Source organism: Hyperoodon ampullatus (genome assembly GCF_949752795.1).
Source record: "Hyperoodon ampullatus genome assembly, chromosome: 7".
In the NCBI taxonomy this organism is placed as follows: domain Eukaryota; kingdom Metazoa; phylum Chordata; class Mammalia; order Artiodactyla; family Ziphiidae; genus Hyperoodon; species Hyperoodon ampullatus.
The window spans coordinates 57,332,468-57,475,785 of NC_136920.1; the positions used below are offsets into that span (position 1 = coordinate 57,332,468).

At 48.2% G+C, this 143,318-nt stretch overlaps 2 protein-coding genes across 2 annotated transcripts; one reads left to right on the forward strand and one right to left on the reverse strand.

Annotated features, from left to right (window-relative positions):
• Window positions 1-3,671: 3,671 nt before the first annotated feature.
• Window positions 3,672-91,861, forward strand: MAP6 (microtubule associated protein 6; the record flags this gene model as incomplete). The annotated part of the gene is made up of 4 exons (XM_079708142.1): window positions 3,672-4,588; window positions 62,717-62,930; window positions 65,252-65,448; window positions 90,943-91,861. The coding sequence occupies 4 exons, from the start codon at window positions 3,672-3,674 to the stop codon at window positions 91,859-91,861; spliced, it is 2,247 nt and encodes a 748-aa protein (XP_079564268.1).
• An 11,321-nt stretch (window positions 91,862-103,182) lies between these two features.
• Window positions 103,183-113,630, reverse strand: SERPINH1 (serpin family H member 1). The gene is made up of 6 exons (XM_079707949.1): window positions 113,570-113,630; window positions 112,046-112,089; window positions 108,839-109,494; window positions 107,550-107,648; window positions 107,201-107,433; window positions 103,183-104,183 (listed from the first exon to the last, which is right to left on the reverse strand). Exons 3-6 carry the CDS (start codon window positions 109,458-109,460, stop codon window positions 103,881-103,883), a joined length of 1,257 nt encoding a protein of 418 aa, XP_079564075.1. The 5' UTR covers window positions 109,461-109,494; window positions 112,046-112,089; window positions 113,570-113,630; the 3' UTR covers window positions 103,183-103,880.
• Between the last annotated feature and the right edge of the window lie 29,688 nt (window positions 113,631-143,318).

Consider the following 143,318-nt stretch of genomic DNA (forward strand, 5'->3'; position numbering starts at 1 on the left):
CAGAGACCCCAAAGCAATGGTTCAAAGAAGAGAAAAGTGTGTGTCTTTCTCACATAACAGTGCAGAAGCAGGCAGGTGGTCCAAGGCTGCTGGGAGAGCTCAGTGCTAGGAGGTCATCCAAGATAGGTTTCCTCTATCTTGTTCTCTATCCTCCCATACCCAGGGGTGAATCCTGGCACCTGAACGTTCTTATCCACCATGTCATAGGCACTGTAACCCCCAGATGATAATTCACCTCTACGGTGTCCACATTCTACACTAGATGAAGCTGAACCCAAGCAACTTCTTTAAGGAAGTGGCCTGGAAGTACATATGATTGCACTTTGCTGCAGGAAGTTGGAAAATGTTGTCTCTGGTTGGGTAACCAAGAGCCCAACTAAAACTTGGAGGGTTTTGTTCCTAAAAGGAAGAAGGAGAGAATGAGCTTGGGGCACAAATTGCAGTCTTCCATAGACATCATCAGAATCTTGCATCCTCTTTTGATTTTCTCTGTTTGATTCAGCCTCAGGCAGGCAGCCTCCCCCAGTGATGGCAAAGATGGTCACTAACAACCGTAGCCTCATGGTCTCCCATGTAGCAATTCAGTGAAAAAGAGAGTGGCTCTTTACAGATAGTTTCAGCTAAAGTCTAGGATTTCCTCCAGTTGGTCCAATGTGGATCACATGTCAATCAGTAAACTAGTCACTTTGGCCAGCATGATGCAGTGACTGGCAAACAGGTGTGGGTCACATAGTCACATCTAGAAGTGGACTGAGTAGGGTTAACCCCACCCAAATCATATGGACTGAAATTAGAAAAGGAACAGTCTCCAAAATCAAATAATGAGGTGTTATTATCATCAGAATTGATGCTAAGCAAGCCACGTAACAGATAACCATTAGACTTGACTATCCCACTGAGCCATTGTATGGTTCAAGAAAGTTGTACAATTGAACGTGTTTAGACAATCCAAATGAATGAATGTGGGAGGTGATATTGATGATGAAGTTGCCTGGAGCACTCTTACTTACACTTCTGCTAGGAGGGTTCCTACTCATCTGTCGTTAGTCATTCATTCAGCACCTTGTGAATGAACCTCTCTTATGCTGACCATACTATTTGCTAATTATTTATTTATGCATCTATCTCCCAGTCCTTTCATAATGCACCCCGGTAATTGAGGGCTCCCCCAGAGCTAGAATTCATCTGTGTTCCACAGTGCCCAAGGCACAGAGTGGGCATCTAAATTAAGGAAGGGTAAAGTCTCAATGACTCTTAATGACCTCCAACTCCAATTGCTAGTCCATGTTTTTACCTTTGGAAATAATTATTGGAAAGACAGAAGCCAAATCCCAGGGAGTTCTGCAGAACTGGGGAGAGGAAGGGTGAGACCAGATTATTTTGTTTATAGAAATGTATCTCCTCATGACTGAAAACAGTGCCCGGCATCATTTTATTTGTGGAACTCAAATCAAATCACCAAGAGGCCAAGACCCAAGTAGGAGGAAGTTCAGCAGACAATTGACTAATTAGAGCTGTCTTCTCATCCTGTTTGATTCTAAGGTTTAAAAGAAAAGCTGTATTTTGCAATCAATTCCCAATCTAAACACATAAATGACTTTTCCCCCCATAAATACCAATGCCCCCAGCTTAACTGAGGCTGAAAACTCTGTCTGTATTGGAGAGAAACAGAGCTGTAGGCCAGTGAATGTAGCTAGGGGTAGGGAGTGGAAAACAGTGCAAGGAGATACCAAAAGGAGATACTCAGAAGAACAAGAGGCCTTCCTGGAGAAGGTGTCCAAGTGCCTGGCCTGCTTGGGAAGCTCCACCTATGGGTTTCCGAGGGTGGGTCCTGTGAATACTAATAGCTACCATTTATTGAGCCACTGGTATATTCCAGATATTGTGGTAAGCACTTTTAGTGATTATCTCATTTTAATTCTCAGAACAACCTTGTGAGTTGAGAGCTGGCACCCCCATTCAAAGATGAAACTAAAGGTCAGAAAGTTGCAGTGATGTGCCCATGGCCATGAGCTAAGGCATGCAAAAGCCAGGATTTGAATCCTCTGGGATCTGATTTGACTCATAGCTTCTGCTTTGAGTCCTTAGCTATCTTCACAAAACCACTTTGACGTAGCTATTATTTCCTCCATTCTATAGGTGAGGAGACTGAAGTTCAGGGATGACCCAACTTGTCCAAGTGACACAGGTAGGAAGTATCAGAGCCAAAGCAGGAACATCTGACTCCAGAATTTTTCTACCTCCCAGGTAGAAGAAAAGCAAAGGCTAGGGGTCAGGAATATGGCAGAAAGCCACTGCATGTCAGGCCTACCCTTTCCCAGGACACGATCTCGCTGTTTCCCACCCTCCCCGACCTCCCCACTTAGGCCCCTTTCAAGAATTTACTTCTCACTGTCTCCCCTCCAGTGTGGCCCCTGGGCTGAACAGGGATTGGATGGTTTTTGGGAAGCTCTAAGACATCCCTTCCCCCAAGGGTCCCCTAGGAAGGGAACAGCTAAGGTACCATCAGTCTGCAGGTTCCTCTTCCCATATCTGAGCGAGGTCTGTGGATAAGACTGACAAGTGCTTGGATCAGAAGCCAGCCACAGGGGTTCAAATCCAGGCCAGAGACTTTGGCCAATAACAGGAGCTTCCTTTTTAAAAAACCTATATTCTGGGACAGACATTTCACTAGGGGTTTCCTCCGTATTTTTAAACTGAATCCCCCCCACCCTTCCCACATGTTTGACCCTATTTCACAGAAGAGGAGCCTGAGGCTCCCAGCTGGGAAGCAACCAGTGTAAGGACAGCAAGTCATAAGGAGGCTGGTACTTGAACCTACCTAGGCCCCAGATTCTGTTGTTGCCTAGGAACTGAAGAGGGAGGAGCTGCCAGATCAGAGGGAGGAGGGAAAAGAGAGAGGGCGAGTTCCCAGCAGCGCGCGCTGACGACAGCAGGTGATTTTTTTTTCCTGCATCGCGCTATCTCTCAGCATCTTTCCTGGATTTTTACCACACCCCCCCCCGCCCCCCGCCGCTGACCGGCAGAAAAGGGTGGGGCCGCTTCCCCGCAGCAGAGACAGCAGCGGCGGCAGCGGCGGCGGCGGCTGCAGCATCATTGGGAACAGTGGTGGCGGCAGCAATGCTCGGTCTCCTCAAGAGGTGATCTCTGAGCCCTGCTAGGTGGCCGGCTGCGACTGGACGCCGGCGGGAAGCAGAAGATAGAGCTTTGTCCGCGGCCCCTGCGGCCACACTGCCCGGCCTTTCCTCTGCGCCATGGCTTAAGCCTGCAGCCACCTAGCCTCGCGTTGCCTTGCTTGGCAGGGGTCTGAGCGCCGCAGCAGCCGCAGGGAGGGGCGCGTCCCAGACGCCCTCGCCCGGGGACCCGGGACGCGGTGTCTCACGCTGCGGTGCCCACAGCAGACCGCGCTCCCGAGACCTGTGCGGCGGCTCCCGGAGGCGTTTACAGCCGGGCATCGAGGGACTTTACGGACTTTCTCAGTGATAGCTCTGCCCACCCAACCTTCCCGGGTGCTCTCTGAGGTAGGAGGGCGCGGTAGCTCAGGCCACCAAGGAAAACACGGTGAGAACCAGATTGGCCGGACGAGGGCCAGGGGACTGAGGAAGATTAGGGACTTGCTTTAGAATCTAGCAAGAATCTAGCTAGGGAGGACTAGCTCTAAGGCGAGCACCATGGCGTGGCCGTGCATCACCCGCGCCTGCTGCATCGCCCGCTTCTGGAACCAGCTGGACAAGGCAGACATCGCCGTGCCGCTGGTTTTCACCAAGTACTCGGAGGCCACCGAGCACCCGGGGGCCCAGCCGCCGCACCAGAAGCCGGCGCAGCCTGCGCAGCAGGCGCCCGCGCCCCCCTCGGCGCGCGCGGTCGCCATAGAAACGCAGCCGGCCCAAGGCGAAGGGGAGGCGGTTGCCCGGGCAACAGGGCCGGCGCCGGGGCCTAGCGGCGAACGCGAGGCTGGGGCCACCTCTGGCCGGAGCGGCCCGGGCCCGGGCTCTGGCTCCGGCTCCGGCTCCACCTCCAGCGCGGGCCCCGCGGACTCGGTGATGCGGCAGGACTACCGCGCCTGGAAGGTGCAGCGGCCGGAGCCGAGCTGCCGGCCGCGCAGCGAGTACCAGCCTTCGGACGCGCCCTTTGAGCGCGAGACCCAGTACCAGAAGGACTTTCGCGCCTGGCCGCTGCCGCGACGCGGGGACCACCCGTGGATTCCCAAGCCAGTGCATATCCCCACGTCCTCCCAGGCGGCGGCGCCTGTGCTCGGGGCGCCCCAGCGCCGGCCGCAGAGCCAGGAGCGCTGGCCGGTGCAGGCCGCCGCCGAGGCCCAGGAGCAGGAGGCGGCCCCTGGAGGAGCAGGTGGCCTTGCGGCTGGAAGGGCGACCAGTGAGGAAGAGCGCGACACACGCAAGAAGCCTGGGCCCGCCTGGATGCTGCGTCGCGCCGAGGGAATGGGGCACGAGCAGACGCTGCTGCCCGCAGCCCAGGCCCAGGTCCAGGCCACGGGCCCCGAGGGGGGCAAGGGGCGTGCGGCGGCCGACGCCCTCAACAGGCAAATCCGCGAAGAGGTGGAGAGTGCGGTGAGCAGCTCTTACAGGTGAGACGCGGCCCGCAGCTCAGGCCACGGGGCTGGTCATCCTTACCCTCTCCCACAGATTCTCTGCATCGCAGGCCTCCCTGTCAGCCTCCCCCTCCAGCCCAGAACACACCCCCTCCTCCTCCCCAGCCCTGGCCGACTGCTCTTTGGCTCTTTCTTTTGTGAAAGCTGTTAGTATTATCCATCCCATCTTGCCAAAGTCTTTCACTTAACCACTTCAGCCATCTTTTCCCCATCTCTGCCCCACCCCGAGTCCCAGCCTGCCCAACAGAGACCTTTGCAGTTTCTTCACTGGCTGTGCTTCCATTCTGCCCCACCCAACGCACTGGCTGCATTAGCCTGGATGCTGCCCCTTGCTGGCTCAGCTGCCGCCCAAGGGCCTCCGTGCCTTCCTGCAGGGCCAATCCTCCCCAAAGAGGAGTGATCTCTCCCCCTTCCCCTCCTCCCAAGCTCGGTTCACTTGGCCCTTCATTCTTACCCCCTCTATCTCAATCCCTGGGAGACCACCAAGCACCACACCCTTTTCTAGATTCCCTGCCGGTCCCTTATAGAGCACCCTCCTTTTCAGCCACTTACGCTGAAGGCAGATTCCTTACACCTCTAGCTGTGACTCACTGGGCAAGTTTCTTAACATTTCTTGGCCTAGGGTTCTTATCTGTAAGATGTGATGGATAATAGATTCTTCTCTTAGATTGTTTGCTCATGTATTGATTTAATATTAAATACTCAGCACATTTTTGAGCACCTACTATATGCTAAGCACTGTGCTAGGCATTTTGAAGATTAAATGAGATGATTCAGGAGGAGAATTATTCCTGGCACATGGTAGGTAATTAGTACATCTTGGTTCCATTCCAGCCTTCTACATGATGCCTCATTATTTTGATTTCCACTTCCCAGACTCTTCCAGCCTTCTCCCCTATTGATGCATCTCCTTTCTTTTCATGTTTGCCAAATGTAGTTCTCATTCTGTTACCACCAAGAACCCTCTCTTCAGCACATTTAAATTCCCTTTAAATGAATGCCTTCAACAAGAGCATATTTATTCATTCATTCTCTCTCTCTTTCTCTCTCTCTTTTTCTAGAATTCTCCCTCTGCTGCAGCCTCAGTCCTTCCAGTCTGCTTTCTCACCCTTCATTCATTTAATATGTATTTCTGAATGCTTAGCTTTCAGTCCTGCCCTTATGTTTCAAATGGAAACAATTAGCTAACAGATCACTGTTGACTATGAATATGTGGCATTAGGTTTGGGGTCTCTGGGGAAGCAGATGTACATGATGAGTAACTGAGCTAGAGGTGTTCAAAATGTGGCTTATGGGGTCCTTCATCAATGCCACAGCCAGTTGCCTCCTTCCTACAGGAGGGTGTGGACAGGAAGACTGCAGAGTTAGTGTCTTTTGCCAGGACCTTATATATAGCCTCATCAGACTGATGTCCTTCTCCATTAAATATGACAAACACTCCCTCTTATGCTGAGGAAGAATAGCATTGATAGACATCCTCTCTTGTTAAGACAAAATCTGCCCCCCGCTCAGGTATTACCTCTGGAAAGCATTTCCCAATGAAAAGGGGCAGTTAATCAATTGGCCCCTATTCCTTCTTCCTGAATTCCACCTCCCACCTGGCATTTGTCTCTTGGTGTCTTGTTATCATGACCACACTTGTCCCCCAGGAATACACCACTTCCTTTTAAAGCTCTGGGTCAGGCAAGGACATGGATCCTTTTCCTTGGTTCTAGCTATGAGAAGGTGGAATTTTCACAAAATCTTTATGCTGTTACCAAGGAGAATCAAAAAGAAAAGAAAGGAAACAAATAAGCAAGGGGAATAGAAAAACAAAGCCAAGATACAATTTTATGACTCTGTCATGGCTTTGTTGTTTACAAGGCCCTACCTTTGTTCCCTAAGAACCCTAAGGTTGGCCTAACATCCCAGATTTCTGGACTGGCCTCTTCATCATCCTACTCCCAGTCTACCACCCTGCGGCAGGTGGAACCTTACCACCTACCAGACAGAATCTGCCTCTCCTCACCTCAATACAGTCAATGCCAATCAAGAGAGATCCAGATTCTCAAATCTCATTTGATGATCCTACTCAGTTTATGTTTCCAGGCTGGTAGGACTTGCTTTGTGCATAAATGATGGTTCAGACAGTCAGGGCGTAAACCACCCTTCAGACACAACTCACTCCAAATATTTTGGGTTGTACCTTTGTTCTGTGTAGCCTCTTTCCTCCCAAACAACACCTTAACTGTGCAGTAAGCATGTCATGCTTTACAGTTAGAATTACACACATCCTGCAAGTGATTTGATTGAACAGGGGCAGGCTGTTCTCTAGCAGCTGGTAAGAATGATTGTTTTTCATAGCTATCAGAATTTCATCAACCTGTCAAGAAAAATCTCTGTGTATCTCAAAAAACATTTTTTTCTAATTTGAGTCTTCTGTAAAATTTAATTATGCATATGACTTTGGGATCAGCAGTTCCGTTTTGCTGTATCATCAGAAGGGTTTTGAAGCATTAAGAGAATAAGTATTGCTAAGAAACATCAATTTCTTTAATGGACAATTTAAGTACTTGACAAATTTGATGTGAAATTTAACATTATTTTTTGTTCCAGAAGAAAAATTAACTAATAATAGGGAAATGCACTTTGGGTGAAAGTAGATATGAAGAAATAAGATAATCAATTAATTAAGTATACTATAAAGAAAAAATGCCTGGAAATTATAGGCTTATCTGGAACATTGATTTTTCCCCCCCTATTCTCTCACATCCTTTTCCTTGCTAGGATTCTAAATATCTCCTGAATTTAAGTATGTTCCATGTCTTCTGTAGATGAGCCTTACATCACCTTAGAAGCCAAGCTGGGCTACATTTCACTGATAATTTGATTGACAAATCCTTTTCTTCTGCCACTCTACATAAATCATGGTGGTTTACACCATGGTGACTAGTTCATCTCATGGGCTTTACAAATGACATCTGTCACGTAACATCAGTGTGAGCAGTTTGCTTAATTAAATAGAGAAAGGATATACAATCCATCAGCTTGATATATTGGTACATAACATAAAATATATATTCAGCATCCAGAGTCATATACATGCTATTTGGTTTTCTACTGCAACGTACAATCAGTAGATAACATCAAATGTCCTTTGACACTATGGTTTTGAGAAACCTTCCCTGTTCAACAGTTCATTTAATTCATAACCTATCCACACTAACCTGAGACTTTTTGCATTCAAGCGGTATCTGAGGTATCTTTAGAATTATTCTCAATCATGAAGTTGATTTTCAATACATTCATATTACATAAATGATATTATAAAATTGAGAAACATGTCTTCATTATTTTTAATGTTAAGGATGGATTTTACTGCGCAGCTATTTGTGACTTTAGACCTAGCATTCTCAGTTAGGAAATAGATGAGTCATAGGAGGGGATTAGAATTCCTCTCTCAGCCAACCCCATTGCCCCAGCCATCGGTTAAGAGTGATAGATGGGGTAGCAGGTGGTCCCCATAGAAATGCTAATGAGCAAATTTTCCTGGAAACAATCAGCTGGGGCACCAAGAGGTAGAATTAATAAACCAGAGGCAAAATAGTACTTGAAAAATGATAGCGGTAACAAGGAAATCAGAAAGAAAAAGAGCCTTTCCTATCTACCCTGCAGTCTTCCATAAAGGTTAGAGAAAGGCCCATCTGACTTGGCTTATGCTATACAGAACTGCCCTGTGTCTACAGGGCAACTGCCCGTTTCCCTAGGATCTTCCTGACTAAATCCCAGCAATACTTCAAGGCCAATCTCAGATACTAGTCTTCAACAACGCCTTCCAGGTCCTGCTACGCAGGACTAATTTTTCTCTGATTCCCTTTTCGTACTCTGTACACTTCTTATTGTCTGCTTGATTGTAAGATACTTTTGTCTCTGTCTGCCTCCCCTACCAGATAGGAGCACTTGAAGGGAAGGGCTGTATTTTGTTCATCTCTGTATCTCTCACAGTGTAACATTGTGCCTAACTATCATATAGGTTTGTTGAATCCAGTGAAATTTTTAAAGTTAGATGGAAAATTTATTCACCTACATATTGATTCATTTCATTCAGTTTCATTTAGCTGAATTAATTTTGGAAAATGACCACCAAGCCCCTGCAATGTATCAGACAGGATACTGGAGATACCAAAAAGTGATAACCCTATGTAAAGAAATTGTGTTTTCCTTAATCAAAATAAAGTGCAATTCCTACTCGGTTAGCACTAGAAGTAAATGTTCAAATGGGGAAGGGCAGCAAACCTTACAGACCTGACTCTAGGTGCACCTTCACCCAGGGCAGTGGTCCCCAACCTTGGCTGTACAATGGAATCACTGGAGAACTTCAAAAATGCTGTTACATAGCTACCTTGCCCAGAGATTCTGATTTAATTGGTCTGGGGTATAGCCTGCGCATGTGAATCTTTTCAAATTGCTCCAGATAATTCTCATGTGTAGTTCAGGTTATGACCTCTTCCCTTAAGACAGAGGTTCTCAAAATTTAGTACACAAAAAAATCATCTGGAGAGCTTTCTAAAATGCAGATTCCCGGGCCTCATCCTCAGACATGCTGATTCAGTACTTTTAAAATGGAGCCTAAGAATCTATATTTTAAGAAGCACTCTAGGTAATTTTTATGCAGGTTAACCTCAGACTTATTTGCGAAAACTCCGCTTGGGAAGATTTGCTATCTTTAAGGTATTGAGTTTTCCCATATACAAACGTGGTATTGCTTGCCATTTATTTGTCTTTTTGTCCTTCACTTATATTTTGTAATTTTCTCCACAAAAGTCACACACACACACTAGTTTTTAAGTTTTATTTTTCTATATTTAAGCCTTTAATAATATAATTGGATTTAACTTTATGTATGGAATGAGGCTGGGAACTGATTTTCCTTTTTCCCATATGGAAAGTCATTTATCCCAATACCCCTTTTTTTTTTTTTTTTTTTGCGGTACGTGGGCCTCTCACTGCTGTGGCCTCTCCCATTGCGGAGCACAGGCTCCGGACGCGCAGGCTCAGCAGCCATGGCTCACGGGCCCAGCCGCTCCACGGCACGTGGGATTTTCCTGGACCGGGGCACGAACCCGTGTCCCCTGCATTGGCAGGCGGACTCTCAACCACTGCGCCACCAGAGAAGCTCCCAATACCCTTTTTAACAGTTCAACTTTTCCCCATTAATATTCCCACTGATATCTCTTCTATCACATAAGGGTCGCGTATGCTTGAATATATTTCTGAGATCTCTGCTCTATTTCATTAATCTGAGCTAATGCCATACTATCATCTTTTTTTTGAGCTATTTAAAATTAGTTTTCCTATTTTCAAGCGTATATCTTATTACATTTTCTAATTTGTTATTGCTCATATGTATTAATTTTTATATGTTTTTATTGTATTCAACAACTTTACCACACTCACTAATTTTGTTTGTAGATTCTCTTGGACTGTCTGTGGAGATAATGTATACTTTTAGCAAATACCAGTTTATTCTCTTCATTCTGATATTCATATATTTTTGTGTGTATGTATATTGCTACACTGGTGAGGATATCCATATAGGGTTTTTTTAATGCTCTTTCTTTCTTTCTTTCTTTCTCTCTTTCTTTCTTTTTGGCTGCGTTGGGTCTTCATTGCTGCACGAGCTTTCTCTAGTTTTTGAGAGCGGGGGCTACTCTTCATTGGGGTGCGTGGGCTTCTCATTGTGGTGGCTTCTCTTGTTACAGAGCACGGGCTCTAGTTCAGTAGTCGTAGCACGCGGGCTCAGCAGTTGTGGCTCGAGGGCTCTAGAGCACAGGCTTACTACCTCTTTGTAGTGTTGATTTGCACTTCCTGCACGGCCTTTGTTGCTCCGCGGTATGTGGGATCTTCCCGGACCAGGGCTCGAACCCGTGTCCCCTGCATTGGCAAGCAGATTCTTAACCACTGCACCACCAGGGTAGTCCCTCCATATAGTTTTGATAATAGGCTTCTTTGTCTTGAGACATGGGAATGCTTCTTAAGTTTCATCATTAAGTATGAGGATTGCTCTGTGTCATTATAGCGTCATATCAGGTTAAGAAACTTGTCTTTATACTAGTTTACTAGGGGTTTCTAAAAATGTGGATTGGTATTGAAATTTTTTTTGAATTTTTGAATTCCATTTTATTTATTTTTTTATACAGCAGGTTCTTATTAGTTGGTATTGAATTTTATTAAATGATTTTTTTGACATCAACTGAGAAAGTCTTATGGTTTTTATTTTTAATCTGCTAATAGATTTTTCTGATACTGAACCATCTTCCCATTTCTAGGATAACTCTTACTTAAAAATATAGCTTATGATGCTGAATTCTTTTGCTACTTTTTATCTGAAATGTTTGCATACATATTCATAAGTGAAATTAGTCTAAAATTTTTTCCTTTTTTATATCAGTCTGGTACAGTATTGGAATCATGGTTATGTCTATAAAGTTAGATAGTTAGATTTTTCTCTTTTTCAGTTATTTGGAACAATTCTTATAACAAGTACTCCTCCTCAAATATCTGATAAGAGTCTCCTGTAAAGCTCTCTGTACCTGGTGTCTTTTTCATGAATAAACTATTTTTTTACTACCAGTTTGATGTCTTTAATAGATATTCATTTATTCAGCTTTTGTATTTCTTCTTGAGCCAATTTTAGTAACTTATATTTTTCTAGGAAATGTTATATATTTTTTTTAATTTTTCAATTTATTGACATAAGAGTCACCATAACACTATCTTGTGGATTTTAAAATCATCTCTACTTATCTGCAGTTACATCCCCTTTCATACTTAATATTAATTGGTGCCTTCTCTCTTTTTTTCCATAATTGTCTTATTGAGGTTTGCTTAGTCTTTTCAAAGAATCAAATTTTGGTTTTGTTGGTCATCTCCCGTTTCAGTAAGTTTTGCTCTTATTTTTACTATTCCTTACCTTTTATGCTCTGAGAGGTAAGCATAGGTCATGTTAGGAACAGTTTTATATCCCTGGCTGAGAAGTTTGGATTTTTTTTTTTTTTAAAGAAATGAGTCACTGAAGGAATCTAGGTAGAGGAAACTACATGATAGTTTAATATGATTTAAATTTTATTAACTTCGTACTGACCGGTGACCAGGGGAGGTTAGAGAAAGGGTGGCCTTTCAATAACGAGCCTATTGGAATAATCCAGGGACAATGATAAAGCCTGAACTGAGGCTGTGGGACTGGAGATTTATAACATAGTACATACAGTTACTGAAAAACTGATCTTAATGACCAATTGAGATGCAAGGAAGAGGGTAAATCCAGGATAACTCTTTTCTGGTTTGGGTAACTGGTAGTGGTCCTAGTCATTGGAACTGAGGGGTGGGATAGGGAGCGTGGGAGGGAGGCTCAAGAGGGAAGGGATATGGGGATATATGTATACATATAGCCGATGCACTTTGTTGTACAGCAGAAACTAACACAACGTTGTAAAGCAATTATACTCCAATAAAGATATTAAAAAAAAAAAGGAACAGACTTTTATTTAGAATTCTATGATGAATGTAGAGGAGAAAAAAGTCAGGAATGGAAGTTGAGCTTATTTTTAGTATCTAGAATTTGAGTTGTCTATGAGATATCTGACAAGAAATTTCAAGGGGCAGCTGAGTAAATGGATCTGAAGTGTAGAGAGAGATCCGGGCTGTGATTTGAAACATCCTGTGGATATTTTTTTTTTTTTAAGAAGATGTTGGGGGTAGGAGTTTATTAATTAATTTATTTATTTTTGCTGTGTTGGGTCTTTGTTTCTGTGCGAGGGCTTTCTCTAGTTGTGGCAAGCGGGGGCCACTCTTCATTGTGGTGCACGGGCCTCTCACTATCGCGGCCTCTCGTTGTGGAGCACAGGCTCCAGACATGCAGGCTCAGTAGTTGTGGCTCACGGGCCTAGTTGCTCTGCGGCATGTGGGATCCTCCCAGACCAGGGCTCGAACCCGTGTCCCCTGCATTAGCAGGCAGATTCTCAACCACTGCGCCACCAGGGAAGCCCTGTAGATATTATTAAAGCCATGGGAGGAGGTGAAATCATCCCTAGAGAGGAAGTAGAGAAAATTAGCCATCGGAGAATGGAGCCCTGAGGGATACATGTATTTGGGGTACTGATAGCAGAAGGGATAACCATGAAAAAGACAAAAGAGTGATCAGGAGGGAGGGAAGAAAAGCAGGAAAGAGACTAATCATGGAAACCACATTGGGCACCTAACTCAGCAAAGCCTTATGCTGCCCTGGAAATTTTTACTGAGGCATTACTGTGTGCAAAGCATTTTTCTAGATCATTGGTTGACCTTGTGCAGTTAGATATAATGTTACTGAAATTAACCCACAAAGAGGAGAGGAGATAAGATACGCACAATTAATCCTTGGTTGCTGTCCTAGAAAAAAATGGCATCTAATGCATCTATGAACTTTCAAAAAAAGTCAAGCCAGTGATAGTTCTAAATCTATAATCACAAAGAATCACTGTGTCCAGGATATAAAACTAAAATAATCCAACAATGTCCACTAGGATTAAAGAGCCATCTCTGTAATCAATGCAGCTTTGGCTTTTCAAATTAGGTCAGTTGTAGACATCTAGACAGGTGAGCTTCTAATTCTCCGCCAAATGAAGAAAACTGCAAATGGACTGCGACCAGCAAACCAAAAATTCTCTCGATGTTCACTAAAGATGCTAGTTTTCACCATTAGAAACAATAGTAGTAGTTAATCAAGTGCCTCCTATGTGCCTGGCAGGCTGCTAGAAACTTTAGATGCATTTTCGCCTGTAATCTTTATAGTAGCTCTGCAGAAGTGGTACTGTTACTTCCCTGTTAGAGCTGAGGACCCACAAGGCCTCTTGTCTGTCTTTAGGTTTTAAAACTGTTGAAGGCACAGACTTTGTCTAACACTAATCTTTCTCTACACAGGGCACTTCCTCCATGTCATATTATCATGTATTGTCTCAAACCATTTTCAATCCACGGAATATTGATTAGTGTCTGCTCTATATCTGGCTAATTCCTAGGAAGACAAAGTAGTCCTTGCTCTTGGAAGACTTATGTTTATTAGGCAGAGGCAGGTGAGCTGAAAAGTTATAGGTGCCCTAACAAAAAGTCTATGCAGGGTTTGGTGGGTCAGAGGAGAGAGAGGTTAAGTCTACTTGATTTGAGGGTTATCAGGGAAAGGGTTCAGTAGAGAAGGGACTGGTAGGCTGAATCGTCAAAGATGAATGGGCATTAAGTGGGGAAGGGATCAGTCTGAGTAAAAGTACAGAAGAGAAATTGTCAGCAGTTCTGAGCAGGTAGAACTTAGAGGTCTCATTGGATGAGGATAGAATGGCGAGAGGTGGACCAGGTAGGTAGGCTGGGCCAGCTCCTTTATCCTATGAGCAAATGAAGAAGGAGGATTAGGTTTTGGATTTTAGCAAAGGTGACTTTGGCAGCAGTGGGAAGGATGGATTGGAGGGGATTAGGCTGGGAGCATGGAATCCAGAAAGGAAGCTGTGGTCTAGGTGAGAGATGATGAAGACCTCCAGCCAGGAAAGGATGTAAACAAGCACTGATGGTACAGAATAACGTAAGACTAATTGAACGTCGGCAGAAAGGGAGAGGGAAGAGTCTAGGATGTTTCCTTTGGATGCTTTGGATGTCTGGGGAAACAATCATTCACTGAGCTAGATAGCATAGTTTCAGGTAAGTTGAATTTGAGGTGTCTTTAGAAACACTACATGGAGGTGTTCAATAGAAAATGAAAATAGAAACCCACACTGCTGGTAAAGGGTGTAAATTGCTACAATCACCTTATAAAACTCTTCAGCATTATCTGTTCAAGTTAAACATATGACCCAGCAATTGCACTCTTGAGTATATACCTAGCAAAAATGACTGCAGAAGCCTTGTACAAGAATGTGTGGCAGCTTTATTAATAATAGCTAAAAAGTAAAATCAACCCAAATGTCCATCCACAATAGGAAAAATACACTGTGGTATATTCATACAGTGGACTATCACCTGGTAGGGTGTGGTAGACAGAATCATGGTCCCCTTCCCCCACCCCAGAATGTCCACATCCTAATTCCTGGAACCTGTGAACATGTTATGTTACAAAGCAAAAGGGACTTTGCAGATGTCATTAACTTAAGGCTCTTGAGGTGGGATGAGTATCCTGGATTATCCAGATGGACCCATTGTAATCACAGGGACCCTTATAAGTGAAAGAGGCAGTGTCACAGTGATGCAATGTGATAAAGACTTGGCCAGGGCTTCCCTGGTGGCGCAGTGGTTGAGAGTCCGCCTGCCGATGCAGGGGACACGGGTTCGTGCCCCAGTCCGGGAAGATCCCACATGCCGCGGAGCGGCTGGGCCCGTGAGCCATGGCCGCTGAGCCTGCGCGTCCGGAGCCTGTGCTCTGCAACGGAAGAGGCCACAACAGTGAGAGGCCCGCGTACAGCAAAAAAAAAAAAAAAAAAGACTTGGCCAGCCATTGTTGGCTTTGCAGACGGAAGTGGGACATGCACCAAGGAATGCACCAGCTTCTCAGAAGCTGGAAAAGACAAGGAAATGGATTCTTCCTAGAGCCTTCAGAAGGAACACTTTGCTTCTGCTGACACCATGATTCTAGCCAGTGAGATCCATTTCTGACTCTTAACTACAGAACTATAAGTGAATACATTCATGTGGAGCCATTCAGTTTGTGGTAATTTGTTAGAGCAGCTATAGCAAACGAATACACAGGGTTTCTCAATCACAGCACTACTGACATTTTGGACCAGATAATTCTTTGTCGTGAGGAGCTGTCTTGTGCATTGTAGGATATTTGGCATCATCCCTGGCCTCTTTCCAAGCCTTGCCAGTAGCGTTCCCCACCTTATCCCCCTCCACGTTGTGACAATCAAAAATCTTTCCCGGGCTTCCCTGGTGGCACAGTGGTTGAGAGTCCGCCTGCCGATGCAGGGGACACGGGTTCGTGCCCCGGTCCAGGAAGATCCCGCATTCCATGGAGCGACTGGGCCCGTGAGCCATGGCCGCTGAGCCTGCGCGTCTGGACCCTGTGCTCCGCAACGGGAGAGGCCACAGCAGTGAGAGGCCCGCATACCGCAAAAAAAAAAAAAAAAAAAAAAAAAAATCTTTCCAGACATTGCCAAAAAGCCCTCTGGGTGTGCCAAAATTGCCACTAGTTGAGATCCACTGTTACACAGCAGAAAAAGAAAGTTACTGAAATACTCACTAATATGGATAGATCTTACAGACACAATGATGAGTGAATGAAACCAGATATAAGTGTACTTACTGAATGATTCCATTTGTATGAAATTTCAAAAACAGGCAAAGGTAAGTGATGGTGACGGATGTCAGAATAGTGATAATCTCTGGGGGTGGGGGTGGGGAATTGACCAACATGTTGGAAATGTTCTATATCTTGATCTGGATGGTGGTCATGTGGGTCTATACGTACGAACAATTAAGATTTATGGGCTTTATTCTGTTTGTTATAACTCAACAAAAAATGAGAAACAAATTACAAACTAAGTAAATGGAGATATAAGTTTGATGCTCAGGGGAAAAGGCAGAACAGAAAAGAAATATCTGGATATCGAGCTGTCAGTGAGGATCAAACCCGTAGGGGTCAGGGAGGGTGGGAAGAAAGAGAGTGAGAAGAAGAAGATGCTGTGGCCAGAGCCCAGCCTCCCCGACATATCAGGGATGAGAAGAAGAAGAGTCGGGCAAGGAAGGAGCACGTGTGTCTGTGCTGTTCCCATCGGAGAGCGAGAGCACAGGCCCACCAGGGTCCCACAAGAGCTACTCACACATGTATAATATAATAGTAGTCTTCTCCATCCTCCCTGTCCCGGCATAGTCCATTGTCAGTGTGTGTTTCTCTTCAAACTGAATGAAGAGGCTTTGCAGGAACAAGCCTGATGGAACCTCTTTCGGTAGGAAAATAGGACCCAAGCCCCAAACCACAAAAGCCACCATAAGTGCCTCCACTGTGCTGTTGCTTGTGGTCACTGTCTACTTTTGCAATGACTTCAAAACGCTGGCCCATGTTGTGGCACATCCTAGAGCACCTTTTTGCAATCTTCTTGGCCCCTAAGAATCATTCTCTATTAAACCGTAAGAATGGGCGAAAGATAGACAGTGGCAGAAAGCAGAAGAGCAGAATGTTAGAACAGAGACATAATTGAGTTTCAGCCTCATTTGCTGAGTGCACAATGCCAATTGCTTTAACATATTTTTTTTAATTTAGACTTTATCATGACCTTTTAAGGCAAACATCTCTCTCTTTAAAGATGAAGAATAGAGTCAGGGAGGTCTGGGGACTGAGGTCACACAACCAGTCAGAGACTGGGCTAGCTCGGGAGCCTGGTTCTCCTCATTCCGGCTTCCAGCTGTGTCTCACTCGTGGGCTCAAGCTGACCCCTGCCATGTCCCCGCAGTTCAACATGCCATTCCTGGGAGGGCTGCTACCTGCACCCCATCTCCCACTCTCCTAAGCCCATGCCATCATCCTTCACCACCTGGTTCTGCAGGGGGAGAGGGATGGATGGTTTCATGATTCCTTGTCCTGAACTCTCCACGGATCCCCTTCCCTTCCAGGGCAAGGCCTCGGCAGCTCAGCCTGCGGTCAAGGCTTTCCAGGATCTGACCTATCTGGTGCACCCAGCATTTTTGCCCACTGCTCCCTTCACAACACCTGATGCCTTTTCCTGCAGATTCTCAGTTCTGGTTGTACCTTAAAATCTCAGGGTCCCCAGCGGGTGATCTAGCCAAATCACAGGCTGAGCTGAGCCTTGACAAGCTCCACATGTAACCATTGCTGGATTTTGCTCACAATTTTCCCTCCTGCCCGCCTTCCATCTTCTTTCTAAATCCTTCCTATCCTTCGGGGCTTTTAGTCCATTGTGAAAGAGGCTTATACTATAAAAGCAGGGAATTAGGTTGGATTTATTTGATCATAATAGCATAATAATAATGTAGTGGGCTTAATATCATTTTTATTTCAAGTTCAATGCATCATCTTAAGAGCATGCAACGGCCGGGGCTATGGGCTATGAGGATTCAAGGTGCAGAACACACGGTCCCCCACACAGGGGCTTGCCGTCTTGTGGGGGAGGTAACATGGATGCAAGTGTCATAAGTACCAGGCAGGGCCTAGTGAGGTTTAATCAGGGCCAGAGTTCTCAAGGGCCACAACAAGGGCTGGTTAATTCTGTTGGAAGATTCATGGAAGAGATGGTTGTATGAGTCCTGGGCAGTGTCCTGGTGTCCAGTAAAGGATTTGGTAACCACTAAAACTGGGTTTGAATCATCTCTAATTAAAAATCTGTGTGACCTTGAGATAGCCTTCATATTTCTCATCAATAAAAGGATCAATAAAATAATTACAGTAGTGAATTCATAGAGTCATGATGAAGGTGGAGGGAGATAATGCTTTTATGAGTGCATGCCCATCAGTAAGTGCTGCCCACTTTTGTTATCACTGAGAGAACAGAACGGAGTGGGTTACCAATAAAAGTCTTTCATTGATTCATTCATTTAACATCTGCCACATCTCGTATCAGGCACTATGCTAGAACCTGGGGATTTAGAAATGAATTACATAGTACCTGTCCTAAAAGAGTTCCTGGTCTAGTGACAGAAACATATTAAGAAAATTATAGTAATGGTAGCAAGTACAATAATAGAAATATGCACAAGGTATTGAGGGGATATAGAGGAAAGGGGGGTCTGATTCATTCTGAATCAGGGACCACTTCCTGAGGAGGTGTTGACCTGTGCAGTGTGTCAAAAGCATGGAGTTAGTTCCACTGGGAAGGCAAAGATTAGGAACTATATATTCCTTCCTAGAGGTCTTTACCAATGAGATAAGAATGAAGAAGACCTTTTAAGAATACAGTACTTAATAGTAATTCCAGCCCCTCCCAGATATCTAGCTTTATTTGGAGCTTTGCGTTCAAATCCCGCTTACCATTTATTAACTGTATGTCTTTGGTCAAGTTGCTTAACCTCTCTTCTCTGATTTTGTTTCCTGGCTGACAATGACACCTACCTTGCAAGGTTGTTGAAAGACTTAACATTTCATTAAGTCTGTGACTCTCTTACCTGTCATATTTACCACTGCACCCCAAGCACCAACCTTAGTGCATGGTCTTTAGGAGATGCTTAATAGATTTTAATTGAACAAGTGAATGAATGATGTATGTGCAGTACTTTGCATAATGCTTAGCCCATAGTGAGTGCTCAGTAAACAACAACTATCCTCATCATCCATCTCCCCAGTGGGTTCGAGTACCACTTGGCTAATATAAAGAGGTAATTTTGCCCTTCTGTGTGCACACATTCTGTATTTCTGGGAACAGGACCATGAACTGCTCAGATAAAATATTTTCTGTGAGTGGTTTTAGTCTGACTTGAAGGATCAGGGAAGACCTCAGAGAGGAGGGTATCATCTGAGCTGAACTTTGAAGGATCAGCCGATTTCAGTAGACAAAACGATCAGTGGGCAAGGAGGTGACACACTGCAGGCAGAAGGGATAGCTGGAGCATGTGGAACTAGATGTGCATTTGGGGACCACAGCTATTCAGATATGGCAAATGTTGCCAGCGTGAGGAATGATACGGTAGGAGGCAAGTCTGAAAAGGTCTAGACCGGTGATCGGAAAATTTTCTGTAAAGGGATATGTAGTAAATATCTTAGGCTTTACTAGCCCTTATATAATCAGAAAGAACAAATTTCCAAAAACTTTTTATTGATGAAATTCAAAATATAATAATAATAATAGAATATAATCTTTTGCAATATGGGTCTACTAATGAGAAGAATGGATTTTTTTTAAGAAGATGTTGGGGGTAGGAGTTTATTAATTTATTTATTTTTGCTGTGTTGGGTCTTCGTTTCTGTGCGAGGGCTTTCTCTAGTTGTGGCAAGCTGGGACCACTCTTCATCGCGGTGCATGGGCCTCTCACTATCGCGGCCTTTCTTGTTGCGGGGCACAGGCTCCAGACGCGCAGGCTCGGTAGTTATGGCTCGTGGTCCTAGTTACTCTGCGGCATGTGGGATCCTCCCAGACCAGGGCTCAAACCCGTGTCCCCTGCATTAGCAGGCAGATTCTCAACCACTGCGCCACCAGGGAAGCCCCAAAGAATGGATTTTTTAGGGGAATAACATTTGCTGAAATCGGGTTCAAAATTAGTGATCTTTTTCATCATATTGATTGCAAACATTTATCTACAAAAACAATTCTTAGCTCCTGGCTGAACAAAAGCAGGTTGAGGGCCAAATATGGTCCATGGACCATAGTTTGCCAATCTCTGATCTATATCACTGAGGACGGAATATTGTGCTACCAAGGTTCAGACTCTGTATTTAAGTAGCAAATCACCTCCTGAACAGAGTGCCTGAGAATACTTGGTTTGACCATGCCTTATTAAGCACATCATTTATTCTTCCCAAGTGACATAGTCACTCTCTTGTTTCCTTACGACTGAAAAGCAAGAGGGCACTGATGTACATGTGAGAGTCTCTTTGTCTTTATATATAATGGGTAACCAACCCACCTCTCATAGCAACCAAGGATACAAGGTACAGGAGTCTCCATTGTGAAATATTATTAGTCTCTGACTGCTATGGCCATACGTTTGGGGTTTCCCCAGGTGCTGGAACAGGCTTTAAAAGAAATAGACAAGGAAATAGTGATATTAAAAGTTGTAGAGGGACATAATCCACTTGCCTAGGACTCAGCATCCAAGAAAAGTTTGGACAAGAGCTCTAACATGAGAGTTTTGTTCTGACTCCTCAAAGAAGCCTCTGATCCAGCGTGCCTCCAGAGTTGGCCAAAGGCTGGCTATGAATTGGAGAGAGGTTTGGTGATTCTAGCTGCTAAGAATCTAATCTAACACCATTCTCTGGGGAGCCTTTTTAGCACATCCTGATAGTCCTAATTCAAACAACATTTGTGAGAAGGTGATACTTTATAGGTGCTACATTAATCTCTACCTAGATGGAGGAATTTTGGTAGAGAGTATTACTTTGTGAATGAATGGATTCATTTCAATTCATATTCAATTCATTTGTTCAGTTTAATTCAATTCCTATTTGTTGAGTACTTCCTATGTATAAGACACTGAGCTCAGCTCTGGGGATATGACTGTGAGGTCCACAGTTTGAGACATCCTGATTTACTCTGGTCTGTTCCTACTTTAATAGCAGGGAGATACATGAGGAGGAGGAAGATGGTGATGATGATGATGGAAAAGGAGGAAAAGGCAAAAGATCTTGCACTGGCAGAAGCATGAGTGCTTTTAACCAGAAGGGTGTTTAGGGCTGGGGGCAATAGAAGAGGGAAGAGTTCAGAAGAAATTGTGAGGAACATAAGGGAAATTAATAATCACTGATAGATGAATGGATAGAGAAGATGTGGCACATATATACAATGGAATATTACTCAGCCATAAAAAGAAACGAAATTGAGTCATTTGTAGTGAAGTGGATGGACCTAGAGTCTGTCATACAGAGTGAAGTAAGTCAGGAAAAGAAAAACAAATACCGTATGATAACACATATATATGGAATCTAAAAAAAAAAATGGTTCTGAAGAACCTAGGAACAGGAATAAAGACACAGACGTAGAGAATGGACTTGACACAGTGAGGGGGGAGGGTAAGCTGGGACGAAGTGAGAGAGTGGCATGGACATATATACACTACCAAATGTAAAATCGATAGCTAGTGGGAAGCAGCCACATAGCACAGGGAGATCAGCTTGGTGCTTTGTGACCACCTAGAGGGGTGGGATGGGGGGGTGGGATAGGGAGGGAGGGACGGAGACGCAAGAGGGAGGAGATATGGGGATATATGTATAGGTATAGCTGATTCACTTTGTTATAAAGCAGAAACTAACACACCATTGTAAAGCAATTATACTCCAATAAAGATGTTAAAAAAATAATAATAATCACTGATACTGATCTGGTAGCCATGGTGCAGTGGATCAACCAAATGTCTTGGCATCAGATAAACCTCAGTTCAAATCCCAGCCTTTCCATTTACCATTTATGTAAACTTGGTGAAGTTATTTCAAGTCTCTGAGCTTCAATTTCCTCCTCCAGAAAATGGGCAGTATTATATGTCACAGGTTGTGTGGATGTGAACATGTTTTGTAAACCATTAGGTCCTGCAGTTTTAAATATTTATACTCAGAAATGAGCATGGAATCTAAATGCACAGCACTTTAGAGGCCAGGAGAGCAGTCACTTCAGGGATCAGGCTCTGCACTTAAGTTCCTGGATTGCCGCTCTGAGCAAGACAGATGCGGTTCATCATGGCTGAGCAGTACAACAATAGATATGGTGTTAAGCATGCATTTTGATAACTAATATTAAACACAGCTGTGAGGATTTTAGGCAAGGAAAGCACAAGGTGCTAACAGAGCACTTAATGAGAGCTGACAGGCCTAACCTAGACCAGGAGTTGGAGCTGTCATCTGAGGAAGTAGCATTTGAGCCGAGCCCTGAAGGATGAAGATGAGCCTTGACGTCTGTCTTCCTGTGTGACCCTGAACAAGCCTCTCCTCTGGCTTCATTTTCCTCACCAAAAAACTACCCAACAACAATAAAAAACAGAAATAGAATGTATAACTTCTACACAGAAGGAAATACAGAAAATTTTAATCAATTCAATAAAAGGCAGGAATAGATCAAAGCAGGAGCAAAGGAAATCATGGCAAATAGAAAATCTAAGACAATCAGAAGAGAAATTATTAGAATTAATGGGAGAATACAGCAAGTTTATAGGCACAAGGTAAGTATACAGCAATCAAATTGTTCCTATGCATCACCAACAACCAATTAGAAAAGATAACGGGAAAAAAAATCTCATTCACTACAGCAACAAAATCTAGAAAACATCTAGGAAAAACAAAGAGAAAAGGACCTTTTTGAAGTATATAAAAGAAAACCTGTGTAAATGTAATGACATATAGTTATCCCTCGGTATCTGCAGGGGATTGGTTCCAGGACCTCCACGAATACCAAAATCTGAGGACGCTCAAGTCCTTTAGATAAAATGGTGCAGTCCAGGCAAGGAAAGTGAAGGCTCTGGTTTCATTTTCCTCTCTAGAAGGCTGGCCCAGTCCCCTCTCAAGTCCTTCCCAGTGCTAAAGGACTAGACTCAAAGACCCCAATGCACGGTACCAGAGAGCCCTTGTCATTGGCTTGCAGTAGACAACACAGGGTAGAGGAGGGAGCACGACCGTGACTGGAAAATCCAATGACATTGAAGAGGGAGCTTGTGGCTAAGGATTTGGTTTCATCCATTTGATACTGCTCTTATTCCCTGCTAAATAGCTGATGCTATCTTGTCTGAGAAATCTTCAAAGCACTTTCTCTTTTCTTTCTTTTTTAGAACTTTAAAAAATACAAAGAATAGTATAACACCCATATTGCTACTACCCAGAATTTTTAAAATTATTATATTTACTTCCTGTCTTTTTTGTGTTAAAACATTTTTTCTTTCATAGTAAGGTCTTTTTGCCCACCTGGCCAAAAGACCCATTCTGTTCCTCCCTCTGCTCCCCAGGATGTCACCACTTTTGGTGTACACAACTATTTATCCATAAACTATGTAAGGCATTGCTGTATGTGTGTGTGTGTTTACTTAGATGACCTCCAACGCTATGTATCATTCTGTGACTTTGTTTTTTTCACTCAACATTATATATCTTGAAAAAATACAAACATGCATATGTAAACATCCACTCATATAGTTCCTTCTTTTTTTTTTTTTTTTTTTTTGCGGTACGCGGGCCTCTCACTGTTGTGGCCTCTGTCGTTGCGGAGCACAGGCTCTGGACGTGCAGGCTCAGCGGCCATGGCTCACGGGCCCAGCCGCTCCATGGCATGTGGGATCCTCCTGGACCGGGGCACGAACCCACGTCCCCTGCATTGGCAGGCAGACTCTCAAACACTGCGCCACCAGGGAAGCCCAGTTCCTTCTTTTTAATGGCCGTATAATCTACCAGCATATGAATATATTACATATTTACATATTATTACTTATCTTTATTTATATTTAGGTTTTCCTAATTTTTTTTCCTAATTTTTAACTATCACAAATAATATTGCAATGAATTTTCTTATGTCTCTCTGTGAATATATTTATGAGTTTAACATGAAACTGTTGGATCTTGGGTTGTACACATTTTACTAGATATTGGAAAATTACTGGGTTCGTTTATACTTCAATGAATAGTGTATAAAAATACCCCTTTTTCTTCTAATGTCAGAATTTAAAATTTTTGCCAATTTCATAGTGTGGAAATGGTATATTGTTTATTTCATAATTCCTTAATTTTCAGTGAAATTAAGAAGCTTTTCATGTGTTTATTGGCCATGTGCATTCCTCTTCTGTGGACTGAATATTCATACCCTATGGCTGTTGTCCTATTAAGAGGTTATCTTTTTTTTTAATTGATCTACATTGATTCTGATTATTAATCCTTTTCCCTGTGTCTTGTCTTTTACCTTTATTTACAGAGTCTCTTGTCACACAGAAATTTTTCATTTTAAAGTATTCAGTGTATTTAGTCCTTGCCTTTATGGTTTATGTTTTTATTCCTAATTGAAGAAATACTTCACTATCCCAAAGAGAGAGAGACATTCTTTTATATTTTCTCCTGATAATTTTAAGGTTTATTTTCACACATTGAGGGTTGTAATACATCTGGAATTAGTTTTTCTGTATAGTGTGAGATAGGGATATGTTTCACATTCTTCTGTGTAGAAGGCCAGTGATCCAAATCCACTTGTTTGAAGGGTCATTTTCCTCCCAATTTAAAAAGTTCCCTCTGTCTCATAGCAAGTTCCCTCATTGGTGTGGATCTGCTGTGGGATCTTTATTTTGTTCAATGACCTACTTTTCTGTTCCTCACAAACACCACACTTACTATTATAGCCTTGCAATGTGTTTCGATTTTTAACAGGGAAGTCTCCCTCTGGTTGTTTTTTGTTTTTTTCAGAATTGTCTTCATCCTTCTTAGGCATTTACACTTTCATAATTATTTTGGACTCAGTTTTCAGCCACCACAAACGTTACTGTTGAGATTTTGATTGGACTTGGGTTAAAGTTATAGATTAATCTGAAAATTGATCTTGAATAATACTGAGTACTTCTATGTGTAAACAAGATTCTGCAGATGCAGAACCTAGGCATACGGAGGGCAGACTGGACTGCACCATTTTATCTAAAGGACTTGAGCGTCCTCAGATTTTGGTATTCGTGGAGGTCCTGGAACCAATCCCCTGCAGATACCGAGGGATAACTATATGTCATTACATTTACACAGGTTTTCTTTTATATACTTCAAAAAGGTCCTTTTCTCTTTGTTTTTCCTAGACGTTTTCTAGATTTTGTTGCTGTAGTGAATGAGATTTTTTTTCCCGTTATCTTTTCTAATTGGTTGTTGGTGATGCATAAGAACAATTTGATTGCTGTATACTTACCTTGTGCCTATAAACTTGCTGTATTCTCCCATTAATTCTAATATTTTCTCTTCTGATTGTCTTAGATTTTCTATTTGCCATGATTTCCTTTGCTCCTGCTTTGATCTATTCCTGCCTTTTATTGAATTGATTAAAATGTTCTGTATTTCCTTCTGTGTAGAAGTTATACATTCTATTTCTGTTTTTTATTGTTGTTGGGTAGTTTTTTGGTGGCTATCCTTATTTTTTCAATCTGTATATCTCAGTTTCCAGTTAGGCAAACTTTACCTCTGATCACCGCCCCCCCAACCTGCATGTTCTTGTTGTCTTATATTTTAGCTCATCTTTGCTTTATAAGACATTTCATATAGAAATAATCAATAATACATTTTAAAATTTTTATTTATTTATTTTTGGCTGCGTTGGGTCTTTGTTGCTATGTACGGGCTTTCTCTAGTTGCAGCGAGTGGGTACTACTCTTCGTTGTGGTGCACGGGCTTCCCATTGCAGTGGCTTCTCTTGTTGCAGAGCACAGGCTCTAAGTGCACGGGCTTCAGTAGTTGTGGCTCGTGGGCTCTAGAGCGCAAGTTTGGTAGTTGTGGTGCACAGGCTTAGTTGCTCCACGGCATGTGGGATCTTCCTGGACCAGGGCTCGAACCCGTGTCCCCTGAGTTGGCAGGTGGATTCTTAACCACTGCACCACCAGGGAAGTCCTAATCATACATTTTTGTATTCAATTCTTATTTAGACTTGCCTTAATATTCAGCCATATTTTGCTCACCATTGTTTTTGACTATCACTCTTGCCTTCTGGAGTATGTCCTTTGTCTGAAATATCTTTATCTCACTTCATGCTTTAGTGATAGTTAGCTGAGTGAAGAATCTAGGTGGACAAGAGTTTTCTCTAGCTCTTTGAAGACTTCATTCCACTGTCTGCTGGGCTCTGTCATTACCTGTGAGGAGTCTGCCATAACTCTAACAGTCATTCATTTCTGTGTGATCTTTCTTCCTTGTTTTTATTTGAATGTTGTTCTCTTTGTCTTTGCTGTTCTACCGTTTACTATAATGCATCTAGGCATGGATTTATTTTTATGCTTGAGACTCACCATTTTCCTGAGTTTGAAGATGCATTACTTCTTCAGTTCCATGAATTTCTCAGGCTGTATCTCTGAATAATGCCTCTCTCCTTTTTCTCTGTTCTCTCGCCTAGAACTTACATACACTGTTTCTTCTCATATATCCTCCTTGTCGTTGAAAGTCCTTCTTATTTTCATATGTCTTATCTCTTTGTGCTTAATTCTGGATAATTTTCTCAATTTGTCACCAATTTTCACATATATGATTTTACCTCATCCACTGAGTTTTTCATTTCTATGGTATTTCATTCTATAAGTTCTATTTGAGTTTTTCAAATATGCTATTCTTTTTTTCATAGTGCCCTATTGTCCCATTGTGATTTCTTTTTCTTTGTGTCTTTTTTTTTTTTTAAATTTTTTATTAGTTTCTGCTTTATAACAAAGTGAATCAGTCATACATATATATCTGTTCCCACATCCCTTCCCTCATGCATCTCCCTCCCTCCCACCCTCCCCATCCCACCCTTCCAGGCGGTCACAAAGCACCGAGCTGATCTCCCTGTGTTCTGCGGCTGCTTCCCACTACCTATCTACCTTACGCTTCGTAGTGTATATATGTCCTTGCCTCTCTTTCGCTTTGTCACAGCTTACCCTTCCCCCTCCCCATATCCTCTAGTCCATTCTCAAGTAGGTCTGTGTCTTTATTCCCGTTTTACCCCTAGGTTCTTCCTGACATTTTTTTTTTTAAATTCCATATATATGTGTTAGCATACGGTATTTGTCTTTCATCAACGGATGAATGGATAAAGAAGATGTGGCACATATATACAATGGAATATTACTCAGCCATAAAGAGAAACGAAACTGAGCTATTTGTAATGAGGTGGATAGACCTAGAGTCTGTCATACAGAGTGAAGTAAGTCTTTGTGTCTTTAAGCATTTATTAAATAGTCTCTTCAGGTCATGATGTTATTTCAAGTTCTTAGGACACTAATCATCATGGCAAACCATTTCCTCATATGGTTTTAAAGTTTTTATTGTGGGTTGTAAAAGTGGCCTCCTAGAGCAATTATGCACAATTAGGGTCTCCACACCCATGCTGAGCATATTGATTGGTTGTGACAGACTTCCCCACCCCTGCCATCACCCCCACCTAGACCCTTAGCAGAAGGGGGCTTCCTTGTTACTTCTCTAGGCCAGCAACTCCCTTACACAGCAGGAGTGCCCCTGTGGCCCTGCTTCATGCCGGAGTTTCAGTTTCCACTCCCCAGACTCCAGAGGCCTGGTCTCCTCCCACTGCCTTACCATTGGAGCTGATACTGGGGTCCAAGGGTTCCCCTCGGCCGTAGTGGTGTCACTTCTCAGGCTTACTGCTCTGATGTGGGGATGCCTTTGTTTTTGGCATCTGTTTTTTGAGCTCATCTCTGAATGTAAAAAAGATTTTTATTATAATTTATCCAGCATTTCTATGTGTTTTAAGAGGGGGAGGAGAACTTAGCTTCCTCAACCAAATTTCCATTCTTGGGTGATCATATTATCTGCAATTAATGACAGTATTTTCTCTGTCTTCACAATCTCTCTCCCTCTTATATATTCAGTTTTATCTTATATCACTGTCTAGGACACCAGTACACCACTGCAAACCTTCTCCATAGACTAGTATAGAGGCAGAGGAAGTACAATATAGTGGTTAATTTTGGTATCTAGCAAGTCTGGATTGAATTCAAGCTCTGTGACTTAATACCTCTGGTTTTGTGTGGGTTGCTAACTTATTTAAACCTAGTTTTCTCATTTATAAAATGGGATAATGTATTTACCCTGAAGAATTATTTTTAGAATTAAACTAGTTACTATATGTAAACCACTTGGATTAGTACCTGACACATAATACAAGTATCATAAATATTAACTATCAGCAGTAGTAGTTGTAGCAGTAGAAATAATAGTAAAAGTTTAGGGGCTTCCCTGGTGGCGCAGTGGTTGAGAGTCCGCCTGCCGATGCAGGGGACGCGGGTTCGTGCCCTGGTCTGGGAGGATCCCGCATGCCGCGGAGCGGCTGGGCCCGTGAGCCATGGCCTCTGAGCCTGCGCGTCCGGAGCCTGTGCTCCGCGACAGGAGAGGCCACAGCAGTGAGAGGCCCGCGTACCGCCAAAAAAAAAAAAGTTTAGTATACATTATAGCTAGTCTTCCCAAATCTGTTGTAGAGGTTTGTTATCCAAGACTCAGAGAGGTTGAATACCTTTCCCAGTGTCTCATAGCTAATAATGGGAAGCATAATTTACACCCCAGAACAGGTCTTCTGAAGCTGTATCTTCCCCTCCCTAGATTATCCTGCCCCCATTGGAGTAATGGTTTGTACAGTTGCAAAATCAGGCCCTGGGCAGAGTACTTGCCAGGCCATCTGTGGGAAACTGGCTAACAGGGGTCCTGGTACCTTGCTCAGCACTTCCAGAGCAAATAGGGAGAAAAGCTCAGGGCCAGGCAGGATTCTTGAGAGGAACCTCAAAGAAAGAAATAAGCTTATAGCCATGCGCCTCTAAGAATAAGAATTCCTGTTTTCCAGTGTGTTGAAAACGTAAACTATAATATATAGAATCAGAAGCTACCTAGGAGAGGAGCTGCTTTGCAAATCGTCTGTCCATCCATCCATCCATCCATCCACTCATTTCTGGATGCCTAAAGCCAGATGACCTGGGTTCAAAGGAGGAGGTGAAAGGGAAGCAATGAAGATGCAAAGACATGTGAGAACTTCACTCATTAGTCACTGCTGTGGGCGTCTTTGCTCAGATAATAGTTTTGAATACTGGAAAAATATTTCCTCAATTTTTTGTGCTGTTCACAATGGAAAAGCCACAGATATAGCACGCTTTTAAGTTTAATCTGCTTTATTAACATTTACCCTATCACTTCCTTAAGTCTGGACAATCAGCAAAACAAGAAAGCTAGTGCTGATTTGTAGCATTTGCTGATTTCCATGGTGTCAACATCCCACCACATCCCACCATGGCTAATTTCAGGCTGCCCACCTGACATAACCCGCTATAGGGTGGGCAGGAGCACACCAGTATGTAGCCTTTCCATCCAATGCATACAGTAGATCTAAATCATCCCCAGAGCATAGATAACAGTAAAATGTGGTAAAATAATTAGAAAGTTGTATGTTTTGAGCATTTGTTACCTTTATTTTTAATATAATTTATTTAATCATATTTTGATATAATTACATTTTTATAGTGGCTGTGCTTAACAGCTAGCTCAGAAAATCTAGCAGTTGGCTCCCTCCAGATAGTATGAGCTGGCTGCAGCACATCACAGACATCTGAAATAGACGTGGAAATCAGAGAAAGCTTCTGAAGGACTGATGTTTGAGCAGGGTTCTGAGGGTTGAATAGAAGTCTGCTGGGTAGAGGGAGGCATCTCAGGCAGAGGGAACAGAATGAGGGAAGCTCATTCCCAGGCTTCTGAGGAACAGGGTGGGAAGTAGGAGAAAACCAGAGAAGAAAGGCAGAGGTAATTCATGAAGGGTCTTGTGGACCCCTTATCCCCAGAATTCTAGGGAACCATTGAAGAATATTAAACAAGAGAGTGAGTGATTGGATTTGCATTCTCAGGAGACCTGTCTGGGAGCTGTGTGGTGAGAGGTTTGGGAGAGGACCAAGGCTGGATGCAGGGTGTGCCATGATGTTGTGGTGCAGTCAGCAAGGTGCCAGGTAATGGAGGTCACGTAGTAAGTGAAGTGCACCCCAAACAGCATGTGCAAAGGCTTGAGGCGTGAGAAACCAAGCACAGGAAATGGGATAGTATGGGAGGCCTGGGCATAGACTTCCTGCTGGGGAATAGCAGGTATGTGACTGGAAACCTGGGCACTGTTGGCCACTCTCGTGCCAGTGGATGTGTTGGATGTAGTCCTGCTCTTGGTCTGCCCTGGCAGGAAGTGGGGTCTACTGTATAATCGTGAAGTCCAATGGTTTACCTAATTGGGCTGTTGGCAGGTAAGTGCTGCATGCACCAGCCTATGGAAGACTGACCGTTTAGTTTCTTGTTACTCAAAGTGTGTTCCAATGACTTGCAGCATCAGCCTCACCTGGAAGCTAATCAGAAATGCAGAAATTCAGGGACCACCTTGGACATCCTGAGTCAGACTGCATTTTAACAGACCCCATGGGTACTCTAAAGTCTGAGCATCCCTGAGCTAGGGCAGGCTTTCTCTCAAGTGGTCCAGACCACCTGCATTGGAATCACTTGGGCCCCCTCCCAGACTCCTGGGTCCTATGCCTGACCTTCTGAATCTGAATTTCTAATTTGGGCCCAAATTTCAGAACCTGAAATTTCAGTATGCTTCTGAGATTATTCTTAGGCACGTCAACAGTCACATTAATCCCCAAAAGACTTGGTCCAAACAGTCATGTTTGAATTGGGCCAGAAAAACTGAACTGCTTAAACTGTTTTGGTAAATTATTTCTTTTGCTTCGTATGCAAAGCACTTCGTAGGTCAATGACTGGCAGATGGTTGGTGCTCAGTAAATGTTAGCATTGTTGTTGTAGTATTTGTGATACTTAAAACATCATGAGTTCCTTGTCAAGGCCAGAACCAAGCAGGATCTAGGGAAAGACGTGTGTGTGTGTGTGTGTGTGTGTGTGTGTGTGTCCGTGTGCAGTGCATTGGGAGGGGGGGAACAGAAGGATGCAGGGTGTTGGATGACTCCCATGTCCCCCAGTCTGTGCCCCACCCAGAGCCGGTGACCATCTGCTCTGAGCAGCCGCCTGTCTGGGAGTTGAGGGTATCCATGGGAACCAGTATGGAGGTTGCCAGGAGGGCTCCAGGGCCATCAGCCAGAGGGGAGAGTGGAAATCAAGTGGAACTGAAAGTGACAGACTCATGTGTGTTCAATGGAGTGGGAAGCCATCAGCTGTGAGAGCAAGGGTGAGGCATGAGCATAACCAACCCAGCATCTGGCCCCGGAAGGAAACCTCCAGACAGCACTGTGACTTGCACAGCTGCGCCCAGGAGGATCTCTTGAGGCAATTTGAATGTTAGCATTTCTCTCCCTCTCTCTTCCTCCCTCCCTCCTTCCTTCGCTCCCTCCCTCCTTTAATAGGAAATATAGTTTTTTTTTTTAAAGTACAACTTAGTAGAAAAGTAAAACATGAATTTTTTTTTTTTTTTTTTTTTTTTTGCAGTGTGCGGGCCTCTCAGTGTTGTGGCCTCTCCCGTTGCGGAGCCCAGGCTCCGGACGTGCAGGCTCAGTGGCCATGGCTCACGGGCCCAGCCGCTCCGCGGCATGTGGGATCTTCCCGGACCGGGGCACGAAACCATGTCCCCTGCATCGGCAGGTGGACTTTCAACCACTGCGCCACCAGGGAGGCCCAAAACATGAAATTTTTAATTGCCTCAAATCCCACCACTCATAATCAGGTGCTTTAATTTTGGTGTTAGTTTGCCTTTTTCTCTATGCATATTTTTGTAAGGTTGAAATGATGCATTTTCAGTTCTGTATTCTGCTTTCTTAAAGGTTCTTCTGAGTCAGGCATTTAGCTTCAAGAAAAAAAACAAAACAAAACATGGGATGTGTAGTGAGATGCCCCCCTGCATTCGCATCGCAGATCTGCTGGGTTGAAAATGAATGGCTGAGGCCAAAAGGACAAATTGATGCAAAATGGATATTCCTAAGTGATTTCTATTGTGCCATCTGAGCCAGTGGTGCCCATTTTAGTAGTTTCACCAGTTTTTGAATTGGGCATTTCTTGTGTGTTTAAGCAACTTTGATAAAGCTTGTACATAAAGAAAAGCAACTTCCAAAGGGAGAAGAGAATGGAGATATTTTTAAAAAGAGCATTGAGATTTAAATGCTGTATGGAACACAGAATGTGGCATAGTGGGTAAGAACTGTGTATCTGGATCATTTCTCCTGAATTTCCTGATTCAACCAAGCCCAATCATTCCTGTTACCCCAAGAGCACTTACACCACATGGCGGGTGCTGCGTCCTCAAGTGACCAGTCATATTTGAGGGAAAGTGGCATCACCAACCGAAATATGCAAACTGCTGGTGAGACCAAGATGCCGTTTGAAACAGAGTGTTTCTCAGATTGATTCGTTGTTGACACCAGCTCTTTTCTCATGGGTTCACTCAGTTCTGTATGACCTTGAGCAAGACACTCCACAGGGGTGATAGCAGCCACCATTAGAGCTGTAATAAGGGCTATCGGTGATGAGTGAGGAGAGTGTGATCAAATAAGGGCTAATAAGGGCTACCTTAGTATCCTCAAATTTTCCTGAAGCATTAAACTCCTTATTTACATCATTTAAATGATTGCACACCATTCCATCACGTGGGCATAGTACCTTTTATTTAACCATTCTTCTATTACCGCACATTTCACCTGCTTTCACTTTTTTACCACTGTTAATTCAAAACATCATGATGGACATTATTTTCCCTGCTGCACCTCTTCTATCCCTCCATCCCTCCCTTCCTTCCTACTTTCCTTCCTTCCTTTCTTCTTTCTTTCAGAAGAACTACATTTCAAGGCCTTAATTTTTATCCACTGGCAGCTTGGTGACTGGAAGTAGTTTTAAAAGTAATTTGTCTGAACTCCCATTTTACAGATGTGGCAGCTGAGGCTGACATCTGGGTTTGTGATTCGCCCAGTGACACACACAGATGGGTTCAGAGTAGGGAATCAAATCTAAGTCTTTTTGGACTCCTGGTCCAGTGCTCTCTTTTCTCTCACCAAGCAACCTGCAGCTCCATCTTTTTGTTTTGCTTGCTCACATATTTCTCATCCCATTGCACAGAAGTACTCCCAACTTAGCCCACTGGAGACTCTATAAAATAGCTGAGTTTATTTTATTGGATATGTTTCTGCCCTTTTAAATATTTCTGTCCTTTTACATGTTTATTAATGAGTGAAAACTGTCTGTTTTCATGGCAAACTAGAAAGCAGGAAATGTGTCTTTTTCAACTCAGTGTCAGTAAATACTGTCCTTGCATAATTGAAGGGAGCCTGTGATAATGTTACCAAACTAGGTTTATTTTCCCCTACGCTCAGCAAGCCAAAACACTGAGACATCAAGGTTTGCTGCAAAGAGAGGGTTTATTCACAAGGCAGCGAAACGAAGAGACGAGAGAAAAGTCTCCGATCTGCCTCCCCAAAGGCAAGGGGCTCAGGGTGTTTATGGGGTAAAGAATAACGAAGCAGGGCGGTCTGAGGCTTGGGGAGCAGGGGAAAGGTGATTGGGAAAAGGTGCGACAACTATCTTCTGCCCAGGCGAAACTAAGCTTCAGCCCTCTGCACACTCAAAAGGTTACCGAGTGGAGAGTGGACATTCACGCATGCTCAGTTGAATGGTCAGTGGTCCTATCCAGCCTTCATCAACTCAGCTCGGAAAAGACACAGGTGACTCCAAGTTCCTGGAAAACAACTCAGGCAAACATCTTATTGTTTAGGCTAAGTGCTGCTTGGAGGAATTTCCTGCTGGTGCAGTGGTTAAGAATCCACCTGCCAATGCAGGGGACACGGGTTCGAGCCCTGGTCCGGGAAGATCCCACATGCTGCGGAGCAACTAAGCCTATGCGCCACAACTACTGAGCCTGCGCTCTAGAGCCCGCGAGCCAAAACTACTGAGCCCGAGTGCCACAACTACTGAAGCCCGTGTGCCAGGAGCCCGTGCTCCGCAACAGAGGAACCACCGCGACGAGAAGCCCGCGCACCGCAACGAACCATAGCCCCTGCTCGCCACAACTAGAGAAAGCCCATGCGCAGCAACAAGACCCAACGCAGCCATAAATAAATAAACAATAAATAACTAAAATGACCTTGATTAGTGAAGGCAGATGAAATGGATTTGACCCACAATTTCAATAACCCAACCATCATGTGACCATATGTTGTTCACTTGTACACTCCTGATTGAGAGAAACAATGTAAGATTGGGAGTAGCTTCAAATTTTACTTCAAATTCTAACCCCCAAAATGAACAAAGTCACTGAAGCTTCATTTAAGCTTCTCAATTAAATTTTAGAATCAATTCAACAAATATATTTTGAACACCCATAGTGAACAAGACACTGAGTTAGTCTAATAGCTGTTCGGAGAGAGACAGAATTTGTCCTCAAGTTGCTTCTAGTTTACTATGGGACACTGCTGGAAAATGTAGGCTTTATTGTTATTCAGGTGTGATAAGCCAACACATCTGGAGAGGACTGCCATTGAAAAGACAGTTTGTTCTCAGAGGAGGCGCAGCCCACACATGCACTGCAGGGCCTCGTGGGGAGGCACGGGGGTTGGTCAGGAGGCAGAAGGAGTGAGGGGAAGCTTGGGCAGGTGCCTTTGTTGTGGGTTTCACAAGAAGGAATGGGTGAGGCAGACTAAGCAGGCTGAGCAGGGTCAGGATTGGATAGTCTCAGTAATTCCAGTGGCTCTGGGGCACAGAGGTGGTCCATGGTTATCTGGTGCCTTGGCCCTGCGGTAGTTAGGGCAGGAGGGTAGTGGCCCAGGAATGAGAGCCCAGTAAAGGAGGTGGTGGGGGTGAGCACTGGATTTGGGGGTTTGCATGTGAAAGGCCTGTCTGCTCTCTAGGAACAGCTAGCCCTGGGGTGGAGGTGGGAACAGTCTCCCCAGGGTCAGCAAGTCCCCAGATACCAAAACATCAGAATAAAAAGACATGCTTAATGCAGAGACAGGGCAGGTGCCTATTCTAACATTGTACTGTACAAGGAGGAAAGCTGTAAGTAATAAAAACAGAAGCACACTTGGGGTGTTAAGAGGAAAAGATTATTTCAAGAATACTTGTTCTGACAAAGGCTAATGGAAGAAATGGCTTTTCAGCAGGGCAGGGGAGAGAATCCCAGCTCTGCATTCAATGGCCAGTTGCCCACCCTGGGCAAATCACTTAAACCCTTTGACCGAAGTTTATTCTGTTTATATCTTGTGTATATCTGTGTATATTCTGTTTATATCAAACTTGTGCAAAACAAGTGAATACCTCAGTTGTTTCTCTCCCTGTGACCTGCATCAGAACTGCATAGTGGGCTTCCCTGGTGGTGCAGTGGTTAAGAATCCACCTGCCAATGCAGGGAACATAGGTTCGAGCCCTGGTCTGGGAAGATCCCACATGCCACGGAGCAACTAAGCCCATGAGCCACAACTACTGAGCCTGCGCTCTAGGGCCCGCGAGCCACAACTACTGAAGCCGCATGCCTAGAGCCCATGCTCTGCAACAAGAGAAGCCACCGCAATGAGAAGCCCGCGCACGGCAACGAAGAGTAGCCCCTGCTCACGGCAACTAGAGAAAGCCTGTGCGCAGCAGTGAAGACCCAACACAGCCAAAAAAAAAAAAAAAAAAATTAAAAAAAAGAAAGAACTGCATGGAAGGTCTGTTTAAAATGCAGCTTCCTGGGACTCAGAATCAGACTATGAGGATGGGGCCCAGGAGTCTGCATGTTAAAAAGCCCCTCATTCCCACCCTAGCTGATCCTCAGGAACACTGAAATTGGAGACCAGCCTAGGGAAAAAAGCTAGGTGCATTCTAGAATCTAAAGAGTAAAATACTATACATATGTAAAGAAATCTTAGGTACTTATTCCAACCATTACCTTCACTGTGCTTCAGTATCTTCTACATGTCAGCTCTTAAACAAGAATTATGTTTGGGTTGCCTGCCTCATGTAGCACCTGCTGAGCTAGGTGTTAAACACAGGACGACAGAGATACAGCCCCGGCTCTGCCTCCTCTGCCCTGGCTGTCTGAGGCTGGCTGCTGGGGAAGGCTGATACTACAGATGCTCTGATGGCCTCAGGAGGGAACACAGCCAGGGAACCAAGTCCCCTCTGAAGGCCAGCAGGCTCCACGCCCAGCTTGGCCTCCAGTGCAGCCGTGTGATCTTTCGAATTCCATGTTTATCCCCGGTATTTCTATTTTTAGCTCAGATTTTTAAAATAAATATGAACTGACAGACTAACTGAAAGTGATTGGGGCACTTTCAAGGGAAAATACGTGGGTAAGAATTATGAATAATGCTGAGTCCTCTGGCCTTGCCTAACTGGGGTCTCGGCAGATGGTGCTGTGGCAACCGGTGGTGACTGGGAAGGTTGAGAGGAAGGCTGAGTAAGCCATGCTAGTTTGGCCTTGGGGTTGCTGTGTTAATCCTCCCAGAAGACCTCCAAGGTGCACTTCCCCCTGTGTCTCTAGTACAGAGAGGCTTGGGCGGATTCAGGTGCTTGTGCAGGGCCCCTTGCTTTCCCAGCCAGGCGCCTCAAGAAGATCCCGGAACCCCAGATGCTGGGGTTAAAAGGCATGCTTCTAACCAATTACTTTATAAAGCCCTGGTGATGTAGCTCTTACTTTATGAACTGAAAAACTTTCAGTTACTGCCTTTCACAGAAACCATGCTTATCGGATCTCTGACAGAACAACCCAAACCCTGGCTGCTGCTTTTGTTCTGCGTTTTCCTTCCACTCCCCTAGTAATCATGCAGTAATTATCCTGTTGGTAATTACCTCCTTAGTAATTTGGTGTGAGAAAGCTCTGGGAAAGAATAATGAAAGGGGTGTCTCTTTATAGCGAAAAGATTACAAATGAAAATTGCAGTTTTCATAGCCCTTAAACCCTCACTAAAAGAAAAGGGAGAAATTTTCCTGCACAATGTTTTGAAAAGTGTCAGCATATCTCTTAATCAATACATGTTTCTCTAAGTTTTCCTTGTGCTCTGAAGAGCCCATTCCTAAGTGAGTGAAGGCCCTCTGAAAGTTCTAGAAAAGCAGAGCAGCAGCAACAATGATGAGCAGCCTCACATGCCCCACTGCCCCTCGTAAAACTGAGAAAGACACACCCGACAAGGGAACTAGTATCCTGGTCACTGGTCTCCAGCGCCAGCCCCTCAAAGTCCATTCTGCCGAAACCAGGTCAGAAGCCCCTGGAGGCCAAGCCTCTGTCCTGCCTGGGCCTACCCAGGCTTGGCTTTTGGCCTGAGGAGTGGAGGAATGGGAGTGGGCTCTCGGCACAGCAGGGCTGGCTCCCCACCGTCTGGTCATTGACTGCCATGCGCCCCCGTGCTCCCTACCCTCAGGACTCTGACCACAGGGGTCTTTGTGAATTTGCTTTCACCATTTTGACCTTGAAAAGCCCTATGTTCTGCATCTTTGGTGAATTCTTAATCATCAAGCTTCAACTGTGACTTCTTTGACATTTCTGCCCCCTCTCCCATAAAGTGGAATCAATCTTCTCATTTATTTGCCCTTAGCCCTTTTTACATACTTCCTGTGTGAGATTACTCATTCATTCAGCACCCGTCTCTACTCAGAGTGTCATCTGCCTGGCCTGGAGATGGGGACACAGCTACTGCAGCCCACTCACCTGTAATCTCTCATGGGGACTGTTGAAGTAGCTTCTCCCTGGCCTCCCTGCTTCCTCCTTGCATAAATAGTGGCTGTTCTTAACCTCCTGAAATGACCAGTGAATTGTGGTGCTCAACACTGGATGGGGTCTCCTCACATCCTGCAGTGACTCCTGACTCACACAGAATAAAATCATATCCCTCGCTCGTATGTGCAAGGCTTACCCATCTTCCTGTCCTTTTCTGCTCCCGTCTCCCTTGACCTTGGTCCCTCACACACCTCTTACCTCAGCATCATAGCATCCTGCTAGAGCACTCTTCCCCACACATTCACAAGGCTCACCCATCAGGTCTCTGCCAAATGTCCCTTCATCAGAGAGGTTGTCCTTGACCCCAGATAACACAGCACAAACTGACACAGGCACATGTGACTCTCTGTTCGCCTTTATTAGTCTTGTTAGAACTTACCACCACCTGACCTATTATATAACTGCTTATTGCCCATCTGCCCTCACTGGAATGTATGTCCCTCCCTCCAAGACAGCAGGGACTTGGTCTCTTCTGGCCTCTGTTGTATCCCAATCTCCTGTCCACAGAATCTAGGGTAATATATATCAAATAAATGAATGAGTGAATTACTGAGCATCACTCAGTGATCCCTCAGTAGCTACTGATGGAAAATCCTGTGTGCTCAGGTTATCTGCCCAAGGAGGGAGATTTAATTTCAAGTCATATGAGGATTAACCTAAAGAAAAATAGGCAGGTGGACCTGTTGGAAAGATCATTTGCCTTCACACGTCCTGCAGGATAGGGATTTATGAGCAAACACCAAGGAGCTTGAAGAACATAATGGGATGATTTCTAATGCCCTCTAAATGGTAACTCAAGTGAAATACTTACATAAAGGCACGTTGCAAACTGTTAGGTTTTGCGCAGATAGTATCTCTTGTTGTTTTTAATGACAACCTCTATTAGCAACTTTAAAATAATCAGTCTATCCTGGTGAGAAAAAAAAAAAAAACGGACTAGGACTTGTGCGACTTGAGTGCTGGTTCCCTCTCTGCCACTCCATGGAGTTACTTTCCCTCTCTCCACTTCATTTTCCCAATTTGTAAAGTTAATATACTGGATTAATCATCTCCAGAATCTACCAGCTCTAAAATTCCACCACATTTCCCCAGTATTAACTCTCCTGGTTGGTTCCAGTTTCTTCTTTCTACTCTTTCCTAGTCCAGAAGATCCCTATTCTTTACCTGAAAATTTGTTATGTATACCCCTGAGGTCCTTATGTCTTTTTTGAATAGTAGACAGTTAGAAAACAGTAGATTATAGAATAGTAAAAAGCAGAAATGAGGGTAACTGAAGCATATCTATTCTGTGAGAAAGGAAGGAAGAAGAGGGATAAATATACTGACTTACTTCCAAGAATTGGGGGAAAAGATAAAGTTCATGGGGCCTGCTTTACTTGTTACTGTCTGTTTTTGAGAGTTATTCCTTTACATGCTTTTGCATAAGAATTACAGAGAATTACACATTGACTCTTCCCTCTGGCAAATTATAATCCCAGATAGCTGGATATGGAAAGACCCAGAAGAACATGTGAAGGAGATCTTGCCCACCTAACTTGGTGTCCTTGGGCAAATGCCCAGAATTGGAGTGGATGAGAACACAGAGGAGCCTGCCCAGTTTCAGTCCGCCACTCACTTTCTAGGTGACCTTGGGTAAGGCACCCCCTACACCTCATTTTCTTGGAAATAGAATAGAGTTAATAGGGTTGAAGTGAGAATTCAATAAAAAGTCTCAGTGAAGTAAAGTAACATGCCTCTAAAATCACAGAACTAATCATTTGGACCCCAGAGCTCTCGTAGGAAGTGGATATAAAAGGAATCAAAAGAGACTTATAAGGCTTCCCTGGTGGCGCAGTGGTTGAGAGTCCGCCTGCCGATGCAGGGGACATGGGTTCGTGCCCCGGTCTGGGAAGATCCCCCATGCCGCGGAGCAGCTAGGCCCATGAGCCATGGCCACTGAGCCTGCGTGTCCGGAGCCTGTGGACTCATAGTTTTAGACTATCTGTTGATTAACAGATTTAAAGTAAGAAATGTCTGTATGGTGCCCGCAGAGGTAATTTCACCATCGCTGGGGATTTACTCACTCACACACTTGGTGTCCATTGCAGCAAAATAGGCCAGAAATGCCTTGGCAGGTGGTATTTGCTGGATGGAATTGTATGATCCCATCTAAGTAACATAATTGGATACTCAGTGCCTATCTCCTGGGACAGCAGGAATGATCACTTTACATTGATCTGCTTTTAGATCTGACCTTGGTATTCCTTCCTGTCTCCCCCTAAATATATCAAAGCACCAAGGATATAAGCGTTTTCTCCTTCAGTTGAGTTTCACTGCTCTCATGCTGAGGTTTGTGTTCAGAAGCAAGCCTGTGATCTTCTGGTCACCGGCCTTTGAGTCTGCCTCTTTTTCCCCCTTTTCATGTTTGAGTTTTGTTAGCTCAGAGAGCCACCTGACAGTCATCCATTGTCAGAGTCGTGAAAGTGCATCTGTGCCGTGTCCTGCTGGCTCTGTGTTAAATGATCTCATCTGGAGGAGGGGCAGGGAAGGGGGTTAGCAAAGGGCGAAGGTGAGGTAAGAAAATACTTTTGCTGTATTTCATTAAATCATCACACTATCAGAGCAAGGTAGATGACATTACCACAGTCTTACAGATGAGGAAACTGAGGCTGAGAAAGGGCAGGTGACTTTCTTGGTTACACAGCTGGTCAATGGCATGTTTGGGATTCAAACCCAAGCTCTTTCTGATGGGCCAGGCTTTGTTGGGAATGAATGGAGATTGTGAAAGAGTGACCCCAAATACTTGGATATGGCCTACAAGCCTGCCAACAACTAACTTTTTACCCAGGTGCAACCCTCTTGGAGGTAATTCAGCTGGTACTTAAACTAGTCACACTGGCCCCTCAGCATGTGCCATGAGCCTGGGGCTGTGCCCGGCTCTCTCCAGACACGGTTTCTTTATTCATCACCTTCCATCCACACGGTCATGGTAACTTTAAAGTGATGTTTCCCAAAATGAGTTCCTCTGACCAGCTGTATTAGAATCACCCAAGGAGCCTGTTAAAATACAGATTCCAGGACTTTATCCCAGGGGTGCGAACAGTGGAATTTTCACTATTAACAAATTCTCTGGTGATGTTTGCCACTCAAAGTTGGAGGACAGTTGTTGTTAATGTGATTAATGCAACACTGAAAATCACTACTTTTTTTGAAGGCTTTCTGAGCTAAGCATTTTGTATTTGACGTGCAGTTTTGGGTTCTTCTAGTGAACAGTGAGTGAGTTTAGGGAAGAGAAAGGAGGAAGCTGGAACTCAGTACAGGCTGAGGCAAGTGAATATTTCTGGGCAGTCAGAGGAATTTGAGGGAGTTTATTTTTAGGACTGATTGTAGGTCACAACTATAAAATTCAAGTCCTGGTATAAATAGTTTGGAAAATGGCCTCCATTCTGGACTTGTGTAATATTCTATGATGTATCAAGTAGCCTCTTACATATTTAAGTAAAATATTTATAATAAATTTTATAAGATGCAAAATTATAGAAACAGATTCATTTCTTCAATATCCCTTTTTTTAAGTTAAAAAGTTTTTATAGAGGTGTAGTTGATGTACAATATTATATGTTTCAGATGTACAGCATAGTGATTCTCAATTTTTAAAGACTGTACTCCATTCATAGTTATTATGAAATATTGGCTGTATTCCTTGTGCTGTACAATATACCCTTGTAGCTTATTTATTTTATACATAGTAGCTTGTACCTCTTAATCCTCTGCCCCTATTTTGCCCCTCTCTCTTCTGTCTCCCCACTAGTTTTTTCTCTGTTTTTCAATATCCTTTAATGAATATCAATTCTGTGCCAGGTGCAGTGGGTTACCAAAAATAAATAAATAAATAAATCAGTTGGTGAATTCTACCAAATGTTCAACAAGAATCAATACCAATCCTTCACAAACTCATCCAAAAAATAGTAGAGGAAAGAGCTCTTCACAATTCATTCTATAAAGCCAGTGTTACCTGTTACCAAAACCAGACAAAGGCATGAGATTCACCTGCAAAGGTGGGAGGTGTGAGCCCAGTCACCTGCTCATTCTCTGACTCTGGCAGGCAGATTTCAGGGAGCGGGTGAGACAGAAAGATCAGCTGTGATGAAAACAATGACAAGACAGTGGTAGTGATTATAATTACAACAGGGCGGGCACACTCTCACACACACACAGACTGAAATTCAGCCATGTGTTTTTGTGAGACATCTTCTCTAAGGTAGATCCTGGTCTTTGCCTTTCTCTAGAGAGCTCCTTTCTGTGGATAATTATAATGTATTAACAGCAGATATTAAAATTAAATATTTATCTTATGAGCAAGAATCGGGACTCTTGCTCCTGTGTCAGCGAGATTTACTCTCCCTGACTTCTCTTCTCCCCCGTCAGCCGTCGTTCCCCTCCTATTCTCTCCTGTCCTATAATAAGAGCTCACTCCATAGAACCCCAGCACACCCCTGCCAGTATAGCTCCAGCCTTGTTTCACAACTTGAATGCAGATCCAGATCCAAATCCAGCCTCTCTCATTGTTTTACCTGGTTGTGACTCCTGCCGTTTATGGTAATCCTTTGACAGCCAATCAGGTGATGGCGTCTTCAGAATAAACTGTTTCCTTTCCAATCCCTTTGGTCTCAAAATTTTAAAATACATTTGAGTCACTTAGTATTTAGACCAAAGCCTTTTATCCTTTGTAGTGAAGTCTTTATTGAGTGAGAGCAGAACTAATGCAGAATAAATGTACTTGTGATTCAGAATGTCAAAGAAGCTCTCCCATCCCGACTTTCTTCGGCTCAGGTTGACCTGCCAGCGTCCGGAGCAAAGACATGGGAGAAAGGTCCTGGGGTGGAGTCCCTGTGAGTCTGGGCCCCGGCACTGGCACCTGCCAGCTCTGTGACTTCAGATGGGGCACTTTTCTTCTCTGAGCCTCCATGTTCTAATGTGTAAAATAGGAATAGTAACTTCTATCTTGAAGGATTGGTTTGAGATTAAATTAGATCAAGGGTGTGAATCAACTATGAAAGCTTCTGGCACACAGTAGGCTTTCACTAATTGTAACTCATAGGGTAGGACAGAATAGTAAGGCGACTTTAGCTTTGCCTCCACTCTCCCTTCAAATCTATTCTGGGACAAGTTCTTCCCGTACCCTGGCATGAAATTTGGGGCAAGTCCCATCACTTGTACATCAGATTTCAGTGAATGAAAGTCCTTCAGTCATTAAAAAGTCCAGTCCCGGGCTTCCCTGGTGGCGCAGTGGTTGAGAGTCCGCCTGCCGATGCAGGGGACACGGGTTCGTGCCCCGGTCCGGGAAGATCCCACATGCCGCGGAGCGGCTGGGCCCGTGAGCCATGACCGCTGAGCCTGGGCGTCCGGAGCCTGTGCTCCGCAACGGGAGAGGCCACAGCAGTGAGAGGCCCACGTAATGCAAAAAAAAAAAAAAAAAAAAAAGTCCAGTTCCCAAGTTGTAGTAAAAGGGTCAATCTAGTTCAAGTTAAGGCTCTTCCCCTCCTGCAGCTCTGCCTGCTCCAGAGCGGAAGTCTGTTGTGGGGCTTATGTCCCACCTGTCCTGCTCCCCTCCTCCAGCACTCCATCTGCCCAGGTTGGTGTTCAGGGAGCGAGAGCCACGGGAGGGGAGCAGGAGGGTTCTAGCCTGGACTGGCGCAGTCGTGGTGACCGGTGCTGTCCGGACTGGCAGCTGTGTGGGGTGGACTCTCTCTGGTGGGCGCCGTGCGGGGTTCTCTGGAGACCCCCACTCATCACGTGGATCTCAGCCTGCAGGTCCCTTGATAAAGGACCTCCAGCAACTCCACTTATTGCTAGCCAAGGTCGTGACACTTAACACCCTCAGCTCCTGTTCCCTCATCTGTGAAACGAGAATGATAACAAGAGCACTTAGCCTCATAGGTGCTCTGTGACCTATGAGAGAACGCACAAAATGAACTTCCTACGGTCCCTGGCACTGAGAAGGTTCTCTGTGATGTGAGCTGCCTGCACTGCCATCACCATTATCATGATCAATCTCAAAGCAAATCAATCTCTAAGTGGGGAAATTCCTCATTTTCATGTCCTTTTGTTGCCAACCCTCCCTCCTCTTACTGTTTGGCCAGAGCGTACACACGCACACACATAGGAACACAAATGGGACATCCAGGCACGGCCACATGTGCAGAGTAGTGGCTGTTTGGGGGTGTCTCAGTTCCTGACCCCCTTTGATGGTGGCTCTCCTGCAGAAGCACCCTAGATGCCCTGTCCCCCACCACCCCTGACTTGTGTCTCTCTTACACTGTCCCTCATAATTAAGTGGTGGGCCTGTGTGAGGCCATCCGCTGCTGGATTGTCAGCCATCTCTCTCCCACGATCCCTGGGACTCCCCTAATGGCCCTGGAGTTTCCTGCAGCAGAAAGACAGGGCTCATCCCATTGCTGGGAAATCACACGCAGGAGCCTCTGTGTTAAATGATTATAAGCGTGAAGATGACTTTTGAATCTCATGCAGTGATGCTCTGCATACTTTTCCTTCTGCTTTGAGTTATTTCTTTTTCGGTTTTGCATAGCCTGGTTTTGCTCCAAAAAAACAGAAGTACTAATAGGATGATGGGCTGTTTCCAACTTGTGATGCATTTCTCCTGTCACCTGTCACAATAAGACTTCATCCGTCACCCGCTAAGAGCGATTAGAGCCCTGCTCTGGCCTCCCAGCCCCTGTGTTTCTTGGTTACAGCACCTCCCATACCACAGGTCTCAAGGCTGCTTATCTTTCTCCTCCGCCCTCACTCGAAGGGGAGCGCCTTATTCTCTCTCCCCAGGGGCTGACACAGTGCCTGGCCCCCAGGCTCTCTGAGGCCTTAGACACTCACTTCACCTCTCTGAGCGTCCTGTCCTCACCCTTAAAATGGAAGGTAATCACGTCTATCTGAAAAGGTAGCTCTGAGGATGAAATGAGTGCAAAGCATCTGGCACACCGCAGGCCCTCAGCAGAGGAAAACCATCTTATAAGTGCTGTAGGCACTAAGTGGGGAATTCAATAATTTGTTAGCAGAGTTGACACTAAGTTTGTAATGCTGTCATCATTAACTAAAACGTACCTGAATCTGCAGCTTCAGTCCCTCCATATCCCCAACCCCTCATTGTCCCCAGGTGGCCTGAGTCACCCCACCAAAGTACCTCCCAGGCCACGTCATCACATCACTCCCCCGCTCCCAAGTCTCCAGTGACTCCTGCTGCCTCCAGAGTCAAGTCCAAGTCCAGTACGTGTTCCCACCTCACCTCTCCACCTTCTTTGCCTCCACTGCCCCTCATGTAATCCTCTGCTGTAAAGTAAGGTGAGAGTCTCCAGGTGCCTGTCTGGCTCTGCTGCTCTGTGGTTCTCATGCAGTTGTGTTCACCCAACAAGCCTTTTCTGAGTGTCTGCTCTGTGCCTGGCCCTGGGCTCAGCTCTGGCGACACAGCTCCTTCCTTCAAGAACCTCCAGTTAGAGGGGGAGGCAGGCTTGTCGAGAGACGAAGGCAGCAGAGAGGATGTGCTGTGGGGCTGGGGTGGGAGTCCTCTGCCTGCCTGAGGATTTAGGTGAGAGCGTGTTTTTGTGAAGCACGTGGCTCACTGTGGGCCCGACACATCCCTTCTCTCCCCCTCAGTCGCCAGGCTGATGACCTGCTCAGTGTGTCAGATAGAGAACGCAGGGCACTGATCTGAAGGAGGCTGCCTATGAAATATTAATTGCTTCCCCCAAAGACTAGGTGTTCTGAAGGGCTTTGCTTGCCCAGCTGAAAGCTTGTGACCTTATCAGCTAGAACCTACCATTCCAGGCTCCTGGGGGAGGATGCTGCTAAGATGGCTCTGTTCATAGACAATGTTCATGAGTTTATGGATGGGATCTCCTTCCTATCAAGGGCCCTGGAAAGCTCAGAGGGGGAAAGGATTGCAGGAATTTCAATGCTTCTTCCAGAAATGTCAGTGCCTCCCCTTCTCTGAAAACCCCTACTCACCTTCTGAACCCCCTCAGATTCCTCTGTGGGACCTTCAGCTCCAGAGCACTTGCCCTCCTCAGGCCCCGCCATTCACCTTTGCTTTCTTGTGTTGATGGGGCTTCTGCAGAAAGTTCCTGAAATGCAAGTTCATACTTCACCTTACTCAGGGATACTTCACGTGTGCCTATTGAACAGAGAGCTAGCAGAGGCTCAGAGGCATGAAACAGGACTTGAAATATTGTTTGGGTGCCTGCTGTGTGCGAGGTGCTGGGTTCAATCACGTTTGCTGACCGGGATGTGGCCAGGGGTCAGGCAGGATCTAGTCCCATCCCAACACGTGCCCGTCTCAGGAATGCAGACCTTTTCCTGACCTCTTTTGGGGCCTGTATTTGAGTTGCATCTTGACATAGCGGTTTCCCCAGTCAAAGGGGGGAAGAAAAAAATTCCAGGTAAGGACGGGCCTGCGCAACACACAGAGTAATGGGAGTGTTTCGGGTTTCACAGGGCAGCTTATGGAGTTGAAATGTGGAGTTGAACAGACCTGGGCTCAAATCTGGCCCTGACTGACAGACACACCCCAAGTAAATTGTTGCCCCAATCTGAGACTCAGGGAACCTCCAGCCTTAAGGGCTGCACTGATGGTTGAAGAGCGAACGTGTAAATTCCTCCTGCCCCTGGAACAGAGAGGAAGAAGGATGTAATGCAGCCCTAGCCCTTCTCTGGCCCCTTAGCAACCAGCCTCTGAAGGCGCCTGCCACACCAAATCACTGTCACGCTGGTCCCTGACCCAGGCAAGTGACAAACAAGACTTGAGTTCTACGCTGCAGCGTCATGAAGCAATTCTCGACCCCAGTTTTGAGGAAGCCCCACCAGATTGTGTGGCCTGAAAACAGGCTCACGTTTTCTCAGACTCTGATGCCTCTGAGGATGTCTCTTGCTTCCTCAGACCTAGAAGTTGCTGAAAGACCTCCTGCAAGTAAATTTACCGTGTAAAAAGAAAGAATGATATTGAAGCCATAAAGTTTAGTCTGCCTGGGTAAATGAAGTCCTTAATTCACTCACCCGACTGCCCACCCCTTTCCTGCCAGGCTGCTCTTTCCCTGATACATCCCAGAGTTCCCCTGACCTCAGACAAGATGGAGCATAGGCAGTCAAAGGCAGAATTTAAGGGGTACCGCTTCCAATGGATCATTAGCAACAAGAAACACACTGACATCAAATGCACGAAAAATGGCATCATGGAGATCACTTATTTAATATTGTTAGGCTAAATATTATTTAATAATTTCTGAGATTTAGCTGTGCTCCAGCACTGTCAGACTTGGAATGCATTCGTATTTCCAAAGAGAGGATTGATTTGCAGCCTTCACACATGATGATAATCCAGAGTTTGTGATACTTGAAAAAAATACTTTCTTGTCCAGTTGTTTCTTTATGGCAAGTTCCTAGAAATGGAATTGCTAGATCAAAGGATAGCAATTTTAAAGGCCTCATTCACTAATTCACAAATTCAACAAATACTTATGATGTTCCAATCCCTCTGCTGGGCCCTGCAGTTACTGTAGTGACCTGCTGCACTGGGCCAGGCTACACTTTCCCCACATCCTTGACAATAGTGGGTACTGTGATTCTTTCTCTGTTTTGGCAGTCTACATGAAAATAGTAATATATTCCCAAATGGCTTAAGATTTAAAGGTAAAAAATAAATACATAAAGAAGAAACTATAGTAAATATTTATATGATTATGGCATAGAGAAGAGTTTTTAAAGGTTTTTAACCTCAAGAGTAAAAGGATAAAGGAAAAGATTGATAGAATAGGCCATGTGCAAATTTAAAGCTTATATATGGATGTAGCCACAAGTGAGGAAGTCACGCTGACTCTTGTCCCTCCTCAGGCCTTATGTACACAGCTTTCCAGTGATGCTCAGGAGACTGCTGTGGAACACTGCGGTCTCTCATCATGGACTTGTCTAAACACCCTGAGGCCCCGAGCAGCAGGGCTCTAGTCCAAACAGGGGGCCCTAGTAGGTCACTGTTATGTAAGCTGGGATTTGCATAGACATAGATAGAGCCATAGAGAGGTAGGCAAAAGACAAGCTGGGAAACACAGTGGCAAAGAAATATTATGTCTTATTTTTATCTCTAATACTTATAGAGATTCATACCAATTAATAGGAAAAAGAATAGTAGACAACTAATTGTAACTGCCACGTGTTACTTTTACAATTAAAAAACTAAAGACAAGGGTGTTTATTTACGTGTTCAGCAACACTGACTGGGCGAATGATCAAACGTTCCAGCCTCCAAACCAGGCACCTGGGACACAGAGAGGGCTTGGAAGCCCTGGCTGTCCTCCCAGGCCTCCCAGATGGGCTTGGAAACAGCCAAGAATGCAGTGTGAGCAACCAGACAAAGATGCTGGTACAGGGAAGCCCCAGGGCACTAAAGGAGGAGGGGATCAGCTCCCTACAAGGGGAGGGATGTCAGGAAAGAAGACAAGACAGCTGGATGTTTTAACAGCTTTATTGAGTTATAGTTTACATAACATAAAATTAACCCCTTTTAAGTACAGTTTGATGAGATCTAGTAAATTTATGCATCGGGGCAACCATCCCTGAAAGATGGTGTTAGAATATTGTCATCTGTCCCGCTCATTTACAATCAGTCCTCCCTCCCACTCCCGGGCCTAGGCAACCATTGATCTTTCTGTTTCTATAATTTGCCTTTTCTGTCAATTTCATATAAACAAAATCATATATGTCATATCTTCTGTCTGGCTATTTCATTTAGCATGATACTTTTGAGATTCACCCATGTTAGTTCATTCCTTATTATTGCTGAGTGTTATTCTGTTTTGTGGATTTACCATTTCCTTTATTCATTTATTGGTTGATGAATATTTGGGTTGTTTCTAGCTTTTTGGCTACCATGAATAATACTGTTATTAACATTTGTGTATCAATTGTTTGTAGATGTATATTTTCATTTCTCCTTGGTACTTAGGAATAGAATTGCTGAGACATGTTGTAAGTGTATGGTTAATTTAAAAACAATTTTTTTCCAAAGTAGCTGTACCATTTTACATTCCCATCAGCAATGTACGAGAGATCGATCCAGTTGCTCCACGTTCTTGACAACATTTAGTGTAGTCAGTGATCTTTATTTTAGCCATTTTAGTGAGTATGGTGGTATTTCATTGTGGTTTTAATTTGTATTTCCCCTTAAAATATGGTGTTGACCATCTTTTCATGTACTTATTTGCCATTTGTATATCTTCTTTAGTAAAGTGTCTATCAGTAGTTTTCCCATTTTAAAATTGGGTTGATTGTCTTTTATTATTGAGTTTTAAGAGATCTTTATATATTCTGGATACAAATTTTTAATCAGGTATATGTTTTGCAAATATTTTCTTTTAGACTATGATTTGTCTTTTCCTTGCCTTAATGGTATCTTTTGAAGACTAAAAATGTTATTTTTGATGAATTGAATTTATCATTTTTTAAATTTTATTGTTTTTGCCTTTTGTGTCATATCTGAGAAATCTTGTGTGTGGTGTGAAGTAGTGGTTGAGATTAATTTTATTTCCATATAGATATCCAGTTTTCCCAGCACCATTTGTTGAAAAGACTATCCTTTCCTCCATTGAATTACCTTAGCACCTTTGTCAAAAATAAATTGACCATATATGTGAACAATGGTATGATGGTAAATGTTTAACAACTAACTCTCTGGGAAAAAGAAGGGGCTTAATTTGTAGTGTTGGCCAATTTCCTGGTATGAATACTCTTACATGGCTCATTTCAAGCTACCAATAGTTTAACAATCAGCTCACCAAATGCCTGAAAATTTGACAGTCAGCTCTGTAAGCCAGGATAGGCCAGCTTCAACACACTACTGTATACAAAGATCAATTTCTGAACTCTATTTTGTTCATAGATCTATGTGTCTACTTTTATGCCAGTAACATACTTGATTACTATAGTTTCATAATAAGTTTTGAAATAAGGAAATATAAATACTCAGACTTTCTTTCTCAAAAAATTTTTATCAATTCTAGATCTCCTGTATTTCTATATAAATTTTAAAATCAGCTTGTCATTTTCTACAAAAAGTCCTGCTGAGGGCTTCCCTGGTGGCGCAGTGGTTGAGAGTCCGCCTGCCGATGCAGGGGATACGGGTTCGTGCCCCGGTCTGGGAAGATCCCACATGCCGCGGAGCAGCTGGGCCCGTGAGCCATGGCCGCTGGGCCTGCGCGTCCGGAGCCTGTGCTCTGCAGCGGGAGTGGCCACAACAGTGAGAGGCCCGCGTACTGCAAAAAAAAAAAAAAAAAAAAAAAAAAAAAAAAAAAAAAAAAAAAAAAAAAAGTCCTGCTGAGATCTTGATAATATTTGCTTTGAAATTTATAGATCAATTTCTAGATTTGCCATCTTAGCAATATTAAATCCTCAAATTTATGAACATTGTATATGACTTCATTTGTTTAGGTTTTCAATTTCTCTCAGCAATATTATGTAGTTTTCAGTGTTCAGGCATTGCACTTCTTTTGTTAAACTTATTCCACAGCATTTTATTCTTTCTGATGCTGTTGTGAATGGATTTTTAAATTTTTAATTTTCCTGTTGTCTGAGACTAGTCTATAGAAATACAATTAATTTTTGTATATTCATTGTGTATCCAGTAACCTTGCTAAACTCACTCATTTGTTCTAGAACTTTTTGTAGATTCCTGATGATTTTCTAAGTACAAGATCATGTTATATGCAAATAATGACAGTTTTACTCTTCTTTTCTAATCTATATGCCTTTAATTTCTTTATCTTGCTTTATTATACTGGCTATGGCCTCCACTACAATGTTGAATAAAAGTGATAACAGTGGACATCCTTGCCTTTTTCCTGATCTTAAGGGGAAAGCATTAAGTCTTTCACCATAGAGTATGATAGTAGTTGTAGGGTTTTTGTAGATGTCCTCTATTAGGTTGAGGAAGTTCCCTTCTATTCCTAGTTTGCTGAGATTTTTTTAATCATGAAAAGGTGTTAGATTTTGTCCAACATTTTTTCTGTATCTATTAAGATGATCATATGGTTTCTGTTCTTTATTCTATGAAAATGGCATATTACATTAATTTTTTTGTATCTTAAACCAAGCTTGCATTCCTAGGATAAACTTCACTTGTTAAACCTTCTTATATGTTGCTGGATTTGATTTGCTAATCTTTTGTTAAGGGTTTTAATATCTATATTCATGAGTAATATTGGCCTGTAGTTTTCTTAAAACGCGTTTGACTGGCTTGGTATCAGGGTAATACGTGATTTTACCCATCTTAAAATGAGTTAGGAAGTGTTCTCTCGTCCTCTATTTTGAAAAGAGATTGTTAGGCTGGGTGTTTTTGGGTTTTTTGTTGTTGTTGTTTGTGGTACGCGGGCCTCTCACTGTTGTGGTCTCTCCCGTTGCGGAGCACAGGCTCCAAACGAGCAGGTTCAGCGGCCATGGCTCACGGGCCCAGCCGCTCTGCGGCATGTGGGATCTTCCCAGGCCAGGGCACGAACCCGCGTCCCCTGCATCGGCGGGCGGACTCTCAACCACTGTGCCACCAGGGAAGCCCTAGGCTGGGTGTTTATTTGTTCCTTAATATTTGATAGAATTCAACAATATGAATTTTAATTCTAATGCTTGATAGAAGATCACCAGGGGCTGGATTTTCTTTGTGGAAAGACTTTAAGTGACTAATTCATTTCTTTACTTGATATACATTTATTCAGATTTTCTATTTCTTTTTTGAGTCAGCTTTTGTGATTTGCATCTTTCTAAGAATTTGTCCATTTCATCTATATTGTCAAGTTTAATGACGCAAAGCTGTTCCTAGTATTTCCTTGTAATGGAGCTACACTTCAAAGAGTAAATTAGCATAGGTCTCAAGAAGTCATAAAATGATATTATCTTCAGCACCAGCTTTATTTGTTTAAAAAAAATTCATCAAGTCCCTCCTATACACAGAGCAAAGACTGAGGAAACCTGGATTTATTGAGCACTTCACTGGATGTATCATACAATGTCCTTGGCACTTTTTATAGATCATCTCATAGGAGTGGCCTCCCAGAATTCTAGGTTTACCCAGAAGGAGGCAGCACTCTTTCCCCCCTTTCAGGGCAACTCGCAGTGTTCCCATTTCCTGTCTTAGGAACCATCTTTCTGCAAGTAATGGACACAGGTCCTTGGGGACCCAAACATCCAGAAGAGAGCAGCCTCAACCAGATAACTATGGTCTTGTAGCGCAACAACCCCTGCATTCCTGCGAATAATAAACACAGACAATAATGTGAAAGTGGGGGCTGGCAAGCAGGGAAGGGGAACTGTAATTTTCTTATAACCTCTCATCTAGCTCTTACTCTTTTCTACGTGAGGTGTATTTGTATGTGCACTTACTTTAACTACCACGTTCCCCCACTCTTATCCTCCACCTCTGCCAACTGTAGGTTTCTTATTTTGGACCCTTTTTCTTCCCGACAGTTCCTAGCGTAGTGCCTGCTAGACACTGCAACCTAAATTAATTTGTGTAGAATCAAACTGACTCCTACTTTGAGCAGTTTTCATTTTTAACTATCTGTACTCATAATTCATATATATCATACTCATATATATCGTGCACATGGCTTTCTCTGTGTGAGGCACTGTTTCCCAGGTGCACGGGGGCCTGTGAGCCCCATGCAGCCCGTGACAGACTGGGGCAGCAGTTAGCTGCAGAATGAGCCATTTACCTAATGAGGGGAACCCACGTCCCGACACCTGTCATTGCCAACTGATGCCCATGCTAGATCTTTCCATGGAAGGGAAAGGAGGATTCTTTTCCTCTCATTCTCCGTTCACATTCGATAAGCTTCAAACCTTATATACTGACAAGTTTTTTGCCCAGTGTGTGCTTTCCTCATTTCAAAAAAAACTCACACATGGTGTGCATGTGTTTATTGGGTTTTAATGGATAAGAAGAGCAATCCTAAATGATTAGAATGTTGGCATTCTCTATAAGATTCCCTTTCACACAAAAGAAGCTGAAAGATGCATGCAGTACATATACATGCATAGATCATAAAACTCCTCTCTTGACCCAGTCATCTCTAGCGGGAAGAAGCAATCATCCACTCCCCCTAGAAGGAGAGAGAAGCCTCTCGAAGCCCCCTGCAACCCACCAGGCCCAGGGATGTTCTTTTCTTTTTAATCTACAAACCCTACTTCCTTTAACCAACTCCTGACAATAGCTTGGCAACCGACAGCATTCGCTGACTGCTTCCACCTGAGTTCAATAGGGGGCCTGCTTCCCTTCTTCTAGAACACTTTAATATAACAAGTGTGGACATGATTTTTGAACAAAGACAATGTTTCCATGGCAACATAAATTACTGATGAAAATCTACAGGAAGATTTTAAACCATTAAGATTTAAAAGGGTGGTTTTCTTCCTTCATAAAGCAGTTGAGGAATGTTGTTGAAAATTTCATTGTCAAGAGAGTGGGGAAAGAAGTATCTTTCCCAAGGACTTAGACACATAATAAATAAATCTGGGGCTTATGGGCAGAGAAGTAGAATTTATATATGATTGTAGTTGGCAATAATCTATTATTCTAAGACTCCACTTCTGTCAAGAGGTGATTTGTACTAATTAACACATGTAGATATTCTTCACAGCAGTAAAATTGTCCTTCTATACTTCTGTTTCATTGTTTCTTGTAAATGTCAGGCTTTTCCAAATGAGAAATGAAGGACCAGCCTCTATTCTCTTCTTTTACAACACCGTCTCTCCAAAGCCAAACCCTCTCTGCATTCTCCTGATGCCTCCCCCCTTCCTCTTCTGAGACCTGGCTTCATCAATCACCCAGCTCTCTCCTGTCTTCAGTCTCTCCCTCTGTAACTGCTCTTTCAATATCTCCCCTTGAGTTACGGCAAGAAAATGTGCTTAAGTGGGACAAGGCCTTAAGGAGTGAACATCTGCTTATAGTGGGCCCTCAGTATTGGAGATTCAATTAATCAGGCATTCATTGAATGCTACTTTGTTCAAGTCTAACGTGAAGTGCATTCAGAAATGAACCTGCCACTGGAAGCTTCTGTCCAAATTTTGTCCACATTGGGCACCAAACTGTTGACTGCAGTGGTCAGAAAAAACAATAGCTGGACAGATATTTGATGCCTGTGTAATTGTTTAGACCTTCCCACTAATTGCAAGGTCAGTGAGGCTGGAGCAGCATCTGGCTTTCACACTGCATTTCCAGCTTCGTGACTGCAATGAAGATGTTCAATCATTTTTCTTGAGCACGTGACTCTGTAATGAAAACCAAATACATTATGATACAGTTATCCACCATAGACTTGGTCATTCTGATGTTCAGGTCTTCTGCAACTAATACGTTCTCATTTAACCCCACATCAATCCTGTGAAACAGGCCTTGAGCAAATCCTTTCCAAATGAGCTCACTGAAGTTCAGAGCAAGTGAGGGACTGACTGGAGGGTTAGAGCCAAGATGGCACCCAGGTTTATTTTATTCCAGAGCCTGTGTTCTTGCCAGGGAACCACCGACTCTCTTCTGGCCCAGGTTCTATGCTTGTTCCCACTTCCCTGCCCTCGGCCTGTGCTTCCCTGAGCCCTGGCATGTGCTGTGTGCACTGAGGCATCATTTTCTCCTGTAAGGGCCTGAGTTTCTTTGTTTCTGCTTGTGACCAGGCCCCCAGGCACGTATTTCTTAACCAGCTTTGCTGCATAGGAGGCTTTGCTACCTCTAGTGAAGGCTGCAAAATGTTCCCCCTCAGGTTCTTACAACAGGAGCATGACTGTCTCTATTCACTTGATGCCACAGCTCTGCTGGGAACTTGAACTTCCTGGGCTCTGCTCACACCAGTGCTCTCTGCCTTGCTGACCTGAACCCTGGGTTTTTAAAACTCCTTTCGATGGGAAGAATAATTTCTGATTGGAGTCTGTATTAGAATTTATTGCTATGTAACAGATTACTCCAAAACTTAGCAGCTTAGGCCCACAAACGTTAATGATCTCAGACAGCTTCTGAGGGTCAGAAATCCAGGAACAGCTTAGTTGGGGAGTTCTAGCTCAGGGTCTCTTGTGAGGTCCCCTGAACGGTTGCCTGGGGCTGAGGGTCCACTTCCAGGATGGGTCACTCATATGGCTTTTAGCAGGAGGCTCGGTTCCTTGCCACATGGACCTCTCCCTAGGGGCTGTTTGAGTGTCCTCGTGACGTGGCAGCATGCTGTCCCCAGGCTGAGTGATCCAAGAGAGGGAGAGCAAGGACGAGGCTACAATGACTTTGTGGTGCAGTCTCGGGTGCTACATACCATCACTTCCACCGTATTCTGTTTGTTGGAAGCAAGTCACTAAGTCCAATCACATTCAAGGGGCGGGGAATTAAACTCCACCTAAGGGAAGAATGTCAAGGAATTTGTGGACATACTATGAGAAGTGGTATATATGCCATGAGATGCTCGTGTAGCAACTTTATGCCCCCTGCCTGGCTGGGGCAGCCCAGGGACTTCCTGTTTAGCTGTTCACAGGGGTGAGGTGGAGGCTGCATTCTGAATCCCTGTCCAGGGCACAGTGAGGAGTACACAGATGCAGAAAGACAGTCCTGACCTTCAACAAGGGCACAGTCTGGGAGGGAAGGAAGATATCTACACAGGTGGCCTAGGACAAGCTGGAGGACAGTGAGTGCTACCAAGAGATGAAGGTCAGAGGAGGAAGGCCTGATTCAGCAGTGGGTCTGGGGACTCCCTGGAGGGGAGAGCACTGGATCCTGTCACGGAAGGTCATGTAATGCTTCAGCAACTGGAGGCGTGGACGGAATAGCGTGCCAGGAAGGGGAACAGCACAGCAGGAAAGTGCAGTCTGTGTCTGGGGAAGGGCGGTGTGGAGTCCTCCTGGGCAGAGTCGGTGACGGTACCCGTGGCACAGTGTCGTGAGGACAGCATAAGACAGTGCAGTCAGAGAACCTGGCATGCAGAAAACACTTGCTCAGTGATGATGCGGATGACTGATGAAGATAGAGAAATGAGGCTGGAATGGTCACTTGGGGCCAAGTCACAGGGCTCTGCCTATCATCCTAAGGAATCGTGACACGTGGCAACTAGAAGGGACCTTAGCTGGGACTTGGTCCTTTAGGACACTGGGAACTGCTAAGGTGTTCCCATAGGGGAGAGTGTGCTCACAGCCGAGCAGATTTATCCTGCAGCACGTCTTGGGTGGCTCCAAGTGAGGAGATGGGGACCAGGATCCTGATGCTGTGGTCCAGGGAGAGGAGGTGTTGAGGGCCCAGGTGAGGTGGGCACAGGGGCTGGACAGGAGGAGGTGAAGGTAGAGCATTTGTTGACTCCTTTAAAAACTCTGCCTGGTCAGCACAATCCAAAAGCTCTACTTCAGCAGCTGCTCTAAGCGTGATTATGCTGTGATTTGAAGGTCCCGAGGGAGCAGCCCAGGAACATCTTGTCCACCAAGTCCCCACACACCGAGACGGCTCACACCGGGCCTGTCTCCGCCATCCCTGGCTGGGGCCTGGGGGCCGGCCCAGGCTCCCCTCCGTAGGTTTCTCCAGCACACAGGGGCCATCAGCGGAGTCCTGTAAGGAGTCCTTATGCCCAGACCTGAACATAGCAGTGGAGCCACTTCTCTGTGCAGTTGACTCACCCACAGAGGGACATCATAGTCCCAAACCCATTCTCTGCCCCTGCAGGGATTATTAGGACATCAGTGATGCCCTAAGCCTCAAGTGATGGGGTCCATCTAGGGGACACTGAGGCCTTGGCAATGTGGTTGGATCATCCTATCCCCCTGACTTCCTTACATCCCGATACAGGAGAAGCCTTGGCATGAGGAACATCTCTGGGAGGTCAGCGCAGCAGCCTGCAGATGTGGATCCTCCCAGTTTGCCCAGAGCCTCACTGTGGTGTGTACCAGACAGGCTGAAGGGCAGTGCTTTTTTTGTGTTTGCTGCCAGGATCCAAAGTCGCTATGAGCTTGAGGTGGGTTACACACCCACCCCCAAGTGTGGAGAAGCGGATAGAACAAGGCCTTTGAGTCAGGCAGACTGCGGTCCAGTAACTGCCTGACTATGTACTGGCTTGTACTGGCTTGGCTTGGCGTCCCTTCAGTACTGACTTGTACTGGCTTGGCTTGGCGTCCCTTCATTTCCCCGTGCTCAGTTCCTCACACACAGCATGGGGTGAATAACAGTGACCACACAGGGTGTTCAAAGGCTAAAGTAGGGTTAGATTCTTAAAGGGCTCAGCCTTTTAACAAGTAGGTGTTGGGCAAGTGTTTGTTAAGTTTACCTCTCCTTCCCTGTCCTGATTCTCCGTGCCGCTGCCCCCAGCCAGCCCCTTTCCCACCTGAGGCAGCTTCACTCAGCAGGGGCGCTAGGTGCCTCCTGTCAATCTAGGGAGCATGGATTCTGTGGAAGCTTGGGTGACTTGGCATGTTTACTTTCATAAGGGAAACTCTTCCCGACAAGAACTTAAGACTTGCGGCTCATGGGTTTTAGGCGCGTGGTTTAAGCGGTAATAGAAACCCCACGTGTGAGCAGCCTTCACAAGTCTCTGTAGTAGAACAGAACCCTTGATTTTCTTTGATTCTCCAAATGTTTCTTGGATGTTTTGCTCTATGCTACTCAGGGCAGCAGGGAAACACAGATAAACAGAGCTCAGTTCCTGGTGAAAATGGCCTCTGGCTAAGGCAGGAGACAAGTTTGTGAGACCATCATCATTTCAGCATGATGGGCACCGGATAGAAGCATAAGATGTTCTCTTGTCTCCAAGGAGCAAGCGCTGCACCACCTAGGCAGGCAGGAGGGGCTCAGGAGGAGGGCCAGTTGCTGACCAGAAAGGAAATCAAATAACAGCTGTTTCTAGTAAATGCCTACTGAATGCCAAACCCTTCAATCCTGAGAATAATGTAGGAAAGATATGGAGTGTGGCTCTGAATGATGGCCCAGGGGGAGGGAAGGGCCCTGGCATGCAGGTGAGGTCCTTGCCCAGCCAGGTCCCTAACCTGTAGTCTGATACAGGGTAAGTTAAAGGATATCCCTCTGCAGCCATGCAAATGAGATTGGACTTGAAGGAGAGTTCTGTCATGAATTTTCTGTTATATATCTTATCCCTCAAGAGAGACAAACGGACTCATGAAAGAATTAAAGAATGTGAAACTGCTAGGTAACCACAAAGTTGGACAGTACAGTAGAGGGTCCAGGATCCAAGAGCTGGGAGACTTTGGGCTGAGTAATCCAGGAAGGCTTCCTGGAAGAGGAGAGCCCTGAGCTGGGCCTTGAAGAATAATTAAAATTGGGACAGTCTGAGAGGAGGAGGACACCGTCAGTGGAGGAATAGGAATAGTGCTGCCTCGCTCAGAAGTGTTCAGCGGCTCCCCAGGCCTCCCACTAGCATCCAGGCATGGCATTCCAGGCTCTGTACAGCCTGCTCCTAGCTCCTGCCTGCCCGGTCACCTTGCCATCCCTCCAAGAGCCCCACCCTCCTGCTCCCTGAGTGGTTCAGCTGCTCTGTGAACCTGCCCCAAATACCTCACTGCTGCCTGATTCCCCCCACCCACTTCTCTATCTGCATCCTTCAGTGCCCCCTTCCCCACTTCACCCCTCAGAATAAAGCATCCTTTTCCCTCTATCCTTCTGAGCTCTGTCCCATTTGCTTCATTCTGCCTTTTCTTAGGGTCACACATGGACAGACCCTGACTCACTAAACTGTAGAGACCTCAGCCTTGGCTTCCTCCTCTCTGTGGGCCACATGCCATGGCCATGGTTGGAGTTTGGCAAATGACAAACAAATGAATGAATGAATGATCAAGCTGAAATCTGGTTGCACAGAAAGGGGAGTTGATGGTTACAGGGGACCATGAACTCGTGGCAAAAGGAACTGGACATGACTGACCTGAGAGTGTGGCCCATACTGCTCTGGGAGGAGCATCTCAGGGCTGGGGGAGCTCAGGTATTCTCTGTCCAGTCTGTGTTATATAAACCCTCCACAGCATTGCAGACAGCAGGCCAGAGCCTGCACAAGCACCTCCAGTGAGGGCCGCCAGCACGCAGCAGCTCCAGCACATTGTCCGAGTGCAGTGGGAAGGATGTGGGCTGTGGAGCCCAACAGACCTGGGATGAGAATCAGCTCTGCTATTCGCCAGCTGTGTGGCCTTATGCAAGCCACTTAACCTCTCTGAGCCTTGGTGACCCTCTTTCATAAAAGGGAAATAATACTGCTTCCTTTCAAAGTTGTTGTAAGGATTATAGAGAATATACAAAACAAAAACAACCTTCCAGCTTATAAGAGGTGACTAATGAATGGTACATAATTTTTTTATGACATATGATTAATTGTTCCATGTGGCTGGGGAAGGTTTTGTGGAGAGTTCAAAGAAAGTTCTAGGTAATAGAATCTGGGTTTAAACCTAATAGCCTGTTATAAGTACAGTGAACTTATTATGGGACTCATTAACACATCCCACATGAAGATGATGTACCAAAGTTGTTCAAGACCAGGGTGACCAAGCTGTCCCCACAAGGACACGTCCCATGGACAATGCTCACAGAGAGACACTTGCCAGCCCACAGGGGCCGCTGCAGAGAGAGAGAGAGAAAGCTGCAGAAGCTGGCCTGGGAGAAATGACCCAGAATCAGTGCTTGGGGCCAGTGTATACCTATCTCAGCCCTCATTCTGCAAGCAGGCAGGCAGGCAGGGGTGGGAGCAGAGAATCCAGGTTTCTGCCATCGTATTTTGGGAGTCAGGTTGTTACTGCTTTGGCTACTGGGAGATACAGGCCAAGTATCAGGGCCCGAGGGTGGGAGGAAGGAAGGGAGTCCTGGCGCCTCAGGCAGGTAATGGGGCCCGAGCCCCAGAGGCAGCCCAGGCCAGCACTGGGCCTGTGTGTAGAGCCAAAATGGCTCAGAAGTCGGGTCATGGTAACTGGTTGAGGCTACAGAGGCGAACGGGGGGAGGAGGAGGAGGGGAGGAGAGGGTCAACAAGCAGCCTTGAAGCCGAGTAGGTGGCTGCCATTAACAGAATCAGGAGGGTCTCAACCCTCCTCCCAAAGCCCCCCTCTTCCCAGGTTCCACGGCTCATGGGGTAGTGTCCCCACCCACAAACCCAAATATCTCTCCAAGCCTGGCCTCCCTCAGCCTAACCATGTTCGAGTCCCGCCCATTTCCCTCGACTCAGTGCCGTGTTCCATCCCCACTGCCACGATCCTGGTTCAGGCCTCCGCTTTCCTCCCGGCTCACTGCACATCCCTTCTGGCCTCCCACTCCACCCCTCCCCCTCTGTCTCCATTCACCAAAGTTCTCTTCCCCAAGAAGAATCTGGCCACATGCATCCATGGCTTGAACTCATCTGGCAACTTCTTGTTACAGTCCAGACCATCCCCTTGGCGTGGCTGGCAGGACCTTCATGACCTGCCCAGCCTCTCCTGTCCTTCTCCACCAAGCTTCAGCCCAGCCGCGAGCTGCCCGCAGGTCCTCCTGGGGCGCCGGGCCTCTCGTGAGCCTCTTTGTATGCCCCCCATTCTGCCTGGAAACCCGCCCCGCCACGTTCGGCCAGCTCCCTGTCAACCTCCGTGACTCCTTCCAGAACCCACCCCCCAACTCCCGGGCTGGTGCAGGAGCTCCTCCCCTGGGCTCCCCACTCCCTCCTCCTTCATGGAGCCTATCTTATTGTCCTGGAGTAAACTCCAGTCCCTCCCTCTCCCACACCTTGAGTTCATCCTGCCAGGCAGACCTTAAGCACTCAGTAAATGTTTTATAAATGAATGAATAAATGAATGAATGAATGAGTGCAACGGAGCAGTGAGGGAATCCAAGAAGAGAAGACAACTTGGCAGGGGAGACAAGATGATTTGGTTCTAGGGATGCTGAGTTTGAGTTGGTGGGGCATTTAGAAGTAGGTCCAACTGCACTGGAAAGGCAAGTCTAAAGCTTCGGGAGGATCTCTTAAGAAACTGTCGTCAGTCTGCTCACACATGAGCCAGTGCCCCTCAGGAGCTCAAATGACCAGGATACGGCTCAGTGTTACCAAACCAGCTTTATCAACTCAGAGACCCTCAGAGCCTGAAGGACATTATAAGGACATTGTCTGGTCAATTCTTTTTTTGACAGATGAGGAAACTAAGGCTCAGAGAAGGGAGAGGCCTGCTCAGCATCTACCTAGAGGCAGAGCTAGGGCTAGAATTCGTGTGTCTCCTTGGCAGCCTGAGCTCTCTCTACTGTCCCCTGTGGCCTGTTGTTTGTGGCACTCATGTCTGAGCCCTGAAGGAGGGAGTTACCATGAGGATGAGAGAGGGTGTTGGAGAGCCTCACTCCACAGATATTCGTACAGTGGCTCTTCCTTTCCCACAACACAACTTCTCACTGATAAAGACCTCAGATCCACAGAGCTTATGTATTGAATGTCTTGCACTCAACAAACAGGATGGACCCTGTGGCCTACATCAGCAGCGACATTTATTTTACCCTGTTTTTTGTTTTTTTGTTTTTTTTTTGCGGTACGCAGGCCTCTCAGTGTTGCGGCCTCTCCCGTTGCGGAGCACAGGCTCCGGACGCACAGGCTCAACGGCCATGGCTCACGGGCCCAGCCGCTCCGCAGCATGTGGGATCTTCCCGGACTGGAGCATGAACCCATGTCCCCTGCATTGGCAGGCGGACTCTCAACCACTGTGCCACCAGGGAAGCCCTATTTTACCCTGTTTTGAACACTGTCACCATCTACTCTCCAGTCCTGTAACAGATCAGATATGGCTGATTAGAAACCAGGAGAGAGATTGCTATGAAGAGCAAACTGACACACTGACTCAAAAACACCAGATAAGGATCATTTAGGGTAAGGACCAATAGCCATCCACACCAAACCCACCAAGACTCTCTTACACATCATGTATCCCAACACAAGTCCCCATGGTGACATCCGGTTGTGTTCAGTACATTTTGCTTATTTATGATCTGCAGGCATTTAGACATTTCATAAGGATTTTCATCTAAAGTGATTGAGATTGTTAAGATTCAGGTAGCACAAGAAGCAAGCCCTCTGCTATTGAAGAGAAGTATTAACTTTAAAGATTCAGGGTTACAGAGCATCTTCATCATGACAAAGGAAGGAACAGAACTGGCTTTTTTTTTTTTTTATGGTTAGTTGTTTTTTTTTTTGGTAGAGGCCTTTTTTTTTTAACATCTTTATTGGAGTATATTTGCTTTACAGTGGTGTGTTAGTTTCTGCTGTATAACAAAGTGAATCAGATATATGTACACATATATCTCCATATCCCCTCCCTCTTGCGTCTCCCTCCCTCCCTCCCTATCCCACCCCTCTAGGTGGTCACAAAGCACCGAGCTGATCTCCTTGTACTATGTGGCTGCTTCCCACTAGCTAGCTATCTTATATTTGGTAGTGTATATATGTCCATGCTGCTCTCTCACTTCGTCCCAGCTTATCCTTCCCCCTCCCCGTGTCCTCAAGTCCATTCCCTAAGCCTGTGTCTTTATTCCTGTCCTGCCCCTAGGTTCTTCAGAACCTTTTTTTTTTTTTTAGATTCCATATATATGTGTTAGCATACGGTATTGGTTTTTCTCTTTCTGACTTACTTCACCCTGTATGACAGACTCTAGGTCCATCCACCTCACTATAAATAATTCAATCAGAACTGGCACTTTTTCATTTGGCCACAACGTACCAGGCACAGTGTCCAACACATTGTCTCATTTAACAGTCACAGCTCTCTAACCTCACACACAGCAGCATTCAGTCACATGTGTTGAACTCATAAATGACTGAATGGATTGAATTTTTTCAGCCTCATTTTAGGTATTGTGAAAATGAGGCCTAAAGATGAGAACTGCCTGTCCATGGTCACACAGTGGGAGCTGGGAGCCCATGCTCCTTCTCTGAAGTACTGCTGCTGTTGTCACAACCTGCCTTGACCGGGCAGGAAGGAACACTTACACTTACACAGGAGGAGAGAGTGAGTTCACTCTTCAGCCACAGATCAGTCAGCACGACAAGCACTAACTGAGAACCCACTGTGCTTGCCGCCCTGTGTGAGAGCACTGCTTCTGGATATAGGATGTATCATATCACTTAGGCCTTCTTTGATTTGCAGGAATGAATTCAGAGCATGGACTGACATCAAGCCTGTGAAACCCATAAAAGCCAAGCCCCAATACAAGCCCCCGGATGATAAGATGTCTCACGAGACCAGCTACAGCGCCCAGTTCAAAGGGGAGGCCAATAAGCCAACCCCAGCTGACAATAAGGTCATTGATCGCAGAAGAATACGCAGCCTCTACAGTGAGCCTTTCAAGGAACCGCCAAAGGTGAGACTGAACTTCTGGGGACCCATCAGCACTGTCTGGCATGGAGGGGTTAACTGCAGCAGAGACTGGGGGGTGGGGAAGGGGGTACTGCCAACTCTGGCCCCACCCCCAAGGGCTTCTTTAAAGCCCCTCCTTTCCTTCACAGCACACAGAGACAGAGGGGCTTCTTACCAGGGACCTTTGCTAAATTCAGAGTGAATTTTTAAAGGAACATTACCTAAAATGAAAACAGCTTAAAGACTGGTAGGTTTCCAGAGAACTAGCTTCTGATTTTGAGAAATCCCCCCCAAAATGGCAGAAAATCTCACATGAGCCCTAAATCCTCTTGTCTTAAAATAACTGTGCTTTTGCCCCTGAAGTGCTGACCCAGCCTTGGAGGCTTCCTTGCCTGACTTCTTTCCCACCTAGCCCCTGCCTCATCCTCAGCTCCAATCACTGGACACTTCTTTACCTCCCAAATCCCTAAAAACCACCTGCCTTTTGTTATCCTTTCCCTCCAGCCAGCGACAATTCTCAGTCTGTCACAATACACCTGTCACATCAGCTGCAAGATGTGTTCCAAGTAATTTGTTACTATAATAAACAGTTTGTGAATGATTTTCATTTCTAAGTAAGTTACAGTGGATTCAGGGATTTTCCAATGACAACAGAGCTTTGCCTTATTTGCATCGCAATATGCATTCATGAGAGGGAGAATCATGTTGGGGACTCCGCTGCTGAGACAGGAATCATACATGCCATAGCTTATTCTATGATGTCAAGCCATACGGAATTGTGCAAATATCAGCTCTCCTCTCTATAATAGCAGTAAAAGTCTGAAAACCTGAGAGGCTTTGCTCTGCTTTGCCCTAAAGTCTTGCAGTCAAGTGGAGTTTCCTCTTTGGCCCAGGACTGGTTTACAGGTAAGGCAACTACCCAACCCAGTTTGCCTGGACTACTCCAGATGAAGCATTGAAAATTCCATATTCCATGAAAGCCCTCAGTCCTGGGCAAACCAGGACGATCGGTTACCTTATTTACAGGTCAGGGGTGACTGAAAACCCCTAGACTTCATTGAGTGGATGACCCAGCCTGTGAGGCCCAACATCATCTCTGTCCACCTTCCACAGATGAAGTGGGACCCAGGACATGGGGTTGACTTTGGACAAAACAAGCTTCTAGTAGAGGAGGGAGGGAAGATTGGGGAAAGTAAATCCAGAGGTGGGTGAGAGGAGGGTGGCATATTGAGGGATCATACCCAGTGGCCCAGAGTTCTTGAGAAAGAGAAAAAAAGACCACCTCCCAGGAATGAGGGGGCAGAACTAGCAGGAGGTAGCTTGGGGAGAGTGAAGTGGGCTTGAAGAGCAGCTCTGGGGAAGACCGTCTGGGGAGCCAGCCAGAGGGGAGGAGGGGATGGCTGGACAGCGCTGAAGGCCTCACTGGGCGAGACTGCCCGCCCAAGCCTCTCAGTGAGGACATTTGTGCACAGGAGCTCAGAAACAGGAAAGGCCAGCTCCTGCTGTGGTAGTAAACCGCCCAGAATCTCAGTGTCTTCCATCAACAAAGGTTTATTTTATTTCTTTTTTTTTTGCGGTATGCGGGCCTCTCACCGCTGTGGCCTCTCCCGTTGCGGAGCACAGGCTCCGGACGCGCAGGCTCAGCGGCCATGGCTCATGGGCCCAGCCGCTCCGCGGCATGTGGGATCTTCCCGGACCGGGGCACGAACCCGTGTCCCCTGCATCGGCAGGCGGACTCTCAACCACTGCGCCACCAGCAAAGCCCAACAAAGGTTTATTTCTTACCAGTATGGGCCCACCATGGGTGGGCTGCAGCTCTTTTCCTCGGCACCTCTTCCATCTGGAACTCAGGGTGAGGAACAGCCTCTCTGTGGCAGAGGAAAGGGGCACATTGGGAAGCACAGGCTGACTCTTGATCTTCTGTCTGGAGGTGACCCGTCACCTCTGCTCACATCTCATTGCCTAAAGCTACTCACGTGGCCTGCCTGAGTTGAGCAGGACGGGGAGGTACAGTCCTCCCGCGGGCAGGGGCAGCAGGGAGTGCATCACAGAACACCGTCCACCTGGCGGGGCCCAGGGCGAGGGCTGGCGGCGGGAGCCAGTGTGGCCAGCGAGAGGGCGGCCAGAACGGCTGACCGGGGGCTTCAGAGGGGAGATGCCAGATGCCCTAGCATCCCTGAGAGGCTTTACATGCCATGCCCCTCCGAGTCCTGTGTTGTTACTGTTATCCTTTCACTAATCACGTCTTCTCTCTAAATTTGCCCTCCTACGTCCCTCCCCTTCTGTGTTTCTGTTCGCCGTCTGTCTGTCTGTCTCTCCGTGCAGGTGGAGAAACCTAGTCTCCAGAGTTCCAAACCAAAAAAGACCTCAGCGAGCCATAAGCCCCCGAGGAAGGCCAAAGACAAGCAGGTGGTGTTGGGCCGGGCCTCCAAGAAAAAGAGCGCGGAGGGCGCCAGCGCTGCCCCGCCTGCTGACAAGGAGCAGAGTGCAGAGATGAACAATAAGCTGGCTGAGGCTAAAGAGTAATGCACTGCACTTCCCTTGCTTCTTCTCTCCTTTTTCTTTTTTCTTTTTCACTAACCAACAAAAAAGGCCACAAAATTGATTAGAGGCTTCCCATCTGCGTGGGTCCTGAATGTCCTAGGAGCTCTTTGGTTTCTTTGAACAGACGGGTCTTGTGTCCGAGACTGGGCGGCCTGCCTCCTGTGCAGATCTAGAGCAGGTCCGCACCACGGGCCCCTGGACCAGCCAGAGCCTGTGTGCAGGGCGGTGCCTCCTGGCGAGGGAGAATATACCTGCCGAGGGAGGCCCGGGGACCACAGGGGAACCGTCCTGGCGGTGCTTCGACATGAATGTAGGGCGTCCTCCTCCTGTTTCTCCCCAGGGTCTGTGCCAGTGATCAATTTTGAACTTTAGGTAAAAGTGTTCTTTTCCAAAACTCATGCGCTACAGAAGCTTGACCTGGGCTTTGGCAATTGACAAAATTTGTGGAAATATTTAACAAGCAAAGAAAAAAATCCTGGCCTTCATGTCAATAAAATGAGTTGTATCTGTTAAGTTTAAGTAATTTTTTCATAGACTCTTCGGTTAGAAACACGTGACTGCATTTAGTTTCCTATCAGAGGGCTTTAAATTGTATAGCAAGTAAGTGATGCGCCACTGATGACCAAAACTAGGCCAGGGCAAAAAGGTTAGGTGTTGTAGGTACACTCCAGACATCATAGGAAGATGACAAAAATGAGGAGATTGTTTTCCTGTTAACTCTCCGCCTATCCAGTGCTGCGGATTTTGCAAAGTGACTGGTTACAGAGGACTGAGGAAGAAAGTTCAAGGTGTAAGGATAGTGTATTTAGAATGTGGCTTTCTTGCTTCTGAGAAACACAAGCAGGAAGCAGATGTAGTGGCTACTGTGACAATGTTTACTGTTCCTGCCTGGACTCTTCTTGCTCTGTTCCTCAGAGAGGACAGGAGATGCTGAACTTCAGGTTATGGGAAATTTCTATGACTTAGCCTAAGATGAGGAAAGTTCCCTGCTATGTGATTAGCAAGCATTTTTGACCTCATTTCTGAATAAAAGCAGCTCTCCCTGCATTGTGTGTCTCGTGTCTGTGTGGCCAATGCTGCCAGTGGCAGCTGTGCCACCTTAGCTGTGCTAGAGTTGTGTTGTAGGCATTAGCCAGGGAGTTGTGGAAAGATCTCACATACCTACCAGAAAAATTACATTTGCAAGCCCCGTGGCGGCGTGTAGGTTGCTCAGTACTCTTTATTTCCCATGTCCCCAGGGAGCTTCCTGTCGCCGGCATTCTGAAATCGCTGGGCTGTTGTGTGACACCAGCCTCTGCTCAGGCGTACTTTTCTTTTGTAATAAAAGTGGTAATGAGTGAAGTCCTCACAGTTCCCTACCTCAAAAGTCCCGTTAGGTCCTTCAAGTTGGAGGAAATAGAGCCTCCACAAGCTCTCTCATCTTCTGACCATTCAGGCAGCAAAATCCCCATTTACGCCATTTTATTTGTCATCTTTGGGCTGATTGAGAAGTCTCTTGCTAATTAATTGAGCCTGTGCTATGCAGGCCCTATTTCCTAAGAGGACAGAACCTGCAGAAATGAAGCGCTTGGCCAGGCCTTTCTGCCATCTTCTTTCTGTCCCAGGGAAGGAACTGTGAGGAAGAAGTACTGAGGAAGGTAGAAAATGTTAGTGAGTTTCAGTGTTTATGAATCACAGATTTTGATGCCTAGCTGGAAAGGGCTAGAGTAGATCTCGGTACTGATTCAGGTATGTGCTAGCTGATCTTAACAATAATCTCATGCTGAGAGCTCGGTCAGCATGGTCTTAACTTTGTCCAGAGAATCTGCCAACGTATGTTCGTTCTCTTGAGATCTGGCATTCGTCAGGCATGTTGATGTTAGCCACGATTTGAATTTCTCCATAGAATAGTCATCTGTTTTCTTGCAGATCAAGTAAATCAAACTTTACAACACACAGGGGACCATTCACTCAACATTCGCTTATTGGATGCCTGTGTGCCCGACATGGGGCCAGCCATGGTGGGTAGCGTGTATAAATGTCTCCACCACAGCACAACCAGGATACGTAGGACTTCACCCCTGTGTCTGATTCAAGTTTGTGTTGCCCAAATAGTAGAGTTTCCCACCCACCTTGTGGCCTCAGGCACTGAGTTTCTTCCCTGCCCGACCTGACGCTTTAGATGACCTATAGGATGTCTTTTCAGCCTTTAGCCTCCCCATCTTTTTAGTGCCTCCAACTGAGAAAACCCTGTTGGTAGTTCGCTTTGACTCTTGAATGTGTCACTTCACTGGCAAGAAACCTCCTTTGATTTCTACTGTTTACAAATAAAACTCAGCCGGTCTAGTTCTGCATCCCAAACGCGCTGACTGAATCTGATTTCAGTCTCACAAGCAGTGTTTTAGTGTTGCCTTTCTGAAGGTGGCCAAGCTTCAAATGCCTGTTCGCCCCATTTTTGTACACTTCCCTGTGGTTCCCTGAACTCCCCTGACAAAAGAGCTAGGACTGAAGCTTTCTCACCTTCTGCTTCACTCACCTGCAAAGATGATCCCTGAAGCTGTGCGTTGGGTCCTTAAAGCTTTTTGTTATCTGCTGGTGCTCCCGTTATGCCTTTGCCTCTCTCAAGGCAGACCGGAAGCGTCTAATTACGATTTTGTGGCCTGGGTTTTGTTGCGTACCACAGGTTGTCTATGTATGTGTAGCGCACACCTCTCTTGGTGCTATTTCATTCCTGCTGTTAGTAAGAAAATGACAAAAATATTCATGTATAGCCAATTGATTGTGACGTGCTTGTGGTCTGTGCTTGCTCAGAAAAACAAACAAACAGTTTTTCCAATTATAAATAAATGCTAAAGACGAACACCACTTTCTTGATCTTATTTCCTTGGTAAGGCCCAGCTGAGTAGGTGAAGGAACCAACTTTTGCCATTTGAGCCGCTCTCCATGAGATGAGCTGCACTCTGCAGTTTCTCTGGGGTTCTCCGTAACGCAGCTTGACTCTTTTAGATACTTGCCTCTCAGATACTAATTGCAAGCAGTCAGAGCTAAGTGTTGGGAAAGGCGACGATGGACCGGGAGACCCAGTGGCCAACAAGGTAGTGTAACGATCTGATCCCATGTTTCTGGGGCTGAGTGGCCAGCACCACCTCGCCACACTGGGAGGCTGGCCCCCGACCTCCACCCTCTTCCCGTCAACCCGCAGGACTGTCTGTTCTGGCTTTTCTCCTCCCAAGAGATGGCAGAGATGCCTTCACTTATTTAATCTGGTCACTGTGGAGGCTCCACGCTCAGGGACTGGCTCACTGTGTGGGTGATGGCGTGACAGTCGGGTGTGTGCCTAACACAGGGGTGTGGAAGCCGCCGTAAGAGAGTCCAAACAAGGTAACGACAGGCCAGGGAGCTGGGAGCTCAGATGGAGGACAGGATTCTTCCCACCGGGAGTGGGGAATCTGTAGTCTTCATGGGGGGGACCCTTGGAGAGTGGGTGGCATGTGGGTATGCAGGGCATGCAGGGGCAGGCCTACAGGCAGAAGAGCAAAAGGGTGGGCACCTCAGAGCCAGGGCCAAGGGTGCCCACTTGGATATCCTTCTGCTGGAATGGGAGACAAAAGATTCTATCCTTTGGGATCCCACTTCCTTTTGCCAGTGCATGTTGATTGAATACCTCTCATGTGCCAGGCATTGTGCCTGGAGCAGAGAACCAGGATGGCTGAGACCCCACCTCCAATCACAGTGAAACATGAAGAAGGAGTCTGTTCTAGCAGATTCTGTGGGTCAGGGAGGACCTCAGTGGATGGGCAGGTGGCGACCGAGTGAACAGAGCCGGAGAGGGGGGGCGGCCAGTCATGCCAGGCAGAGGGGCTGCAGGAGCAGAGATGTGGGAGCACAATGCCAGGTGAGCTCAGTCCTTGGGAGGGTCAGGGTGCCTGGACGTCCTGGGGGGGAGGGGAGGTCACTAACCAGGATCTCTATTCACACCCCCAGCTGTACCCCACCTGCGCATGCTCCTGCCATTGTGCTTCTCACCCTCACCCTCAAACCGGGCACCAGCCACAGGTCCTCTCTTGCTCTAGACTAGGAGCTCTAGGCTGGGACTCATTCTGTTGCTGGTTCTCAAAATCTGGGCTTTGAGTAGGAGCCATGGTAGGAATAATCAAGGATCACGTATGTGGAAAAAAACACTATATATTTGTTTTCCAGATGAACAGAAAGCATTCCACCCACCTGCCTGCTTTTGTATGAGGCAGAAAATGCAAAATACTGTCCAATAATAAAACATACATAAAAGTATATTATTTAGCTCTCTTTTGATCAGTTAAGAATTGTTTGATCAAAACTAGGGATTGAGAGATGAAAAGACAGGAGAAGTAGAAACAGAGGCAAAGAGAGAAGACACACAGAAAACACACATGTATGAAGACACTGAGAATAACCCAGGAGAAGGTGAGACGCACTCAGAATCAAAGGGCAAGAATGGGCAGTGGAGAAGCAGGAAGGTGGGAACCACCCAGTGGTCAGGCTCCCCCGGAGGCTCAGCCTCGCTTACGCTGTGCTCCCTGATGCTGCCCAAGCCCAGGAAGCAAATCTACACCCCTTACTATCATCACCTCCCTGAAATAGCAAATGAAGTTAAAACCAGCCTCTAGTTTTAAAATAGGTCCCCACTGCTGCATTCGTTATAAGCGTAGTTTAATCCTTCCTTAGAGTTTGTGTTCTTAGTGAAGTTCTTCCCTCATTTATTTTTTCCATTAGGGTTTAAAAATGCACAGCCTGCTTCCCATAGATTCAGGGAGTGTCAAGTGGACACCCTCTGTGTGCGGACTCCCTCTGTGTGCATCATGGTTTCAAGGCCCTCTCCCTGCTAAAATGCTTAGAGCAGTTTACATTTTCAGGACCTCATGTATAAAAAGTTTCTTTCAGGATGTAGACCGTGGACCATCTACAGTTAAGGGGAGACCTACAGCAGCCCCACCTGAGGCCAACAGGGCAGGGACAGCCGAGCCGAGACAGGAGGGGCAGCTGTTTCAAACCAATGGAACCAACCCTGCTCGGCTTCCCCTCGTGCAGAACCCGGCACGTGATCCAAAGCTCTCCATCCCACTGCCACTGATGCATCGATCCTCATGACACCTAGACCATCCTAGAATAGCTCGAATAACAGAGTTGCCATCCTTACATATTTTCTTCCTTAGCATGTGAATACGGGTTAACAGTGGCGGTGCCCTTAGGCCTTTACCAGGTTCATGGATGGAAGTCGGTGGCAGCTATGCCAGTCTGTGTCTTTCACTAAACACAGACTGTCCTCCTCTGAAAATGGGGACACTAATACCCACCTCATATGAGAGGAGTGAGGATGAAATGACTTGATGGCTATAGGGAACCCATAGTGGACACTAAATAGAGCTCATTTCAGGCCCCTCTGCCTTCCCTGTACAGTACTTGAAAGGTCTGTGTTCTCTGTCTTTCTGATAAATTACTCTGACAATATATGACGCTGATTGAGGCAAACACTGATCAAGAAGAACACTTTTAAAGAATCCCAGCTACTGAATTACCTTGAGTCCACAAACCTAAGCAATAATATTCTAAGAATTTATAATTACCGATTGCTTACGAAGCCTTTCTTTCTGTGCAGTCCCACTGCGCCCTCCTGATGTAGTGGAGCAGGTGTTTGCACCAGGTGACAGACAGGAGAGGGGAGCTCAGAGAGGAGGGTGTCTGCCAGCTCCAGCTGGCCGCTCCACAGCCTGGGCTGCTTCTCCCCTTCACCCAAGGGAGGAGGCCTGCCTGAAGGGAGTCAGGCTTCAGATGAGTTGGACTCCTAAGCTATATCCTCAGCTCGAGGTGCCCTGTCTGCTTGGGCAAACTGCAGGCTAACCTAGGATCCCCTCTAAATCTTGGGAACCAGATACAAATGAGGGGAAGTAAGAGTTGGGTCAGGTTTTCACACACAACTGGCCCAAACATCCTGAATGAATTGACCAATTGTCTCAGCCAAATATATAGGTTTTCTCCTTTGGGTGCTAAATTAACTGACTGGGTTATTGAATACAGAATGATCCAGCTGTTTTCATTCATAAGAAATATACTTGGTACTAGAGATACCAAGATAAAACAGGTGCCTAAACCTGACACTGGAGATGTTGGATCAGAGACCGCCATCTTGTGCATTTTATTTCAAACAGTGGAACCGAGCTTAACTCTCTGTCCCTTGTCCTCGTATAAGTGGCCCTCAGTCGCTTGTTAATTTGGTACTGTATATATCTATTTCAACCTGGACATCTTACCTGGGGCCAAGGGAGCTTCAGATGCTGAGATACGCAAATTACTGCCACTGGTACTGGTTTAAGCTGCCAGAGGGGTCTTTAGAACATGCAGTTCTGATCATGTCACGCCCTGCTTTAAACCATCCGTGGGTTCCTCTCTCGGCCTGCAGAAGCTTATGTCTGCTCAACGCACCATGCTGCTTCTCACCTCCATGCTTTACCCACGCTCTCCCACCTGCTCAGATTGCCCTTCTCCTGCTTCTCCACCTGGCTAACTCATCCTTCAAGACTCCGCTCAGGGGACAGCTCCAGGAAGCCTTTCCCGCACCTCCCAGGCTGGGTAAGATGCTCCCTGTGTGTTCTTCATCGTGGAACTTAGCACACGTACTGTGTCATCTGCTCATATGTTTGTGTGTCGCCCCTCACTAGACTATGCTCCCCCAGGGCAAAGACCCTGTCCTTCTGCTCATCTTTGTAGCCCTAGCTTCCAGCCCATTGTCTTCCACAGATAATGTCTTCTAAAGTGTTTGCTGAATGAACAGTGAATGAATGGATGAATGATGATATTCACCATCTGCCTCCATAGGCACCACTGAGCCTCCGCAAGGCTTTATTCTGCCTAGTAACTGGCTCTGCTTATGAGACAGGGGTGGTTTCAAGAAAGGTCATGGCAACGGCTGAGCACAGAGGAGTCAACCGCTGCTTTTATAATGGCCAGCCTCTGGGCCAGCCTCCTCTGTAGGTCATGTGGCCACTTTTTCTAAACAGTCCTGACTTCATAAAATCATAGACTCGTGGTTAGAGGTTAATCTTAAGAGGTTGGCTGAGCCCAGCCCCTGCCCAGTGTAGAGCTGCTAACTCCATGATGGCAGAGGCATCCTCCAGGGGCATGTCTTAGCAACAAGGGCCGGGAATTAGAGCCAGCAGGCCTGGTTCTAAATCCAAGCTCTACTAGTTACTAGCTCTGTAACCTTGGCTGAGTTTCTTACTTTCTTTGAGCCTCAAAGAAATAACAAGAATACAAGTATCAACCACTACCCAGATCTATATGACTCCCAAATTCAGAAGGTAGGAGTTTGGTCAGCAAGGAATATAGTGTGACCCGAATCTGTTTGGTTCCAGAGTGTGGGTAGCAGGTAGTAAGAGGTCTGATCACAGAAAATCCTGTTTCTGATTCAGAGGACTATTATGAGGGCCCCGTGAGGGTGCATACGAAGGCCTCTGTGAACTGTAAGTGGAACGCCCTTGTCACAGTTCACTTTATGGGTAGTTTGCTGACCACCACTTCCCAGTTACTTACCACCCTTAGTCCCAACGGAGTGGTGGTGGCTGGAGCTACACGTGGCAAAGCCACTCTCTCTGCCACACAACGGCTTGAGACGATGCCCCTCCAGTACTGGCTCTTGCTGCCCCCTCGCCTTCCCAGCCCTTCCCCAGCCCCTCCTCCCTGAGCACCTTATCAATCAACCTCCTGGTGCAGATTCCATTTCTGCAATTACAGGGTCATTTTCATTGATCCCCTCTGGACACACCAAACCAATTTTTGATTAATGGCTCAAGATCCCATCCATTGCTTTAGATGGGGTGGGGGTAAGGACAAAGACTGATTTGCAAGTTCCCAGGTAGACAAGAACTGAGCCATTACTGTCTAGCGGCCTTAGTCCAGCACTTCACTTTTTTTTTTTTTAACATCTTTATTGGAGTATAATTGCTTTACAATGGTGTGTTAGTTTCTGCTTTATAACAAAGTGAATCAGCTATACCTATACATATATCCCCATATCTCCTCCTTCTTGCATCTCCCTCCCTCCCACGCTCCCTATCCCACCCCTCTAGGTGGTCACAAAGCACCGAGCTGATCTCCCTGTGCTATGCGGCTGCTTCCCACTAGCTACTGGTTTTACATTTGGTAGTGTATATAGGTCCATGCCACTCTCTCACTTTGTCACAGCTTACCATTACCCCTCCCCATGTCCTCAAGTCCATTCTCTAATAAGTCCGTGTCTTTATTCCCGTCCTGCCCCTAGGTTCTTCATAACCATTTTTTTAATATTCCGTATATATGTGTTAGCATATGGTATTTGTTTTTCTCTTTCTGACTTACTTCACTCTGTATGACAGACTCCAGGTCCATCCACCTCACTACAAATAACTCCATTTAGTTTCCTTTATGGCTGATTAATATTCCATTGTATATATGTGCCACATCTTCTTTATCCATTCATCTGTTGATGGACACTTAGGTTGCTTCCATGTCCTGGCTATTGTAAGTAGAGCTGCAATGAACATGGTGGTACATGACTCTTTTTGAATTATGGTTTTCTCAGGGTATATGCCCAGTAGTGGGATTGCTGGGTCGTATGATAGTTCTATTTTTAGTTTTTTAAGGAACCTCCATACTGTTCTCCATAGTGACTGTATCAATTTACATTCCCAACAACAGTGCAAGAGGGCTCCCTTTTCTCCACACCCTCTCCAGCATTTATTGTTTGTAGATTTTTGACGATGGCCATTCTGACTGGTGTGAGGTGATACCTCACTGTAGTTTTGATTTGCATTTCTCTAATGATTAGTGATATTGAGCATCCTTTCATGTGTTTGCTGGCAATCTGTATATCTTCTTTGGATAAATGTCTATTTAGGTCTTCTGCCCATGTTTGGATTGGGTTGTTTGTTTTTTTGATATTGAGCTGCATGAGCTGCTTGTAAATTTTGGAGATTAATCCTTTGTCAGTTGCTTCATTTGCAAATATTTTCTCCCATTCTGAGGGTTGTCTTTTCGTCTTGTTTATGGTTTCCTTTGCTGTGCAAAAGCTTTAAGTTTCATTAGGTCCCATTTGTTTATTTTTGTTTTCATTTCCATTTCTCTAAGCGGTGGGTCAAAAAGGATCTTGCTGTGATTTATGTCATAGAGTGTTATGCCTATGTTTTCCTCTTAGAGTTATATAGTGTCTGGCCTTACATTTAGGTCTTTGATCCATTTTGAGTTTATTTTCGTGTATAGTGTTAAGGAGTGTTCTAATTTCATTCTTTTACATGTAGCTGTCCAGTTTTCCCAACACCACTTATTGAAGAGGCTGTCTTTTCTCCATTGTATATTCTTGCCTCCTTTATCAAAAATAAGGTGACCATATGTGCGTGGGTTTATCTCTGGGCTTTCTATCCTGTTCCATTGATCATATTTCTGCTTTTGTGCCAGTACCATACTGTCTTGATTACTGTAGCTTTGTAGTATAGTCTGAAGTCAGGGAGCCTGATTCCTCATGCTCTGTTTTTCTTTCTCAAGATTGCTTGGGCTCTTTGGGGTCTTTTGTGTTTCCATACAAATTGTGAAATTTTTTGTTCTAGTTCTGTGAAAAATGCCAGTGGTAGTTTGATAGGGATTGCATTGAATCTGTTGATTGCTTTTGGTAGTATAGTCATTTTCACAATGTTGATTCTTCCAATCCAAGAACATGGTATATCTCTCCATCTGTTTGTATCATCTTTAATTTCTTTCATCAGTATCTTATAGTTTTCTGCATACAGGTCTTTTGTCTCTTTAAGTAGGTTTATTCCTAGGTATTTTATTCTTTTTGTTGCAGTGGTAAACTGGAGTGTTTCCTTAATTTCTCTTTCAGACTTTTCATCATTAGTGTATAGGAATGCAAGATATTTCTGTGCATTAATTTTGTATCCTGCTACTTTACCAAATTCATTGATTAGCTCTAGTAGTTTTCTGGTAGCATCTTTAAGAGTCTCTATGTATAGTATCATGTCATCTGCAAACAGTGACAGCTTTACTTCTTCTTTCCAATTTGGATTCCTTTTACTTCTTTTTCTTCTCTGATTGCTGTGGCTAAAGCTTCCAAAACTATGTTGAATAATAGTGGTGAGAGTGGACAACCTTGTCTTGTTTCTGATCTTAGAGGAAGTGATTTCAGTTTTTCACCATTGAGAAGGATGTTGGCTGTGGATTTGTCATATATGGCCTTTATTATGTTCAGGTAAGTTCCCTCTATGCTTATTTTCTGGAGAGTTTTTTTTTTTTATCATAAATGGGTGATGAATTTTCTCAAAAGCTTTTTCTGCATCTATTGAGATGATCATATGGTTTTTCTCCTTCAATTTGCTAATATGGTGTATCACCTTGATTGATTTGCGTATATTGAAGAATCCTTGCATTCCTGGGATAAACCCCACTTGATCGTGGTGTGTGTTCCTTTTAATGCAGAACTTCACATTTTTAAAAGCGTCATTAGCAGGATTATCAGATTCATGGCAGCTCATTGAGACAGTCAACTATGCCCCTGACTTTGCCTTCTTGGTGTTAAAACAACCAAGGGAGCTTTTAAAATATTTATTATACAAATGGGTGTTTATTTAGTTCTTAGGAGGTTATATCCAGAAAAGGTATTTACCAGCAAAAAGGAAAAAAGGAAAACACAGGGACTTCCCTGGTGGTCCAGTGGTTAAGACTCCGTGCTCCCACTGCAGGGGGCATGGGTTCGATCCCTGGTCAGGGAACTAAGATCCCGCATGCCATGCATGACGTGGCCAAAAAATAAATAAAGTAAAAAATTTTTAAAGAAAGAAAGAAAAAGCAACAACAACACAGGGCAGAAAACAAAACTATCTAGCTATGTACTGCAGCCATCTCCCTGTACTTCAGGAGAACACATCTTCCCACAGGGGACCTGGAGTGGTGGAGAAAAATCCGAATTAGGCATCTGCCCTAGATGTCTGGTGCCACTTTTGTAAAATGCAGAGGTGGCACAACCTAGGGGAAGGGAAGGAGGATTTATTTGACCTTTACACACTTGTTCGCATTAATCCTCACAGTAGGGCTAGAGAGTCTGTTGTAGTCATCATCCCCATTCACAGAAAAAGAAGTCAAGACTAGGTGATTAAATAACAAAGTCACACAACTTGTAAGTGGTGAGCCAGGATTTGGAGCCTGGTTTGGGTGACTGAAACCCATTCCTTGTCCAGTACTTGGGACCATCTCTAGGATTCCTACTGTAAAGAATTCCTGAAAGGACAGTCTCTTCATCCTCTCTCTTCCTTGCTCCAAAACCTTCAGTGACCCTAAGTATTCTCATCATCTTTGGAAAGTGAGTCAGATGAAGGTCACAGATGCTGAGTTTGATCAGCACAGTTACTACCTCCTGCCCACCCCCACCCAGAATTAAGCCTTATGGTGGCAGCCATTTTTCTAGCCATGGTCCTAGCTGCTCTTCCTGTGCTGATGAGCCACATCTGGGTGGACTCCCTTTGTAGTCCCGGGCTGGTAGACTGACTGGCAGCCATACAGGTAGGGTTTACAGGTGTGGGTGCAGATAGGCACTTTTAGACCAGGATGCCCCTGTTTTCTGAGACAGTCTTCTTTGCCAGGGTCTGCTGAACACCAGGAGGTAAACCAGGGAGGTCCTCATGTAGTAGATGTGGGAAGGGCTGAGGCAAAGGGTGACTGGTTGTTGGAGTCCCAGAGGGGCAACTCTCAGGAGAAACAGTTGGGAGCTCGAAGCTGGGGACCTGCAGATGTCAATGGCTCCAGCCTCCTGGACCAGGCAGAACCAGTCAGAGTCATGTCAAGCCAGACCCAGTTCGGACCTCTGCAGACAAATTTGGAATCTCTATGGTTGAAGTCACACCCCTGAGGGATACTGTTGTAGAAAGGAAAGAGCTTGACCGAAAGTCTGTCATCCTCAGTTAAGGTCTTGACATTGCCACCGACTCACTATGTGACCCTTCGGAGCCCCGCTTCCACCTCTGGAAAATGGGGGCACGAGTGACCCCTGTCTGCCTGGGTGACGGGCTGCTGTGAGAATACAATGTGCCACATTGAATGTAAAGTCCTCTTAGAAAACCATAAACAGTGGTTACAGTTTGGGAGGACAAAACAGGTGCTAAGGCAGTTAAGAATAGGAAAGCATTTGTGTGTCTTGTAAATGCAGTTGTTAGAATTTGATCTTGTGTGAGTTTTTGTTTTTAAGCTTCCCATTTGGGGTGGAGGCCTCCTGTACGTGCCAGCCCTATGCCAGGGCGCTCTGGCTCTCCACTCTCATCAGTAGCCTGGCACTGAGTAGGCATTTATTAAATGTTTGTAGAAAGATGGAGGGAGTAAAGAGGAGGGGAGGGCGAAGGGTGGGGAAGGAGAGAGGGAGGGAGGGAAATAGAGAGGAAAGAGAATGAAGCAGATATGGTCTCTGCCCTAAAGAGCCCCAGTCTGGAGAGGCAGCTACAGAATGGTTGGCAGCTCATCTGATGGAGGCTGCTGTGATGGGGCAAGGGGCTGGGGACAGAGGGGGGCTGCGGGGACACAGGAGAAGGAGTACTCGACCCCTGGAGGTGGAGGGTCAGGGTGATCTCCCTGAGAGAGTAACCCCGGCCCTGAACCTTTAGTTGCTGAGGGCGTTACTAGGCAGATGGGCAGCGGTACTGGGCAACAGCACTGACGTGCCTTAGAGAGAGCAGCCGAGGGCCGTATCAGTAGAGGTGCCAGGGCAGAGGCGGCGGGTGCTGCTTCTTGGAGACTGTAACTGCAACATCCCTTTCAGTTCTGGGTGCACACTTTCCAAGGGAGGGAAGCCAATGGAGATGTGCAGTGAGGAGAGCAGTTGGGACGGTGAGGGCTCTGAGCTGTTGGGGGACATGCGTTGCCCAGAGAATCCAGGAATATCTTCAGATATCATTCCTGGGTCAGGCAGCATGGCATTCTCTGGAAGGGTGGCCCCACAGCACAGACCCCGGATCAGGGCAGGGACACAGGGAGTGGAGCTGACAGAAATACAGGCTTCTGCTCAGGGTCCAGGCTACAGAGGGTGGGCTGCCTCACCCGGCTGTGTGGCCCTGACCCCCCCGCCGGGGCAGCGCGGGCAGAGGCTGGGGCCAGCCAGTGGGAGACAGCAGCACAAGTTCAGGAGACCTGATGACCCCCAGGTCTGTCCTTTTAGCCTGGGCGCCTTTGAAGTGGCTCTGCGGAGTTGTGCTTTCAGGGCCCAGAGACAAAGGACTTCTCGAGCAAAGTGACGTCTTTGCACTGAAAGGACTTTCAGGCCTCTCCGGTTGGAGAAACTCAGGCAGGTGAGGGCTTGGGGCCAGGGCTGATGGTGCTGGTGCACTGGTAGCTTTACAGTGTTCGTGATGTGCACCCCACACGGGGCGCTCCGCAAGTCAGAGCCCCGGGCTCATTCCCGCCTGTTCCCCCAGCAGAGGGCCTAACCCAGAGCGCAGGCTCAGCAGACTTTGTCCAATGAATGGATAAAAGAGAAAAAACATCAAATAGAATAAAGAGAAAAAGCTATATGCCAGCCACCCATTACTCCCACAAATAGCTGCCAGGTACACTATGAGCCAGACACTAGGTACTGACGATGCAGAGATGAACAAAACACAGCCCACGAGCTAGGGAGTGAGCTAGGTAATTACCAAACACCATGATAATTGCTAAAATAGAGGCCACAGAGTCCCGTGGCGGGGAGGGGTGGGGCGAGAGTTCTTGTTTTGAGAAGGCCTTGTCTCCTGCAATTCTTCATAAGAATAACAAGCCTTTCAAAGACGGTTTCCTTGACACCCCCCGCCTCGGGTAACTGCATCTCTTATAATGTATTGGGAGCTCTGACTGTGTCTAGGAAACGTGGGCGCCTGTCCAGGGCCCTTGGAGGCAGACAGGAGGAGACAAAGGCGTGAAATCGCCCGGCCCACTGTCCCCACTCCTCCTGCAGGGCCCCTCTCAGCCCCTCCTGCCCACCTTTGTTTCTAGTGAGTTTGCTCCATCCCTTCTACCCACCCACTGAGATTTTGAGAGGCCTCTATTTAGTCCTGGACCTGCTATTTCTAGCTGTGTGGCTTTGGGAGAGCTGCTTGCCCACTCTGGACCTAGTTGCTTTTGGAGAGCTGCTTGCCCACTCTGGACCTAGTTTCCCATCTGTAGAGTGAGACATTGGACCAGATCACCAAGTCCCTTTCTGGGACTAACATTTAGTTAATACTAAATATCACCTGTATTCCAGGGGTCATGCCATGAGTGTTTCCATAAATGAATCCTCCCTGGAAGGTGGGCACTGTAATCCGCATTTTATGGATTAAGGAAACTGAAATGTTGCAGCCTGGATGCCCATGATGACACACATGGCTAGGATGGAGTTGAGTCAGCCTTCGAACCCAGCTCTTCTGGCCTCGAGCCCAGTCAGTGCACTTTCTTCTCCAGCAGCCTGCTCTATACCATCCAAGAAATGACCTAGGTTAAAATACCCAGCACCAAGCCTGGCACATGGTTATTGCTCAGGAAATATGAGTTTCTTGCTTTCTCAGGGCTTTTCTAAGCTGTGGAAGCAGGGGGTTCAAGGACAGGGTCTATAGGTCCCTGATGTCTGAACAGGGCCCTACACCAGGAGCACTGCCCCAGCTCTGGGCAGCTGTGATGGTGCATCAGGAGAGTCTGAGAAGAAAAAAAAGCCAGGTGGATTATGGGATTAGAATTGTGTGCAATGGCAAGGATCAGCCTTTCTCCAGATAGTCTCCAGATAGGCAGTGCTTGGTAATCCTGCTTACAGGCTCTAATAAAGCTTGGATCCAAGGTCAGCGTGTGTGTACCCAGGAGGCATTGCCTGTCACCATGGAAACAGGAAGAAGGGCAGAAAATTAAGTTCCTAAGACTTTGGTTGTCTCATGTAAACTTGGAACGCTACATTTTGCAAATAGGGCAGAGCCTGGCACAGAAAAGTCTCTCATTTATTCATTCATTGGACAAGTATTTAGTCAGGGCTTTCCCTGGGTCAGGTACAGTTTTAGGTACAATGATTTACAAAATTGACATGGTCCTGCCCTTTGAAGCTTCAGTCTAGTAGGAGAAACATTAATGGAAAAGAATGCAAGTAATTAGCTGTGATAAGGGATATGAAAGAAAGTGTCAGGGACTAGGAGAGCCTGTAGCAGGGGCCTGGTCACATCTGCTTCCCTGGGAAGGTGAGCTGAGAGACTGAGGATGAGTAGTTTGAACAGAAGAGGGAGCAAGAGAAGGTCCCAGGAGGAGACAACAGCATGTGCAAAAGCTGTAAATGGAATGGAGCAGGGCATGGGAGGCTGGGGCATAGAGAGCTGGAGACGGTGGGAGCAGGCTGGTCAGCGAGGTGAGGCCATGGAACAGGGTAAAACCTCTTTATTCTCAGCGCAAGGAGAAACCTTGAAGAGTCCTCAGCAGGGGAAGGGTTTGCTTTTTTGAAAGGTCATCCTGATTTCTGTGTGAAGAATGGATTGGAAGAGGGGCCAGGGATACCAGTTAGGGGACTGTGACAGTGGTCCACAGAGATGATGGCACAGCTGGTAGGGGAAGGGAGGGAGGGAAAGAAATGTGAATATTCAGGAAATAAATGTTAGGAGCCGGAACAGATGGTTCCTGATGGATTGGGTGAAGGTTTTGAGGGAGTCGAAAGTATCTAGGATGACGCTGAGTTTCTGGCTGGGGCCATGGGATAGATGATGTAGCAGGTTTCAGCAACAATAATTTGTCAATCTTTCTGTTTGACCTTCTTTGTTCCAGGTACTGTGCTGAGCATTGGGGCTGCAGGCCAGGTGGATGGCCCCTGCCTTCAGGGAATTCACAGTCGAATGGGGGGAAAACTGACATGCGATTAGGGTATCTATGAATGTGGGGAGAGACTGTAAAATGGTGCTGCAAGGGAGATACAGACAAAACTAATTTGGAGAGGTGCATCCAGGAAGACCTTGTAAGAAGGAGGGATCCAAGCCAAGCCATCAGGGACAGACAGGAAAAGTGGGTTAAAGAGGGCAATCCAGGCAGCAGAAACAAAAAGAAACAAAACAGCAGCATGGGGTGGCCAGAGGACAGTGCAGGAGGGTGAGGCTGCAGAGCTGTCCACTACCTTCCCTGCCTTCTTCCGGGGCTTCCAGGAGGCTCCAGTGAGCTAAAGTAATGAGCGTGTGATCATCTGATAAACTCTTACACAGTTATTATGGTTATGGACTTATTCACGTAAGGCACAAAAGCACTCTATAGATGTCACAAATTATCATTTCAGATCGCTGCCCAACAGGATCATCTAATCCTCTGTCATAATTGTCCCTGACATTTGTATTGCTATCCTCATTTTACAGATGAGGAAACTGAGGTCTATTGTGGTTGAGTAATTGCCCAAGGTCTGGCAGGCAATTAGCAGCACAGAAACCAAGAGAAAGCCAGCAGGCCGTTCTAGTTTCTAAGAGGGTACACAGGCTGGGAGGTGAAAGGAGCCTGTCTCGTATGCTGTCTTGAGAAGATCTGCAGCTGGCTCAAGGCACCAGACTCAGACTCAGTTGTGCAGGTTGGGCTGGGCCCCTGGGCAGCTGGCCTGTGGGCTGAGTGGAGCTGAACCCAGCCCATCTCCACTCACCTAACACGCATCAGCTTCCACCCTGGGGGAGTGGCTCTGTCTCATTCACACAGATGGCACTGTGAGTGGTGGGACATTTTACAGATGGGGAGCCTGGCAGGCCACCATGGAATGAAGTGATGGCCACTCAGTGTCAATGAGAGTTTTATGTTGCCCTTGAGGGTGGTTTTGTTCACAGGAAAACCAACCAAGGCTGCATTCGTTTTAAAAACAGAACCTTAATTTATAAAAGTAACAAACTGAAAAATCTAGTAAAATTTAACGAACTCTTTTAAGGAGGATTTTATAACTTAATTCCATTCCCCTAAATATTTTTAATTAAATTGTAAGTAATTTAAAGTAAACTAAGATTAAAAATATGTTTACTATTGGGTTGTAATAAAAGTTCCATCATTGTTTACAAAATTTATAAAATTTTCTTATATCTTTCTTTTTTTTCAACATCTTTATTGGAGTATAATTGTTTTACAATGGTGTGTTAGTTTCTGCTTTATAACAAAGTGAATCAGCTATACATATACATACATCCCCATATCTCCTCCCTCTTGCGTCTCCCTCCCACCACCCCTATCCCACCCTTCTAAGTGGTCACAAAGCACCCAGCTGAGCTCCCTGTGCTATGCGGCTGCTTCCCACTAGCTATCTATTGCACACTTGGTGGTGTATATATGTCCATGCCACTTTCTCACTTCATGCCAGCTTACCCTTCCCCCTCCCCATGTCCTCAAGTCCATTCTCTACATCTGTGTCTTTATTCTGTCCTGTCCCTAGTTTCTTCAGAACCATTTTTTTAAGATTCCATATATATGTGTTAGCATACGGTATTTGTTTTTCTCTTTCTGACTTACTTCACTCTGTATGACAGACTCTAGGTCCATCCACCTCACTACGAATAACAAAATTTCGTTTCTTTTTATGGCTGAGTAATATTCCATTGTATATATGTTCCACATCTTCTTTACCCATTCATCTGTTGATGGACACTTAGGTTGCTTCCATGTCCTGGCTATTGTAAATAGAGCTGCAATGAACATTGTGGTACATGACTCTTTTTGAATTATGGTTTTCTCAGGGTATATGCCCAGTAGTGGGATTGCTGGGTCGTATGATAGTTTTATTTTTAGTTTTTTAAGGAACCTCCGTACTGTTCTCCATAGTGGCTGTATCAATTTACATTCCCAACAACAGTGCAAGAGGGTTCCCTTTTCTCCACACCCTCTCCAGCATTTATTGTTTGTAAATTTTTTGATGATGGCCATTCTGACTGGTGTGAGGTGATACCTCCTTGTAGTTTTGATGTGCAGTTCTCTAATGATTAGTGATGTTGAGCATCCTTTCATGTGTTTGCTGGCAATCTGTATATCTTCTTTGGAGAAATGTCTATTTAGGTCTTCTGCCCATTTTTGGATTGGGTTGTTTGTTTTTTTGATATTGAGCTGCATGAGCTGCTTGTAAATTTTGGAGATTAATCCTTTGTCAGTTGCTTTATTTGCAAATATTTTCTCCCGTTCTGAGGGTAGTCTTTTCGTCTTGTTTATGGTTTCCTTTGCTGTGCAAAAGGTTTTAGGTTTCATTAGGTCCCATTTGTTTATTTTTGTTTTTATTTCCATATCTCTAAGAGGTGTGTCGAAAAGGATGTTGCTGTCATTTATGTCATAGAGTGTTAATGCCTATGTTTTCCTCTTAGAGTTATATAGTGTCTGGCCTTACATTTAGGTCTTTGATCCATTTTGAGTTTATTTTCGTGTATAGTGTTAGGGAGTGTTCTAATTTCATTCTTTTACATGTAGCTGTCCAGTTTTCCCAACACCACTTATTGAAGAGGCTGTCTTTTCTCCATTGTATATTCTTGCCTCCTTTATCAAAAATAAGGTGACCATATGTGCGTGGGTTTATCTCTGGGATTTCTATCCTGTTCCATTGATCTATCTTTCTGTTTTTGTGCCTGTACCATACTGCCTTGATTACTGTAGCTTTGTAGTATAGTCTGAAGTCAGGGAGCCTGATTCCTCCAGCTCTGTTTTTCTTTCTCAAGATTGCTTTGGCAATTCGGGGTCTTTTGTGTTTCCATACAAATTGTGAAATTTTTTGTTCTAGTTCTGTGAAAAATGCCAGTGGTAGTTTGATAGGGATTGCATTGAATCTGTAGATTACTTTCAGTAGTATAGTCATTTTCACAATGTTGATTCTTCCAATCAAAGAACTTGGTATATCTCTCCATCTGTTTGTATCATCTTTAATTTCTTTCAGCAGTGTCTTATAGTTTTCTGCATACAGGTCTTTTGTCTCCTTAAGTAGGTTTATTCCTAGGTATTTTATTCTTTTTGTTGCAGTGGTAAACTGGAGTGTTTCCTTAATTTCTCTTTCAGATTTTTCATCATTAGTGTATAGGAATGCAAGATATTTCTGTGCATTAATTTTGTATCCTGCTACTTTACCAAGTTCATTGATTAGCTCTAGTAGTTTTCTGGTAGCATCTTTAGGATTCTCTATGCATAGTATCATGTCATCTGCAAACAGTGACAGCTTTACTTCTTTTCTGATTTGGATTCTTTTTATTTCTTTTTCTTCTCTAATTGCTGTGGCTAAAGTTTCCAAAACTATGTTGAATAATAGTGGTGAGAGTGGACAACCTTGTCTTGTTCCTGATCTTAGTAGAAATGGTTTCAGTTTTTCACCATTGAGGACGATGTTGGCTGTGGGTTTGTCATATATGGCCTTTATTATGTTCAGGTAAGTTCCCTCTATGCTTATTTTCTGGAGAGTTTTTTTTTTTTATCATAAATGGGTGATGAATTTTCTCAAAAGCTTTTTCTGCATCTATTGAGATGATCATATGGTTTTTCTCCTTCAATTTGTTAATATGGTGTATCACATTGATTGATTTGTGTATATTGAAGAATCCTTGCATTCCTGGGATAAACCCCACTTGATCATGGTGTATGCTCCTTTTAATGTGCTGTTGGATTCTGTTTGCTCATACTTTGTTGAGGATTTTTGCATCTATGGTCATCAGTGATATTGGCCTGCAGTTTTCTTTCTTTGTGACATCTTTGTCTGGTTTTGGTATCATGGTGATGGTGACCTCGTAGAAAGAGTTTGGGAGTATTCCTCCCTCTGCTATATTTTGGAAGAGTTTGAGAAGGATAGGTGTTAGCTCTTCTCTAAATGTTTGATAGAATTTGCCTGTGAAGCCATGTGGTCCTGGCCTTTTGTTTGTTTGAAGATTTTTAATTACAGTCTCAATTTCTACACTTGTGATTGGTCTGTTTATATTTTCTATTTCTTCCTGGTTCAGTCTCAGAAAGTTGTGCTTTTCTAAGAGTTTGTCCATTTCTTCCAGGTTGTCCATTTTATTGGCATATAGTTGCTTGTAGTAATCTCTCATGATCCTTTGTATTTCTGCAGTGTCAGTTGTTACTTCTTCTTTTTCGTTTCTAATTCTATTGATTTGAATCTTCTCCCTTTTTTTCTTGATGAGTCTGGCTAATGGTGTAGCAATATTTTTTATCTTCTCAAAGAACCAGCTTTTAGTTTTATTGATCTTTGCTATTGTTTCCTTAATTTCTTTTTCATTCATTTCTGATCTGATCTTTATGATTTCTTTCCTTCTGCTAACTTCGGAGGTTTTTTGTTCTTTCTCTAATTGCTTTAGGTGTAAGGTTAGGTTGTTTATTTGAGATGTTTCTTATTTCTTGAGGTAGGATTGTATTCCTATGAACTTCCCTCTTAGAACTGCTTTTGCTGCATCCCATAGGTTTGGGTCGTCGTGTTTTCATTGCCATTTGTTTCTAGGTATTTTTTGATTTCCTCTTTGATTTCTTCAGTGATCTCTTGGTTATTTCGTAGCATACTGTGTAGCCTCCATGTGTTTGTATTTTTTACAGTTTTTTCCTGTAATTGATATCTAGTCTCATGGCGTTGTGGTCGGAAAAGATACTTTCAATTTTCTTAAATTTACCAAGGCTTGATATGTGACCCAAGATATGATCTATCCTGGAGAATGTTCCATGAGCATTTAAGAAAGTGTATTCTGCTGTTTTTGGATGGAATGTCCTATAAATATCAATTAAGTCCATCTTGTTTAATGTGTCATTTAAAGCTTGTGTTTCCTTATTTATTTTCATTTTAGATGATCTATCCATTGGTGAAAGTGGAGTGTTAAAGTCCCCTACTATGATTGTGTTACTGTCGATTTCCCCTTTTACAGCTGTTAGCGTGTTTCCTTATGTATTGATGTGCTCCTATGTCAGGTGCATAAATATTTACAACTGTTATATCTTCTTCTTCTTGGATTGATCCCTTGAATACTCTGTAGTGTCCTTCTTTGTCTCTTGTAATAGTTTTTATTTTAAAGTCTATTTTGTCTGATATGAGACTTACTACTCCAGCTTTCTTTTGATTTCCATTTACATGGAATATCTTTTTCCCCCCACTTTCAGTCTGTATGTGTCCCTAAGTCTGAAGTGCTCTTTTAGACAGCATATATATGGGTCTTGTTTTTGTATCCATTCAGCCAGTCTATGTCTTTTGATGGGAGCATTTAATCCATTTACATTTAAGGTAATTATTGATATGTATGTTCCTATTACCATTTTCTTAATTGTTTTGAGTTTGTTATTGTAGATCTTTTCCTTCTCGTGTTTCCTGTCTAGAGAAGTTCCTTTAGCATTTGTTGTAAAGCTGGTTTGGTGGTGCTGAATTCTCTTAGCTTTTGCTTGTCTGTAAAGTTTTTAATTTCTCTGTTTAATGTGAATGAGATCCTCGCTGGGTAGAGTAATCTTGGTTGTAGGCTCTTCCCTTTCATCACTTTAAATATGTCATGCCAGTCCCTTCTGGCTTGCAGAGTTTCTGCTGAAAGATCAGCTGTTAACCTTATGGGGATTCCCTTGCATGTTATTTGTTGTTTTTCCTTTGCTGCTTTTAATATTTTTTCTTTGTATTTAATGGTTTATAGTTTGATTAATATGTGTCTTGGTGTGTTTCTCCTTGGATTTATCCTGTATAGGACTCTCTGCACTTCCTGGACTTGATTAACTATTTTCTTTCCCATATTAGGGAAGTTTTCAACTATAATCTCTTCAAATATTTTCTCAGTCCTTTTCTTTTTCTCTTATTCTTCTCTGGGACCCCTATAATTTGAATGTCAGTGAGTTTAATGTTGTCCCAGAAATCTCTAAGACTGTCCTCAATTCTTTTCATTCTTTTTTCGTTATTCTGCTCTGCAGTAGTTATTTCCACTATTTTATCTTCCAGGTCACTTATCCATTCTTCTTCCTCAGTTATTGTGCTATTGATTCCTTCTAGAGAATTTTTAATTTCATTTATTGTTTTGTTCATCATTGTTTGTTTGCTCTTTAGTTCTTCTAGGTCCTTGTTAAATGTTTCTTATATTTTCTCCATTCTATTTCCAGGATTTTGGATCATCTTTACTCTCATTACTCTGAATTCTTTTTCAGGTAGACTGCCTATTTCCTCTTCATTTGTTTGGTCTGGTGGGTTTTTACCTTGCTCCTTCATCTGCTCTGTGTTTCTCTGACTTCTCATTTTGCTTAACTTACTGTGTTTGGGGTCTCCTTTTCGCAGTCTGAAGGTTTGTGTTCCCACTGTTTTTGGTGTCTGCCCTCAGCGGCTAAGGTTGGTTCAGTGGGTTGTGTAGGTTTCCTGGTGGAGGGTCTGGTGCCTGTGTTCTGGTGGATGAGGCTGGATCTTTCTGGTGAGCAGGACCATGTCCGGTGGTGCATTTTGGGTTGTCTGTGACCTTATTCTGATTTTAGGCAACCTCTCTGCTAATGGGTGGGGTTGTGTTCCTGTCTTGCTAGTTGTTTGGCATGGGGTGTCCAGCACTGTAGCTTGCTGGTCATTGAGTGGAGCTGGGTCTCAGCATTGAGATGGAAATCTCTGGGGAAGCTTTTGTCATTTGATGTTACATGGAGCTGGGAGGACTCTGGTGGACCAATGACCTGAACTTGGCTCCCCCACCTCAGAGGCATAGGCCTGACACCCTGCCAGAGCACCAAGACCCTGTCAGCCACACGACCTTGCCTAAAATTTCCAGTGTATCAACTGGGGTGAGTTCAACGCCTGGGGGTTAGAGCAGCTGGGAGCTGGCTGGGTACCTCTTGCTCTCTCTACATGGCCTTTCCAAGTGGCTTTTCCAAAAGTCCAGACTTGGCTTCTTTACAGTATGAGAGCTTCAGGACAGTTAACTTATATATTTCAACTTAAAATCAAGTCTAAATTAATTATTAAATTACACCTTTTATATTGGAATTACAAAGCTAATCTGTTAGGTATAATATGCCAAATTGTTTTAAACATTACAAATACTTTCAAGCTAAATCTACACAGATTTTTCCTAAATTTAATACCCAAAAAAGGTAATATATAGATTTGATTTAATTTATCATTTCTAATCTTTTTTTCTAAAACTTTGCATGATTAAAGACACTTACTTACTAAGGAAACAAGTTTACTAACCAGAGCAACATAGGGGTGTATATCTGAGCAAATTTAAGGTTAGTTCACAGCTGGCTGAGAATGCTCATTAAGCAGAAAAATGAGGCAGGGCGTGGGAGCCAGTGCCACAAACATCGGGAAAATATACTTTGCACCCCATGCTGTGGGCCTGGCCCTTTTTTAAATCTCCATGCCAGCAGGGGATACTGAGTCCATGTCCTGCCAATGGGACACTGAATCCATGTCCTGCCAATGGGATAGGTTTTGCAACCCAAGCTCCTGAAATCAAGTTAAGCCCTGGTCACCTCTTTTGTCTCCTGTCTCAGCTTCATCACCCCTTTCAGGGGGACTCTACCCAAGTTGTTCACTCCCAGATAGGATTCATCTAATCAGTGTCCTGCTGGATTCTATTCTGAATTAGGTTTTTATTTTTCCTTTCCGGCCAACCACCAGGTATTAGAGGTATTTTAATGCCATCCTTGGATTCTGCATGTTTTTCGTGGCCTTGCCTGGCTCCCTCCACAGACACTAAGGTCCTACTGATGGCAGCCAGCTGAGTTCATGTGGCCAGGGCAGCTGTGCTCTGTGTTGTGCTGAACCAGCGAGCCACCCCAGCCCCTCTCTGTCCACTGTGATGCTCAGAGATGTCAAGAGGGACTGGACGGACAGGCTGCCTGTGGCACTGTGTACTCTGCTGAGAGATGTCAGTTCCTAGGCGCTCAAGGTGCTAAATATAGTAAAAAGCTTCTGGATCAGGATGACATGTCAGAATAAAAATAGTCCAGATGTGTGTAAGTAAATAGAAAAATAATTATAATATTACATAGTAATATGGTACAAGGTGTTCTATGTACATAATTTCTAACCATCATAAATTTCTGAGTAAATATCATTTTACCCAATGAAATAGATGACACACTTGGGACCCAGAGAGACGAAACCATAATGAGCTAAGAAAGTGTTACCAAGTAGAAGTCTTACTGGACCAGCTTTAAACTATAAGAACTGTTAAAACACTGACTGAAGTGATTTTAAGCATAAAGACTTGACTGCAATGTGTAAAAGAGTAGTAATAGCAACCAAGATTGAGCACCTACTATGTGGCAGGTGCTATAAGGGAAGGAGCACAGGCCCCAGGAGTGGAAAGACCCAGACTTTACAGTCCATGCAGGTGCCCTCACTTCCCATATCACTTGCCCACTCGACCTCAGTTTCTTCATCTGTATATCATACAAGTAAGGGTAATAAATCCTCCCTTCGAGCTTCACAGGATTGCTGGGTTGCTGAAATGAGCTTTGGAAAGAAGTGATTTGGAAAGTAGAATGTGCTGTAAGTGTGCATAGGCTTGTGACACTGGCTGAGCCCAGCCTGCAGGGCAGGAGGGTGCGCTCTCATCTTGACTGGGGTGGTCTGAGTGTGGCAACGTTTGCCCTTGGTGTCAGTGATGTCACCTGCTCTCCATGATGTGGGTGGGCACCGGGGGTCCACGGTGAGGCAGGTGGAGCAGCCTGTGAGGGTTCTGATGAGAGGCCTGGACTCTTGGTTGCTGGGAAATCAGCCCCAGAGCCTTGGAATAAGTGAGGGCAAGGGCCCAGGGAGAGTAGAGGGAGCCAGAGTGGGGACGGAGCGAGGGGAGCGGGGCCTCTTCACTGCCTGAACGGGGGGTCCCAGCCAGTCACCTACCGAATGCGATACAGGCGACAATGGGGAGCACTGTTTATAGAGCATTTAAAAGCAATAATAAAACCAATTAAAAGCTGGTCTGCTTTTTATTGTCACCCCGGCCGGCTGGCTGTTGTAAACAATGTTAGTGATAAAATACCTTTTTACGTTTTCCCTTTTAAGGGAGGTGGGGAAGAGGAACATTCCCGCTTTCTTTCATGCATGCCTTGGACCCTTTGCCCCTCCCCACTCAGCACTTAACTAGGGGGTTGGGGAGGGAAGGGGTCTGGGAAGGCCCTGAGAACAGGAGCACCCTAGCCTGTAGGGTCCTCTGAGAGGATAGCTAAGATGGGCCCCCAGGATGGGCCCAGATATTCTGGAGGAAGGAAGCGTGGCCTGTGGAGTGTGGGGTGGACAGGCTGCTAGGGTGCTCACTGGAGGACTCTGAGTTCCTCTACGGTACTGCCGCTGTCACCCGGGGGCTGCCCTCCATGCCACGCGCAGGTTATAATCAATTGGCAAGCACATTGAATGACCAATTCCCAAGCTTGTTCCTCACCCCGCCCCACATTCTGTACTAAGGACGTGGAGGTCAGGTTCTCCTCCTGACTCTCCAGCAAGAGCTGCCCTGCCCAGGCTCCACTAGGCCAAGACTTATCAGGCAATCTGTGCTCTGCCCTGTCCCTGGCCTGAGCGATGGCCCTCACAGTGACCACCTCTCTCTCCTCTGCAGGAACCAGGTCGAACCCACCAGTGATTCACGTAAGCGTCAAGGTCCTGTAACCACAGAGCCAGACAAAGATCAAGGTCCCGTGGGCCCTGGGCTTCTGAAAGATCAAGGTCCTGTGATCCAAAAGCCTTCAAAGGGTCAAGACCCCACAGTCCCAGAGCCTCTGAAGGATCAAGCTCCTGTGGTCCCAGGGTCTCTGAAGGATCTAGGTCCCATAGTCCCTGCATCAGTTAAGGATCAAGATCACGTGGTCCCTGAGCCTTTAAAGAGTGGAGGTTCTGTGATCTCAGCACCAGTCAAGGATCAAGATTCCTTGGCCCCAGTGCCTCTAGAGAATCAAAGTCCTATGGTTCCAGCAAGAGTTAAAGATCAAGGTTCCGTGGTACCAGAGCTTCTGAAGGATCAAGGCCCCGTGACCCCAGCACCTGTCAAGGATCAAGGTCCTATGGTCCCAGAGCAACTGCAGGATCAAAGTGCCATGGTCATAGCACCTGTGAAGAATGAAGGTTCTGTGCTCTCTGAGTCTGTAAAGAATCAAGGTTTAGTGGTCCCAGAGCCAGTCAAAGATCAAGGTGGAGGGGCCCCAGAGCTTCTAAAGGATCACGATTCTGTAATTGCAGCACCTGTAAAGAATCAAGGTCCAGAACTAGTCAAGGATCAAGGCCCCGTGATCCCAGAGCCTCCTAAGAATCAAGGTCCTGTGGTCCCTGAGCCTGTGAAGAATCAAGTTCCTATACCCCCAGTGCCTCTGAAAGATCAAGGTCCTCTGGTGCTACCACCAGCAAAGGACCAAGGTCCTGTGGTCCCTGAGCCTCTGAAGATTCAAGGTCTCAGGAGCCCTCAGCTGCCCACTGTATCACCTCCACCCCCAGTCATGATCCCAACTGTCCCCTATGCAGAATATGTTGACAGTTCTCCTTGACACTCACCCCTCGACATGCCAAAGAAGGAGCTGGCAATGAAAGTGCTCCCTCTCAGGGGCAGCAAAGACACTTATTTAATCTGCATGAAACACGTATTGTATAGTCTTGCTGGAATCTAATAAAACTTGTCCCTCTGGCTCAGCAGTGTCTCTCTCCCTGTCTGGCTTCATTTGAGAGAGAGAGAGAGAGTGTGTGTGTGTGTGTGTGTGGGTGCGCGCGCCATGCACATTTGAGGGTGGGCATGCAGGGCTCTGCATTCATCCATCCGGGCCATCTGAGAAATTCCCAGCTCCTGTGAGCTGTCAGCATGAGATGGGAGTGGGTGGGAGTTGCTTGGAGACTGAGGACAGGACCCCATCGTGAGGGTGTGGGCGGGACACACGTGTTTCCCTTTTACTCTCACACTATGACCGCACTTCAGTTCTGACACCAGAGGTGGTGGTGGGGGGTGGGTGGAGGAGGTCCCTCACATCAAACAATTATCTAACACCAACTGGGGGGCCCTACATTGAAATCAATTCTGACGTTATCTACCTAGAGACAGCGTCAGCTCCCACAGGTGAAGGGCTCAGTCCCACAGGACTGTCCCCCTGACCCCTCCAACTTCAGATGCCAATTACAACTCCCAGGCTATCGCTTGTACTTCTGACTGACTTGCTATAAATCAGCATTCCCACAACCCCCTGCTTGGGTTCAATAATGTGCTAGAATGGCTCATAGAACTCTGGGAAACACGTACTTATGTTTACTGATTTATCCTCAAAGGATAAAGAATACATCCAGATGGAAGAGATGCATAGGGTAAGGTATAGGGGAAGGGGCACGGAGCTCCCCTGCTCTTGCCAAGTACACCACCCTGCCAGTGCCTCCAGCAACCCAGAAGCTCTCCGAACCTCAAACTTTGGGGATTTTTATGAAGGTTTCATCATGCTGGCATAATCAATCATTAACTCAATCTCCAGCCCCTCTCCCCTTCCCAGAGGATGGAAGGTGGGGCTGAAAATTCCAAGCTTCTAATTGTGACTTGGTCTTTCTGGTGACCAGTCCCCATCCTGAAGTGATCCAGAAGCCACGAAGAGTCCCCTCATTATAACAAAAGACACTGCTAGAGCCTAGGAAATTTCAAGGGTTTTAAGAGCTCTATTATTTCACAGGTCAGTTTCCATGAAAGCCTAGGTACCAAACAGGTACCAAACTGCAGCAAGCTGAGCCCTGGACTGTTCAGAGTTGAAACCTGCAGAGGAAACAGGAGCAGAGACCCAGCTGGCCCAGGATAATCCTGGATGACAGTTGTTTGCCAAGGGCTCAGTCCTAAAGATCATCCAGAGGTCATGCTTCTTGAGTAAACCAGGCCTCCAATCAGAAGAGTCCCAGGACACTCATGAGGGCAGAACCTAACATTTGCTGGTCCTCATTCAGTATCCAGGACAGCTCAGCCAGGGTTTTAAAAACAATGCCTGAAGTCCCCCACTCATTCATGCCTGCAAGTGACTTGTCCTTAGCACTCACTTTGTGCCTCGCTCAGTGCTGGGCATGAGGTCACTGTGGTACAGAAGTCCCAGTACTATGACAATAAAAGGTGGCGTGGGATGAGGCCCTAGGACAACTAAAGGCCTGGCGTTGAGAGGACAGTGAAGAAAGAAAATCTAGTAGGGGCATCCAGGAAGGCTTCTCAGAGAAAGTGGCTATGAAGTAGAGACAGCCCAGGCAGCGGGGGTAGGAAGGGGTATCATGGATGTGGCTGGGAGGGCCAGGGTAAGCCCCCTCTGGAAGTCCTTGAATGAAAGAAACCTGATTTTCATGAGGGCCTGACCAAAGGGTGTAGCAGGCCTCTGGGGCATACAACGGAGACCAGGGAGGGGTGACCAGTTTTCTGAACCCCAGGACCTCAGGGAGGGAGTCAGGGGGTCAGTCCTGTAGGCTGTGAGCGTGTTACTGGGAAGAAGGCTGGGGGCTAAGGCTCAGCCTTGCTCAGAGATGGGTCCTGTTAGGATCCCACTGGTGTGGATCACAGTAGTCTCCCCTTTAAAACCCAGAGCCCTCAGGGGCCTGGGGGTGTGGGGAGAGCTCCACCTGTTGACCCCACCAAAGCTGGCTCCCAAGGAACACTCCTACCCCTTTAAGACATTTGAGACCCATTAAGAACACTAACCCCTTTTAAAGGTCTCTTTTTTAAACGTCTCTTTTTAAAGAAGCTCAGCTTCGTTCTAACAGAGAAATCACAGGAAGTACTGATGACTTCCAAATGGTGCAGTTTTCTGAGCAACAGGCCCCAGTCCTGCTTCCTCACCCCACTCTCAACAGCACGAGTGTTTTCTGTCCCACAAGCCACCTCTATAAACACACACACACACACACACACACACACACACACACACTATGAGGATTCTTCCTGGCCCACCCAACACAGAGATTGCTGCCATATGAATTCTAATAGGGCCCTGCAGATAAGAAAAGACCACGCTGAGGCTAAAGAAGTATTGTGTACGGACACCGCGCCCCTCCTTTCAGTTCTCCCTCTGACCCACACACCTAGTGCCATGGCACACACATTCCCAAGGGCCAGGTAGATGGTGATCTCTCTGAGATGGGCAACATCCAGGGGCAAATATCCAGAAAGTCATTGGCTACCAGGGCTCCCCCTCTGAAGAAGAGAGCTGCCTGGAAACAAGGTGTGGGGGTCAGCCCCACATGGGGAGGCTGAGCTCCCTCAGGGACAGTGTCAGAATGGAAAGAGAAGTGGGCCCAGCCCAAGGCTCTGGTGACTTTTTAAAGGTAGGAAAAGAAGGGCACAAAGGAAGCGGAGGAAGGGCTTCGCCCAAAGCTGTAAGGAGAGACCAGGGCCTGCGGTGCCAGGAGTGATTCAATAAGGAGAGCGATGCCCAGCGTCCAAAGCTGAGGGAGAGAGTGCAGATGACCGAGAGGCGGTGGTGGTGGAAGCAGGTCGACCTCCAGCCCAGCGCCAGCCACCTCAATTTCCTCCTGATGATAAAGTGCCTCTGATGATAAGAGGTGGTCCTGAGGCAGAAAACCTCCAGCTCAGGATTGAGCTGCAGGCCACCGCCTCACCTGCATCACGCCCAGCTCTCTGCTGCTTTGGAAGAAGGCCCAGTGAGGGAGGTGGTCGGCTCAGGCTCCCGCCCTGGGCTGGGGCGGCGAAAGGCGGGAAATGAATTAGATGCTCTTGGCCCTTCTCAGATGCAGACTTCATCCTTGGCCTGGTTCTTCCCAGCTGCAGCCATTTCCCAGCCCCTCCCCAGCACGTGTCGTCTCCACCCCTCTCAATCCCTCCCCTCGGCGGCCTGGCGAATCCAGATAAAGGACCCCGGCGGGCCGCGGCCAGTAACCCCACCCGCCCAGACGCTGCTGCCTGAGGGAAGGAGGAGGGGGCGGCGCCCCTTCCCCGCGGAGCGGCCTCGAGAGCTAGCCGGCATCCGAAACTCGGATCCCGAAGATGCCCAGGCTCCGCCCAAGAACCCTTAACCAGGCTCCCGGCTCTGAATCTGACAGCTGGGGATCCAACATGCCCCCGGGCGGGCGGCGCTGAGCCCCAGTCCCCAGCCGCGGCCGTCCACGCACACGCACACCGTCTTGCCCGTGCGGCCAGGTCAGTTTCCCCGTCTGGGCTTCGGGCCCAGTTGCCGGAGCTTCTCGGCGCGGGGTCGGGCCAGGGCCCGGCAGCGGGCTGGCTAGAGAAGCCTGGGGACCCGCGGGCGCGCGCCACCCGAAGGCGGGTCTTGGGGGCCCTCTTGGAGCTGGCCTGAGGCCTCGCTGGAGCCCCTGGTGGCGGATCCAGGGAAAGACTGCGATTTTACTCCTCTCGCGCTGTGATCCCCGCCCTGAACACCTGCCGGGGGCACCCCCCGCACTGCCTGGGCACTTTTTGGCATTTTTGTGTAGTGAGGAGGCGGTGCGTGCGGATTCAGGGTAGACCATGGGGCCAAGTCGTACTGCAGCGACACCTTACGTAGTCTTTGTCTTTGTCGCGGCGAGGGTGGATCACCTAGAAGAAGGGGATGGTGAATGCACGCCATTCTCAGTCTGAAACCTGGAAATATTTTTTTGCACCAATTTCCAGCCCTCCACTTCCAATCCGTCACTAAGACCTGCGCCCTCTACCACATAAATGGTGAATCTGCCTTCCTTTCTCTATCTCTATGGCCACCCCCTCTTACGTCACATATATCACAGTTTGTAATTCTGTATGTGAATTACATGATGGCACTCAGGGTGTAAGAAATGAGGCATTTCTTTATTCTGATAAATCAAATTAAATCAAGTTGGAGCCCCTCCTTTCACTGCCAGGGTGGGCAGGAACTCTAATATTAGTCATTTTCCTAGAGCCTCACCCTGTCCCTAGGTCCAGGAGGCTTAGGCCATCCTGAGAAGACACATAGGTTGTCACTATGGCTGCCCTAGCCCAGCCAGAGGGGCACTGGCAGCTCCACGCCCCCCTGCACCATGTTTGGCTGCGGAGCTCCCAAAGCCTGCCCAGGTTGTGTGGTGTTAATGCCACTCCCCAGATACTCCTGTAGCCATCCACATCTGAGCCCATCCCTCAGAGGCGCCATAATCAGGACCCCCCAGCTCCCTGCCCTTTCTACACACCCCCATTCCCAAGTCAGGCCAGTCTACCCCCTCATCCATCGAAGCACCTACACTTTTACCCCCTCTCCAGCTCAGCCCATCCAGTTTAATATCCTCTGTGAGCTTAGTTAGACCTGATTCTTGGGGGGCAAGGGCTGCACCATCTTGCATAGAAACCAGCCTACATCTCTCAAGTTTTGATGAGGGCACAAATTTCTGTGATTCTCCCAGATCTGTACCAGTTTATTGATTGGTAAGAAGAAAAAGTTCCAGAAGCTTCCACGTGGCCCTTTCTACCCTAATGGCCCTTATTCCACAGGTCTAGAGGCTCATGTGTGCTGTAAATTTCAATTATACACCCTGAAACTAAAAATACAATTGCAGGATGAGTCCAGGCACCATGCCTGGACTTGAGGCAAAGCTCCAGTTGTCACCTGACGCACCTGAGCCTCTACACAGTGGCTTTCTATGTCCTCAGGAATTAGCATTAGATAAGCTCAAGGTCTGCTAATCCCTGAAAAGCCTGTGTATTTTCCTTTCACAGAGCACAGTTCTCTGGCAAATGGCCTACCTTTGTGGAAGGTAGGCTGCTAAAAGGAAGATTTACAGTATGTATCTGGGGTGCTATTGAAGGGGCCGCTCTGAAGGGTACTGGCCTCTCTTCCATTCAAGGGGCTTGGGTGAGGGACCAAAGTTCTCTTTCATAGTGGGTCAAGTCAGGCTTCTGCTACCAGGCCTGGAGGGTTTTGTTTGTTGTTTTGCTTTGTTGTTTCTGTTATACATTAAGGAGGACTTAGAGGCTGCCTATCTATTTGGTCCCTTTGGTCCTATTTGGCCCTTAAACAATAAGTCTTTGCTAAAGACATCTGTGGGTTAGACCATTCTGAGTACCACTTGGCATCTGACGTCCCAGATGGCCAAGTGCTGCTGTCTGTGCTCTGTTCCCCTGGGATCCCATCATTTCCACTAAAATCATGGAACCCATTTCTGTGGCAGTGTCTTTCACTAGTATCCCTAGCCTGCAGAGAACAAGTACTGCATCATGTTTCAGAGATGCTCCCCTCACTAACATGTTTCTCCATGCCTTGGTGAAGGGAATTTCCTCCAGGCTCTATAAGAGGAGGTCAGGAGTGTGGAACTTGGCTTGGGAGTATGTGAGTGGGTCACACAGGGTAAATCCACATCAACATTGCTCCCTGCCTTAGCACTGGGTTCCTTCCTCTATGTTAAAGCAAGGAATTCTGGCATTTCAATATCAATTAAGCACAGGCCTCAGTTGAATCCAGGTTTCAGTCAACCAGCTAAGCAAACAATGAAAACCACTCCTAGCTGCTCAAACTGGCACACTGACTCTAGAATCTTAGGTAAATGTACCCATATTAATAAATCCAGCCCAGTGAAAATTGTGTTCCTCCCTCCATGGACTAGCACCCACAGAAAACATTCCCACATATATTATCCAGGCTTTTTGGTGATATAAATTAGCAAAATCTTGCAATTCTTTTGATGTGGCTGCTTCTTCCTCCCCCATCTGACTCTAACTAGTCTTCTGAGAGAGAAAAGTGTCTAATTCCAGTTATGGGACTGGAGGCAATGGGATTGGTGCATGAAGAGACTTGGCCTCCCTCTGTGGGGTAGATTGAAATCGTGCCCATGATATTTTGCTGCTCTTTCCATCCAAAAGTGAAGTCTCTTTTTCACCCCTCGAATCCAGGCTGGCCTCGTGACTTGCTTTGACCAACAGGATGTGATGGAAGCGACATGATATAAGCTGCAGAGCCCAGGCCTCAGAGGCTTAGCTCCTGCCTTTATCCTCTCAGAATCCTGAGGCCACCACTGTGCCAGGAAGAAGACGGGGATGCAGGCACACATAAGAGAGAGGCTCAGCGCCTAGCCATCCCAGCTGAGCCCAGCATCTAGTGGATGCAGTCACCCGAGCGAACCCAGACAAGACCAGTAAAAGAACTGCCCAGCCAACCCGCAGAACTGTGAAAAAGAATGAATTGTCATTTTAAGCCACTAAGTGTGGAGTGGCTTGTTTCTCTGCAATAAACAACTAAAACACTTTGCAGGGTAACTTCCAAGACAAGGTCACTTCAAGGTCTTCAGGCAAGGCAGCTTGTGCTGCATGGGGGTTTACTGGAGCTAGGGGTGCTCTAAATCATCCAAATCCTGCCATATGGCCTCTAATTCCCTCCCTGAGATCAGTGCCCTAAATTTCACCTGAGATCTAGCAGCACTGTGAATTCAGCTGACAAACTGACAATGTAATTTGTTGACTGCAGCATCAAACTCCTGTCTTGATAAGTTATATAACGTAGCTTAGCTCTCCCCTCCTGTTGGGCCTCCTCTCGGCTCCCCTGTTGAGTTTGTCATCTCTGGTTTACACCAAGACAGAGGAATGACATGAAAAAAAAAGGAAGTCTGAGAGCTGACCACTTCTCAGTAGGTGTATTTGAAGTGTCAGAACACTTTCTAATTCTTGGTGGAACAGCCAGGTGGATCAGCTCATGCACGGACATGTGGACTCTGTGCTCCCCCCACAAATGAAACACTGGTGGTAGGCGTGTAGGGGAGCTGAGCAGACATGTCCATGTCACAGAGAGAGAGGAAGAAAGGTGACAGCAAGGGGTATTGAAGGACCAAGTCCCCCCAAGAGCACCTGGAGGGAAAATACGGTGCGTGCTGCCCAGAGATGCTTCCCCAGAGCTCTGGGAGCACAGAGGCGGCTGCGCTTCTGACAGGGGCCCAGGAAGGGTCTCTGGAGAGTCGGTAACCTTTGAGATAGGCTTTGAAGGATGAGGAGGGCTCCACTGGCAGAGGTGGGGGGAGGCATGATACCAGCAGAAGAGGCCACATGAACAAAAGGAGAGGGAGGAAAGTCCAGGGGAGGGGATGAGTCAAGCGGGGGCTGTGGAAAAGGAAGAAATTGGAGGGTGGGAGTGGCAAAACCAACTGCTCTGATCCTGCAGAAGCGTTCACTGACCTCGGGGCCTCCCCGTCAGCTGCCTCCTCCCAGCCTCTCTCAGAGCAGTTCAGCCCAGCACCTGGGGGCCAGGCCTCCCTCTATCTCACCCCCACCCTCCCCCAGGCCCCTCGCTGTGTCCCAAGCTCCCGTGGCCATTCCAGCGGGCGCACCTCTGTTCACACTGGGCCTCTCTTCCAGAATGCCTCTTCCCCTCTTTCCTACCAGCCTCTAGCACCTCTTCTTCCAGGAAGTCTTCCCTGACCACTTCAGCTCTGCCTGACCCCCAGGTTGTATGGCATGATGAAAAGAATCAGGCTTTAAAGTTGTGGAGATCTGGGTTCAAATCCCAGCTCTGCAGTATGATCTTGATTTATTTACCTTCTCTTATTAATAGTTAATATTTCTCGGCCACATATCATTTGCCAGGTACCATGGGTTACCTCATTTCATTCTCACCACAGCTCTATGAGGTACTTACTATTATCATTCCCATCTTACTAGTGAGGAAACTGAAGCTCAGGGAGGTTAAGTATCTGGCCCAAGGCCACACAGCTAGGAGTGGCAGAACTGGGGTTCCAGTCTGGTCTGCCAGGCTCCAATGCCTCTGCTGCTAAGCACCAAAGCACCCACTGGACCACTTCCTTTGAATGAGCATTTATTAGGCACCTCCTATGTGCCAGGCGTTGTGCTGGGTTTGGGGATGTGGCCAGGGCGTGGGCAGACAAGGGCTACTCTCAAGGAGGTTTTAGCTGCGGGGACTGGAGTAATCATTATATAGAATCCCATTGGCCACTGACCGCCTCCTATAAACCATGGAGCACGGAGCTCACGCATATCGACCACCTCTCTCCTCCACAGCCAGCTGACCTGCGCTGCCATACGTGCCAGGCTCTGTCACTGACCTGCTACGTGGCCTTGGGCTGGTCACGTTATTCTCTAAACCCCAGTTTTCTATAACTTGGGATGGTAATAGCTACCCCTGAGGGAAGCTCTAAGAATTAAGAGCTTCCCTCAGGGGTACCCGGCCGTGCAGGGCACATAGTCGGTGCTCAGTAAAAGTTAATCCCCATCTCCCCACACTTGCACTCACATCCAGGACCCACACAGTGCAGCAGGGTCATCATCTCTCTGAGACTTTTAACAAGCACAGTGGTGGAAATAACAAGGAGGTCCCTTCAGTGGCCTCCAGGTGGCAAGAAAGCTTCACACAGAGCTGTGATGGGCCATCAAGGGCGCTGACATGGCTGGTCCAGCCCCAGCCCAACCTTGACCTATCCACCTCCACCACCTGCCCTGCCACCCTTCACACCAGCAACCCCACCCCTCACTGTGAGGTGGGAGCACAGACCTCCCACCCCCCTCCCGCCTGTGCCCAGATAGAGGCAGGTGGCCTCAGGGCCCCCTTTGTGTCCTCTGGGCAGCCCCACACTCAGCCCTGCCTTCCTTCACTGCCCATGCCCACCTGGTGGGGAAGCTGTTGCAGGCTGAGCTTTGGGTCCAGGAGTCCCAACTTCTAGTCCAGTCTCCCCATCTCTGAACTATACCTGTGTGAGTAGGAAGACTTCCCACCTAACTGGGCTATTGTGGGGACCAAGTGGGACAACGTATATAGACTATGAGGGTATGCACCTTTCCTGTTAAAATCTGGCCAGTTCCTCTCCTGCCCTTTCTGTGTGTCAGGGAGGAAGAACAACTCTCCAGCTGGCTAGGAGCATTTCCCAGCTCAGCCCCACTGGCTGTGGAGCCTCAGGCAGGTCACTTAACCTCTCTCAGCCTCGGTTATCTCACCTGTAAATTGGGAATAATCCCTACCTAGCCAAGCTGTTAGGAGGCTGGGATAAAATTTATATATATCAAGTGAGCGACATGATGTTCGGCACATAGTAGAAGCAAAATACAAAGGAAGGACCAGCTGGTATTATTAAAGTCATTATTCTGATCAAGAAATGCCTACTTACCCTTCAAGGCAGCCCACATGTCACATCCTCCTGGGAATCTTCCTTGATCTCCCCATGGCAGTCATGGCACCCACCCATGGCACCCTTCTGGATTCCCAAAGCCCTGGTGCCCTTCTAACACAGCTCTTTCACTTAATAAAATATGTTTTGAGTGCCTTATGTGTGCATGACACTGGATTTGAGTGCAGGACATACAGTGATGAACAAGACAAGGGGACTTCCCTGGTGGCGCAGTGGTTAAGAATCTGCCTGCCAATTCAGGGGACATGGGTTCGATCCCTGGTCTGGGAAGATCCCACATGCTGCGGGGCAACTAAGCCCATGTGCCACAATTACTGAGCCTGCGCTCTAGAGCCCATGACCTACAACTACTGAGCCCACATGCCACAACTACTGAAGCCTGCGCATCTAGAGCCCGTGCTCCGCAACGAGAAGCCACCGCAATGAGAAGCCCGCGCACCACAACGAAGAGTAGCCCCCACTCGTCGCAACTAGAGAAAGCCCACATGCAGCCAAAAATAAATAAATAAAAAATTTTTAAAAAAGTCATCGTCCCTATTCTCATGGAGCTTCCATTCTAGTAGTGGGGACAGACCAAATGTGTCAATAGGTGGATAATTTAGGAGCACTGAGTCAGTAAAACAAGAAAACATAGTAAAGAAATTTGATGTTGTGGAGGAGCTGCTTATACTGGGTGGTTAGGGAAGGACTTGTGGAGTAGATGACATTTAGGCTGAGTTCTGGATGACAAAAAAGCAGTCTTGCAAAGATCTAGAAGAACCACTTGCCAGAAAGAACAGCTAGTGCAAAGGCCCTGAGGCAGGAGAGTTAAGTGTGGCATGTCTGGGAACAGAATGATCCAGGGGACTGGAACAGTGTGTACTGAGCATACTTGTCACTGTCCCTACGTCTCCACTTCTAGATGAAGCCTCTTGAGGGCAGAGATCTAATTTATTGGGTTCACAGCACAGAACAGACCTGGAGTTCTAAACAGTTGTGTTGCATTATGGTAATAATGGGAGTGAATCAGCTGGCCCTTCTGCAGCCCCATTCACATCTTGGAGGACTCCAACTAGGTTGCCCAGCCAGGCAGGGACTCCCTCCTCGGACCAACAACCCCCAGGGCAGAGTTGTTGGCAAACAGAAGCTGGAGAGGTGCCCAGAGAGAGGTAGTGACCTGCCCAAAGTCACACAGCCAGCAAACAGCAGAGATGGGTCATGAATCCAGTTTCCTGTTCCTCTGCCTCCCTGGCCACTGGTCTTCTGTCCCATGCATCCCACTTGCCCTCTCCCTCCTTGAGCTGTGATGTCAGGAGCCCCAAGGACCATGAAAGGTAACCAATGTGAGGACTGTATCAGGTCCCTCGTCTCCTGGTGCAAATCCAAACACAGAGCAAGGTTCCCACAAGCTCATTCTTCACAAAGTCCTGCCCAGCTGGGCAGCCTGAGCTTGTGCCCTCTGGCCCTGGATGTGGATGAAGTCAGCTTTAAGTGAAAGCCTAGGGGGCTGAAGACTGGGACCCTGGGGGCACAGCAGGACAGCGAAGCTCTGGGCTCCAGGTCCAGCGCTGTCATTCCGGCCCTGCAGCCACCATCTCTCCAGGGCAGCCAGAGCCAAAACAATTTCCAATTCAGCACATAGTGGGCCTGCCACATGGTATTATCTGCAGTTATCTGCCAGGATTTCAGGGCCTGACAAGGGCTATCAGTAGCAAACGTGGCTTAACAGAAGGAGCCCTTATCCCCGGGGAAGAGTGAGATGGGAATCTCTGATCCAATCCCCTTCCATGCTCTGACAAAATTTCACTGGAAAATTTTATTGAAAAAAACAATTGTACAAATAAGATCTTTGTTTGACAGCAACAAAGGCTCATTTCCCCCCTTTCCTCCCCATCTTTGAAAATCTATAAAAGGAAAAAAAATGTTCATCCCCATGATGCCTGACCGGAGTCTGCCCAAGAGTTCCCCCTGCCCCCGCATAAGCTATACCCGACCCCCTCACTGGGGTCAGACCCATGGGTGGGGGGCTACATGTCCCAGGGGCTGCAGCACCTAGTTTTATAGTTGAGGGAAGTTAGAAGATTGGGAGGGAGCCGGGGAGGGGCTGAGGTGGTGGTAGTATCAGGAAGAAGGCCCCCATTCCATGAGGGCTTGGCTGAACCCCCAGCTCGATTCCGTCTCACAGATGATAAAGCACACAGCTATAAATATGAACACGGACCGAGGCAGCCTGGATCCCAGGGCTGAGGGCAGGGCTCCACGACTGCTGCCCAGCTCCCACAGGATGTGGGGTCTCTGGGCTCAGCATCCTGACAACTGGGGGCCCGTGTCCAGGCAGAGTATCCTGGCTGGGAAGGTCTGCTCAGACACAGCCAGCCCCCCTGTTTTCCCACCCCCACCCCGTGGACTATCCAAGGTCAGTACCTCAGCTCCCCACCCCCATAGCACCCATGTGTCTCAGGAGCCTCCCGCTGCCCCCTGCCATCCCATACCCACCCTGGGGCCCTACAACTCGTCTCGCATCTTGTCACCCTTGGGCCGGACCAGGCGCCCAATGAACAGCAGGGAGCTGCTCTGGGTGTCTCGAACCAGGAAGATGAAGGGGTGGTCGGCGTAGAAGAGCTTGGGGCTGCGCAGCTCCTCACGCCCATAGATGTCCTGGTCGAAGGGGTTGCCGTCTGTGTCCCACTCGAAGGCGGTGGCGTGGAACACACTGGCCAGGTACAGGTCCTTCTTGCCGGACATGCGAGACAGGTCTGCCTTGTTCTTGTCGATGGCCTCAGTCAGACCCAGCCCAGCCAGGTGTTTCTGCAGGACCAGGTGAGTGCCGGTGAGGCCACGGTGGGTAAGGCTCCTAGACCCTCACCCTCCACCCACACCGCCTGCTGTCTCCTCCCATCTCTTCCTCAGAGCAGAGATTACCACTCCCTGCCACCTTCTGTGTGCCAGACATGGCGTGGGCACTGCCAAGCACTGCTTTCCTAATTCTCATGAAAACCCTGCAAGCGCTTCCAATCACCGCTTCACAGATGAGGAAACTAAGGCTCAGGGGGAAAAGGCAGAATTTATGCCTGGCCCCGCCGAGCCATCTTGACCTGTGCTTCTCAAACTGTGGGTGGTGGACTGCCAGCATCAGCATGCCCCAGGGGCTTACATGAAGTGCACATTCCCTGACTCCAGCCACTGAATCACAGACTCCGGGGGTGGGCTGGGAACCTTTTTGAACCAACTCTCCAGGTAGTTCTTGACACACTCAAGTTTGAGAAAGACTGGCCTAAGGACAGCTATGACCACATCACTCTGGGGCTTAAAACCTTTCCAGAGTGATATGATGTCTGGGATTTGCTTCAAAATAATCTGATGGGCGAGGAATGGGTGTGTATAAATGAATCCTTATTGGTCATGAGTTGACGATGGTTGATGTTGGGTGATGGATACATGAGGGTTCCTGATACTAATCTCTCTATTTTTAATATATTTTTATACATTTCCATAGTAAAAAGTTAAAACACGCACACACACACACACACACACACACGCCCTCTTCCAAGGCTCTGCACAACCCCTGGAAGCCAAGAACAAGCTCTTCCCTGTGAACTGTGCTTGCATTGCAGCCTTAACCCTCAGCATGTCCCACTCTGCTCTCCACTCAACAGCCTCCCTGAAACTGCATCCTCGATGGCATCTCAGCGGCTACCCTGTCTCTGTAGGGCCCTTTAGACTCCATGTCTTCTGGGAAGGCTTCCCTATCCCACAAGACTGGAGCCGCACCTCTCTGGGCCTCAGCACCCCTGGCCTCCCTCTATCAGTGTGTGGTCCTGTCTGTCTCTCCTGCCTGGCTCAGAACTCCCTCAAGGCAGGGCCCATAGTCAGGGCTCTCCCTGGCTCTCAGTGCAGAAGAGGTGGCAGTAAAGGACTGTTGGCTGAGTGAACAGCAGCCTTCAGGGCCCAGGCTTCTGCAGGACAGTGCACTTCCCCAGCATGGCCAAACGGGCACGAGACCTAGGGATCTGAGAGTCAGGGTGTCCTGAGACAGGCATTCTAGGCCCAGCTATTCCAGTCCCCATGACTTTGCACAAATCACCCTCTTGGAATTTCCCAACTCAATCTATTGCAGGGTAGCGGGTAGTGTGTCCAACCAGGGTGCCAGGAAAACACGGGAGAAAGAAGGAGAGTCAGATGACAGCAACTGCAGGAGAAGGGGCTGGGGTAGAGTCGGGACAAGCGCAAAAGGGAGACGGGTGGCTCCTCTCTGGAAACCCTCAGTGTTGTCTACAGTACAGACCACACAGGCTCCACTAGTCTCCACTTTGGAGCCTAAGCCCCATCTCATCTCAAGCTTTCTCTCTCCATGCTCTCTCAGCAACAAGTCTGAAACAATTCTGTAGGTGAGAGACCTGCCAAGGAATCATTTCTGGAATCCAAGGAAGGAATGAGATGAAAGTCTTCCCTTTTGAGTAGAGGAAAAAATCTTTCTCTCCTGATTGACAAAAAGGCCACCCTGAGTTTTCACCTTGAGAACTAACTGCAGCTCCAGTGCTTACTAGCTAGGGTGACCTTAGCGAGTCACTGCTTCTCTCTGAGCTGGTACCTACCACCCAGAGTGGTCATGAGGGAGAAATGGTGTTGAGCGGGTTTGGTTAAGTTTCCAGCCAAGTGACTCAGAGCTGAAAGCCATTATTAGTCTTATTACTGCATGGGGGACAATCCTCCAGCTTGAAGAGTCTATACACGCATACCCCAGAGATACTGCGGGTTCGGTTCCAGACCAGCACAATAAAGTGAATATTGCAATAAAGTGAGTCACACGAATTTTTTGGTTTCCCGGTTCATATAAAAGTTACGTTTACACTATACTGTAGTCTATTAACTCGGCAATAGTATTTTGTCTTAAAAAATCAATGTACAGGGCTTCCCTGGTGGCGCAGTGGTTGGGAGTCCGCCTGCCGATGCAGGGGACGTGGGTTCGTGCCCCGGTCCGGGAGGATCCCACATGCCGCGGAGCGGCTGGGCCCGTGAGCCATGGCCACTGGGCCTGCACGTCCGGAGCCTGTGCTCCGCAACGGGAGGGGCCACAACAGTGAGAGGCCCGCGTACCACAAAAAAAAAAAATCAATGTACATACCTTAATTAAAAATACTTCATTGCTAAAAAATGCTAACCATCATCTGAGCCTTCAGGGACTCAATCTTTTTGCTGGTTGAGGGTTTGAAATATTGCGAGAATTACTGAAATGTGACACACAGACACGAAGCGAGCAAATGCTGTTGGAAAAGTGGAGCCAATAGACTTGTTTGACGCAGGATTGCCATAAGTCTTCAGTTTGTAAAAAAAACGCAGTAAAGCGAAGCACAATAAAACGAGGCATGCCTGCAATAATGTCTGAGTTGTTGACTATGTGAATTTGGATAAGTTATTTAACTTTTCTGAGCCTCACTTTCCTCATCTGTAAGATAAGGTTGATAGTCCTACCTAATAAAGTTGTTTTGAGAATTAAGAGTTTAATACATACAAAGTGCTTAGGAAGAGTGCCTAGCATACAGCACGTGCTCAATTATATTGGGTTGGCCAAAAAGTTCATTTGGGTCTTTCGTACGATGTTACAGAAAAACCTGAACGAACTTTGTGGCCAACCCAATATTTAGCTATTGATGTTATCACCATCTTCCCAAGGGCAGGGACCATGCCTCCTCACCCAGCACAGCCCAGTATTGCCTGAACAGCCAGAGGGGTTCAGGACAGACCTGCTGAGCTGGTGAATGGATGCCCCATGTGCCATGCCCCCCTCCAAGCCCTGCAGGCCCTTGAGTTGGGCCATCCCTCACCTGCAGGTCGTGGGTCACCTCCACCACACCCTTGGGCAGGGAGATGGCAACAGCCTTCTTCTGCATCTTCCCCATCCAGATCTTCAGCTGCTCTTTGGTCAGCAGCTTCTCAAGGCGCTCAAGGGGCTCCACGTGGTGGGGCATGATGATGATGAGGCTGGAGAGCTTGTGCGCCAGGGGCATCTCCACAATTTGCAGCTTCTCCTTCTCGTCATCATAGTAGTTGTAGAGACCTGGGAGAAGAGCAGAAACGGTGCTGGGCACACTGTGGGGCGGGGGCGGGCCAGGCCCCAAGCACCCCCTCATGCCCCCACTTTGCCCCCCCAACCCCGCCCTGCAAGGCACCTACCTGTCCGGTGCATCATGGTGACACCCACGGTATAGGAACGGGTCACCATGAAGCCTCGGCTATCCACCATCTTGTGGTGGAATCTCTCATCCCAGTGTGCTGTAGTGGGAAGTAGAACACAAGGTCAGAAATAGATGCCCCCATCTTGTCAAGACACTCCCCTCAACTGCATACCCTGGATTTTTCCCTGCTCAAGGCCTTTGTTCAAGTTTTCAGGGCTCAACTGCAGCCCACCTCCCCCCGATCACCCAGCCCACAGAGTACATGTTCCCTGCTTTGGGGGTGTGGGTCTTGGTCCCAGGACATGCTGCCTGAAGATATGGCTCTCTATATTTAGGGCCTACCTGTCTCCACATGACAGGGGGTGCCTTCAGAAGGAGGACCCTCAGCTCAGCTACCACCATGTACACCTCTGCCCTGACAACTGTCAGGCGTTTGCACAACACGCGCTGAGCTAGACTTCCCACCCCACCTGCTAACTGAGGTCTGTGCCCGGGCAGGGGATGCCCCAAGACCACCCTTAATTCTTGTCTGCAAGCCCTGTCTCTGTGTCCCCCAAAATGACCCCAAAAACCATGAATACGTGACAGTGGCATGAGCCCTGCCCTATGTCACATACAGACCTGTATTCAAATTCAGTCTCAGTCACCAACTGGCTGCAAGACCTTTTACCCCTATCTTGGTCCCTTCATTTGTAAAAGAGGGGTCACCTCATCCTCACAGCATGCCGTGAGAGGAACAGTGCTATCCATATAGGTACTCAAAAATACACATTAAGCCCAAATCGAATCTTCAATTCAAGATGTACCTGGACCTGAGTCCGGGCTCTCTCCTCCTAGCTGAGCCTCAGTTTCCTTACCTGTGAAATGAAGGCAATACCACCTGCCCCCAAAGTTGCTTTGAGGGTTAGTAATGATCACAGATGTGGAGCCTTTCTCCAGCTCATTACTGAGATAGAATTGATTACTAAATTTGATTCCAAAACAAGCAACAACACTCTGATGTGATGAAACATGGTAGGAGCACATCTTATGGAGTCCTTCGGTGGGGCTTGCATCTCTGTCCCGTTCCTTTAGACACAACACTACACCTCTCTGAATCTTGTGTCTCGTATGTAACAAGAGTTCAATAACAGTGCCTCCCTCTGGGTCTTTGGGTTGTTAATGAGGACTGAAGGAGCCCCAGCCGTGGTGCTCAGCAGGGGAACACTGACCTGATTTGCCAGGGGCGGGGCTCCGGGGAGAGGAGGCCCCGCCCCACCGCGCCCTGCCCCGCCCCTCCGGACTCACGCTTGAAGAACATAGCATTGACCAGCAGCGCGCCATCGGTGCGCTCCACGTCCTTGGTGACCTCGGGCAGCTTGCCGTCGGTGGTCTGCGCCGCCCACTCGTTGATGGACTGCAGGGCGCTGCGCTTGTCGCGGAAGTTGATCTTGGAGTGCTCGCAATTGTAGTGCTGCTTGCTGCTGCGCACGAAGTCCTCTGCGAAGCTCACCGAGCTGGGCCCATACAGGCGGCTGCCCAGCTTCCAGGTCACGTTGCGCGCCGTGCTGTTGCTGAGCGAGCGCAGCAGCTCGCCCAGGCCCGCGTGCACCTCCTCGTCACGCAGCTGCTCGGCGCTCAGCACCGCCTTGGCCTGTGACGCCGTGGCCGCCTTGCCGCCCAGCGACACTAGCCCCAGGGACGAGGCCACCACCACAGGCGACAGCAGGATGTTCTCCACTGCCTGGTCCTTGGCCATGGCCTGGTACAGGCTGAAGGCCAGGCCGGCGCTGCGCTCAGCAAACGTGGCCGCCTTGGGGCTCAGCTTCTCAGCCGGGCTGGGAGCTGCTGCGGCCGCGGGTTTCTTCACCTCAGCGGCCAGGGCCCTACCCAGTAGGCAGAAGGTGCTGATGAGCAGGAGGGCACGCATGGCTGGGAGGCGGGTTGTGAGCACCACGGAGGACCTGTGAGGGTGGCAGAGAGAGGGCGGCCCTGAAGCCCCAGTCGTTCCTCCCCAACAACCATCCCTAGCCTCCTGGCTGTCACCAAGTCCCCTGGAGATGGGAGCAAGATGGCCCAGAGCTCTAGGGAGCCCGGACCTAACTCCGGGTTGCCCAGATTGGGGGTCTCCGTCTGCCCACTCTCTCAGAGGCCTTCTTTGACTCCCTACCCAAAGCAGGCAAGTCCCCACCTCAGCCCTATTGATTTCTTGCACTGAACTTAACATTTAGACTTATGTTTGTTATGTACTGTTTCCATCCCTAATTAGTCTGTGACCTCCAGGAGGGTAGGAAACCTAGCCAGTCTGGTTTCCCTCTATATCCCCAGTGCCTGGCACACAACAGGCCTCAGCTGTTCCTGAACGAACAGAAACCAGGGCCACTTGCCCAAACCTGGGGTCTTTAGTTATTAGCTCTGATCTCATACAACCCTGGGGCCCTTTTCCAGTGGGGGGAAAAAAAAAAGTGGTAGATGGGCTCAGGGTCTGCATGAAACTCAGGGGCCTGGACAAAGGATGTCATGTGGGGCGGAGGTGTAGGCCTGCTCCTCCCCGAATGCCTTTCCTTCTGCCCTGGGCTGTTAATGAGTCACCAGTTGGTTCACTCATTAAATGAGAGAGTCCAGATGCTCTACTCTGCTGCCCCAAGGGTGACGTTGAGTTCGCATGTGTGCATGTGTGTGTGCCCACCCCTCTCTGAGCCTCAGGCTCCATTTTCCAAGTTGTACGGGTCCAGGTCTCCGTGCCCAGGCTTCTGTCTCGGCAGGGATTTGCCTGCCCGTCTGCCCACAGCCCCTGGAGCGGATGTGAAATCCCCAGGACAAAAGCTGGGGGGGCCGGTTGGGGGGAGGTTTCCTGAGAGGAAGGACACTAAGGGAGAGGGTAAGTCACAGCTAAAAGGAACAATGACACCGACACCCCTTCACCAGAGGCTGGTGGCCAGATGTGTGTTCATTCTCCCAGGAAGCTGGGCCACCTCAGATTCCATTCTGCCCTCCCATCTGACAGTCATCACCACACATGCCCATCTACTCTGTGGCTTCAAGATTGCCCTCAGGTCCCCTCCTCAAACCACAGCAGTAGCAGTGGCCCCTAGGACAAGCCCCTCTCCCCTCTCTGGGGCCTCCCATCAGGACAGTCTCTCCACATGGACTTATTTCCACACTCCTCCACTTTGACGTCATTTCCTCTTCTCCAGGCAGCACAACAGAAGAGGAGATGACATGGCAAAGGGAAGGTTTGGAAGGAACCGCGGTGATCCCACGGCTCTGGCAGATCCCATCTTGTGGTCCTCAAGAAGATGGAAAACTCAGAATCCTGGTGGACGACCCTCAGGCCTTGAGCCTGCCTGGGGAGCACTGGCTTTCTGCGAAGATTCTACTGCTGCAGCCATCCTGTGAACCAAGCCAAGTCCCCCCTCCCTGGGCTGCCACCTCCTTGGAGGTGCAGTGCAGAGGAGAAGCAATGGGTACATGGGGAGAGGTGGTGGGAGGAGAGAAGGCCACTGAGCCCCACAGCTGCCTAGGGGAAGGTATCAAAGAGATCTGTAGCCTAGAGTATGGATTGCAGAGGTAAGACACAGTTTCACCCTAAAGAATGGATTAGTAAGGGAATATCTCAGGGCCCAGGCCACCTTCCTCCCAGCCCTAGCTACTTCCCCACCAGGCCTGGAGCCTCAAAGGCAGAGAGGCCATATAATTATTGTACAAACAAGGACACTTAAGAGAGTAAAATGGGACACTACTAATTATTAGGCCAGGACAACAGGCATATGGTCATCCTATTCAAAGGCCGCCTTTAGTCGAGACAGCTGATGCCAGAGCTGGAATCTCTGCAGAGGCCACCAGCATCCCCTTGAGAGACAGTCTCGGAGTCTAGTTCACAGCCTTGCCACGTGGCAGGCACTATCTTGACAGCCCCATCCCCAGCCAACCAGAACCTTAAACGGCTGGGAGGGGCTTTTTAAGAAAGCTCCAAATGACTAGTTTGGGATTCCTCAGCAGCCACACAGCTGCGCTCCTGTTCCTGCTCCTGCTCCTGCGCCGGGTGACGTGGCAGGCTGGAAATTGAATTATCTGCACCCGCCTGCAGAGGGGGGCTTCCAACCCGGGAAGCGGGAGGCCTGGGTTCAGGTCCCAGGGGGTGCCACAGAGCCTCCCTGGCCGTAGCTTCGAGCCCGCAACGTCACTCTCTGCAGGGAGATGTGCAGCTATGGAGAAGGGCTGCCCTGTTAACCCAGCAGCAGGAACGGAGGAAGGCAAGTCACTGCAAGCAAGCCAGCCTCCCACAGCCCAGCCCCTGTTGCCACAGAGAAATCCTAGCCCTTAGGCCAAGGTTAGAAGATTTATACTCCCACAAAGAAAAACACACGATCCCAGAACCAAGGGCTGTGCCCACAGCTAGCCAGGCCAAGTTGAGACTGGGTTCCAGATTTTTGTAAGTAGAGGGAAGGGAAGCATTTGCTAGGGGGGGGACCACCAGAAGGGCTCTCGGACACTTGAGGAGGGCTAAAGTACCTTGAAACTGCCTCAGGGGGAGGTCAATGCCTGCCTTTTTCATTCTGAAAGAAAACAGAAGAGTGAGGAGGATGGGATAGGGCAGAGCTGGCGTGGTGGTGAGGAGGGGGCCTGGTAGGCCCAGCCCCCATACGGAACCCTGTCTACACTGCCCCTGGCAGAAGGAAGACGTAACCAGTCCCAGATCTACAAGGACGTTGGAGGTCACCAAACAGTGGGAGAAACTGAGGCCAGAGAGGGGGCAGGGAGCCACCTCCAGTCCACCAAGGATCAGTGGGGGGTCAGGCTTCCTAGCACAGGGCTCCTTCCTCCCAGAAGCACCCACAGAGCCCCTCCGGAGGGCTGGATGTGGTGTCCTGTTACACAGCCCGTGAAAAAACATTTCTGCTGGGAATCCCGGTGACCAGAGACAAAAGGAGGGGACCCGGAGGCCTCAGGAAGGGGGGATGGGCCGATGAACTGCCTGAGGACAGGAGGGTGTGGTCCCAGCCAGAGACTTCCAGGGAACCAAAGCCCCCTGATTTTCCTACGGCCTCCATCCGGCCTCCATCCGGGCCCTGCAGACCAGCGGGACCAGCCGGAAGCCCGGGAAGAGGAGGGGCCAGGCCTTCTGGCCTTGCTGGAAGCGGTTTCATTCTTCTTCCACCACTCCAGCCGCCTCAGGAATGTCCCTAAGCTGGGGGCAGGGAACCCCAGCCTCTTAAGTAGCCTTAACCCTGCAGTTACTCCAGGAACCAGGTGGCGGTGGACAGAATTAGAGTGGGTGACTCAAAGCTTTCTAGGAAGCTCCCCGTTCTCCCTTCTGTGGGGGGATGCAGACCTGGTCACCTCCTCGCCCCTTTTTGGAGGGAAGTGGGGAGACTGGTGCTGGCTGCCATAACCTACACGTGCAGGCTGCTGATCAGAAATGGAGCCGCGGTGGGGGACTCCTCCCAAACCATGGGGACCCCAAGAGCCAAGTAAAAGTCAAGACTATTTCACCTCCTTTTCCTACCACCCTACCTCAGGAGGCTCAGATGCCCCCCAGCAAGCCTGTGAGGAGGGTGGTCCACTGGCCCTTGGGCCTCAACCCCACAACTGGAGGCACCCCGACATGCAAAGCCAGCCTAGCCTCCCTGTCCCTGCTGGAAGGCGTTCCAGACCCCATCTCCTCCCTCCTTGATCCTGCAGAGGGACGAGCCTCAGCATCCCGGCTCCCAGCCGCACTGTTTCCTCTCTGCCACCAGCACCCCTGCCCCACACTTCTGCGGAACCCTGCACTTTTTCCGGGCCCTCTGAGCGCCCCGACTCCCCATCCCGGCTCTGATCTCTGCTCTGGCCCTCGGGCTCGCTCCGCCATCACCCCCCAGCCCCGGGTTCTCCATGCCGAACCCTCCAGCTGTCCCCAAAGTGCCAGGGACTCCAGTTTGCGGGCTCTGGAGTGGCCCCTAAACCCTCCCGCGGGCCGCTCTCCTCTCTAGTTTTCTTGAGCACCCCCAAAGCTCCCGCCGCTCCCGCCCCACCCGGGCCGCCCCCGCCCCTCACCTGGCCGGGCTGGGCTGGCGCCGGGACCGCAGTCACAGTGCCGCACTCGAGCCGCGAACGGATTCCACTCTCCGCCGTGCCCCCGCTCTCCAGATCTATATATGGCGTTCCCCCACCCCACCTCCCGCCCGTCCCGAGAAACTTCTGGAAAGTTAGAAAAGCTTCCGGAGGGCGCCCCGGCTCCGCCAAAAAAAGCCAAAGACCTCCCCCAAACCGCCCTGGCTCCCGCCTCTCCCTCTGCGGGCAGTCACCCGGCCCCTGGGTCCTACTGCCCCCCTCATCGGACGGGGTCGCGGCACCCGGGGAGCCCCTGCCTTGAGACTGGGCGCCCGGGTCCGCGCGACTGCAGAGCGAGCGAGCATCCTTTGATTCAGCTGAGACTCTGCACCCTAAAGGGAGCTCGGAACGCTTAGCTGGAGGGGACATGGGTCTCCAGGGTCCAACTCCCCGGAGAGGAGCCCCCAACACCCCAAGGCTCTTTGCACAAGCCAGCTACCCTTGATTGCACATTCCTTCCAGCACCCCTTTCCCTGCAGCATCTCTGCCTCCAAGTGGATCCATTTCCCCATTTTTGAGCTGAAACTTAATTGAGTTCCCGTACACGCCCCCTCCTCAGTCAGGGCCCCTCTCCTTCCTCTCAGGGGAGGTGGTCAGAGGCTGGGAGGCAGCACCCTTCTCCATGTGCAGTTTATCCTGAACACCTTGGAGCTCAACCTCAGTGGCCACCCCGACAGGAAGAGTGGTCAGGCCAGTCCCAGTACCTGACCCTCACCCAGGAAAGTATTGGAGACACCTGAGAAACACCACGTGGTCTGCCTGGGCCTGGAGGGGTGCACAGGAAGAAAACCCTGGCTGTCCACTAAGTAATATGCTGTGTGACCCTAAAGAAGTTACTTTCCTTTCTGGGCCTCAGTTCCTTTGTGAAATGTCATTCCTTGCTTCCTTTCCTTGTCTGTCTCAGTCTGTCTCTGTCTCTCTGTCCTTGGTCGTCCCTGCCCCCTCCCTGTCTGGGTCGTCTCCCACAGGTCTCACTATCAACTCCTCTTGCCCCACCCTTCCCCAGTTGATAGCCTCTTGAGCTCTGAGCTAAGCTGGGGTATTCATTTCCGTTCCAGGTGCAGAAGACACAGCCAAAAACAGGACAAAGTCCCTGCCCTTAGGATGAACATTCTGAGGGGGGTACGCACATCTTAGTAGGGAACTTGAGAAGGTAGAAGATTATTTAGGACATCCCCCTCCCTACCCCAAATCTTTAATAGGGAAATCATAGATAACCCATGGGCCCCAGTATGGAGAGGAAGGGGCAGACACTTCACTCACTCATTCATTCATTCATTCAATCAACAAACTGGCTGAATATCTTCTTTTTTTCTTTTAAATTTATTTATTTATTTATGGCTGCACTGGGTCTTCGTTGTTTCACACGGGCTTTCTCTAGTTGCGGCGAGCGGGGGCTACTCTTCATCGCGGTGCACAGGGGCTTCTCTTTGCGGTGGCTTCTCTTGTTGTGGAGCATGGGCTGTAGGCGCACGGGCTTCAGCTGTTGTGGCATGTGGGCTCAGTAGTTGCGGCGCATGGGCTTAGTTGCCCCATGGCATGTGGGATCTTCCTGGGCCAGGGATCGAACCCATATCCCCTGCATTGGCAGGCGGATTCTTAACCACTGAGCCACCAGGGAAGTCCCATGTGCTGAATATCTTCTTGCTTCCAGGTGCATCTCTGGATCTTGGGGAGCAAATGAAGCCCAGCACCCAAAAGATGAATCATCCAGGTCCCTGGCAGCAGAGGTGAGGGGAGGGCACTTTCTGGCCACCCCAGCCTGGTGGTAGTGACTAACTTCTCAGTCTGGCTTAGGCTGCTGATGTTCAAAGTCTGATTACAAGGATTGTGGGAAATCTTAGATCGCAAGAGCTTCAGACTCTTCAAATCAGGGTCAAAGAATCAGAGATCACTTGAACCTTAAGGTAGTCATCACAGAGTATGATATCCCCATGAAATCTTTGAATTCATACAAGGAATCTTAGAATGTTAACTCTCCGAGTCAAAGAATCTTAGAATAAAAGTATTGAGGACTCTGGGCTGCAAGGCATGTCAGAGGTCATGGATTCCTCTCTGTAGCCCCTGGCAGAAGTCCTCTCTGCAGTACCCCAAAAAGGCAAGCACCCAAGTTCCTCCAAGAACAGGGAGCTCATCTCCCTCGGAGGCAGCCCAGTATCCTTTTCTTAGGACAGGTCTGATCGTTGACAAAATCTCTTAGCCTCAGGGCGGTGTCCATCCCTTTGGTGCAGCTGTCCTGGTTTTCATGTACTTCCCTATGCCTCATCTGTGTATTGCTTTTAAGAATAAGTCCTTGCTATTCAAGGAAACTGAGAAAATCGCCTGGGTCCCAGGCCCAACTCCACCCTCTACCCCACCCCCAGCTTGGCCCTCAGGTGGTAATTGGCCAGTCAGCTAAGGGTCCATCAAAGCTGGTGTAATGAAGGAGAGGTTTGCCTTGATTTCCAGCAGGTCCAGATGTCAAAATCCCGCACAGATTTCCTTTCCTCCACACCCTTTCACCTCTTAGCTCTCCGAAGCCTCACCAGAAGTTTAGGGGAAAGCTGAGTGCTACAACTCTCAGTGACAGCCCTGAGGGGGAAGGGTAAACTGAGGCTCACGCTGTTAGATAAACCCAGAATCCTAGAAGGTCAGAGTAGAAAGGACCAATGCCCACCATATACCGATAGGGAAGCTGAGGCCTAGGGAGGGGGCTGGGTCTGGAGACCCTCTACCAGCCTCACTAGACCGATACTGTAGCTCAGACTGGGTCAGAAGCCTCCTCTGTGGCATTGTGCTGTGTTATCTCTGTGTCATCACCCTGTAAGGTCACTGAATGTCACTGGAGATTTTGGATGGGCAGAGATTTCTTCTCACTCTGAGTCTCCGGTACCTAGCACACGGCATGCCCAGAAAAGGCACACGGTGAGCGTGGCCAGTGAGTGAGTGATGGGAAGTGTCTGCCTGAGTCTACTGGACTCCAAGCACAGCCTCCCTGCAACCTCCCTGAAGAAAGAAAGGCAACGGCTCCTTTAAATTTCCAAGATCAGCAAAAAAAAGTTTTGAGAGCCTTTGCCACATTATTCTTAGCTCTGAGCCCAGCCCAGGCCCTGCTGACTGCAGCCCTTCCCCCACACTCCCAGGCTGCACTTTTTGGAAAAAGCACTGTTTTTGAAGGGAGGAAAGAGTCTGAAATGCAGAGAAACTCTCCAGCATTTCGGGTCTGGGTTCTTCCAGTGCCTCTGCTCCCAGCAGGAGCGGTTCCTGCACACCCCCACCCCGGACAGGGGCTCACCTGGAAATCCCAGGTCCCAAGAGGTGTGGGCAGCAGGAAATAGAAAACTGTGGAATCCAATTGCATCACACCATACAGAGAGGAAAACTGAGGCCCAGAGAGGGGCAGGAACTTGCCCAAGGTCACACAGCAAGTCAGAGGTGGAGCTGGACCAGAGCCCATGCCCTGGGCCCCAGCCCTCTTTCTCCCACACCATCTTCTAACTGGGCCTTCCAGGTAGGCAGGCCCAGTTCTGCCAGATATTGCAGAAATGGCTCTCTAGCCCCAGTGGCTAGATTCAGGCAGACCTCACCCTAACAGAATCCTAGGACAAAAACTAACATGTTAAGTGCCCAGCATGTTCATATTATCATATTTAATACTCTCAGGTTAAGTAAGAATGTCTCCATTTTAAACAAGGAAACTGAGGTTCAGGGAGGCTAAGTTCAAGACCTTACAGCAAATTGCAGTCAGAACTGGGATGTGAACTGTTTGTCTGTGGAAGATGGGGAGTTGGGACAGGGAGAGGACAAGGAAGTGACATTCATGGGGCCCTTTGCTGTGGCCAGGTGCCCTAAACAATATCTCACTTTTAATTATTGGACGTTAATTGGAAGGAAGTGTCATCCCTTTCTTCTTTTAACAGAGGATAAAACTGTGGCCAAGAAAGGCTTGGCTAGCCAGCCCATGGTGGGTCGTCTCCCTGGGAAACCAGGGCTGCCACTGGCAGTTTTTCTCTGAGATGCCGTCCGGAGCCAAGAATGTGCTCGCAGCCCCAAGCATGAGTCAGGGAAATGCAACTTCTGCAGTCTCTGATTCTCTCTCGTGGAGTTTGGGGCCTTCTGACCCAAAGGGCTGTCCTGTGAGCTGCCACGTTGGAGGGTCGGAGGCTGGTGAGGGGTGGGCGGACGCATGACTCCTCCCTCCTCCTCCCAGAGCAAGCCCCAACCTCCTGCCATCCTCCTGGTGCTGAGGCAACTCCAGGGCCTTCACCCACACGCCTGACGCCCTGACAGGACACCCCAGAGACACACGTCCACTGACACATGACACTGCAGACACACGTGTCCACCCACCCACTGTGGCCCCTTCATGCAATCCACATATACACATGTCTGCATAACTCTCTAGCAGTACAAATGCACCACATGTGGCACACATGTCTAATAGGTACCTGTACATAGGCTCAGGCTCAAGGGGAGGCGGGGAGGACAGCCCGCAGTCGGGATTCCACTCTCTTCACCCATTATCAGCTGTGAAGCCTTGGGGAAGTCACTTCCCCTCTCTGGCCTTCAGTTTCCAGTTGTAAAATGAGAGGGTGTGACTCCTCCTTGCCACCCTGCTCCCTGCCAGTTGACATTCTCCCCTGCCTTCACCCGCAAAACCTGCAGACATTTCTTGAGCATCTACCACGCGTGGGGAATGAGCCAGGTGCAGAACACAGGGACAGGGCTCCTGACCCCAGCCCAGGCCTCAGTGCATTGCACCAGCTCCAAACCCTTCTGTGGCTCCCAACAGCCCCTTGAGAAAGTCCAAGCCCCTTGGTGGCCCTTTGCAACAAGCCAGTTTGCAAGTACAGGTCCTCGGTGCTCCTGGACAGAGACTCTCTGCCTTCTTAGGGCCACAGCAAGGGAGGAGGCTCTTAAGAAAGCTCAGCTTTGGGACTGGGACCTCCCTTCCTTCCTCCAGTTTCCCTCTCCCAGGCCTCCTTTGGCAACTCATGGAAATAGCTCCAGCTGCCTGGGGAGCCCTTGGGGTGGTCAGACGGCTTTTAAGTACCTCTTGCCTTTTCCCTTCCCCTGTTGCCTCTCTACCCACCCCCTTACCCAGCACCCAGCTCTTCTTTTCTCCCCCAGGTGACGCTGACAGCTGTAATAATAGTGATGCCCAGGTCAGCCGCAGGGCTGCCCTCCCTGTCTTAGGGTCTCTGACACCCAGAAAAAGGGCCCCTGAGCTCTGACCACCCCACTCCCAGCCCTAATCCGCTTCAGCCCAGTGCAGCCACCCCAGTGTTACGAGATACAAGAAGCCCTGGCGGGCTTCCCTGGTGGCGCAGTGGTTGAGAATCTGCCTGCTAATGCAGGGGACACGGGTTCGAGCCCTGGTCTGGGAGGATCCCACATGCCACGGAGCAACTAGGCCCGTGAGCCACAACTACTGAGCCTGCGCGTCTGGAGCCTGTGCTCTGCAACAAGAGAGGCAGCGAGAGTGAGAGGTCCGCGCACTGCGATGAAGAGTGGTCCCCGCTTGCCACAACTAGAGAAAGCCCTCGCACAAAAATGAAGACCCAACACAGCAAAAATAAATTAATAAACTCCTACCCCCAACATCTTAAAAAAAAAAAAATTAAAAAAAAAAAAAAAAAAAAAAGAAGCCCTGGCATGGGGGTCAGGAGACCTGGGATCCTGGCCCAGCTCTGCTGTGTTTTAGCTGGTCTAGCTCCCCACCTCTGTCAAATAGGAATGATGATCTAGAGGACGCTGAGAAGCACAGATGAAACAATGGGCTGGAGAGCACTCTGAGAACTCTGCATGACATTAGGCTCTCTGCTGCGCACTGCTCACCTCTCCATCACCTGGTCAAATCCTTCCTAACCCAAAGAAGCCTCTTCTGACCATTCCTGCTCTGTCCTCTGATCACCATCCTGTCAGTTCCACTCACACCTGGCCTTGCACATACACATGAGGTAGCAAAGGGCTGGAGTGGGGCCCTTCAGAAGAGGCACAGGCCAAGGATGGCATCCTGGCAAAGCGAAGAGAATCCAGCCCGGGAGTCAGGAAGGCTGGGAGCCACCATTCAGCGAGTGACCTTGGAAAGTCACTGCACCTCTCTGGGCCTCCGTTTCCTCATCTGTAACGTGGAGAAATGAGGAGGATCTGGAAGAATCTGAGGGATTTCATTTTAAATGGGAAAGTTTAGTTTTGTCCCCACTGTTGGCAAGAGAACAAATGGACACACCCTTTCTAGAAGGCAGTTTGCACTGGGAGCTTTAAAGATGGTACTGAATATTTCCCTGCAACATTGTTTGTAATTGCAAAACCTGGAAACAACTAAACTGTCCATCAGTAGGGGAGGTGGGAATGCCAGGAAGTTGGGAAAAACAAAAAGCAAGGAAGTTCTTTATGCCTTGATATTGATTCGATCTCAGAGCTGAAGTGAAGGAGGGTGTTGCTTAGATCTGCACAGACTGTCCCAGCAGGTGGGTAGAAACTGGTAACATTCCTTGCTGGCAGGGGAAGGACTGGATGTGAGAAGGAGAGGGGGAGGAGTGAGGCCTATCTTTCATCCCATACGAATTTGGAGGCTATATGAATGCATTACCTATTCACACATTAAAAAAATTTTAAGTTATTTGTTCTTTTTAAAAAAATGTCTTAATGGTTCTGAAGAAACTAGGGGCAGGACAAGAATAAAGACGCAGACTTAGAGAATGGACTTGAGGACACGGGGAGGGGGAAGGGTAAGCTGGCATGAAGTGAGAGAGTGACATGGACTTATATACACCACCAAATGTAAAATAGATGGCTGGTGGGAAGCAGCCCCATAGCACAGGGAGATCAGCTTGGTGCTTTGTGACCACCTAGAGGAGTGGGAGAGGGAGGGTGGGAGGGAGACGCAAGAGGGAGGGGATATGGGGACATATGTATATGTATAGCTGATTCACTTTGTTATACAGCAGAAACTAACACACCACTGTAAAGCAATTATACTCCAATAAAGATGTTGAAAAAAAATAATAAAATTAAAAAAATTTTTTTAATTTATTTTTGGCTGTGTTGGGTCTTAGTTGCTGTGCACAGGCTTTCTCTAGTTGCGGCGAGTGGAGACTACTCTCCATTGTGGTGCGCAGGCTTCTCACTGCAGTGGCTTCTCTTGTTGCAGAGCACAGGCTCTAGGCGCATGGGCTTAGTTGCTCCGCGGCGTGTGGGATCTTCCCGGACCAGGGATCGAACCCGTGTCCCCTGCATTGGCAGGCGGATCCTCAACCACTGAGCCACCAGGGAAGTCCCTCCACCTAATTTTTAAACCATTTCTACTATTTCAAACTTTTTTTTCTCAATGAATTCAAAAATATAGAGATCTGCATAATATTCGTAGAAAAAGGCCAGAAGGAAATACTCTTAAATGGTTTAATACTATCTTTGAAGATGGACATACACATTATCTCTATTTTCAACTCTCTGCTTCTCTGAATTTTTTCAATAGCACATATTACTTTTATAATCACTTTTTGACAATCAATAAAGTAAATAGAAAAGCAACATCCAGTGGGAGATCAAGCCAGGCTTGAAGGCCATGTCTGAGTAGGTGCCGGGGAAGCATGGGCCGTGATGGGGCCTGGGGCCCCTCACTGCAGCTCTGGGGAGCCTGGGAGGCTGGAGCTGGAGTCCGTCTGGCCAGACCCGGCATTTTCCACCCCCATGGCCTCAGGCTAAAATGAGCTTGATTGTGGCAGGATTTCATGGGCAGCAGCCAGCGGGGACAGAAGAGTCCTGCTAAAGGTCACCATGTGAGGGGACAGGAGTATGTGTGGGCAGAGCTGCAGAAGATGGCCAGGCCAGTCTTGGTCTAGCACGAGCTTGGGAGCCCCTCCTGAAGGCAGTTTAGCAGGGAAATGACAAGGTCTCGTTGGAGGTTTTAAAGGAGTTCTGTGTCTGCTGAGTGGAGAGTGACAGAGGGAGGCCAGAGAGGAGAATGTCACAATAACCCAGAGCAGGATGCTGGTGACTGAACCCAGGCAGGGGCCATGGGGCTAAGAGGGTCCAGAAGTGGACTGGGGCTTGGAGGGCCAGGAAGGAGGACTCTCAGGGGTCTGGCCTGGGTAAACAAGTGGCAAACGGTCCCCTCTCTGAGATGGAGACTCTAGGGGGAAGGTAGTGAGCTCCGTTGTCTGTAGATAGGAGGCATCCAAGAGGCTGTAGCATCCGTGAGTCTGGCACTCAGGAGAGGCCAGGCTGGGATTTGGGATTGTGGCACAGGAGAGTAATGGATGCCATGGGATGGTCGGTGTGGGTGAGAGCAGGCACAGAGGCTGAGAAGAACAGAGGCTGGGGAGAAACAGGCCCATGCCAGGCAGAGGGGGGAATATCCTCTACCACCTCCAGGAGGGAGGATCAAGGAGGAGCTGGCCGGGCTGCTAGTGGGGTGGGCGGGCAGAGGGAGGAAGGCCATGCTGGATGCGATGGAGCCACGATGCCCTCTGTCCCCTCCTCCCTCGCTGAGAATGCTGAGGGAGGACCAGGCTGCCGCGTGGTGATTCCGTGGCTGGTGGGGTGGGTCAGAGCCAGGATCTGTACACTCGGCCGGGCCCCATTGGCTGGCGGGCAGGAGCCGGCGCAGGGACAGGCCGAGCTGATGCAACGTGGGCCTATCGTTGCAGGCCCTGCTGAGGGGATGCAGCTGTGCTGGCCGCTGCCCAGAGGTTCCAGTGGGGAGGGGGGACCGGCTCTTAGGGCAGGCTGGAGCTGTCTGCTCTGGGTGTGCTCTGACTCAGGAGGGAAACACGCCTTTCATGGAAGCACCCAGAGCCCTCAGCTGTGTGCATGTGCGGGAGGCGGGGGAGGGGCCTCAGCAGATGCTGCTGCACAGCTGTCCTCCTCAGGCTCGGCATTCTCAAGGCCAGATGGGGAGATGGGAGCGGAGGAGCCTGGTACCTACAGAGCCCAGGGTGAGAGTCAGGTCCTGGGTGCCAGCCTGTGCTTAGCCTCTGACTCTGTATGTGACTTCGGGCAAGTCCCTGATCCCTCTGAGCCTGTTTCCCCATCTCTTTCGCTAGGACAGAGAGCTGTGAAAAAGAACTCAAGGCGTGGGAGCTGGAGGGGGAAGGGGGTTACCAGGGGCACAGCTGACCAGTCTGGGCACCCAAAGTAGACACAGGAGAAAGGGAACGAGCATTTATTGATGTCCACTTTGTACAGGGAGTGCTTTCATTCTCTGTTAACTCCCATATCCCTGCTGTGAGGCAGGCATTTTAATTCCCAATTTGCAGATCAAGAAACTGAGCCTCAGAAAGCCCAGGAATGATAGAGTCTAGATTTGAAGCCAGGTTTCCCTGCTTGGGGTCTGGAGTTCTGTCTGCTGCAGCCAACTGGGGAGTCTCACACTAGCATCCCTGATGCCCAGGACTCAGAGTTGTCCAAATCTTGGGCACTGCCTACAAGTCTCTTCTTCGTTAACCCTGCCCAGGCCCCAGTGTCAGGGCCACAAAGAAAGGGGATCTGGACAAGTGGTGGCCAGGTCTGACAGAGTCCCAGGATCTAAAGGGGGCGATCTCAAGGGATCCGTGTAGGCTGAAGCTCAGGGACCTGCTGGCACTCCCTCAAGCTCCCTGACACAGGGACCCAGCCCTGGAAGACTGGCAGGAGTGGGGCTGAGTGTCAGAAAGGGTCTCAACTGCAGACCTAGACAAGCCTGGTCCCAGGACCAAAATAGGAAGCCCAGTCATGGGAGCAAGACTGTGAGTCCCTGAGGCTAGGAGCCACCCAGCAGCTCAGTGCGGCTTGTACAGTGAGCGATGGGCCAGTGACAGGCCACAGTCGGGGGTGGCACAGCACAGAGCTGAGGCTGCCTTGATACCAAAGTCCTGACAGGGGGCCCTCTCTGCCTTCATCCACACCCACAGCACTGGCCCGTCCCTGCGTCCTGCTGGAGGTCTGTCCTGCCCCCTGCAGTGGGACTGGGTCTCCCACAGTGTCCTGGGGGAGGGGTGTGGGGGACAAGCAGGCCCAGTGCCCACAGAGCTGGCTCTGCCACCACTGGGCATTTCCAGGGGGTTTTACCAAGGTCCTTCTCAAGACAGAAGGACTTGACAAAGGCATCATGTTGACATAGAATTCCAGACACTGGCAGGCCACTCATTTTCACTCGAAACCAACTTTTCCTGAGCAACTGTTTTGAGCCAGGCCCTGTCCTGGGAACACATAAACAAACCAGATCCTCTCTCTGTCCTTAAACAACGGAGCTCACACAGGGTGCTCAAGACTGTGACAGAGGGGAGAAGGCAGAGGGCTGCCAGAGTCCATGCAGGGATGGAAGCAGGGAAGACTCCCTGGAGGAGGCTGCCTGGGGTGGAGAAGGAGCTCACCTCAAGCAGAGAAGGCTCGGGGAGCGTGAGAAAAGAGAGGTGGCCTCCTCGGGTGCACAATCAATGGGAACACCAAAACCCACGGTAATGAAGATAAGTAATATTTTCATGCAATATTTTTTTTTTTTTTTTTTTTTGCGGTAGGCGGGCCTCTCACTGTTGTGGCCTCTCCCCTTGCGGAGCACAGGCTCCAGATGCGCAGGCTCAGCACCATGGCTCACGGGCCTAGCCGCTCTGCAGCATGTGGGATCTTCCCAGACCGGGGCACGAACCCTTGTCCCCTGCATCGGCAGGCGGACTCTTAACCACTGCGCCACCAGGGAAGCCCCATGCAATATTTTTAAAAATGAAAATCCATGCTAAAAAAATAGATGATGAACAAAATATCAAAGTTTTAAATAAAGATAGAATCAGGGCCAACTTCCTGGGTATGCAACCTGTGTAGTCAGACAGGACGCCACACTTGGTTGCATATTCTGCTGTTGCCATCTTGAAATTTGGAATAATTTTTGAAGGAGGGGCCTCACACATCACATAGCCAGTCCTGGACAAGGACAATAAAATAGTACTGTGTCAAGCCATATTGGAGCCTGAGCCAAATGAGAAAAAAAAGTGTTTATTTAAAATTTTGATATTTTGTTCATCGTGAATTTTTTTGGCATTAACTTTGATTTTTAAAAAATATTGCATGGAAAGTTTATTTCTTTTGATTCCTGAGGTTTGGGGTGCCCCTTGTAATTTGCACCCAGGGTGAATGTCTCACTCTCCTCACCCTAGTCCCAGCCCGGAGAGAAGGCGAGGTGTGGAAGGGCATCCCAGGCAGACAGACAGAAGGGCTGTCCAGCAGCTGGAAGCCTGCGGGGCCTGGGGAAGGCTCGGGGGACAGGGCAGCCTCAGGCACTTCCCAGATCCCATGAGCCCTTGCCAGAGATGCACCTGGATATCTTCCCAGTCTCAAGTCACTGAGTGCCTCAGTGCCCCATCTGCAAAGTGAGAACAATGGCTCCTTTCAACAGCCTGTCTTCCAGGTTGAGAGACAAAAGAAAAATAAAAGGTGCTGAGTTTGAAACCAGAGAGACCTGTACGCTAGGAAGTCTGTGCACCAGTTCTGTGTTAGGTGCCACTGTAACTCCCACAGGCATGCAGAGATCGGCTCCTCCACCCTCCATGCCTCTCTCCTTCCGACCTCCAAGCTCCGAAGACCCCTTCTGCCTTCTCATAGCCTGGGAGGCTCCCCCAGCCAGCCACAGCTTCTCCCTTCACTTGCCTTCAGTGAGCACAGGAGGGAGAGATCATACTAAGCCCTTTTTTGTTTGTTTGTTTGTTTGTTTTTTGCGGTACGCGGGCCTCTCACTGTTGTGGCCTCTCGTGTTGCAGAGCACAGGCTCCGGACGCGCAGGCTCAGCGGTCATGGCTCACGGGCCCAGCCGCTCCGCGGCATGTGGGATCTTCCCGGACCGGGGCACGAACCCGTGTCCCCTGCATCGGCAGGCGGACTCTCAACCACTGCGCCACCAGGGAAGCCCTAAGCCCTTTATTTATTTTATTTATTCCTTCTTTCATGCAACCAACATTCATCAAGGACTTACTACGTACCAGGCGCTATTCTGGGTGCAAAGAACACAGGAGGGAACAAACAGGGCCTTCACTCTCAAGGAGCCTCACACGCGTCTGGAGGAGACAGGCTATACACTAAGAAACAGATCTGATAATTCCAGGTAATGGTAAGCGCTACGAAGAAACAAAAGCTGGTGGTTGGAGGTGGGGGGATGAGTACTTTACAGGGGATATAACCTGAGAACTGAATGATGAGAGGCTGTATTGTTTTCCTATTGCTGCTACAACAACTTACCATAAACTTAGTGGCTTAAAACAATAAAATTTGTTCCTCTTATAGTTCTGGATGTCAGAAGACTAGAATGGGTCAGCAGGGCTGCGTTCCTCTGGAAGCTCTGGGGCAAGTCTCTTTCCTTGCCCTTTCCCGGGTCTAGGGGGCTGCCTGCACTCCTTGACTCATGACCCCTTCCTCCATCCTCAGTGCCAGCAGTGTAGCATCTTCATAGCTGCCCCTCTCTCTGACCTCTGCTTCTGTCATCACATATCTTTCTCTGACGCCCCTCCCCTCCTCCCTCATATAAGGAACCTTGTGGTTACATAGGGCCACCAGGTAATATCTCTACCTCAAGATCCATAATTTAATCACATCTGTAGGAGACTTCCCTGGTGGTCCAGTGGCTAAGACTCTGCACTCCCAATGTTGGGGGCTCAGGTTCGATCCCTCGTCAGGGAACTAGATCCCACATGCCATGACTAAGAGTTCACATGCCGCAACTAAAGATCCCTCATGCCGCAACTGAAAAAAAAAAAAAAGGATCCCACACACCACAGCACATGGCAATGAAGATCCCGTGTGCTGTGACTAAGACCCGGCACAGCCAAATAAATAAATAAATAAATATTTCATCACATCTGCAAAGTCCCCTTTACCGTGTAAGTTAACATATGCAGGGATTAAGACCTGGTTGTCTTTGGGAGCCACTCTTCTGCCTACCAACGAAGCCAACCCCCTGAAAACTTTAGAGTGGAGGAGAGCAACCCAAACAGAGGGAACTATATATGCAAGGGCCCCAAGGCTAGAAAAAACTAGGCATGTTCTCAGAATAGCAAAAGGCCACCCTTCTAGAGAGTAGTGCTCCAGTTAATTTGATTTGTTGTTGTTGTTGTTCTGTACGCGGGCCTCTCACTGTTGTGGCCTCTCCCGTTGCGGAGCACAGGCTCCGGACGCACAGGCTAAGCAGCCATGGCTCACAGGCCCAGCCGCTCCGCGGCATGTGGGATCTTCCCGGACTGGGGCACGAACCCATGTCCCCTGCATTGGCAGGCGGACTCTCAACCACTGCGCCACCAGGGAAGCCCAGTTAATTTGATTTTTTTTTTTTTTTTTTTTTTTTTTTTGCGGTACGCGGGCCTCTCACTGTCGCGGCCTCTCCCGCTGCGGAGCACGGGCTCCGGACGCGCAGGCTCAGCGGCCATAGCGTACGGGCCCAGCCGCTCCACGGCATGTGGGATCCTCCCGGACCGGGGCACGAACCCGCGTCCCCTGCATCGGCAGGCGGACCCTCAACCACTGCACCACCAGGGAAGCCAGTTAATTTGATTTTAATTCACTTCATCCATGGGGCCAATCTCACCCCTATAGATGAATGTGGTGTGTTCCAGGAACCCTGAGCAGCCAGGACAGCCCTTAGAGAGCATTCTCTTGGCACATAAGGTCATCTCCTCTCTCCCCCTGCTTCTAGCTGGCCAACCCTTCACATGCTTAGAACGAGAGCCCTGCATGTTTGAGGAAGGTGCCAGCCCAGGTGCCCACCTTGAGCTGGGGGCCAGACTGACTGTGGTTGAGGAGTGGGCCCAGCCCCTGGTACCTGCATATAATCCTGCTCTTTCTTCCCTGCTGAAGGCCAGGATTGTGTGGCTGAGGGAGGATGGGAGCAGGAAAGGCAGGACCTCGAGCAGTGGCAGCAAACTTCAATGGCCATATTGTTAGCTCTGGGCTGCAGTGGGGAGGGCGCCAAGGTCTGGCTGAATGAGGCATCTGTGCTTGCTAGGTCAGGATGCTCAGGTCAGGGGCTCTCCTGGGAGATGCCTCCCACCCCCCACCTCACCCAGACCCTGCCATTTGGCTTCCTTAGCATCCCTTGTATTGATCCCTCAGGGACCACAGATATCACTGGCTGGCTAACTGTGCCATGGGCTGTTGGTTGGTGGCCTTTCCTGTTAGATTGTAAGCTCTCTGAGAAGACTACCAAATCCCAGCATCCAGCCCAGGGCTTAGATCAGAGAAGTTGCTCCATAAATGTGTGTAATGAGTGGATGAATGAATGAATGAATGAATGAGACTGTTGCCATTCTTGCTTTGTCTGGTCACCCCTTCCCTGGACCACTGTACCAGCCTCCTCTCTAGCTTCCCTGCCTCTGGTCTTTCCTCCTCCACACCGTTGCCTGGGGATCATTCTAACACACCATCAATTAAAACCCTCCTGGGGCTCCCTGAGACCTTTAGGATCCAATCAAGCCCCCACCAGCCTCGCCAGGTATTCACCCACCAATTCTCCCCCCTGCCTCTGTGCTAGCCCTTGGTAACACCTGACATTTCCCAGCCTGCATGCTCTTGTACTTGTGCATAATGACCTTCCACCTCTTCTCCCCACCTGGGTGACTCCTACTCATGGTTCAGGCCACAGGCTCCTCCAGGAAGCCTGCCTGACTACCCCCAGCCTTCTCTGGGTTCCCACAGAATCCCCACCCACTCTACTCTGTGCTTCCCAGCACCTCAGCACCAATATAATTGCCAGTTAACACCTGTGTCTCCCTAAACAGACCCTGAGCTCCTCAAGAGCAGGCACTGAGTCTGACCCATGTTTTCATCACAGCCAGGGCCCTGGACTTGGTCGGGCACAGAGCAATTGCTCAGCCTAGGTGTAAGCCCAGCCCCAAGACAGTGGGCTCCCTGTGAGGCCTGACTAGTGGGCGCCTCTGCCCTCTGGTGGTCATTTTGGGTCACTGCACCTTCCTGGATCCTATTCATGGGCTTCACTATGGTAATGGACCCTTGAACCTTGGTTCTCAGAATGTGGCCCCAGGACCAAAAGCATCAGCATCACTTTGGAACTTGTTAGAAATGAAATTCTTGGACTCCACACAGACCTATGAGTCAGAAACTCTGGGGATGGAGCCCAGCAATCTGTTTTAGCAAGCCCTCCAGTTGATTCTGATGCAGGCTGAAGTTTGAGGGTCCTTCTCCTAGAAGCCCCAGGTAATGGAGGAGACACCAGGATGCACCTAGTAGAGTTGCCAGCTAACGTACAGGACACCCAGTTAAAGCTGAATTTCGGATGAACAACGAATAATTTTTTAGTATCAATATATGAGGTGCTATATTTGCAATTTTTATCTTGAAATTCTTAGTAATTTTTGGACATGGAGCACGGTAGTTTTCACTTCGCACAGGTAGTAGGAAGGACTCGGAGCTTAAAAGTGGGAGGGGTCGGGGCAGAGCAGCTGAGTTGTGCCTCTAAGTTTTCCAGCTCCCCCATCTTTCACATCCCCCATTGCTTCCTTCCTGGAAGGAGTCAAACCTTCATCCCTTCTCCCCAGACTCCGTTACCTGTCTCCTCACTGTCTTGCTGCTTCGTTCTCACCCCTTCTGTCCCACCTTCCGCAGAGTGAAATGAAGTTCCCAAAATGTCTGCCCTTGTCACCCTCCACTCAAAACTTTCCTCTGAGTGTCTCCTTACCACTGCTTTTATGATAACAGCCATCTGCCATCTGGAGCACTGAGTTAGGCTCTTGATTTCATCAGCTCCTGTGTTCTGCGCAGTAATCCTGCCTCTGGCATATGCCCCAGGGTGGGGTGCTATGAGCAGGACCTGTCCGCAGCCTTGGATGGAGGGCTGAGTATCAGCTCCAGCTGATGCCCAAAGAAGAGCTGCTGTCTGGGATGCAACAGAGGAGAAGGAGGAGGAGAGGCTCCAGAATGATTTATTAAGCACCTACTATGTGCCCGGCACTGAGTGGTGGGAACACATGATGCAAGAAGCAGGTATAAACCCTGCCTTCAGTGGAATGACTTAGTGGGTCCTGCCCACGTTGATCTCAGGTTTATGCCCTAGACTAGTGCCCTAATCAAACAGGGGAGGATGCTGACTTTTTTTATTTTTAATTTTTCGAAGGCAAGCAGGAAGTTGTTTTATTCTTTCTCGCAGATTTGATTCAAAATTACATTAGAGGGAGTGGGCCGAGGACACAGGCTGAACAAGACTGACCTGACCTGACTATTGTCAAAGCTGAAGGATGGGTACATAGGAGATTAATTATACTAATTTCTCTAATTTCATATATGTTTGAAATCATCCACACATTTCTTTTTTAAAAATACAGTTCAAAGTAATATCAAACTTCCAAAATCTCTCCAGTCTAGAATGAGACCCTTCTTTCAGGCTGGGCTTACCTCAGAAACCAGAAACCTGGAGAACGTGCTGACAAGTTCCTTCTCTCCCTCTATGACCATCCCTGGCTACTACTTGCGGCCACTTCAGGGTGGAGTGCAGAGTGGGAGAGAGGGCAGAAAAAGCCCTCCTTGGCTGACACAGTTGTAATCTGGCTGGGGACCCTCTGGACATGGTTGAAGTCCAAAGTTGATCTTTAACTCATGAGATCTCCTCACCTCCCCGAAAGGGGTCCTCAGGCAGCTGGACACGGCCTTAGGCAGGCAGGCCCTCATCTGGCCAACAGGCAAGTCAGGCATCCTTTGTGTGGTCTAGCCGGCAGCCAGCCCTTCCCAGGGTAGCCCTGGCCTCCCCCACCCCATTCCGCCTCCCCACACAAACCGTGCTGTTAGACTCTGCAGTGTGTGAGAGGAGTTGCGGTCCCCGTGTCCCCCAGATTCTAGGTGCACATATCATGCTCTCCCAACAGTTCTCTGGAAGTCCTCTTCACTTACAGGAGGGAGGGGAAGCAGAGCAGAGTGACAATTCTCTTTTAAAAAACGGATTTAACACGGATGGGTGATGGGCAGAGGCCGGCAGGACAGGTCTGGGAACACACCTCCAGCTGGTCCTACAGAATGGTCTGGTCCTACAGGAGGGCCTGACCCTCCATTTAGGATGGGGTGGGGGAGGGGTGCTGGGGCCCTCTTGTCTGAAGCTTCTGGAGCCTCTGCAGAGATGCCAGCCAGCAGCACAAGCCTGCTTCCCACCCCACCCTTATTACAGGACAAGAGAACCCTAGACACAGTGAGTCGCAAGAGGCTCCTTCATCACCTGGATCTGCCTGGCAAAAATCTGCTCCTCTGCAAGGCTCCACTCATGCTCTGCCCCCTCCAGGAGGGACTTCCTCGGTGCTCCATGGGCCCCATGAGACTCTCCTCCTCCCTGGTGCTCCCACCACGCCTTGTTCAGTCCTCCATTAGAACAGTTATTCTATTTTTGATAACTGTCTTGTGTCCTGTGTCCTTCTCAGATTGTGATTTCCCTGGGGAGTCCCTGGATGTCTTCTGGCTTATCACTGGGGCCCTGGCATCCAGCACAAAGGCTCCCTGGCCCAGAGGAGTGGTGACACAACAACAGCGATGATGACGAGCTTTATGGCTGTTAGCCGTGTGCCAAGACCTGTGTCAAGCTTCGTGGGGCATTATCTCATTAACCCCTGCCCCAGCCTAATGTGGTAGGTACTATTATCTCTGTTTTACAGATGAGAAAACCGAGGCTCAACAGGTGAAATCACTGGCCAAGTTCACTTGGGGGGAAGGTAGGAGAGCCAGAATTTGACAGGAGTCCTTCTGAGTGCAGAGCCCCTTGTGCTATTCTGAGTCAGGGCCCAGCCACGCTTGATGGGTGCCTGGGGGGAGACAGGAGTGAGTGGGCACCCTCAGGTCAGCCTGATTGCCTCAGACCACAGCAGGCTGGGACTCTGTGCTTTCTTGGTGGGAGGTGGGCAGGAGGGGCAGTAGTTTACAGGATATGCAGAGAGTCAGGGGATTAAAAAAAAGGTCAAGACAGGTATGGGGGCTGCTGACTTCTAAGACCAGTGCAAGGTCAAGTCAAGATGGAATTTGCACTGTTACTTCCTGCCAGTACGGATGAGCCCCATCTTCTTAATCCCTTAACCAAGGGGTCCCCAATCCTCGGGCCATGGACCGGTAGGTACCGGTCCGTGAGCAGAAGGTGAATGGCAGGCAACGGAACGAAGCTTCATCTGTATTTACAGCCGCTCCCCATCACTCGCATTATGGCCTGAGCCCCGCCTCCTGTCAGATCAGCAGTGGCATTAGATTCTCATAGGAGCAGGAACCCTACTGTGAGCTACACATGCGAGGGACCTAGGTTGCCTGTTCCTTATGAGAATCTAATGCCTGATCATCCTGAAACCTTCCCCTCTTCCTTGGAAAAAATTGTCTTCCATGAAACCGGTCCCTGGTACCAAAAAGGTTGGGGACTGCTGCCTTAACCCCGGCCCCAGCCCCTCACCAGACCTCAGGGCCTCCCACTTAAGGCCCCAGCTCAGGAAGCTCCCAGGGCTCAGGGGTGGGGAGGGAATAAATGCCTGGAAGTGGGTAGGTTGTAATGGCTCAGGGTCTGGGTATCCACAGGGCCAGCAATGGGTCCTGGCTGGACCAGAGCTCTAGGGTGATCACCTGTCCGGGTTTGCCCATGACCGAGGGATGTAGGACTCCTAGTGGTAAAAGAGGGACAATCCAGGGCAAACTGGGGCAGTTGTCACCCTGCAACATCTCTGACCCCAAGACAGTTCCTCCTGCTCATTAGAGGATTCTGGGCCCTGGATAAAGAACACTGGGAAACCCAGAAGGCATTAGTGCACACAGGGAGGTCAGCCTGGGTGTGGCCCCAGGGGCTGGTGGAGAGAGCAGGGCCAGGAGTTGGAGTGCCCAGGGCTTGAACCCACTTCAGCCTTGCACTGGCCACTTGCCGAAAATCCCTGAGCCCCCTTTCCTCTTCTCTAAAATGAGGCGGGTAACATCCACTCGACAGGGCCATTGTCAGGATGAACATGAGATAACGCAGCGAACGGGAGGTATCATTGCAGGATTAAACTCAACTGCAAATAACAGGATCATTCTGGCTTCAACAAGAGAGTTTGTTTCTCTCTCACATAAAAGTCTGGAAATAGATGGTTCAGGGGTGGTATGGAGGTTCTGCTTTGTTAAGTCCGTGGGTGTTCAGGCTCCTTCCAGCTCATGGCTCCTCCAACCCTAGGGCGTGACCTATGTCTTCAAAGACCAAGATGGTGGCTAGAGCCCCAACCATCACATCTATGGGAGCTGTAGGCACAGAGAAGGTATTTAAAGCCTTGCAATTGGATGAGCCTGACAAGCAAATGGTTCTGCTGGAGAAGAGAAGCCCAAAGACTGAGCTCCAGGGCTCCCACAACAGGAGAAGAGAAGGAACAAGCAACAGCTCTTGAGTTTCTGGATTTCTCCCAGCCTCCAGACTTCTAAACCCAACTGTATGCCTTACATGTCCACTTGGATGTCTAAGAGACACCTGAGAATTAGCATGTCCAAACTCGAATTCTGCTCTGTTTCCCAAATCTGCTCCTGCTGTCACCTTCCTCAATGGCAGATCATGGCAGCACCATCCTTCTAGGTATTCAGGCCAAAAACTCGGGGCCATACTTGATTCCTTTCTTTCTCTCACAACCTACGTTCAGTTCATCAGAAACTCCTGTGGTTCTACCTCCCAAGGACACCCCAGCATCTGATTACTTCACCATGCCTGCTGTTGCCCTGATCTGAGCCACCATCACCTCTCATCTGATGCCTCATTCTGCTCTCCTGCTTCTACCCTCTCCCCCTTGGTCTGACTCATAAGGCAAATGACTTAGAAGTCTGCAGTGTCTTTCCATTTCAATTGGAGTAAAAGTCATATTCCTCACCATGGGCTCTAGGCCCTTCGTGATCTGATCTCAGTGACCTTGTACACCATCCTTTACGTCCTTCCACCCTGTCACTCCCTCCACTCCAGCCATGTTGGCCTCCTGGCATGAACAGACCAGGCACATCCCACCTCAGGGCCTTTGCACCTGTCGTCTGCTTCAGGTTTTTACTTAAATGTCACCTTCCCTGACTACTCTGTTTAAAATGGTAACCCCCTCACTGATACTCCCGACTTTCCTCTGTCTATGCTGTTCTTTCTTTTGTCCAAAGTGCGTGTCCTATCTAATATATACCATTCTCTCTCTCTTTTTTTTCTTATTGTCTACCTTCCTCTACCAGAAAGTAAATTTCACGAAGGCAGAGATTTTTGCTGCTGTGTTAGAATGTTACAACCATGCTGAGCACAAAGTAAACACTCAATATAAATGTATTTAAAGAGTGAAGAACGGGATGGAGCAATGAATAAGTGAAGGAATTGCTCTCCCTGCCCAGGAGGGTCGGGCTGCCCAGAGGGGGCAGTAAAGCAGGGGCGATGATGACCACCATTGTGTCGCGATGTACCCGGCCCTGTGCCAGCTGCCAGGTGTGGCCTGGTGGAAGCAGACACCTAAGCTGACATTCACAGAAGCGGCTGGTAAATAAGAGGACGGAGGGAAGCCCAGGGGCCTGTGGGAGCCCAGAGGCACTTCCATGAGGTGGTGACACCTGAGCCCTGTCTGAAGCCACACCTTGCCAATCAAAAAAATTTGATTTTTAATATTATATACTGAAATTTATCAATATTTGAAAGATCTGCATGACTCGGTGAACCACTTTTTCTCCCAAATGGCCAATGTATGCTTTTACAAAATCATCCATGGTAAAAGATACAAAGCGCAAAAGAGCCCAATGGATTTTAATGTAACTGAGTAAGAAAATCTCATTGATATGGTTTGATTTTTTTTTTTTTTTGGTTGCGCTGGGTCTTATTTGCGGCAGGTGGACTCCTTAGTTGCAGCACGTGGGCTCCTTAGTTATGGCATGCGAACTCTTAGTTGCGGCATGCCTGTGGGATCTAGTTTCCTGACGTGGGATCTAGTTTCCTGACCAGGGATCGAACCTGGGCCCCCTGCATTGGGAGTGCAGAGTCTTATCCACTGCACCACCAGGGAAGTCCCATGGTTTCAGATTTTAATAGTAACTAAACTTCAAGAAATATTTCAAGACTAAGTTAGTATCAGATAATAGCCACAATTATTTGAAAAGGCCAATAAAATACTCCTCCCTTTTCTAACTCATATCAGTGTAAGCCTGTATTTTCTTTGTAAACTTTAACCAAAACAATATATTGCATCTGACTGAATTCAGAAGCAGGTATGAGAATCCAACTGACTTTTATAGGCCAGCCATTAACATTTTTGTAAACATATAAAAAAATGCCTCTAATTTTTTTTAAATGCTTTATTTTTTTCTTAATTAATTAATTAATTTTGGCTGCTTGGGTCTTCGTTGCTGCACGCAGGCTTTCTCTACTTGCAGTGAGCGGGGGCTACTCTTCGTTGTGGTGTGCGGGCTTCTCATTGCAGTGGCTTCTCTTGTTGCAGAGCACGGGCTCTAGGCTCAGAGGCTTCAGTAGTTATGGCACACAGGCTCAGTAGTTGTGGCTCGCGGGCTCCAGAGCGCAGGCTCAGTAGCTGTGGTGCACGGGCTCTAGGCGCGCGGGCTCAGTAGTTGTATCGCATGGGCTTAGTTGCTCCACACCATGTGGGATCTTCCCGGACCAGGGCTCAAACCCATGTGCCCTGCATTGGCAGGCGGATTCTTAACCACTGCGCCACCAGGGAAGCCCACCTCTAATTTTTTGTTTTGGAAAATGTAGGTGTTTTTCATTAAGATATGTTAACATTTACTAAGATTGTTATAACTATTTTAAATTAATTACTTAAATATTTTAAATGTCTCAGTTTAAATTTATAATACTGTAAATACCGATACAAGCCATATAAATAGAAGTTACCTGGGGTCCTCAATAATTTTTAGGGTGTGAAAAACAGTCCTGAGACCAAAAAGTTTGAGAACCAGTGCTCTAGTGTTAGCGATTAGGATTATTATTCTGCACCAATCAGGATCATACAGCAGGGGGCAGCAGAGGCAGCCAGAGGCAGCAGAGGCATCCCCTTTGCCTTTCTTTAGCGAAAGGTACTGGGCGCCTGCCTGTTGGGTATCCCTCATATCCTGTACTGGAGACACAGTACCCTCTCGTGAGCATCAGGAGGTGCTGGTAAAGGTAAGCTTGGCATTACTGGGATCACGAAAATTCCCATCTGCTGGTGGCAAGGCCTGGTGGGAGGGAGGAAGCCCACAGACTTTGGGGTCCGAGAAGCCCTGAAGCTCCCCGCCCTTTCAAGACTGGAGCCTGAGCAGGGATCCAGGAGAATGGGAAGGGGGGCCCGGTATCATTGACACAGGCATTCCCCAAAGCCGCCCCCAACCACCCCTCCACCAGGGGAAAGGAGCTGCCACAGATTCCCATCTCAGTCGGACTATTTCCCTCCCCTTTCACTTTCCACAGCAAGGCTCCCAGCTTCAGGCCTCTGCCTCGGCGGCTCCACCTGGCCCTCCCCTGGCCTCCTGCTTCGCTGAGACCCCAGGCCTGATCTTCCTCACCTGCCCCACCCCAACTAGGGACCCCCCAGCCCCTGAAGTGGAGGTGCTGCCTCTCTAGCCTTACCCGTTATCTCGTCCTTGCTCACGGTTTTAAGTCCTCTCTAAAAGCCTCTACCTCTGCCTCCTCTTCCAGCTGCCACCCAAGCATGCACCCTTTGCAGCTACCCTGGGGAGGGCACCCACACCAGCTCCAAGTGCACCCCTCCTCCTGCCTCCACCTCCCCTGGGCCACCCTCAGTCCCAGCCACTGACCCCAGGACGCTTCCATCCCGGCCCTGCTCACCTCTCCTTGCTGCTCACTCTTCGCTCAGTGTCTGATTTCCCCCTCTCTCCGCCTTCTCTGACCAGTCCTTCTCTGGCTCTTTCTGGGCCCCATCCCCTGCCCACCCCTCTCCCTGTGGATTTCCCACTCCCTCCCTGGGGTCGCTGACCCTCTCATCCCAAAGCCTGTCTCAGGCCGTGGCCTTGGGCCTGGTCCCTCTCCTGAGCTCCAGACCCAACTCACTCTCTCTCCCCCTTATCCCACAGAGACACCATCAGCGGCCTGCCTCTCCCCCCACTCCGAAATGTTCCTGACCTCCCACCCCTGCCCCACGGCCAGGGCCCAGTTCAGACCCTTATCTCTCCTTGTCACCTGGACTCTTAAAACAGGTGCCAGCCGGCCTCCGTGCCTCAGTCTCTTCTCCAGGTGGTGATCAGGCTGAGCTCTGAAGAGCAAACCTGACCTTGTTACCGCCGCTTCGACCCTCCCAGGGGTCCCCTCTGCCCTCAGCAAAGAAGCCAAACTCAATGACAAAGACATGTGACACGCCCCCCTGCCACCTCTCCAGCCACGGATGCTCCTGGCCTTTCTGCCTCGGTGCCGTGGAATTGAGTTTGGTGTCGGCACACGCACCATGCTACCTCAGGCCTGGTGACGGAGCACTGCCTCTCCTTCCGTCCCCACCACCTTCAAGGGACCACGCTTCTCATCTCCATTTTACTCACAGAGAGGCCGAGGCAGAGAGGGGAGGTGCCTGGGCCAGGATGCCCGTCCGGCTCCCGAGCCCTCTGCATCAGGCCCCAAGTGTCCGATATCCAACTTCACCTTCAGTCCTGGCAGTTGACTTTCTCCCCCCACCCCCCATCCATTCCCCACTGAACACACACTTGGATCCAATCCCACCATCCTTTCAGCCCAACCAGGGCCTGGATGCTAGGCCCTGCCCATGTGCCTTGGTCCTCCTCGGGGCCCCTCCTTGACCTCCTTTGGCAATTAATTGGGCCATAAAGTTTCCCTGGGTGTTCCGGGGTAGGGGTGGCCCCAGCCCCTACAGTCCCACTATACATCAATTAATGCCACAGGGCTACTGGGGGCACCGGAAGGCCAGGGAAGGGGAGAGGTGGGCAGGGCTGGGGGCCAGCAGGAGGCCCTCTGGGTGTCCACGGGCTGGGAGGAGCAAGGCTGGATCTAAGCCAAGCCGCCTCCTCCCCTTCACCCCTCCCCCTTTGTTGACGCTCTGGTACCCTCTGGATATAAAGGCCAAACTCAAAGCCCCACCTAACATGGCCTGTGCAGCCCCCTCCAGCTCCATCCTGTTTATCAGACACTCACAGTGGGGCTTACCATGTACCAACACTGCCCTAAGCTTTTATAGAAATTAACTCATTTTATCCTTATAAATAGACTACAAAGTAGGCACTAGTATTATTTTCACTTTACAGATGGGGAGACCGAGGCACAGAGCAATGACAGAGTTAGTGATGGCAGAGCCGGGATTCAAGCCCAGGCCATGTGGGTCCAGAGTCTGTGCTCTAACTGCTCCCAGCATGACCTCCGTTTCTTCCTTCCTGTGTCATTCCCATGCCCCCAAACACACCGAACTTCTCACCCATCGCCTGCCAGTTCCCACTTTCCTGCCTTTGTGCTCAGCGTTCCCTCTGCCTCAAGTGTCACCTTCCCAGTGAAGCCGGCACGACCCTGCCCCACCCTCCCCCTGCCGAATCAGGCAGCCTCCTCTGTGTTCGTGGCGCATTCTGTGTACACCGCCACTGCAGAGAGCCCTGGGACCGGGGCTCCTTGATGTCAAGGGCAGCTCCTCCTTGATTGTCCCATCCCTGGATGCCCAATATTTGGTCTGGGACTTCATCCAGCCTAAGAATTCTTGGTAAATGTGGGATGGGCGGGGCTGGGTGGTGGGATGGGGACAGAGAGAAACAAGACTACATTCCTTGCTCTCTAGAAGCTCACACTCCAGTGGGAAAACCAACCCAGAAAGAGCCCAACATCTAAGCAGATCAGAGCCCTAAGAGAGGCACAGAGAGCCGCGTCACCAGCTCCGTGGGACGATGCCATGCTCCCCACTGGGGGAGTCAGGCAGGCTTCTCAGAGAGGTCAAGCTGTGTACTGGGCCTTGAGGATGGAGAGAAGTCCAGTGGCCGAGTGGGGCGCATGCAGGCAGGAGAGCTGGGGAAAGGAATCCGGGCTGGCAGAGGCAGAGGCAGGAAAGCAGGATGTATTGTGAGGGCCAAACAAGTTCAGCTGAGCCCATCAACCCCACACCACTCAGTGAGCTGCAGGAGGGCCGCGTCTGCCTGCACCAAGCCCAGAGCCTGCACGTAGTGGGTGCACTGTAATGATTTGTTGGAAGCGGATTGCACAGGGTGTGAAGCCTTACGCAATTCGATGGCCCTATTTAAGAAAAAAAAATGTGAAATTTTTAATGTGAATGTAGGCATGAAAGTGAATGTTCATTTGTACTGAGATTGGGAAGGAGCTTGCAACGGAGCTGAAGCTGCAGAAGAAAGTAAGGTCAGAAGAATGTCAGGAGGGTGAAGGTTCTTGGAGCCCAGCACCAGGCTGACAAGGCTAGCATTTCCTGTCAGCCCCCGAGGCCCAGGTTCAGAGCCGGCCTCTGAGCCCTCAATCACCCTCAGACAAGCTACTGTGACCATGCCTCTGTCACACTTTGTGAGCCTCTCTGGCCACAAAAAGGCCTGATTCTCCAGCGTCAGGAGACTTTCTCCCCCAGAAGGGTAGTCAGAGGGCAAATGTGGGCGTCTGAGAACTGTGTGCTGGTCACCTCCTGGTGACCTTGGGCACCTCTCTCCAGGGCCTCAAGGGTCACGGAGGGTCTGTTCTGAAAGCCTTCTTTTCATGCAGGCATTCTGCTCATCTGACCCGCTTTGGGGGCTCTGTGAGAGCCTCATTCATCTCCCAGTGCTGAGGTCTCACAAGGGCGCCAGGCTCTCTGCTGGTGATGGGTGGGGGGTGCATAGCCACGGAGGTGCTCCTGGCCCAGTGGGTCCAACTAAACACGAAATACCTGATTACAGAAACTTCAAGCCGAGAGATGCCAGACCAAAGACAGACTTTCTGGGGGAGTCCGGGAAGGCTTCTCAGAGAAGGAGACACTTGATTTGAGAGATGGAGCATTCATTCAACAATTATTTACTGGGCACCTACTACGTGCCAGACTGTGCTAGGCTCTGAGGATACAGCAAAGAGGAGGACAGATGGGCATTTGCCCCAAAGTTTCTTCCGTTCAGGTCAGCAGGGAAATAGGAATTAACTCAGGAGAAAAGGGGAACATGGTCCCCCAGACAAGCTAGAGCAACCACATGAAGGGGAGAGACTGTATCCTGCTTATGGGTGGAGTTGAGAGGAGTTTGATGTGAGGGGAGAGGGAAGCGATTGGGAGATGAAGAGCGTGGGGTTGGCAGAGAGCAGCAATGGAGGGGCTGGAATACCAGGCTAGGGACCTAGGACTTGATCACGCTGGCAACTGGGAGCCACAGAAGGTTCTGAGCAGAGGAAGAAGTCACAAGGTTTCTTAGCAAAATAGCTTGCAAGCCCTCCAGCTTGCACAGCCACCAGTGCAAGCTTCCTGGGGCCAATCTCCTCACCCCCACCCCTGGGCTTGGCCAGGAGAGGGCATCCCTCCCCTCCCCCCACCCAGCTTGGACTTCAGCCTCCAGCTCACCCTCTTCTTTGTTCTCCCAACCAGACTCTAAGGCTGGTGCACTCTAAAGAGGGGGTGGGGGGACTTCCCTGGTGGTGCAGTGGTTAAGAATCCGCCTGCCAATGCAGGGGACACGGGTTTGAGCCCTGGTCCGGGAAGATCCCACATGCCGTGGAGCAACTAAGCCCATGCGCTACGACTACTGAGCCTGTGCTCTAGAGCCCACGAGCCACAACTACTGAGCCCATGTGCCACAACTACTGAAGCTCATGCACCTAGAGCCGGTGCTCTGCAGCAAGAGAAGCCACCGCAATGAGAAGCCCGTGCACTGCAACGGAGAGTAGCCCCCGCTCGCCACAACTAGAGAAAGTCTGCACGCAGCAACAAAGACCCAATGCAGCCAAAAATAAATAAATAAATAAATTTATTTTTAAAATTAAAATAAAAAATAAAGAGGGGATGGGCAGAGCTCTGGGTCCAGGGCTCATGGAGGACTCCAACCCTTCACACCATTTGCCCCACACTATTTGCCTCTTGTGGGCTTTGAATGTTTTCATGCTACCTGGTTTCCCTACAAAGTGCTATCTTTCCCATATCAATGCCTAGCTTAAAAACTTCCCAGGGCGCCTCTCTGATAACCAGTGAGTCAAGACTCAGGGGCTTCCAGGCTGGGGCCTCAGCAAAACCCTACTGGGTTCAGGGTCATGAGCAAGACCCCAATAGAGTTCTTGGCCTTTAGAAAAAAGTCTGAACTCTCTCCTGTTTGGCTCTGCCTGCCTCTTCCCATCTGTTCTGCTGTCCCTTCTCTGGGAGCTCCAGCTACCCTGAACTTGTCAGGGATTCTTCAACAGAGCAGTGCTCTCCCCCACCTCCAGGGTTTTGCCCAGGCTGGCCTTTGCCCAGACAGAGCACTGTCCATTCCCTGAGGTTCCCTCCTAAGCTAACTAACCCCCACTTCTGGCACAAGTCTGCCCTGAGGGAAGACTCTCCTAATCCCCCCAGAATAGGTCAGGGGTCCCCAGAGGTGTTTTTTCAGACTCCATGCTTTTGCACATGCTATTTCCTCTGCCAGGAAGACCCTTCCCTCCATCCTCTGAAGCCTGGTGCCTGCCCAGTTCTTGCCAAGTCGCAACATCTTTATTTCCCTTTTACAGATGAGGAACCAGAGGCTCAGAGGGGCTGAGTAACCTGTTCAAAGCCACATAGCTTTGCCCTAGAATGTTAGTGGTTGTTTTGTTGGCCACGCTGCGCGTCATGTAGGATCTTAGTTCCCCGACCAGGGATGGAACCTGCACCCCCTGCAGTGGAAGCACGGAGTCTTTTTTAATTAATTAATTAATTAATTAATTATTTTGTTTTTGGCTGTGTTGGGTCTTGTTGCTGCGTGCGGGCTTTCTCTAGTTGCGGCGAGCGGGGATTACTCCTCGTTGCAGTACGCTGGTTTCTCATGGTGGTGGCTTCTCTTGTTGTGGAGCATGGGCTCTAGGCACGTGGGCTTCAGTAGTTGTGGCACATGGGCTCAGTAGTTGTGGCTCGTGGGCTCTAGAGTGCAGGCTTAGTTGTGGCACACAGGCCTAGTTGCTCTGCGGCATGTGAGGTCTTCCTGGACTAGGGCTCGAACCTGTGTCCCCTGCATTGGCAGGCAGATTCTTAACCACTGCACCATCAGGGAAGCTCCCAGAAGCATGGAGTCTTAAACACTGGACCGCCAGGGAAGTCCCCTGACCTATAGATAGTGATAGTGATGAGTAGATGGAATCCTCTGCCAGCTATATGGTCTCGGGAACATCATTTGGCGTCTCTCTGCTTTGGTGGCCTCATCAGTGAAATGGAGTACCTACTGCATAAGGTTGGTGGTGAGGCTTACAGATAACCTGTCCTCTGCGGCTTCCATTCTTTCGCTCCCCAGACCAATTAGTGGCTTTCACATGGCCCCTGCAGGACATTCAACACTCATTCATTCATACATCAAAACCCTCCAAGACCAGCTCTGTGCCCCGCCCTGTGCTGGGTGCTTGGGACTCTGAGATAAATCAGACACAGCTCCAGCCCCAAGGCTGGGTGGGGGGAGGGAGGGGAGGGGGAGGGGAGGGGCAGGACCTCGGGGCAGAACTCAGTACTCTTGAGGGTGTGTGTGTGTGTGTGTGTGTGTGTGTGTGTTCCTCACACACCTTTGCTCTTAACTTCTTATTTTTAAAACTGACAGCGATGCACCTCCCTGCGGATGGGCGCTGGAAAAGGCGAAATGTTGAAGGAAGATCTGCTCTTTATCTTCAGAAACTTGTTTTTCACTGCTTCCTGAAAACTGAATATTTCACTGCATCCAAGCTCGCCTCCTCGCGCTGAGCCCTATTAGCTGGGAAGGAGAAGGGTACTGTGAGGGTGTGTCCCACCAGTCCCGAGGGCTCCACTATCCCTGGGGACTCCACTACCCCGGATAACTCACCTAGCCTACATCCTAATCCTTTTCCCACCCCGACCCCTGTTCCTACCCCATGACTCCCCCACCCCAGGTCCCAGATAAACCAGCCCTCCCCACCTCTCCCTCCAGCCGGGTCCCCAGGTTACCCTCTCCTCTCGCTCAGCTCTTTAAACCATCCTCCCCCTCCATTGTCCTCTCTCGGGCGGCACTTCTCCACTTCTGCCCCGCCCTCTCCGAGGTAGAGTCCACGTTCCGCAGACCTCCGCTCTTTTCCCACTCTCCGATTGGCTCCCGCTGCCCGACGGCGCGGGACCGTGAGGAGGGGATCTGGAGCTCGCCCCGCCCCTTGCCGGTGGCCGGGGTGGGCGGGGCCTCAGGCTGACCCCTCCCCCACACGGGCGGGGCCGCGCTGGCAGGCGCTCCGGCGCTGAGCGGCGCTACCTAGGCTGTTCTCGGCTCCGACTCGACTGCAGCTCCTGTGGGGGTGGGCGGCGGGGGTGGCAGCGGCTGCGGCGCGGGACTGAGCGAGCGGCTAGCGAGCCGGGAGAAGAGGAGGAAGTATAGCTGCGGCCCGGAGCTCTGGAGTCAGCTGCCGCGCCGAGGACCGCCCCATTTTGCAGAGCGAGCCGAATCCGAACCTAAGAAGGCTTCCCCGCCGGGCTCTGCGCCTCCTCGCCGGCGCCCTGCCCTGCCCCGCCTGTCCCAGACCCGGGTTCCGCCGGGACGCTCCCTGCCCCGCGGTCCGGGGCGTGTGGCCAGGACGCCCCGAGCCCCCGACCCTGATCCAGTGCACCGGCGAGGGACGCTCCTGGCCCACCATACGGCTCTAGGGTTAAGGGCTCGTTCCCAGCCTTTCTATAGTGTGTGTTGGAGCCCCCAGCCCTCCGACCGC

Coding starts and splice junctions, on each gene's coding strand:
- SERPINH1 (XM_079707949.1), bottom strand. CDS start 109,460: ATGCGTGCCCTCCTGCTCATCAGCACCTTCTGCCTACTGGGTAGGGCC. Junction 107,649..108,838: donor CAATGCTATGTTCTTCAAGC/GTGAGTCCGGAG, acceptor TTCCCACTACAG/CACACTGGGATGAGAGATTC. Junction 104,184..107,200: donor AGGTGACCCACGACCTGCAG/GTGAGGGATGGC, acceptor CTGGTCCTGCAG/AAACACCTGGCTGGGCTGGG.